This window comes from Puma concolor, chromosome A3, assembly GCF_028749965.1.
Source record: "Puma concolor isolate L17-30 chromosome A3, mPumCon1.1.hap2, whole genome shotgun sequence".
NCBI classification, from domain to species: Eukaryota; Metazoa; Chordata; class Mammalia; order Carnivora; family Felidae; genus Puma; species Puma concolor.
In genome coordinates, this window is record NC_141669.1 from 111,859,655 (window position 1) to 112,000,338 (window position 140,684).

The window sequence follows — 140,684 nt, forward strand, 5'->3', positions numbered from 1 at the left end:
CACGGCAGAACATATTCACAACCTGTAACACATACATGAGTACAGATGCTTTGGGGGCACTCTGTAATGTTTATCACGTGTACCAAGAAAATCAGATTTACGCAGCAATATTGCTGGTAATGGCCCAAACTAGAAACCACTGAAATATCCATCAACTTGAGAAAGGCTCGATAAATTTAGTAAACAGACATTATACAATACCGTGCAGCAAAACAAAACGAGTCTGCTTGTTTTCGAAAACATGGTATCTTAGATTTCTTTAAATTTTTTTTTTAACGTTTATTTATTTTTGAGACAGAGAGACAGAGCATGAACAGGGGAGGGTCAGAGAGAGGGAGACACACAGAATCCGAAACAGGCTCCAGGCTCTGAGCTGTCAGCACAGAGCCTGACGCGGGGCTGGAACTCACGGACCTCGAGATCATGACCTGAGCTGAAGTCGGCCACTTAACCGACTGAGCCACCCAGGCGCCCCGAGATTTCTAAGACATAGTATTGAGTGAAAAAAAGTGCATTATTGGACAGTAAGTATATAGAGCATGAAACTATTTCTTCTAAAGGGCACACCCATCCACTAAAAACAATACTATATACTCTGGGTGCTGTACATGCACAGGAAAAAGGTTTCGAAAGAGGTGAGAACCTGCCTCTGGAGATAGGGCAGGTGGACTGGGGGCTGTGGCTGGGGTGCTAAGAAACTCTGGCCTTCTTTATAATTTATAATATTTTTTAAAAGGAATGTAATAATTTACTAATTAAAAATATCCAAGTGTAGTGCCTGGGTGGCTCGGTTGGTTGAGTGTCCGACTCTTGATTTTGGCTCAGGTCGTGGTCTCATAGTCTTGAAATTAAGCCCCTCGGGTGAGCTCCTGCTGAGCGCCGAGCCCGCTTGGGATTCTTTCCTCCCTTTCTCTCCGCCCCTCCCCCACTCGCTCTCTCTGTTTCTCTCACAGAAAAAAGCAGCCCTACTTTCTGAGGGTTCTTGCTAGTCACTGACACCACCTTTCTCATTTCTGACATGACTGGCGTCCTGGTCTCTCCCGCTCTCAGGGGAAGGTTCTGGCACCTGAATCCTCGCCCTTCCCCTGCCTCAGCTGATGACGCTATCATGGGTGACTCCCGTGGGGACACCGATGACTCATCCAATAATTGTGGGTCTGAGTCCTCTTCTGTACGAGTCATCTTGAGCTCTCTCTGGCACCCGCTCTGACAGCCCCGTCTGGGACTTCATTATTCCCAGTTCATTATTGCTGATGGAGAATCCCTCCTTCCCTTCCAACTTACTGCTCAGTGACTCCCACGAGCACTACTCTTAGAATATCTTGGGATCTTTGATCCTCTCCTCACCTGCTTATCCATTAGCTTCTGTCTTTTCTTCCCCCTGGACTCCATGTTGCCAACACCCTCAACCCCCTTGCACTTCTCTCTGGCCAAAAAATATTTTTGGATGAATCCAAGAATTAGTTTTCTCCGTGAAATCGCACACAATTGCACCATACCATGATAAATTTACATTGCCATCCCAACAGGGTCCTTGGTATTGCCCATAAATTCCTATTTCTCTCAGCCCTAAGACTTGTGTCAGTTTTACTCACTCCTCACTCTACATCACCTCCTCAAACATGCCTGCTCTCCTCACTGTGTCCCAGCATGCCATGTTCATCTCACCTCCACAGGGTAGGAGCTGCCCGGTTCAGATCTTCCGTCAGCGGGTGTATCCATTTCCCCAACTGCTTCAGATGTTAGTTGTTAAGTGCTCACAGTTACCCCCTTCTCTGGTGGGTTGTCTATGGACAAGAGGAGCCTCCAAGAGCCAGAGAGATGCCTGGGGGGTTAGGCCATGCAGGGCTTAAGTGAAATGCGGAGTGAAATATAATCTTTATTAGTAACAAAGTCAAGGGTACTAGAGGTAGAACTAAAATTTCATTCTACCTTCATAGTGAAAGGAAATGCTAAATTTCAGTTGGAGGTTAGTAAGAACAAAGATGTGATTTTTGGATTTTCCCCATCGAAGTTCATGATACTGATTTGTATTCGTGGACGCCTATAGGCTCTGTGGACCCCAGCTTAGGACCTCCGTACTAGAGGATTTCTAGGCCTAGGAAACTGACATTCAATTCACTCAGCCTCACACTACATGCTTTGTTTAACTTAACAGTTAAACAGATGGTTTAACCTCTCTCCCCTGCCCAAGAGACTGGTTGAGGAACTTTTCAAGGGTCCTGACTAAACTTCCCTGTTGTCAGGCAGTATCAGTGAGAGATGACTTCCTTGGAGACTTGAAGTCCAGGAGAACTCACCAAGCTCCTAGGGAAGACGCAATGGCCTCCAGACAATGATGGTCTCATCTTCTGGGCTTGAGTCAATTGGAGTCACCCTGTGGGTAGCTACAGGGTGTCACATCAGTTAGCAGATATTGCTTGAATGTCAGGCTGGGCAGAATTTAGGGATGAAAATAACGTAGTTATCTTCAAGATAGATTAGTATTTTGGGGGAGGGGGTGGGGGGGGCTCAGTTGGTTGAGCATCTGACTCTTGATTTCAGCTCATGTCATGATCTCAGTGTCGTGAGATCGAGCCTGACATCCAGCTCCCTGCTCAACACTTGGGATTCTCTCTCTCTGCCCCCCTCTAAAAAAAAAAAAAAAAAAGGAAAAAAGAAAAGAAAAGAAAATTAACATTTTGGGGGAATAAAAATTAGGTTATTACCAGAGATTGGATCAAGATGGCACATCCCTCTTCTTTCCCACCTTAAATTTCCTCAAGTAAGAGGATATAGATTTCTAAGAAAAGTAAATCTCTCACTTCATCAGAAAGAGTAATATTTGGAGGAGAAAATATTTGGTGGATGGCAATAGCAGGTGTGGAAGGTGGGACTAGGGAGTCTATGGGAACAATGTGGTGATGCTCTGTGGTTTGATTTGTTTCATGGAAATATATGAATGGGGATGGAGGAGTACATTATATTCATAGTGTACATTAATTATATTAACTATAAATTTATAACAGCCTTATATTTACACAGCACTTGTCATTTGCTCAAGGCTCCTACTTAATCTTTAAAAATCTATAAATCTTTTCATCCCACGACTGTAGAGATTGCGCTGTCTAAAGGAATGCAGAGAAGGAAGCACAAAGCCTGTACTTTGTCCCTAAGAATAGAATGACTACATTCCCCTGGGCACCTGGGTGGCTCAGTTGGTCAAGTGTCCGACTTCAGCTTAGGTCGTGATCTTGTGGTTTGTGGGTCTGAGCTCCGCATCCGGGTCTGTGCTGACAGCTCAGAGTCTGGAGCTTCCTTCATTTGGATTCTGTTTCTCCCTTTCTCTCTTCCCCACTCGCGCACTCTCTCTCTCTCTCTCTCTCTGTTTCTCAAAAATAAGTAAACATTTAAAAAAATTTAGAAGACTACATTCCCTCCCTTCGGCTGCCAGAATGCCCTGCACCTTTTTTTGATGGATGAAGTATATAAATTACAGAGAGCTAGTATTTAACTTTCAGCATGTATCATCTGGGGGTGCCTGTTAAAAATGTATTTTCTGGTGCCCCAGCCTTGAGATTCAAATTCTGCAAGTCTGGGGTAGAACTCCTAAGTCTGCATCTTTAACAAGTGCTGCTGGGGCGCCTGGGTGGCTCAGTTGGTTGGGCAGCCAACTTCAGCTCAGGTCATGATCTTGCGGTCTGTGAGTTTGAGCCCAGCGTCAGGCTCTGTGCTAACAGCTCAGAGCCTGGAGCCTGCGTCAGATTCTGTGTCCACCCCCCCCCCCCCGCCCCTCCCCAACTCGTGCTCTGTCTCTGTCTCTCAAATGTTAAAAAAAAAATTAAAAACAAAAAACAAGTGCTACTGGTCCACTTGGGACAGGTGATCCAAAACCACACTGCTAGCATATCGGTTTAGGCAAAATCCTCCTGTGTCGTTTTGTTTTTAGGCAGGTCATCTGGAAGCAGCATGTGAATGGAATTTTAAAAATCAATATGGGGGCACCTGGGTGGCTCGGTTGGTCAAGCATAGGGACTTCAGCTCCGATAATCTCATGGTTTGTGGGTTTGAGCCCCCTGTCGGGCTCTGTGCTGACAGCCTGGAGCCTACTTTGGATTCTGTGTCTCCTTCTCGCTATCCCTCCCCTGCTCACGCTCTCTCTCTCTCAAAAACAAATAAACATTAAAAAATTACAAAAAAAGCAGTCTGGGAGCACCTGCCTGGCTCAGTCGGTAGAGCCTTTGATTCATGATCTTGAGGGTTGTGAATTTGAGCCTTCCATTGGGTGTAGAGATTACTTTAAAATAAAATCTTAAGAAAATCAGTTCAAAATTCCCCTTTGGTCCCACTTACATGCTTGAGATAATTTCTGTCTCCAACTAATGGTTCCGCCCAGGGTAGTCGAGGCCTGGGACACACTTTTAGGGAAACAACGGTCAGAGCAAAGAACAAGACCACATAGGAAGAAACAACGAGGAAATGTGATTAATACAGAGTAACTGGGCAGGCTAGGAGACTGCCGGAGAAACCAGACACACAACCTTCCCCCAAGGACTGTGTTGTGTTCATTAATGTTTTTCGTGCCTGACATACGGAATGTTCAGTGCGTATTGCTTAAAAGAGTTACCATGGCATAGAGACAAAAACATTAAGAAAGGACAGATTCCTCAGTATTGTTTCTCACCGCGTTAAACTCCGGCACTCGTTCCCTAAGCATGAAATCTCATATTCTCCTTTAGTGTTAGTTTCAACATAAATTAAATATGGAGCCCCAAAACAAAGCAGCAAAGTGTGCGTGTCCCTTCACGCTCCACCGCAAAGGATAAGCAGAAGAGTCAAGGGCAGAAGGAAAGCAGAGGCCGGCTAGCGTCGGACCGGGCAAGAGAGACTCGCTCACTGCCCTACAACAGACCGGAAATCGGGGTCGCACCCGCGCGGGCTTCTGACGTCACTTCCCCCGCGACTTCCTGCGGAGGACATGGCGGCTCTCAGCGGTGTCCGCTGGCTGACCCGGGTGAGGCCTGGGGTCAGGTCGTGCCGGGGGCGGGTGGGGGTGCGGCGGGTGTGTACCAGGCTCACTGAAGTATTCGGGGTGTGGGACCCCCGTACCCGACCTCACGGGCGTGTGCGTCTCTGTCGCAGGCGCTGGTCGCCGCCCCGAATTCCGGGACATGGAGGAACCTGTGTACCTCTGCCGTGGCGCACGCCGCCTCTCGAAGCCAGGTAAGGGAAAGTCCGGCTCCGGTCTGTCCACGCGCCTGTCCCCTCGTCCCCCGCTCCCCGGGACCAGTGCTCCCACCCCAGCTGTGGCTCTGATGGTCCCGCTGGCAGGCTGAGGACATGAGGGTGGAGGGCGCCTTTCCCGTGACCATGCTGCCAGGCGACGGCGTGGGGCCTGAACTGATGCACGCTGTCAAGGAGGTGTTCAAGGTGAGTGACGTCGGGGAATCAGCCAGCACACACTATGGGGCGGGTTGGAAAGGACTTACCCCATCGTGACCCAGAGATTTTGGGGACCTGTCCCTGAAGGCTGCCTCTGTCCCAGTGGAGTTCCAGGAGCATCACCTGAGCGAGGTGCAGAATATGGCATCTGAGGAGAAGCTGGAGCAGGTGTTGAGTTCCATGAAGGAGAACAAGGTGGCCATCATTGGTACGTGTGCCCCCTTGCTATTCCACCCATATGCCTTTTAAAATCACACAAGCAAACGTTCTTTAAGCTTCTTTTGGCACATACTAACACCTTAAGTCCCCCAGGCTCCCATCACTATTTTGTGGTGGCCATTTGTTTCTTACTGTTTGGGACCCAGGAGTTGAGAGATCATGTGAGCTGCCTGTGCAGGAGGGTTTCAAGGGTTTGAAGTATGTCAGGGGGCTATATCATGGGTCATCAAATCTTGTTAATTGTGTTTCTTGAATGCCACTTCTAGCTGCCTCTTTTCTTCTGTCTTCCCCCCCTCCTTCCCTGCTTTAATCTCCCCATTAGAGTTTTTTTTTGGCTTCCAGTTCTGCCCCTACAATCTGTCTTCTGCATCTGTTCTTTTGGAAAGACCGACATGGCTTTGCCAGACCCTGCCTTAGCGTGGGAGAGTAAGTTCTTCGTAAGCTGACTTTCAGCTTTTCTGCCTTCATTTCCATAACACTTGTTCTGTGCCTGGGGCACACTGGACTGTTAGTTTTCAAATACTATCTTGATTTACGTTGTTACTTCTGCCCAGAATGTTCTTCCTTTGATGCTGTTAGAATAGTCCTCACTTACCCTACTATAGTTTCCTAGGGCTACTGTAGAAATTACCTGAAAGTTAGTGTCTTAAAGTAACAAATATGTTCTCTTACAGTTCTGGAGGCTAGATTCCCAAAATTAAGGTGTTGGCCAGGCTTCCTCTGAAGGCTTAGGGGAGAATCATTCCTTGCCTCTTCCAGCTGCTGGTGGCTCTTGGTGTTCCTTGGTGTTTCTTAGCTTGTAGATGCATCGCTGCAATTTCTGCCTCATTTTTCGAACAGCTTTTCTCCCTCTGTGTCTGTGTATCTGTTTCTCTTTTGTTTCCTGTATAAAGACTTGACACTGGATTTTGGGCCCACCCTAATTCAAGATGATTTCATCTCTAAATCCTTAATTATGTCTATAAACACCGTTTTCCCAAATAAGGTCACATTTACAGGTTCTGAGGGTTAGGGCATGGACATTTCTTGTGGGCTCACTATTCAACCTACTGTACCCACTTAACCTAAGATTTGGCTGAAGTGCCAGCTGTTTTCATAAATTTCTTGATATTACGAGAGAGAATTTCTATTCTGTGCTTCTGTGTACGACATTAATACCTCTCCTGTGGTACTTATCGTGTCTTTCATATTATTCGTCTTTCCCAATGTCTTGTTTACGTTTTGAGGACAGGAATTGTGTATTGTGTTTTTTGGTTGATATCCCTAGTACCTGATACATGGTCAGTATTCAGTAAGTATTGGTTGAAAAAATGTCAAATAGACCTGCAAGCATCAGTTTCTTCTTTGTCTCCAGAGGCATTTAAGAGTCAGTAATTTGGGAATGGGAGAGGAGAGTCTGGGTTGCATCATGTCACTGAGAGGGTTGGACACTGATCTGGGTTCCCTTGGTCTTAGCCTGTGCCCTCCCCCTCCCCCTTTGTTTACACAGGAAAGATCCATACCCCGATGGAGTATAAGGGAGAACTGGCCTCCTACGATATGCGACTGAGGTAGGTGGCGGGGGCCATGGGTCAGAGGAGTCCTGGGGCACCGGGCAGAGTGCTGATGGCTCTGCCCCACCCTCAGGCGTAAGTTGGACTTGTTTGCCAATGTAGTCCACGTGAAATCGCTTCCTGGGTACAAGACTCGACACAACAATCTAGATCTCGTGATCATTCGAGAGCAGACAGAAGGGGAGTACAGCTCACTGGAACATGAGGTGAGGCCCTGGAAACTGGGGAGGGCAGGGGTGAAGGGAGAGAGCGGCATGGCTCCTTCCCTTGTTTTCAGGGTCACCTGGCTGTTTTTCTTTTCTTATCCAGAGTGCGAGGGGTGTGATTGAGTGCTTGAAAATCGTCACCCGAACCAAATCTCAGCGGATTGCCAAGTTTGCCTTTGACTATGCCACCAAGAAGGGGCGGGGCAAGGTCACGGCTGTTCACAAGGCCAACATCATGTGAGGGACATGTCTTTGCATGGGGTAGGAGCCCCTGAGAAGGTAGCCCCTTGCACTTTCTTGATTGAATCTGTTCCCTTTGGCCCACGGACAGGAAACTTGGGGATGGGTTGTTCCTGCAGTGCTGTGAGGAAGTTGCTGAACTGTACCCCAAAATCAAGTTTGAGACAATGATCATAGACAACTGCTGCATGCAGGTAATGTCCTCCCCGTGTCTCCACCCTCAGAGTGCCTGGGATGGGCACGGAGCAGAACTTCTCCATGCCGCCATTTTGCCTCCTAGCTGGTGCAGAATCCTTACCAGTTTGATGTGCTGGTGATGCCCAATCTCTACGGGAACATTATTGACAATCTGGCTGCCGGCTTGGTTGGGGGAGCTGGTGTGGTCCCTGGTGAGAGCTATAGCGCGGAGTATGCGGTCTTTGAGACGGTACGTGAGGTCACCTCTTCTCTTCGCCCGGCCCTCTCTGCATGCCTGGCTTCTGACTTCAGGTCCCTTGACAACTGCCCTCCGATGCATCCCCCTCCTCAGTGACCCTGGTGTGTTCTTCCCCCCACTGCCGTATGCTTCTACCCTGGGTGTCTGACCTGAGCTCTCTTCCTCAATGCCCTTCCCTGACCTCAGCCTCTGCGTAACATCTGCTCCTAGTGACTCTGGCCTGCCCTCTCTCCACAGGGCGCCCGGCACCCATTTGCCCAGGCAGTGGGCAGGAACATAGCCAACCCCACAGCCATGCTGCTGTCAGCTTCCAACATGTTGCGGCATCTCAAGTAGGTGTTGGTGGGTTGGGGCAGGAGGCTGGGTGTTTTAAGGGGGAGCACAGGTGGGGAAATCAGGGGGATGATGTGGGGAGAATCTCAGTTTCTTCCTGTCTACATTGACAGTCTTGAGTATCACTCCAACATGATTGCAGATGCCGTGAAGAAGGTGATCAAAGTTGGCAAGGTGAGTCAGAAAGGCTGTGGGTTTCAGGGCCTCAGCACTCCTCTTTGGGGAACCTGAATCGGGGCCTCCTTTCCCTCCAGGTCCCCAGAACATCTTCTGCGCTCTGATCTTCCCCTGCAGCTCTCAGGGCTGTTCCTCACCTTCCTTCTCCTGGCTGTTTCATCCTCTGGGTCTCCTTTGCCTCTTGGTTACTGTCTGCTATGCCCTCTTTCCTGCTCCATCCATCGGCTCTTTTGTGGCTGCTGTCAGGGGGAGGGTGTGGGGGCCAGAGGAGCAGAGGGAGATAGCAGGCAGGATGAGGCACAGGTGTCTGCTTCTCCACACCTGCAAGCCCTTCCTCATCTGCATTCCCCTGCCTTCCGTCCTCCCACGTGGTCTGAAGTCCTCCAGGACTTGCATCTCCCATCTCACTTCACGCTCAGCCTCCCTCCCATCCTGCTCAGGCTGCAGCATAGCTCTCTGATAGTGGCTCTGGCCCAGACAGGAGTGGGGGAGCCCATGCTCTTCCAAACCTGGCCACCTCCTTGCGATTCTGCTGCATTGCATCTTCTTTCTGGCCTTGTCATTCCTTCTTGGATTCCATGCCCATCACATTGCCCTATCCCCCCTTCATGGGCTCTCTTCTCTTCTTCCCCACGGCTTTTGCCGGTGGTGGCTGTAGGTGCGGACTCGAGACATGGGCGGCTACAGTACCACAACCGACTTCATCAAGTCTGTCATCGGCCACCTGCACCCCCACGGGGGCTAAACCCCTTTATTCCCTCCAACCTCACAAGGACCATACTACCTACACCTCCCTTCAGTACAGTGGACCAGAGAAGAGCTCTTAAACCTTTTAGACCATAATCATCTGGGCAGAGCCTAGGTTGTCCTGGGGCTGGCTTCCTTAGGGACCCGTGTATTACTAGGTGGGGGTAGGGGGCCGCCTAGGGATGGGGCCTAGGCCACAGGGATGATGACCATTCTCCCCTACAGGTTCGAACTTCTGACATGGGTGGCTATGCCACCTGCCAAGACTTCACTGAGGCGGTCATTGGTGCTCTGCCTCACCAGTAGGTCCCATCCACACCCATAGCCATGTAAGGTGTTCAATAAAACAAATATACGGACTCCTGTGAATTTGTTTTTATTGGGATATAAGGGATGGGTTGGGAAATGCCATGTGGGTTATGCCCCACCAGGAAAATGTCCACTCTAATCTTCCTGGGAGAACTTCTGGAGCTTTTTCTTTTTCTTGGAGCTGCTGCTCTTGCTGCCAACAGCCTCTTCTGGTCCACTGCTGAGTGGCTCCTCCTTGGAAGAGAATTTCCTCTTTTTCTTGGGGATGCTCCTGTTTGCTGCCTCTTCGGCATCACTAACTGGTTCCTCTTTGGGGAAAGATTTCTTCCTCTTAGGAAGACTTCCGCTGCCAGCGGTCTCTTCAAGATCACTACTAACCAGCTCCTCCTTGGAAAAAGATTTCTTTTTCTTGGGTTTGGAGACAGAAACCGATGGGTCTTCCATTCCATTCTCCTGAGGAGTCTCCTGGGGCTTTTGCTTTTTCTTCTTCTTGGGTCTCTCACTTATCTCCTAAAGAGAAAAATGGGCATGAAACTATCTTCCATCGTATGAATATGCACACCTCTGAAAATTCCAGCAACTAAATAGGGCAGAGAAACTGGTGGAAATGGTGTGAAAATCGCCCAGTGTTTCGGAAAGGATTTCTAACTATAGGCAAGATGCTGCAAACCCATCCCCAAGGGGACTCCCACTTCAGGAGGATATGTTGCTGCCTAAGCCCATGAAATAGCTATAGAAAAACACACAATAGAACCATCATGCCATGTTCCAAAGGGGACCCTGAAAGACTACTTGACAAACTGGGCGCTGCATGAAAATCCTGGGGAGGACCCTAACCTAGCACACATCATGGAGACCTCCCTGCCCCAAGCCCCACTATGAAATGCTACCACCTCCGGACAACACAGCTGAGAACACGCAGAGCAGGAATTCACACTACCCCCGGCTGAGGACTCCTGGGAGGCAGCCGAGGACAGAACACTTGCCCAGGGACCGGGTGTGTTACAACCAGCTCTCTGGGCTCCTGAGCCAGTTCTCTCAGCACCTATCTCCTTCCTATAGAATCAAGAGGTAGTTTGAGATGTTTCAGGTCCTGATTTTAGTCCAAAAGCCTGGACTCGAGACCATGATGTGAGGTAGCACATCCTCTGTTCTGCTGTCAAGAACCCTACACCCGGGGCCTTCACCCTGGGCTGAGGGTTGGCCTGCCCACTGACCTCACACTCCTCCGGGGTACTACTGCTGTTTTCCGAAGACGCGAGGGCAAGGGCGGCCAGCCGTTTCTTCTCCTTCTTCAAGCGTTTCTTCTCCTGCTTCTCCAGCTTCCTGGCCATCTCAGCAGCCGCTTCCTCTGCCTGGCCAAAGAAAAGTGCTTTTCTGAAAAGGCCCTGAAGACTGCAGGTTCTCTAGGCCTCCTTTCTGGCTTCATTGGATCAGGCTCATTAAATCAGTTTTTTTGCCTCCACTCCACAGTCAGGCTTAGCCAGTTCATCACCTCCAACAGCCAGCTCTGGTGGTCCTTCCCCCACCCAGCAAAGCCCAAACTGACCTGAACCATCGCCTCCTTCATGACATCCAGATTCTTTCGTGGAATCTCTCCTGTCTCATAGAAGGACAGCCGCTCCTCAACTTGCTCTCGAAGCTTCTCCCCAAATACGCTTGTGGGCACCTCTGGATGTGTGTGTGTGTGTGCGTGTGGGTAAACAAAGCCTGTCAGCTCCTAAAGGGCCAGCTACTCCCCACCGTTTTCCCTCTACCCTCAGCTTCACTCAGACCCAAGGTATCAACACTCACTAGGTGAACTGCTGTTGACGAAAAATATTGCCATCATTGTAGAAGCTGCTAGGTAGTCAGCCTCCCCTCCTCCCAGCCCCTTCTCCAACCCCCCCACCCATACCAGAGAAGCAATCAATTCGTGAGGCAATACTGCATTTGTTTGCCAGGTATCGGGAGATGCGGCCTTTGTTCTTGGCAGCTGCTCGGCCAATGAAGGTGGAGTGGAAAATGAGTCCATATTTTGGGGTGTTACCCCTTGTCTTCAGGGCTCTGGGAGAAGAATATTTAGTGGGGAGTTTAAGATCAGAAATCTCAACCCCACCAGCCGAGGCAGCTCCTCCCCTCCCGTGCTCCCCCAGTCTCCAAAGTGAGCCTTAGGCTGGACTGGGTCTCTACACCCCACCTCATGCCAACCCACAGCTCCCAGAGGCAGAGGGAAGGCATCCAATGTCGCTGACCTGGAAATCTGGTCCCTTTGCTGGGCCCTGGGAATCACTCAGACACCAGGACTGGCCATCACCCCATAGCAGAGGTCTGTATAGGTCAGGGAGCCCTGGTCAGCCATCACCGTGATCCCCAAACAAGCAGTGGGCACCGCAAGTGGCACCTGTGTGTGGGCAGGTGCCCTCACTGGTACCTGAACAGGGCCTTTTCAGCCCCAAGGATCTGCACTGTGGACGCTGGATACTTGGCCAGGTTGGTGAGGCTGCCAGCATGAGCAATGAGACGTGCACCTACCTAGAAAAGGATTCAAGGAATTAGAGAAGCTGGAATTGCCACTCTACCAACTGCATAATTCTGCTTCACCCGTCATCAAGCGCAACTGGGGAAGATTAACAATGGGTCAGAAAATACAGCAGTATGGACCTCTGTTGTAATAGTCTTTAACCCCATGTTGTGTTCCCCATGACGCACCGCTTCCCCAATTAGTGCTGATAGGCTGGGGGCTACTTGGCTCATCTTGGATCGCAGGTAAGTATGTAGGCTCTGGCGGTACTCTGACAAAGACACCACACGACTGGAGAAGCTCTCGATGTTTATCAAGTCGATGGCTGATATGTCCATGCCTAAGGGACACCAAGAATGAATGCAAGACCAGATATTCACAGCCCCAAACTTATTCTGGCCACTAAGCTGTACTGACCCATGGAGGACCGCGAGGCATCCAGAATAGCCTTAGCCTTGGCTCCATCCATTGTCAGCTCTTCCAGCTTCTCCAGCTTGTCTTCATTCAGCTCCCTTCGGTTGCCAATGAACTGAGCGAGGCGGCAGTATGTGGCGTTGTCATTGATGATCTTCACCAGCTCAGGAAAGTGATACCCGTACCACTCCCTGCAAAAAGCCAGCACAGTCACTCCCTGCCCAGCTGCCAGGTCTCAAAGCTATAGCCTCAACCCTCTCCATTTCTATTCTTTGCCTGAAGAACAGGAAACAAGTCAGATTCAAAACGTCCACTCCGTGTCCCCCCATTCACAATACAGACCAGGCAAAGCACCTGGGCTGGGGTGTATATGGGTGGATTTACTCTGCCTCCTCTTTCTGTACAGTCAGTGTAAGAACACAGCCTGTGGTAAGCACCAGGAGGCTCAGCCCCACCCCACGCGGTTCTGCCGGCAGGAGCCAGTCCTGACTTCAGCATTCAAATTAGTTAAACCACAGGCCAAAGACCCCCTTCTCAGGGGTTGCTCAGGCTCTTTACCTGACACGCATGGAGAAAGTATTGATGTCCTTATCCAGCTGGTCCAGGAGACTAATGGATTGGATAATCATATTGTCTACCCGGTTCACGTTAAACTTAACTTTGGCACGGGAATAGCTGTGTCCCAGCCCCAACTGGGCTTTACAAGCAGACAGATCTGTCAGACCCTTCACCAGGTTGTGGAAGTGCAGACGAACCCCTGGAGGAGAGCGAGACTGTGAGCAAGGGAAGGTTCTAAGCCAACCTCTGCACTCACGGGCACCAGCCAAGCAGAAGGGCTTCCCAGAAGCAACCTTAAGCTAAGCACCCTGTTAAGTTTCCAGATCCCCCCTCAGAGATGCCACGAATGTAGTGAATGTTAATAGCAGTCCCACCTCGCAGGATCTCAGCTATCACGCCTCCAGTCTGGCAGTTGTACCCTAATTCTTCTTGTATAGCAGCACCGATCTTGGGGTCTCCAACCCCCAAGAGTACTTTCTTCTTTTTGGATGGCAGGTGTGTCTCCAAGAGCAGGCGGAGGTCCTCGTGAACAACACCTCAGGGCAGAGAACAGAGAGCTTCCACTAACATACTGAAGAATGCTTAACTCATAAAAGGGATCCTGTCACCCTAAATGCTGATTAAGTGATAGACTTATCCTATGTTGGTCCCACAGGGCATGCTGGGATGGCACACCTAGATCCTTCCTTGCTTCAGGCTTTGCTCAGAGACATGGAGACATCAGTGATTGCACTCAGGGGATTGACAGATTCACGTCATCACCGCAAAGCCCGCATCAACCATGGAAGGAACAGGACTCAGGTCCAATTGCAAGCGTGTGCAATATATAATTGAAGCCTCCAACACACCCTAGGGCGCTGTGTAAATAAGCATTTAGTGCCTGATTTGCCTTCTGGAATAATCTTTTTTTCTTGGCTCTTCTGTATCAAAACCGCCTTTTCCAAGCACTTCGACAATTACCAGAGAACCACCTTTACCATCAAACCATGCCTCCCTACCGGATTTCACCTATGGAGCATTTATCTCTAGAAGGCCCACAAAGAAATAACATCGACTTATCTCTGTAAGACACTTGGTGGTGGCCGACTCACCTTCAGACACAGCGTTGGCATTTTCCAAGGCAACCTGGGACGAGGCAAAGGGACAAAAGGCCACGAGACGAACGATATTGTGGAACTTGCCCAGGTTGAGCACGCACTCTTCCACCTTGGGGAAGAAACAGGATGAGCGGTTTTCTTCCCTGGCTCTTGCCTCTAGGGCGCAGTAAAGCAGCGGTTCTCAGCCCTGCACGCATGTTTAAGAACCAACCGAACGCTTTGAAAACGAGCCGAGTATAGGCCCTGAATCCCGGTCGGCTTCATCGTACGGGGTGCAATCCGGGGGGGCTTACTTGCAAGTGCTTCTAACGCGACACAAATTACGAACGGAGGTAAGGACCCGCCCCCCCCCGTCCCCACCGCCAGGTCGGGAGCTTTCAGGCCCAGCGCACCCCCCAAAGCGCGACCGGCCACGTGGGAGCGCGCGGTGCATGCCGGGGCCCGGCGGCCCGAGGAGCTGTGGCGCGGCCGGCAAGCCCACCGCTTCCACCCACCTGCGGCAGCAGCAGGCTGATCTCCTCCACCTCCTTCAGCGCCAGCAGCGCGTAGCCGACCGCGTGCTCGAATAGCACGTGTAGCAGCACCTGGAACGGGAGCCGGGGCGCGAGCGTCAGCGCGGTTCCCGAGTTCACCCGGCCCCGCTCCCAGGGCAGACTCCAGCCCCGGCCCGGGCTCCCGCCCGAACTCAGGCCCAAACCTCGGCCTTCGCCTCACCCGCACCCGCTACCACTCCTCACCATGGCGCCCGCTCCTGGCCCGGCTCGCAATGCGGCGAGTGGGCTCCGGCGCGCGGAACCGGGCTCCGGAAGCCACGCCTCCGCGCCGCCGGCCAATCAGAGACCGGGGGCGATACCTTTGCGGGCCTTCGGAGGGGTGCGCCGCGGTGGTATCGCCCGGAGGGCGGGAGTTGGGAGCGCGAGCGCGCGGGCTACCGTGCGGCCTCCGCTGCGGCGCGGGTCGACGCGGTTGCCGGGGACGCGCGGGATGCGGCCTGGCCAGCAGGCTGCAAAGCAGTTTGGAAAGGCGCTTTCCCAGACAATATTCCAGCCCCAGGTCTTCATCGTAGGAATTGTGGATGGCAGAGCTCGGCAGAGGCCGGGCGGGAGATCCCGTGCGGGCCGCGGCGACTATTCCCACGCGGAAACTGTTGCCGAGCCCGCTTTCCGCAACGCGGATGATCTAGAGCCCCGGACCCCTCCTTGCTCCCCACGCCTCCCGGGACCCCTTCGTCCCCGCCTCCCACTCGGGGACCACCCTGCTCCCGCGGATGGAAGCGGGGCCTGGGGCGCGATGGCTCACACCCGGAGGAAACGGCTTTTCGTGGCCCGCTTCGAGCTTTTCGGTTGTATTTTGTTTATTACTTTAAAAAATGAGGGCGGCAGGCGATACAGTAGAAACGAATGACAGTCTCACCTGTTCCTTGGTCGGCTTCTGGTTCCCCTGCTGAAGCAGAACCAGTTCCTTTGGTAGGGCCACGTGTTGCTCGCCCCGTTGAACGCCCAGTTCCAGGTGAATGGGAGCTGCTTCCAGGCCCTCTAGGACGGGGTTCTGGGCAATCTGGTGACTTTTGAAATTCCCTTTGCTTTAGTAATGAATATTAGAGCTATAAACCCCAAACCTGGTTATCCTAAAGTAGTAAATATGCTGGCAAATTAAAAAAAAATCATTTTAAGGGGATTTTTATTCCATATATCCCCATAACTAAAGCGCATTTATAAATTGAACATATTTTCTTCTTAGGCAATTCACTTCCTTGGTAAACAAAATCCAAGTACTGAGCTCACTCTTAAAAATAGGAGGAACCTTAAAATCTCATAATCTCAATATTGCTTAAAATGTGATTAAATTCTTATTACATATATTCTTGTACAGTCATGAATCTGAATCAGTTACTCTTTCACATTAAAAATTTTTTTTTTTTTTTTTTTTTTTTTTAGAGAGCGTGAATAGGGGAGAGGGGCAGAGGGTGAGAGAGATAATCTTATGCAAGCTCCACACTCAGTGGAGAGCCCGAGGCAGGGCTTGATCCCACAACCCTGGACCTTTGGCGGTGAATGGTAACCTGAGCCAGAATCCAGAGTCAGATGCTCAGCCAAAGGAGCCACCCAGGTGCCCCACTCTTTCACATTTTAAGGAATTGCAAAATTAATCTGTTACATCAGTATGTTAAATTCTCTTAAATTATAAATACCAAATTAAGTAGATGTTTCCAAAATGTAACAGAAAATATTAATGCTATGACTGATTTTTTTCATTATTTCTGTACTTAATCCTAAATATTCCCGGGGTTACAGGTGCTTACCTGCTAAAGTAGGGGTTTTCAAGGTAAAGTCAGAATGCATCAATGGATTGCAGAATTAATTTAGACATTCTTGGCCAGCATTAGAAAAATAGGATGTGGGACACTGGGTGGCTCAGTTGGTTAAGCATCCAACTCTTGATTTCAGCTCAGGTCAAGATCTCATGGTTCATAGAATGGAGCCCCACACTGGGCCCTGTGCTGATAGTGCAGAGCCTGCTTAGGATTCTCCCTCTCTCTCTTTTTCTCTGCCCCTCCCCTGCTTGTGCACACTCTCTCTCTTCTCAAAATAAATAAATAAAAAAAATTGGAAGGAAGAGAATAGAACATAATAGTAGGTCACATAGAGGATTGATCTGTAAGACGTTTGCTTCAGCTAAGCATACATAGAAATATGTATGTATGTATGTAAAATCCATATGCACACATGCAAATTTATAGTGTGGCTGTATATACATAAACATACATTTCTGTGGATTAAATTCAAGAGGCCTGCGAGTCACCGAGCCGAAAGTTAACCGTAGATTTGAGCTGTCTGGTTATAAAGGAACTGTGGTAGAGCCCTTGGCTAACTTACAGAAATGGCGGAAGAGAATAGCACTTCAACTGGTGAAATACACACACGATTAGATGGGATGTGGTGTAACCACTAACACTATTCTTTTGGCTTCCTCACTTCCACCTCTTTGCTTTTTAAATTAAACAAATTTTTTTTATTTTTATTTTTATTTAGTTTTGAGACGGAGAGAGACAGTGTGAACTGGGAAGGCGCAGAAAGAGAGGGAGACACAGAATCTGAAGCAGGCTCCGGGCTCTGCGCACAGAGCCTGATGCGGGGCTCCAGCTCACCAGCTGCGGGATCGTGACCTGAGCCGAGGTCAGACGCTTAACCGACTGAACCACCTAGGCGCCCTTGCTTCTTATTTTATTTATTTATTTTTGAGAGAGAAAGAGTGCGAGCAGGGGAGGGGTAGAGAGAGAGGGGGACAGAGGATCCGAAGTGGGCGCGTCACAGACAGCAGTGAGCCTGCTGCAAGGCTCGAACTCCCGAACCATGAGATCGTGACCTGAGCTGAAGTTGGACGCTCAAACAACTGAGCCACCCAGGGGCCGCTCACCTCCACCTCTTTAACTAAGTTGTCTCATTGATACGTCATGATCCTGACCTCGATGGGCATCTCTGCAGCATGTGATATTAGAGACCATATCTTCCTTCCCTTTGGGCTGGGTTCATCCCTACCTAGGTTCAGTTCTTGGCCACCAAAGTGGCAAAACTTCTGGCTTCCCCTTCTCTAAGCCATCTTCCTCGCCACTGCCAGAATGATCTTCCTAAGGCAGAGAATCCAATCACGTTCTGTTTGTAGGTGCTCATTGTAGCGTGAAGTAAAGGAAAGATGAAGGGCTTGGTGTCTCAGGAGCTCCTTGTGGTAGCTCGTCTCCGAAGATGATCACCAGTGATCCATCCCTCCTGGCATTAGGTCCTCGTGTAGTCCTCCCACGAGGAACCAGGCTGGGCCTGTGATTCATTCATTTTAGCCAATAGAATGTGGTAGCAGTGATACTGTGCCAGGGCAAAGCCTCAGCCTTTTGCGTTCTTCGGAGCCTTGAGTCGCCTAATGAGAAATTTAGCTACTCTGCTTGCGAGACCTCGTAGAGAAGGAAAGGCCCTGAGACTTCACGGACAGGTCCAGCTTTCTGAGCAGCTCAACTGAGCCCAGCCTTCCAGCTGTCCCCGTCAAGAAGGTAGATAAAGCCATTGTGTGTGTTCCCGCCCCAGCCACCGTCTGACTGCCGCCACACAAGCAACCCCACACAAGGCCAGCAGAAGAACCACCTGTGGGAGCCCCATCTACCCGCAGAATTGTGAGAAATGACCTTGTGGCTCAAAGCCACTAAATTTGGGGATGATTTGCCAAGCAGCCATAACCATGAATCAGTCAGCAAACGTGGGTTCATTTGGCTCATTAATGTAAACCTTTCTTTTTGATTCTGCATTCCCTCCAAAGTACTGCTTTCACTGTAGTCTACGCGTTTTTGGTGTGCAACATTTTCATCGCAATTCAATTCCAAATGTATTCTGGTTTCTTTTATGGATGCTGTGAGGACCCACATGTTATTTGGATTGGTGATAAAGGTTGATGTCCTGCCTGCTTCCTGTTGCTGCTTTCTAAGCGTTATTTCCTCCTCTTTTTCTTTGAAAAACTTCGGCTACCCATCGCTGCCCGGTGGCATCCAGTTATGCACTGTGAGGGCTGTTGCTTACTTTTTGGATAAGGAGGCAAGATGCTGTTGCAAAAATGGGGGGGTGCCATAAGCCGGTGAACTTCCTAACCTCAGATTTACTACCCTGATTGTATCATTTCAGCTCAGTCTTGTAGATCCTGATGTGGTCCTGACCTCTGGCATCCTTACACGCATGAGTCCCAGGGGACTCCCCTTCCTTCCCTCCCTTCTTCCTTCCTTCTCCAGTGTAGAACCCAACATCGGGCTTGAACTCACGACCCAGATCTCAAGACCCAAGCTGAGATCAAGAGTCAGACGCTTCACCAACTGGGCCACCCGGGCGCCCTGTATTAGGCCCAGGTGATTTCTTTCAGCGTGCAGACACCTTACAGACAGGAAGATGGGCTGGTGGCAAGTGGTGGGGGGAGGGAGCAGAGAAGCGAGCCCAAAGCTACCTCCATTCATCTCAGAAGCCACACTAAACAACTGAATTCAGCCAGTCTTTTTTGGGCTAGTCTTTGAGGATATAGGTAGGTTTCAAGCTAGCAGGCACCTCGGACGCTGTACGATCCGACGTCTTTTCGCAGAGGAGGAATGAGGATGTTCAGGGGTCAGGATGAGGAATCTGGGTATTCAAGAAGCGACAGCATCAGTGCATTCTTCTATTCATCCAAAAAAAAAAAAAAAAGATTTTAGGGCACCTGGGTGGCTCGGTTGAGCATCTGTCTCTTGATTTTGGCTCAGGTCATGATCCCAGGGTTGTGGAATCGAGCCCCTGTTGAGCATGGAGCCTGCTTGGGATTCTCTCCGCCCACCCCCCCTCAGTCACTCTCAAAAAAAAAAAAAAAAAAACAACAAAAACACGGGAAAAAAGGTTTTTTTGTCCCTATAGCATGCTAGTTATCTTTCTAGGTGCTGAGGATACCGTAGTAAAGAAACCAAGTCACTGCCGTGGCAGAGTTTACATTCTAGAAGGAGATAAAAAAAAATTAAGTAAATGTGTAGTGCAACAACACGGAAGGTTGCGTTGTTTTACCCAGGCCCTCAGGGAAGAGGCGGCATCCAGCAGAGATACAACGGTGACATTGACGCTAACCTGTGACCTCTGACCTCGGAGACTTTATAATCCCAGGAGTGGAGCATCACCAAGGGCTTTAGTGCAATAGTGTGGGAGGCTGACCAGAAGACAACTTCCTGGGGAAGTTCCTGGGGAAGACTTTACAGCTAGAAGAGGTTTTAGGTAGTTACGAGAAGAATGTGTGGGTCATTTAGAGATCGGGATGGGGTCTCGGCAGATTAAGCTTTTGACTTCGGCTCTCACGGCTTGTGGGTTAGAGCCCTGCATCGGGCTCTGTGCTGACAGCTCAGAGCCCGGAGCCTGCTTCGGATTCTGGGTCTCTCTCTCTCTGCCCCTTCCCCGCTCACCCTCCGTGTCTCCCTCTCTCAAAAATAAATAAACATTAAAAAAAAAGAGAGAAATGTTTGAAAAAAACAAAACAAAACAAAACGAGCTATAGGATGGAACAAGAGTGCTGGTTGCCCAGGCATGTTCCAGGTTCAAGCTTTTTTTTTTTTTTTTTTTTTTTTTTTTAAGTTTATTTTTGAGAAAGGACAAGCGGGAGGGACAGCGAGAGAGAGGGAGACCCAGAATCCAAAGCAGGCTCCAGGCTCCAACCACAGAGTCCCAACGCAGGGCTCAAACCCACAAACCGCAAGATCATGACCTGAGCCAAAGTCGGACGCTTAACTGACCGAGCCACCCCGGCGCCCCAGGTTCAAGCTTTAAAGCCGTGTGGCACCTGGAGCCTTTTCTTTCTCCCTGTAGATAGAACTGTCCATTCACTGGGAAGAATCATACTCTATTAGCATCTATTCCGCTTTTATTTAGCCCAGGCTGTGGCTCACTGTGTCATTTTGGTGTAAGTTAGCCCAGAATTTTCACTCCTGTCGACACTACTGGGGACCTATGGAAATGGAAGATGCTTTTTAAATTCCAGCGCGTAGGGAGGACTTCAGGAAAGGAAATTGCATGAAACAACCTCAAGATGGCGGCACTCTACACTCATTTCTAGAATGGAAAACCCTCACACTGAATTTGAAAGACTTCCAGGAATTCCTTGGCCCTTTTCTCAGATGTGGAAATAACCCCTGCAACAGTCTTTGGTAATGAGTTACACATATGAACAATATTTCCACACACACAGAAGAATGAAAAGCGTCCAAGGAAGATCATTGAGTTCATAAATTTTTGATCTTAAATTTTCTTTTAATGTCTGTTTATTTTTGAGACAGAGAATGAGTGGGGGAGGGGCAGAGAGAGGGAGACACAGAATGCGAAGCAGGCCCCAGGCTGTGATCTGTCAGCACAGAGCCTGACACGGGGCTTGAACCCTTGAACCGTGAGCTCATGACCTGAGCCAAAGTCGGACGCTTAACCGACTGAGCCACCCAGGCGCCCCTCCAGGATGTTTGATCTCGTCCACGCCTGTGATCATATCTGTTATTTCTGAGCCTGTAGCACCGTGCCTGACTTACATGTGTCTTACACGTGTCAACTTGTAGGATCTTTCTAACGGAATTTGGAGCTCAGGTTTCTATGGCTCATTTTGCAGACATGGTCCGGTGACAGAGACGTCTGTAATGCTCTGTATACCTCATCTGCCCCAACCCATTATCTTGGGCCTTTCTTCCCACTTTCTAAAACCAATACTGCATCGCAGAATAAATTACCTGGCACAGTGCTGCAGAGAGCTGTCTTTAACAGCAATCCTCAGCACTCAAAAACAAGCCTAACTTATAAAATTGGATGGCCCTCACACCCCTGGTGATTTTGCCTTTGAAGATTGTATTTTAGTTTTGTTCCCTAGGAACAAAAAGTGATAAAGTCCCTACTGACTCTAGCCTTAGGTTTTAAAGGTATCTCTTAGAAACAGCACACGGGATTATAAAATATTCATCTGATAATCTCTGTCCTCTATCTGCAGGGCTTGGTCTATTTGCGTTTGTTTTGATTGCTGATATATCCCATTTCTCTCATCTTACACGCTTTCTGTTCGTTACATTGTTTGTTGTTGTTGCTTTGCCTTTCTGCCCCCCTCTTTCTCGGAGGTGCTATGAACCTGAGGTCACTTTAAATTAAACTTTTCCATTTGAGGTTTTGGGAATGCCCAGTTGGTGTGGGAGCTGAGATCCTCTGTGTGAGGGTTGCCATGTGGGTATAAATTCTCAAGGGAGACTTTTTCCTCCTCCACTTTCTGCCAAGGTCAAAAAAGGACAAACGTCCCTTTCTGCAGTGCAGGTTTTTTTTCCTTATTATCCCTTATAGGAACTTGGGTGTCTCAGCTTTGGGTGGGCCTCTCCCGAGAATGTCTGAAGGGAGTTTACTGAATTGAGGGTCACCAGCAGAGTGGATGCTCTTGGTACATGGCCCAGCTCCCCTTACTGGCTGGTGCACCATACCCCGGTTTCTGTGAGTATGCAAGCCATGGCGAGATCAGGTGTCTTCCTTGATCTTCCCCAAAGATGTGTTCCTACTTATGTGAGTCTGTGTACAATGACGTTCTTTATGGTCCTAGAGCGCGATTATCGGAAATGAAAGGATCTGACCGCAGAAATAACCCCTGACAGATAGAAACCAGTGTCCATTTCATTTTCCCCCAGTAAGAAATGCACAAACAAGGTACCATCAGTAAGACACCAGCCGTAGTTCTCTGGATAAATTGTTAAATAGACTTTCTATTTCAAATCGTTCTTAGGTGAGCTGACCAAGGAAAGACAGAGAGGGAGACAGAGGGAGGGAGGGAGGGAGGGAGTAAAAAGAAGAAAGAGTGATCTTCATGTCTGATGGCTCCTGGGTAGGCTGAATCGCAGATAGGACCGTTTTCTAATAACACGCCCCCACTGTAAAGCCACACTGTATCAACAACACCCTTCCTCTCTTACCCGTGCCTTCTTCCCCTGCCTCTCTCCCTAGCTCGGTGGAAGATTCCTGTTGCTTGAGGGTCCTGGGAACCACCTTAGCTAATTCTCTGATGGACAACTCTCGAAAAAGCTTGAGAGTTTGACCGAAGTCTTGCGACTGTTTGAGTTAGGAAAGCTGCTTTTAAAACACGTTCAAAAATTCTTCGATAACTCCCTTCGAGAGATGGGGCCTAATCTCCTACCCTTGAGCGTGAGCTAGACCTAGTGACTGAGTTCTAACGGATGGAAAGTAGTAGGATTGACAGTGTACCTTCTGAGACTAGGCTATAAAAGGCACGTGGCTTCCTCCTTGCTCTCTCTCTCTCTCTCTCTCTCTCTCTCTCGGATCACTTGCTCTGGGGGCGTGGGTGGGGGTGGGGACCAGCCGCTGTGTTGTGAGGACACCCCAGCAGCTCCCTGGCGAGATCCACATGGGGAGCAATCGAAGTCTCCTGTTAATAGCCAGCAGGGAATGCAACCTCCCGTCAACAGCCATGTGTAGGAAGCATCTTGAGAGCAAATCTTCCAGTCCCAGCCAAATCTTCCGGCGCCTGTAGCCCGGCCTGAGACCTTGAGCGATACCCAGAGGCAGAACTGCCCAGGAAGGCCACTCCCAAATGGTTGACCCACAGAAACTGTGAGATACTAAGTGTTGAAGTTGCTAAGTTTGGGGGGTAATCTGTTATGTAGAAACAGGCAACAAATACACCCCCTCACATAAAATTGTGCATCCTCAGGACAGGATAAAGTGTTTGTGGGGCACCTGGGTGGCTCAGTCGTTTGAGCGTCCCACTTGGGCTCAGGGCATGATCTCCCGGTATGTGAGTTCAAGCCCCGAATCGGGCTCACTGCTGTGAGCAAAGAGCCTGCTTTGGATCCTCTGACTGCCTCTCTCTCTGCCCCTCCCCCGTTTGCACTCTCTCTCAAAAATAAATCTTAAAAAAAGAGAAAAGGATAGTGTGTTTGTGTTTATAGTGGGTGCTTAGGCACTGGGTAGCCATTGGGAGCCGGACAGGGATCACTAGGAGGCTGATGACTCAGGCCCCTCTCGTTCCCCTCCCCAGGGGCTGGCATTATCTAGGCGGGTGACTCTGAAGGTCAGGTGTCTGACCTCCCAGTCCTGGGTGGTTGGGTTAGGCAGCCTGGATTCCCATGTCGAGGGGTCAGGTAGGTAGTAAGCTCAGGACCAGATTGTGTCCTCCCAGAAGAAGGCACATGACACACAAGAGTTTGGGATTGAGGGTTGGACCTGAGTTCCACAAACATTTTCGTTAGCCTCGCCCGGAGATAGGGGAGAAAGAACTGATCTGTTTCTCTCCATCATGTGGTCTCCGTTCCCACTCTGTTCCAGGTCACACGTGAAGCGTTGATGCTGGGTTGGGAAGGGGAAGGAAGTGGGAGAGAACCTGGGACTTATTTTAATTTATAGCTTATGAAATCTCTATAAAATCTCCATCTCCCCACCAGGACTTTGCCTGACCTCCAAGGTGTGGGGGCTTCTCCTGAAAACCCCTGGGGCCGTGGTTGGGCCGTGGGTCGGGGAGAGGACTCCCCTTAGAGCACTCAGAGACCAGGCATGAGATGATTCTGAAGCCACATGGCTCACGGGGGGGGGGGGGGGGGGGGAGGGCTGGGAACAAGGGGCAGAGGAGGGGAGGAAACCACCTGCAGGATACCTGCGCTGTCAGTGTCCTGGGCTGTGACTCGCTCCCTGCCGAGCTTCTGTCCTTGCTGGCGAGGACTTCTCCGTGGCTTGGGGCTCCCTGGCTTATGCCCCCGAGGAGACATTTTGCAGAGAACCGCATCGTGATGCTAGCTGAACATCGAATCGCCAGACAAGGCGATTGCATTGCATCCTTTGCAAAACTCCTCAGAGAAACCATCTTCAACATTCCCTAGACAATAAGCAGACTATCAAATTCTTTTTAGAATTTGATGCTTGAGAAGGATTTTCTGCCCCGAGCAATCTAAGTCCTCTTTGGTTGGAAGAAACACTTGCTTGTTGCCTTGCTGCTAGAAGGCTCCGATGCATTTTTTGCTGCTTAATGGCCTCAGCTCCCCTCAGGCTGGGTTCTGGGGGAGAACCATCTTCCCACTCACCATGGCTGCGCTTTGGCTCATTTACCTTTGCTTTCAGTGCTTTCTTGCACCTTTTATTTAAACCGCCTCATCTCCTTTGGATAGGGCTGACAGTTAAGAATGTGGGCCCCTCCTCCCAGTTAGTAAGGCTAGCAGAAACCAGGGTCCCAACATGGGTGCCATGACAAAGTCTATGGTGATGATCATGGCCCTGGTCCCTCCTCCCAAAGTCTGGAGCCGAGAGAACCATGGTGAGTTCAAGGTCCAGGCTGCCTGAACCAAGATACTAGGAAAGGCAGTTTAGGGGGAGTCGGGAGGCTCAGCTCCCCTAAAGAGTGGATGAAGCCATTGTCCTCCAGTTGTGGTGGCCAACAAGTGCCTGAGACTAAGTAATTGAAATTCCCACATTCAATGAGAGGAGAGAGAACGTGTGTGCATGGGTATCGTGTGTGTGTGTGTGTGTGTGTGTGTGTGCATGAAAGAGAGAGAGAGAGGAAGAGAGAATATCGTTTTGGGTGTGTGAGCTGGCGGGGCCCAAGGATCAGCCCCAGAATGGTGCTTGTGTATCCCTGCTATCAGTGGGGAGGTCTGGGAGCGCTCTTTCCAGAGGCTGACCTCCAAGGATGGGTCTGAGGCCGAGGTTGGCCAGAATCTGGTCTGACACCAGGAGGCCGAGATCCGGGGAGGTGCTGGGAGACAGGCAGCGTGATCCTGCTGGCAGAACTGGAGATCCCAGGATCCTGGGCCTTCTTGCCTGCGGTCTGGCTTTGGCCGGCAGAGTGAGGCGTGGTCCCTGGAAAAGGAACCAAGACAAGAATGAGGGCGTGGGAGGATTTGCTTCAGTTGCCCGCTATCGAATCGGAGCCCTTTTGGAGCTGCCCTGCTCGGCCTGTGGATTTCAGTCCCATCTGGTGATGTGACAATGGTCAGGTGGCCCTTGGGTGTCTGGGGGCCACTATTGGGCCTCGGCCTAGCCTTAGCATAAACGGATCTGCCGGAGGAATATGGTCTGCTGGCTGAAGAGCTAGACTTCGAATGTTGGCCTTAAGCTGCACTCCCTGAGCCTGGGTTCTCTTGAGCATGACGTTGGGATGATAATAACAGCCTCCCCGGTGGCTGACAGGGTCACAGACGATGCTGGAAGGGCCTTTGCAACCTGTGTGGCATCATATCCAATTTCCAGTGCTCTCGCTTACCCGTGTCCTTCTCTTCCCCTCACTCTGACCTCAGGGCAATTGCTGGCACGTTCGTCACCAGACCCAGTTCCTGGGACACAGAAATGGACTAGGTTCTCACGGTGGGTGAATGTGGCCTGTGACTGAAGTCCAGGCTTTGCCCAGCCCCACTTTCAGGTGTCCTCCGGCCTCTTCCCCCCGCACCAACCCGATGCGGGTGGAGTCACGGGATGGAAGGAGCCAGCGTCCCTGCGGGTGTCACTTGCGAAGAAAGTGGCCGTCAGGTGAAACACCCAATTTGGACTTTACGTGGAGTGAGAAGGAAACTTTCGTTGTGTTTGAGTCATTAGTTGTTTGGGCCTGTTTGTTGCAGTAACTGGTATCATTCTAGCAAATTCTTCAAGAAGAGAAGCTAAGTGAGGGCAGCGATGGAGGCCATGAGTTTTTCCGATGAAATGCTGGCCATCTTCCTAGGCGCTCCCCCGCCAGCCTACTCCCGCTGATGTGTTCTAGATCACGCTAACTTTTTAAACATCAAACACTGCAGTGCTGAGTTACTCAGTACACAATTGAAAGGGCTTTGGATTTGTAACAAAAATTCAAAAAAGGTTTTTAAGTGTTTGTTTTTGAGAGACAGAGGAGGGCACGTGCGTCTGGTTGGGGGTTGGGGAGGGGGAGACGGAGAGGGGGACAAAGGATCCGAAGCAGGCTCTGCCCCGGCAGCAGGTTCGAACCCACGAACCCTGAGATCGTGACCTGAGCTAAAGTCGGACGCTTAACCGGCTGAGCCACCCAGGGGCCCCTGAAAACTCAAATTTGGAGAAGGGCAGGCTTGAAAGCAGCAGCCAGAAGGGCAGGGTGGGGAAGGAGTGGGTAAGAGGGACAGGCACATTGGGACTGTGGGGGCCATGACACTACCACTGCCAAACCAGTGTGCGTTCCTTGGTTTCTCATAGAAAACCTTTTGTACATCTATTTTTTTCCCCTTCCACACTTAAGTCTATTGGCGCCCAGATACGTCCGTTCCATTTTTTGGTCTCACTTCTGCTGGTGAAATTACAACATAACATCGCATTTACTCCATTTCCTGTCCCATGTGGGAAACTGAGAAGATTTCAAATATTTTCTTCAGCTTTACGATAAGCTGCCAGCCAGTCACTCTTCTGCATCTCATCCCTGGACACTAAATTTTTTTTTAAATTTATTTTTGAGACAGAGAGAGACAGAGCATGAGCAGGGGAAGGGCAGAGAGAGAGGGAGACACAGAATCGGAAGCAGGCTCCAGGCTCCGAGCTGTCAGCACAGAGCCCGATGCGGGGCTCGAACCCACGAACCGTGAGATCATGACCTGAGCCAAAATCAAGAGTCAGATGCTCAAGCGACTGAGCCTCCCACTCGCCCCTAGAATTTACCTTCTTTGGTGAGCTGGAGCTGGGTGGCATTTTTGGAGTTGCCTTTAGCTGTGTCCTCTGAATCTCTGGCTGTGGTCCTGCCTTTGACAGATTTGTGGCTCTTCTCAACTTCACGGAGCTGCAGGAGAAATAATTAGTTCTCAGGGAAATGAGTGTTTGAGGCTCAGAGCCTAGGATGTTGAGATCTAGGGGGACAAGGACTCCGTCTTCAGTTCTTGTCGGTCCTCACCACTGGTTGAAGAGGGACAGCCCAAGACTCAGGTTTGCACAGTATTTGAAGGAACATCTGGCCAGGGGAGGACAGAAACCTCGCCAGTCCTCCATTTCAAGGCTTTCTGGAATCTGGGCAGGAGGATGGTGAGATTAACAGAGGGAGATGTGGATAGGGAAGTGGCTTCGAGGCAAATGAAATTATTCCAGAAGTGGGGGGGGGGGGCAAGGAGCCAGGAAGACAAGGCTCAGAGAGGGTTGGGGTCTGCCCTTTCCCATGTGTAGGAGGGGTTTGTGGGCCGGGAGAGTGGAAAAGAGCAGTCAAAAGTCAGCTGGTGGAGAGGGGGAGAGGGAGAGAGAAACAGTGGCGAGGGGCTTAAGAGACCCCTTAGGCCCTGGGCACAAGCACTAAGTCATTTTGACAATATTTTCTCTAGTGTTTACTGTGTTAGCTTTAAACTGTAGGTATTATTATGGGTACTGGTTTTACTGAAATTTTTACTGGTTTTATTGAATTTCTCCTGTTCGTTAGCAACCTCTCCAGATCGAAGGTGTTATTATTGTGTGCCCCCCCAAATATCCTCAGAACATAAATGCGTGTTGTTCGATCTTACAAGGCTTCCTGCAATACGGATAGTTTGGGATTTCGTTTAGAAGAAAGCCATGTAGATCGTACAGCTGGGCTCAAAGAGCGAATCAGCAGAAGACAAAAACGTGACATCTGTTTGAGCGAAAACTCCCGACAGACTCACCGCTTGGATTTTCTTTCTCAGCTGGGCATTCGCTCGGGAAAGGCTTTTGGAAACCGAGTTCAGGTAGTAGATGGCCAGGCTGCAAGAGAAAAGTGAGCCTCCTGTGATACCGCAGTCTTGGAAAGTGACAAGAGCTGGATCCCTTCCAGAGGAATCAAGGCCGGCTTCCCGGAGTAGGTTGGCCTCTGGGCAGGCTGGAGGGATAAAACACCTACTCTCCTGTCTCCACTTAGTGCGGGGGAGGTTCTGGACACCTGTGCCTTCTGTTTTATTCAATGTGGAAATGACATACACATTTTTAGCTCTCAGAGTGCTCAGTAAAGCCTTCCTTCTTGGAAATCTGAAGAGGTGGGGGAGGGGCAGGGTCTCCTGACCCTGCTTCCTGGGTACCTGCCCTGTGTCAGGCTCCGCGCCACGTGCATCCCACTCCACATCTCAGCGGTCTTCACCAAAACCCCATGAGGTAGAAAGGACGATCTTTTCCAGATCAGCAACCTGGAATGGTGAGACGTTCAGGAGTTTGCCCGAGGTGGCCCCATCTATCAGTTCTTGGGGGAGCCCGCATTTAGCTAAAGCTCTTTTCCACAGGCCTCGAGGGCTGAGAGAGGAGAGTCTGGGCGCTAGGTGCCTGCTCCAAGTTTGCTTGAAAACACAGCTGCCGAAGTCCTGGAGGTCCCTGCTTAGGGAGCACTGTCTTGGGCTGATGGTTTTCAAGGTCCAGCTCCTACCGGCTGCCTAGGCGTCCTTTGAGGCCAGAGCGTGGGCTTCCCTTTCACAGGACCTGAGATCGGGGGGGTTGTGACTTGGGTGCACCACCTGAGAGGACAGGGGCCACAAAAGCCGAGGTGCCACCCGGATGGGGTGCTGTGTCGGCCTGTTCCTTGGGGGCTTTTGTGGTTCATCCTTATTTGTCACTTTTCTCCCTGGATTTCAAGCCTTAGCTGCTCCGGCTTGGGTCTTCTAAGCTTTCCCCTCAGGGTGGGGCCCGCTCAGGGCAACTCCAGTCGGCCAGCTCCCTCCCGCCAGAGGGGAGGAATCACCTTGTCTTCGGGGCACAGCGTGGGCCCCAGACTGTCATGGGAGCCTCCTGCAGGAGAGACTCAGAGGAGAGAAGGGAGGACAGGCAGGGGGAGCAGAATCTGTTGTGCAAGTCCCTGCTCTGTGCCAGGCCTCACCTTCTCTCCTAGTTAACAACCCATTTATTAGGGAGGAATCGGAGGTGGGAGAGGATGAAATCCTCATGGGTGGCTGTGTCCCTCCGTCCCCAAATTTAGCACTTCCTGGTGCCACCTGCAAGGGTCAGGCTTGGTGTGTGGGTTCCAGAATTTCCTCAGGCGGTCAAGGCATAGGCCAGGTTGTCACCATCATCCCAGTCCTCTCTCAGGCCAGGATGAGAGAGGCTGATGTTCCAATCAAGGATGGGAGGAAATACACCTATTTGGGGGAGCACTTCAGCACTATCTAAAAGGACTGGAAAGGGGCGCCCGGGTGGCTCAGTCGGTTATGTGTCTGGACTTTGGCTCAGGTCATGATCTCATGGTCCGTGAGTTCGAGCCCCGTGTCAGGCTCTGTGCTGACAGCTCGGAGCCTGGATCCTGCCTCGGATTCTGTGTCTCCCTCTCTTCTCTGCCCTTCGCCTGCTCTGCCTCTCTCTCTCTCTCTCTCTCTCAAATAAATACATACATACACACATAAAATAAAACAAAACAAAATAAAATAAAATAAAATAAAATAAAATAAAATAAAATAAAATAAAATAAAATAGAAAGATTGAAGAAACTCATACCCACAATTCCCTACTCCACTTCCCATGGTCTGTCCTAGGGAATCCCTCACATTTGCCCAACGACCACATCTGCAGTAGCAAAAAAGTGGAAACAATCTACCCACCTCTAGGCAGAGGGGTGGATAAACTGTGGTTTAATCATACAGCAGATGGGAGTACAGCCATTAAAATGTGTGCTCATGTATTCCCCAAACATAATGTTGAGTGAGGAAAGCTATGCTGGGTGAACCATTCACGAAAAAATTTAAAGCCCAGAAAACAATAGGACACGGCCAACGTGATGAAAATACCAAACCATGTGTGCAAATGGTTCCAAGAGCGGTTACTTTGGGAGAGAGAGAGAGAGAGAGGGAGGGAGAGAGCAGGATTAGGTGGGACTTGAAGTGTTATCTGTAACATTTTATTTCGTGGAAAGTGACAGATCTGAAGCAAACACTGCAAAATATTAACATCTGTTTACTCTTGGAATCATGTTCATGGTTGCCTCTACTTTTCTGTAGGTTAGGAATATTTCACAATACATAATTTTTTTTTATTAAAAAAATTTTTTTTAACATTTATTTATTTTTGAGACAGAGAGAGACAGAGCATGAACGGGGGAGGGGCAAAGAGAGAGGGAGACACAGAATCGGAAACAGGCTCCAGGCTCTGAGCCATCAGCCCAGAGCCTGACGCCGGGCTCGAACTCACAGACCGCGAGATCGTGACCTGGCTGAAGTCGGACGCTTAACCGACTGCGCCACCCAGGCGCCCCTGCATAATTCTTTTTAAATGTTTGTTTATTTTTCAGAGAGACACAGAGTGCGAGCGGGGGAGGGGCAGAGAGAGAGAGGGAGACACAGAATCCAAAGCAGGCTCCAGGCTCTGAGCTGTCAGCACAGAGCCTGACGCGGGGCTCGGACCCACAAACCTCGAGCCAAAGTCTGATGCTTAACTGACTGAGCTACCCAGGTGCCCCAGGAATATTTCACAATTAAAAAAAAAAGCATGCCAAAAAAAGATTTTTATGAAGAAAAATACCCTAATATTTTCACTAGTACATTAAAAATTTTTTTAACCTTTATTTATTAAAAAAATTTTTTTAACGTTTATTTAGTTTTGAGAGAGACAGAGAGACAAAGTGTGAGCTGGGGAAGGGGCAGAGAGAGGGAGACACAGAATCCGAAGCAGGCTCCAGGCTCTGAGCTGTCTGCACAGAGCCCGACGTGGGGCTTGAACCCACGAACCATGAGACTGAAGTTGGGCGCTTAACCGATTGAGCCACCCAGGTGCCCCAACATTTATTTATTTTTGAGCCACAGAGAGAGTATGAATAGGGGAGGGGCAGAGAGAGAGGCAGGCACAGAATTAGAAGCAGGCTCCAGGCTCTGAGCTGTCAGCACAGAGCCCGATGCGGGACTCGAACTCACAAACTGTGAGATCATGACCTGAGCTGAAGTCGAACGCTTAACCGACTGAGCCACCCAGGCGCCCCTCACTAGAACATTGTTGATGACAGTAATTCAAATTCAGGACTCTTGCTTCCCACCTTCTTTTCTCTCTTCCCTCGTTCCTTCCTTGACTATTTGTCATTTACTTCCTACGGCCTAGGCTGGTGTTGGGGGTACAGAAATCATCAAACCCACCCACTGTCCTCGGGGCTTTCTCAGTCTTCGGGAGGGAGAGTGGTGAGACCCAAATGTGCAGGTGCACGGCGTGCCCTGTGGAGAAGTCCTCCGGGGCCCAGCCAGGGACAGGCTGAATCAGCCCTCAGAGACTCAGAGCCCAGAAATCTTTGATATTTCTAGCGAACGTTTAGGAGAGTGCTGCAAAATACTGGCTTGCCCATCTGTATTCCTTGGACCCTGTCTTTCAGCGTGCTCCCCGAAAGACTTACAACTGCCAGTTCCTTCACCTCTGTGCCTGGAGTTTCCCTTCCACTCCCCTGCGGAATCCGTTCTACCCTCGAATGCACCTGACTCAAATGGCTGAGGAAACAACCCCTCTCCCCTTTGATCTCACCCAACCAGTGACCGATGGGTGCTGGTCTACGAAAGCCCCATCCCTCACCCTTGAGCAGGATGACTCAGACACACTGTTTCCCAGAGCCCCCCCCCCAACCCCCATCCACATCCACATTAAAATCATCCCAGTGATAATGACCTTCCTCCCTCACCAATTAACTATTTGCGTTTGAGTCTTCGTCTTGGGCTCTGCCTCTGGGAAGTGTAGATTAAGTAAGAGGGCAGGAAAGGAGGACCCGCCAGGGGAGTCTCAAGGGCAAGGGGAGGGGCCCTGGCTGACTTACAACATCAGCAGGATGGCTGGGATGATCAGGCCAGGGTTGGCGAGGAAAGCAAAGATCTTGCCCAGGAAGGTTGGAAAATCATTTTCAATCGTCTCTTGGATGACGTCATACATTCTGTTTTTCCCACTGTAGAGAGAATACATTACGGCACGTCAGAAAGCTCGCCTGACACACAACTGTGCCCCTGCCCCTGTGGGTCCAAAGCTGCCACTCACCCCTGCTTCCCTGGAAAACCCAGAGCTCTGCTCCAAATGGGCTGCAGGTGAAAAATGCCCCACGAGGAGCTGCCATTTGGCTACGGTTTAGAGCTGGGGCAGAGCCCTGGTTCGCCAGCTTCATGCTGGCCCGTTGGTCCCTCAAAACTTCTCAGACCGCATGGGTCTCCTGTGTCTGATACCTTCCTCCACAAGATGAAATGGGTTTTCTACGACACTCTCGTGGGAGAAAACTGCCTGCGAGATGTACCCGTAAGCCCAACATGGAGCTCCCTCTGGACCCCCTGGCTTGGAAACAGTTCTCCAGTGGCTTACGTGATAGACAACCTCAGGGTGACTCTCAAAAACACCTGCAATCAGTCTTCAGAGTATAGTTTCAGGAGAATGGACCATCTGGGACGGGCTCCTGGACAGGTCACAGCGATAATTTCGATTTTCTTCAAATACCTAAGAACCTCTACGTAGACTGACTTCCACAAGCACCTGCCCAGAAATCATGGTCCACTGCTAGCTTTGGCTGGTCGTTTCAGTGCTAAGACAATGGACTTTAGGGCTTGAAATTCCTGGTTCAAGTCCTTGCTCCTTCATTTATTAGCTGTGGGACACCGTGGATAATTTACTTATTCTCTTTCTTCCTGTGTCTATCTGTTCCCTCACTCTCCCCATTAGAGCAGTATTGTCCAGTGTAGCTATTGAAAAGAAACTAAACATTAAGTAAAATTAAGTAAAACTAAAACTTCAGGGTTTTAGTCACTGATTTCAAGTGCTCGGTAGTCATATGACTTGTAGCTACTGTATTTGAAGAGGAGATATGAAATGTTTTCCCTCGCATAGAAAATTTTATTGGACAGTGCTACGGGGGTTTGATATCTTTGGCCAAGGTACTGAAAATTTCTCTTCCTTAGTCGCCTCTTCTGTATAATATAGTATAATAATAATATAGTATAATATGGGATTATAAGCATAATAATAGTATTTGCCCCCGAGGGTAGTTTAGAGGACATAGATATGAATTTATATACAACATTGTGTATGGGACCGTCAGACTGTAAGTGCCCTCCAAAATGTTATAGCCAGAAGCTTCATTTTTCTCTTCTGGAAAGTATTGATCAAGGATTGGCAAATAATGGTCTACGGGCCAGATTTGGCTTGTTATTTTCATATGGCCCAAAAATGAAGAATGGTTTTTATGTACTTAAATGGTTGGGGGGGGGGGGTAAAGAAGAAGAATATTTTGTGATCCATAGAAACTGAAGTAGGAAATTCACATTTCGGTGTCAGTAGGGAAAATGTTATTGGAACACAGCCACTCTCATTTCTTTATATATGGTCTAGGGTTGTTTTTGTGCTACGATGGCAGACGATGAATAGTTGGGTCAGAGACCATTTGTCGCCATCTCAATGCTGAGTGCTATCGCACAGCAAACTATGAATTGCCCTGATGCAGTTATAACGACAGCATTTCAAGTGCCCTGCGTATGACCATATTATGACAGGTAATTAATTTTTTATTATTATCAGCACCTACCCGTCATGTAAACACAAGAAAAGCAAATGTCACGTGTTCTGATTTCAAGTCACAGTCAAGCATGGGTTATTTTGTCCTTGAATCGTGATGTATTAGATGATGTATTGGTTTCCAGTATGCGCTACAACAGATTCCCACACGGGTGACTTCAAATAATACAAATTTGTTCTCTTATCGTTCTGGAGGCCAGAAGTCTGACGTGTTTCACTGGGTTGAAACCAAGGCGTTGGGCATGGCTGCGCTCCCTTCAGAGGGAGGTTCCAGGGGAGAATCTGTTTCCTTGCCTTTTTTCAGTATCTAGACCTTTACTCCTTACATTCTTTGGCTCATGGCCCCTTCCTCTTTCTTCAAAGCCGGTGCCATAGAATCTTCAAATCTCTCTCTGCTTCCATGGTCACATCACTTTCTGTTTTTTCTGTGGTCAAATCTCCCTCTGTCTCCTTCTAATAAGGACACTCGTGATTTAGGACTCACCTGGATAATCTAGGATAATCTCCCCATCTCAAGATCCTTAACTTAATCACATTGGCAAAGGCCCATTTGCTGAATAAGCTACCACCCGCAGGTTGCAGGGATTAGGACATAAATATTTTGGGGAGCCGTTATTCAGCCCACCACTGCATCCTCTCTGGTCCCTGAAGATTCACATTTGTCCCACCTGCAAAACACATTCTTTGCCTTCTCTTCCTCCCCCAAAGTTGCAGCCCATTATGACATCAACCCAAAGTCCAAAATCTCATCTAAACATCATCAGCTCAAAAGTCCCAAATTTCATCATCTAAATCAGGTATAGATGTGACTCTGGATAGGATTCATCTTGGAGCAAAATTCTTGTCTATCTGTGGACCGGGGAAACCAGAAAACAAGTTCTTTACTCCACGAATACACTGGTCAGTCGGCCATAAGATAACAGTTAAAGCTGGCTTATATAACATTCTTAAAATTTTTAAAAATTTTTTAAATTTATTTTTGAGGGAGAGAGAGAGACAGAGCATGAGCAGGGGAGGAGCAGAGAGGGAGGGGGACACAGAATCCGAAGCAGGCTCCAGGCTCTGAGCTGTTAGCACAGAGTCCGATGCGGGGCTTGAACTCATGAACTGTGAGATCATGACCTGAGCCGAGGCCAGATGCTCAACCGACTGAACCACCCTGGAGCCCTGGCTTATATAACATTCTTAAGTACCTGGTGGGTCTTCCATGTAGGTTGTGGGAATTCAGTCCCTTAGACCAGAGGGTGGTACCCAGATCTTTTCTGGAGAATTCTCTCTCTACTTTTGGCTTCCGCTGGGGTGGTTGAGAGGATCCCAGTCACAAGCTTAAAAAAAAATCCTCTGCATGAATGAATATTCAGGTTTTTTGATTCTTCAGAAGCACTAGCAAAAAGTTGCCCAGGCTGCCCCTTCGTTTTCTCTTTCGAGTGTGCTTTCCTGACCATGAATTCGTTTTTAGGGTCTTTTTCAATCTGGATAAGGTTTTCCCAAATCATCAAGTTGTGGTTCCTTTTCTCTCGTCAGCTCTTTTCTCAATTTATCTCTTTCCTCTCACATTTCAGTTTAAAGCAAGAAGAAACCAGGCTGCACCTTCAACACTTTGCTTAGAAGTCTCCTTAGCCAAACATGCAAGTTCATGATTTATAAATTCAGATTTCCATACACTTGTTGGACATAATTCAGCGAAGCTTTCTGTTCTCTATATAGCAAGGACCAACACCCCCCCCCACCCCCCCCCCCACCCCCCGCCTTCCTCCGCTTTCCAAAATTATGTTCGTCACTGACCAGTGGTGCAGTAATTAAACTGCGTTTGATTGCAGGAGCTGAAGAAATGCATCTGGAGAAAAGAAACTTACTTAAGACTTTTCGAGTTTCCGGCAAAAGCAGCTGCTGGAAGAGTTGAGGACACTGAGAGCAACATTGTATTCAAAGGACGGCAAATGACTTCGAGTGCTTTTCTTTGGCTCTTGACGGGTCCATAGATGTTACTGATGCAACTCAGTTGTTCATTTGAGGAATTAATGCCGAGTTTGAAGTGGCTGAAGGACTGATTTCTGTGAATATACTGTGTGGAACAAATTTGGCTGAAAATTTCTCAAAGAAGTTAAGTAAACCCTAATTTGGTACAACTAGCCCCGAATTCCATGGAGAATGTACCCATTCCATTGAATGGAATGGAATTCAGTGTGGGTGAAATGAAATGGATCTGCTAAGACGTGCTGTAGCTGATAACGGTCGAAGTATGTGTAGAGCAGAAGACGGCTTAGCTGGACAAATTGACAAAGCTCGTGAAATTTTGGATGTGTGCAGACTATGGTTATTCATTCTCTTATTCAGCTGTAGGTAATTTGCAGAAAATAGATGAATCTGTCACGCGCAATCGCCATCAGTAGTGTCGATGGTGGACTTCTTTGGCTCTCATGACTTAGTCCTTTTCCAACATGTACGTTTTTGTCAGAGACAGAAGCCCAGGGGCGCCTGGCTCGCTCAGTTGGAGGAGCGTGTGACTCTTGATCTCAAGGTCGTGAGTTTGAGCCCCACGTGGAGTGTAGAGATTAGTTAAATACACAGAACTTTAAAAAAAGGAAAGAGATAGAAGCCAACTATTCTGACTTGTCCTACTGCACAGCAGTTCGATGGCTTAGCAGCAGGAAAGCTTACTGGCAATTGTTTTCCTATGGGAGGAGATGTGTCGTCACGTCTGGTACAGTGATGGATCCGGGCGGCAAAGGTGGCCATCTGAGCGGTGAAATTGACGTTTAATGACGGGGAACAGTAACTTTGAGCCTCTCTTATGTGAAATATTATCGCCCCCTCTCATAAAAGAACTCCATTCTTTTCACTGGTAGACCTATATTACAAAAAATTACTCTCTCTTGTCCTATCTTGAATTTCGTCAACAAAAACTTTGTGGCCATTTCTTTCTCTTGTTATATCAGTACTTACATGATATGCTTGATTTTTTCCTCTTGATTCCTAAAGCTCTTTACAGAAAAAGTTAGCTAAGCCCTTGTGTAGATAATGCCTCCCACCTCATAGCATTGTTATGAGTCCCAGCTCCCCCCCAGTTTGGCCAGGGCTCAAGTTTGGCTTACTATGGATTAGCACACTCCTTTAAGTACTTGGCAAATAATACACTAAATCTTCAAAACAACCCTCTGGGGTAGGCACTACCGTTGTTTCCATCTTAGAGGCAATTAGCTTGTGGTGTTGGGAGCTAAGTAACTTCTCAAGATGACCCAGCTGGCAAATGACAGAGCTGACTGGAGAGTCTATGCTCTAAGTCAGGAGGTTGGTGATTTTTTTTTTTTTTTCTGGAAAGAGCTAGACAATAACAATCTCAGGCTTTTTGAACCGAATGGTCTCTGTTGGAATGACTCAATTCTGCTGTTATATTGAGAAAGCAACCGTAGATTAGAAGTAAGCAAGTGGGTGTGGCTGTACTCCAATTACACTTTATTTGCAAAAACTTTATGTTATGCAATACCGCCCATCTCGTTCATTTATGTTGCCTGCCTGGATCTGGTTGGAACCCTAAGTCCCTCCCTGTACAAGTGAATTTTTGTGACGTGAAGGGTCTAGTTTGAGCGGTGACCATAAACCAGATGTGCTCTTCTAGACGCCGCGTATGAAGCAGCGAGAAAGGAAGCAAACATCACATCCTCATGGAGCTTCCTTCCTGGCCTCACCTTACCCCTGGCCCTGGATGGTTGTTACATGAAGAAAGAGTCTGTGGTCAATAAGGCTGGAGACACTGGTGTGCATTCGTGATCTTATCGCACGATTCTTCCAATCCTTTAATAAAGAGTGTGCCTCCAGCATTTCTAAGTGAGAAGGTGGCGGGTGAAAGGGTAGCATGTTCCAAACTGCTTGAACCACAGAACTCCTTCTTACGAAGTGGAGAGATGGCTTTCTTTCCAAGGGGCCTCACACTTGGAAAGATAGCAACAGATGCATATGGCTTCTCAATGTACCTCCTTATGCAATTATGTATTTCTTTACGCAACGCCCAGCCCCCTAAACTAGTCCGGCTTATCCCCTGAGCCCACAGCACTGACAAATGCTCTGCAGAGCGTGGGGGCCCAGGCCAGGGTCTCAGTGGCTGCTTCACGCTTGAAAGGCGCTTGCAAATGTATGGTTATTTCGTCTTCAGAATATCTCCCATTACTCATGCTACAGTAAGGTAATCCAGGGCTGTAGATTATCCAGATGTTAAAAGGTCAGAGCTGTGCTGTCCAACATGGTAGCCTTCGGCCATGTTTCTCGTTCTTTCAGTGAAAATGAATTGTAATGAAGTATAGAAATTTAGTTTCTCGGTCCTCATTTCAGGTGCTCAGTAGCCACGTGTGGCTGGTGGCTACCATATTGGATCGCGCAGCCATAGAACCCTTCCGGCCCTGCAACAATCTCTATTGAACAGCCCTGATGATTTGCCCAAGGCTCCATGGCCCTTCGCAGCCCGATGTGACGCTAGACCTGGCCTTCTGAGCCAGCACTCTCTGAGCGGGCTGCCTTGGGAGAGGAGCTGCTCCCGGGCGACTAAGCCTGTGCACCTGAACGGCCCGCAATCAAAGGAGGGCGGGAGGGACATGATGGCGTAGGCCACGGGCAGGAGGCTGAGGAAGAGCACCAGCAGCAGGAGGCCCATGTAGAAGTTGTTGGATCGGGAGGCTTTGAACACGCGCTCGTGGGGGACGTTGCTGCTCATCACCGCCCAGCACTGGAAGTACATGGAGGTCAGCAGACGCAGCACGTTGATGCCTACCAGTCCTGGGGCATAGAAGGAGCCCATCCTGGAAGGGCAGACAGCACACACCTGGTTGGCCCAACAGCAGGAGAGGCCAGGGAAGGAAGACAGGAGGAAACGGGACCGAGGGGTTGGGAGCACGAAGCCTAGCCGCTTTCCCTGCAGGTCCCGAGGGCTGGGGTCTCCCACGTAAGCAGGACATTTCTCACCAAGCCTTGGCCACCGGTTCCTCAGGGGAAGGAGGCTCTCTGAGCACCCCCGGCTTGGGCTCTGGCCAGGATTTAACCACTGTCTCACCACAAGGCACCTAGCAAATTTTTTGGCCTCCGGTCCATTTCTCCGTGGCCCCCCTAAAACAGCATTGCTGCCCAGAAAAGTATCTGAAGTCCTTAAATTGAGAGCATTGGACACTGGCTTGCGGCAAGCCCTCGGAAGTCTTGAAAGTCTTTGGCTGAAGTTACACAGCCTTTTCTTCCAACTCGTGTCTCAGAGGAGGGAGCCCCTTGGCTCCTTTACTCTTTCTCTCCTTCCTATTTTCTCCCTCCTTCCCTCTTTCTTTCCTTTCCCCTCTGTTTCTCCTCCCTCTCTCCTTTTTTTTTTCTCCTCCTTCCTCCCCTCTCTACTTCTTCCTTTTCTCCTTCCTCCTTCTCATTCCCCTCTCTTTCTTCCTACTCTCCTCCCCTCCCCACTCTATGGTAGCACATGGGTTGGCCAGACACTGCCCTGGTTCTCATCCCATCCTGCCCTCTATTTGTCATCTCAAAAGAGGCAGTTCAGAGAGGTCTGAAGATTTGTCCAGCCTCTCCCCAGCTAGCTGGGGGGCAAAGCCTGGGATGCCACTTTTCTGACTCCCCCGATGAGGTGGTCCCCAGATAGAAAATGCAGAGCTCACCAGATCATTCCTTGATTGAAGATCAAACCGAGTACATTTCCACTGATATCGAACTCAGCGTAAGAGGGCTGCAGGGGGAGGCAGACAGAGAGAAAGGAATCCGTTAGGTATCAGCCAGCCTCTATTACCAGCCAACTGGCTAAGCCAAGGCCACTCTATCCCAAAGGGCCTGCTCTGGTGACTGAAGAAACTTGGGTTTCACGGCTCTGTTTCTTTAACACGTTTTCCACGTTTCAAGAGAAGATTTGAAGTTCTCAAAGTTGAAATTTTTTCCAATGACTTTTTCGACGAAAAAAGTGAGAATTTTTACCTTTAAGGGATTACAGGCCAACAGTGTGTTCTTGGGAGGGCACTAGCCCCTAGGAGAACATTTTATCAATGCTCTAATCAGAGATGGACCTTGAAATTATAGCCGAGGCATAAATCGAATAAATAACCAAATGCGAGTAATCAGATGAGGAGTCAAATAAAACCATAGTTTTGAAAGCAAACAGTCAGGGGCACCTGGGTGGCTCAGTCGGTTAGGCGACCGGCTTCTGCTTAGGTCATGATCTCACACTTGTGAGTTCGAGCCCTGTGTCGGGCTGACAGCTCAGAGCCTGGAGCCTGCTTCAGATTCTGAGTCTTCCTCTCTCTCTGCCCCTCCCCTACTCGCACTCTGTCTCTCTCTCTCTCTCTCTCTCTCTCTCAAACATAAATAAACATAATAAACATTTTCTTAAAGCAAACAAGCAAACAAAATAACTAAACCACTCTTTCAATTCTCTTTTCTCCTTTTCACCTTCCTCTAGTCTCAGAGCAGTTCATGGAAAGGAAAGAGTTCAGCCAGATTCCTATTTTCAGCCTGAATCTGATTTTCAGAGTTTCGGAGATCTGTCAACTATGTGAAAGAACGCAAAGTGTGTGAGCACTAGGGAGTTGGGCCTCCTTATGCAGCATGCTTAAACCGACTTCCCCATTTGTCCTTCGGGAATGGAGGTCAAAGGTGACAGGGGGGAGGAGGAGGAAGAAGTCAAGAGAGAGAGAAAGGAAGGTCAGGCATGGATCAAGGGAGGAAACATACATATTCCAGATACGTGAGGGTTAAATCTTAGAAATTTGAAATTTAACATTTAAAAATATTTTTAAAAACTTCTCATCTGCTGGGTTTTGTGTCCTGGTTAGAAAATTTTTCCTCACCCCAGGGCGCCTGGGTGGCTCAGTCAGTTGAGCATCCAACTGTTGATTTTGGCTCAGGTCATGATCTCATGGTTCGTGAGATCGAGCCCCATGTCAGGCTCTGCACTGACAGAGCACAGCCTGCTTGGAATTCTCTCTTTGCCCCTCCCCCCCTAAACAAAATAGATAAAAATGAACATTAAAATTTTTTTCCTTGGGGCGCCTGGGTGGCTCAGTCCGTTAAGCGGCCGACTTCAGCTCAGGTCATGATCTCGCGTTTCACAAGTTTGAGCCCCACACCGGGCTCTGTGCTGACGGCTCGGAGCCTGGAGCCTGTTTCAGATTCTGTGTCTCTTTCTCTCTGCCCCTCCCCCGTTCATGCTCTGTCTCTCTCTGTCTCAAAAATAAATAAACGTTAAAAAAATTAAAAGAAATAAATAAAGATTGAAAAAAAAATTTTTTTTAATTTTTTTTTAACGTTTTTATTTATTTTTGAGACAGGGAGAGACAGAGCATGAACAGGGGAGGGTCAGAGAGAGGGAGACACAGAATCTGAAACAGGCTCCAGGCTCTGAGCTGTCAGCACAGAGCCCTATGCGGGGCTTGAACTCCTGGACCGCGAGATCGTGACCTGAGCCGAAGTCGGCCGCTTAACCGACTGAGCCAACCAGGCGCCCCGAAAAATTTTTTAAATAAAAAAATAAAGATGGCATTCTCTTTGAGCATAAAGTTCATTACTCTTGTTCTCAGATGAAATTATGAAGTTTTCCTTGCTATGAGGAGGAGTTGAAGAGGCTTGTGTAACATTGTGGTTGGTGACTAAAAGAAAAAAAAAATGACACAAACCTGTACTGGAGCCCTTACCTAGGCCAGGCCAATTCTTTTTTTTAATTTTTTTTTTCAACGTTTATTTATTTTGGGGGCAGAGAGAGACAGAGCATGAACGGGGGAGGGGCAGAGAGAGAGGGAGACACAGAATCGGAAACAGGCTCCAGGCTCCGAGCCATCAGCCCAGAGCCCGACGCGGGGCTCGAACTCCCGGACCACGAGATCGTGACCTGGCTGAAGTCGGACGCCTAACCGACTGCGCCACCCAGGCGCCCTGAGGCCAGGCCAATTCTATTGCAGGCCAGGATGAAAACGACTCAGGTAAACAAGATATGGGGCTCAGTTCAGGGAAAGTGCCTCCCCACCCCAACACCAGTGACTACAGGGTCAGTGAGTGATGTGTTGTGAGAGAACCACACACAGGATGGATGAGGCCAGAGATTCTGCCATATCACAGAAGGCCACCCAGAGGGGAAATGACCCACATTTAGAACGAGCAGTTTCCTAGGTAGGTGGGGAAGAGGAGTATTCCAGGTGGAGGGAATGAGTCCAAAGAGGTTTCTCAGAGCATAATCCAGAAGACTGCACCAATGGCGACTGTGTTCTTTGGGTGTTCCAAGACTTTCTGAAACAGTCATGTCCGCATCTGCCCTCTCCCACCCCGAGATTTCACAGAGTCTCAAAAATTATGAGCTACCTTGTCCCCTCATCCACCTCCATTACCGTTCCCATCGCTTGCTCAGTGCGGACTTCAAAGGCTAGTGTTCTTTGCCTTCTCGAATGAGAGGCGATGCCACTGTGGCATTTCTTTACTACCGTCTGCTCAGCACTGAAGCATGGGATCCACTTTTCCCCAGACCAAATGCCCCCATTTCCCGGATAGGAAGGCTGCATTGTTAATTACACGGGGGCGTGGGGGAAGTGGAGTTTCCTCTGAGAAGGCAAATATGACACTTAAAGGACATACACGTGGGATACGTCAATACGTCCCAGAGCAGAGATTGGCGTCAATTATCTAAATAAATGCCTAGGAATGCATCTGGCTATATCAGACAGGATGGCTGAGATGCCTTCCTGCGGAAATGTCCCTGAAACGGTGACCTACAAACCCAGCCTCCAGGTCCCAGCACCAGCAGTAGTTCATGAACCGGACGAAGCAAGCTCGCACGAAGTCCCCCAGCAGGATGGTGATGTAGGTTACCAGCATGTCAGACACCGTCAGCCTCATGAATTCCTGCAAGGCGGAACACAGGAAAAGGGTAAGGTTAAGGTCAAACCTTGCCGATCCCTTCCAGTGGACTGCAGCCATGCAAAGTCTTCCTCACCCACCTGAATCTTCTCTGCGACCTTCTGGTTCTTGGGGACAGAGAGGTAGTGCAGAAAAAGGCCCTTCGGCTTGGGAAAATGTTTATTTTTAGGTCCTAGCTCTACAAGTTACCAATTGCATTGCTTTGGAATAATCTCGGGGCCTCTCGAAGCTGATAATGATATCAGCCTTGCAGGGTTATTGGGAAGCTTAGTGATTATGCATGCGAATTGCCCGGCACATTGGCAAGGCCCAGTATATGGTAGTTATCAGCACTGTTGCACAGAGAGAGGATCTGAAGTCTTCCTCCTTGCTTCCCCCACCTCCTCTGACGTGCAGCTGCCCCCAGCTAAGACTGAATCTGACCACTTGCTCTCAGGACAACAGCCAGCATTCTTCATCTCCTGCTAATTGGATGTTTTGCTTGCTATATGGAGATAATAATGCAGATTTTACACGAGGCACACAATGGAAGAGCCAAAAGCAAAGCTTTTCTCTGCTTTATAGGGTGAATATAATTTATTAATTTAAAAAAGTGGAAAAGATCCACCAGGCATTATCACAATTTTTAAGACATCTTGGAGTTCCTATGGGGCACAGGGTCTGCTTTATTTATTTATTTTTTATTTATTTATTTATTTTTTAAATTTTTTTTCAACATTTATTTATTTTTGCGACAGAGAGAGACAGAGCATGAACAGGGGAGGGGCAGAGAGAGAGGGAGACACAGAATCGGAAACAGGCTCCAGGCTCTGAGCCATCAGCCCAGAGCCTGACGCGGGGCTCGAACTCCCGGACCGCGAGATCGTGACCTGGCTGAAGTCGGACGCTTAACCGACTGCGCCACCCAGGCGCCCCTCTGCTTTATTCATTGTTTGCATCCTCCAAGATGATTAATAAATGCTGGATGAACGGCTGATGAGTTTTCGGTAGTATTCCTCAATAATAATTCAAGTTAATGCTCCTAAGTAAAAGACAAATCAACGTGTATCAGGTCTCCGCGTCTGGGCAAGGTGATGCTCTGGGGCCTGGGGTGGAGGTGGTGGAGGGTACAGGTGAGCAGTATTTAGCAGCTCACACTCGTCATTGCTACAGGTTCAGAAAGAGACAAGCTTTAATCATTGTTTGGAACGGTGATGGGCATCCAGGCAGGAAATGAGACATTCTATCGCAGAATACTCCAAAGGAACCATGTAGGTAATAAACTCTCTTCGGCCTTCTAAGGAGGGTGGGTTTCACTGACTTGAGGACGCTTTCTCTGTTACACACGTGAGGGCTTTAGAAATGCATGAGCTAGGGAAGCTGGGTTGCTTTGTACAATAACGAAGAGGAGGATTTAAAGAGTATGGGGGAATCTGGACTGGAGGAGACAAGAAATGGTGAGTCTGAGCCCTCCATGGAGGGAAGGCTCGGGGGGCAGGAGGGAGGAAAGGCCCCCCAGGGCCACATGGGAAGGACACTGTGCAGCAGGAAAACATCTGCTCGTGGATTCATAGGCAGTCTTTGATGGACTGAGTGATGTAATCCCCTCCTTCATTGTACTTCGCCATTCTCAGTTAAAAACACTGTTGTCTGATGCGGGTGGATGTGAGTGGGTTCTTCAGGGAGCCCACGAAGAAGTGATAAACTCTGCGTCTCAGCGGGGTGGCATACGAATAGAAATCTTGTGCAAAAATTGAGGAAAAGAGGGCCACTGATCCCTGTGTTGCCTGCAAATACTTTAAGTGTCTGCCCAGGAAGGCGAAAGACATTAGCCTTTGAAGTCCACATGGTGCGACCCACAGGAACAGTGGTGACAGTGGTTAGGAGAAAGGGTAGTTATTAATTGTTGAGACTAATCCAAACCATTAATTCTCTTTACAATAATGCACAGAGGCATATACACACACGAATCCTGCATTCAATTTTTAGGAGTATTTATTCATTATTTCCGGGTGGAGAAGCCTCAGGCTTTCAGTGAAATCTGCAGTAAAACTCTAAATGAATACAAGTGGCATTAGACTGCTGAACAGAGCATTCAGAGAAATATGTGGGATGCTGAAAAAAAAGGGAGAAGAGAAAAGGTGAAACTTTCCGAAGAAGAACGAGAACAGGGATCACTTTTTCAGGGAAGCAAAATTACTCACAATGCCCACAGCTGTCTCCCAGCAAGAACCCCGGGGCACATCTGCAGGGTGCAGGGGTGGCCGGGGGACACTCTCATTCCAACCCGAGGAGTTGTAATAGTTAAACAGAGTCCAGTGAGTGAGGTTCTTTATTTTCTCTTCATTAGAAAGCTAAAATGGAAGATGGAGATGTGGATTGGAAGGAGCCAAGGGTGGTCCAACTGTTTCCATGGGAACAACAATTAAAGCAGAATATGCCACTACCCTGCCACCTAGCCTCTGTCCTACCCCACAACAGTCTTTATAAGAATACCTTCCCAGCCTTTCAGTCTGTACAGGAGAGGGGGGCATTTGGCTGAAGTCCTTGGGTCTTTTCTACAAAGTTCTCTTTTCTAAGTTATTATCCATCCATCCACCCATCCATCCATTCATCCATCCAACCATCCATCCATCCATCCATCCATCTATCCAGTCGTTCATTCTTCTTTTGAGAATAATTTCTTTGAGAGTCTATTCTGGGCATGCCAGGCAGGGTGACACAAGAGTGCACAAGAGAGACAGGCTTCCCTCAGAAAGTTCACAGTCTAGTAGGTGACAGAGATGGAGGGATAAGAGCTATGGGAAATGTCCTCTGGGGACCAAGGAAATCCACATCAGACCCTGGGGGCCACAGAGAATCTCCTGGAGGCAGTGACATCTGAGACAAAACCTCGGGGAGGATTAGTCAACTAGTCAAAGAAGGGGAGAAGGGTGGAGAGACAGGCAAGAGAAATTTTTGTCCTGGGGAAGAAATGTGAGGTTCAGGAGAAGAGAGCAGTTCACTGGGGTAGGAGGAAAGCCAGAAATGAAGGTGGAGGGGTAGACAAAGGACAGATACAATTACTTCCATGCTTAGAACCTTCCAATAGCTTTCTGATAACCTCAGGTAAAAATTCATGCAGCCCAATAATGAGGAGGAAGGGGTGGGGAAGAGGACCATCATCATTTGACCCTTCCCTTAGGTTCATTTTCCCCTTCTTCCCTCTGTTCCTTTCTTAGCCATCCTGCAGTTCCTTGTTTGGACCAGCTGTTCCCTCTGTTTTTTCCAGTGTCTTGTAAGACTCTCAGGTTGGGCAGGGGAAATCTGGAGTCCCTCCTATGCACTGCCATGCTGCCTGGGCTTGCCCCCATCGAAGCACATGCCACAGCACGCTGTAATTAATGAGTCTGTCTCCCACCCTAGATGTGAATACCCTTGGAACAGCACCGTGTCTTGCTGTCTGCTGTACCTTCAGGGCCTGACATAGTGGGTGCTCCATAACCGCCAGGTGAGCAGTGATGAAAGGTTGGGTCAATCATGCCATATCATCTCAATGGACACTTACTTGGTTGGTAAACATTTATGGCAGCTACGATACAACATAGGAGAGGCTGCAGATAAAATATTAAGGGGACCAAATGGCACGTATATGATGTATAAAAAGACAACTAAGGAAAAAACCGTAAAGACCTGCAGCGCAATGTTAACAATGGTTGTCTTTGGGTCGTAGGATTCTGGGGATATTTTTTTCTTCATTTTCATTTCCTCAACTTTCCAGAGTTTCTTCGCTTAATAGGAATTACTCATAAGGAAATTATTACAGTGGAAAAAGGAAATTTCGTGGCACGAGGGATTAGGGGGAGTTGGTGGTCTTTACCTTGAGGTGAACATCATCCATCAGGGCCAGGAGAAATGTGTAGAGGTTCCCCAGGAAGAGTGCAAAGATGCGTCCGAGCTGCCACTTCAGTCCAATGCGTGGGTGGTAATTCTCCAGGGCAGCGATGGTTTCAAACAAAGGGGGACAAAACATACCAAGCAGGGACATCACAATTTCTACCTGAGAAAATCAGGAAAGCCTGGATGACTTGTGCCATTAATATCACTTGCTTGGCCACCGTCTCTGCACTCCCTAGGGCCATGAATCCCCGGCTCCTTCTTGCCCCCTCCTCTGCCTCTGGAGATGCCCTCTGGTCTCCACAACTTGCTGTATGGCCTTGGCTAAGGGACCAACACACCCTGAGCAGTCACTGTATGTCCCACACATCATACCTGCTCTGTGACTGGTTGCTCTCATGATGTTGCCATTAGTCTTGATAGAAATAACAAACTTTCTTTGAGAAATAAATGAATTAACATATGGAACAGTGTTTTGTGTTCTGTAAAAGTCATGAGCTGGGCAAGAGTCACTGTGGTAGCTCTTATCTCAGGAGCATGGAAGACAGGCAGCTCAAGTCACAGGAGGGAACTAATAGCAGGGAGATGTGGTTAAGAGTATCGCATTTCAGGGTGCTGGGGTGGCTCAGTCGGTTAATGGTCTGACTCTAGATTTCAGCTCAGGTCGTGATCTCACGGTTCGTGAGATTGAGCCCTATGTCGGGCTCTGTGCTGACAGTGCAGAGCCTGCTTGGGATTCTCTCTCTCTCTCTCTCTCTCTCTCTCTCTCCCCCTTCTTCATCTCTTCTCTCTCTCTCTCAAAAATAAATAAACTTAACAAAAAATTTTAAAAATAGAGTATGCCATTTGGAGTTAGCTCTCTGGGGTTGAGCCCCAGCTCTATCATTTGCTGGCTTTGTAATTTAGGAAAAGTTACATAATTCCTTCAGAGATAGGAGCTCAGGCTCCTTGTTTCTTCACATATAAAGTGGGAAAGACAGTTCTTGTTGTGAGAGTCAGAATAGATGATGGATGTAAGTCTACTAGCCCAGAGCCTGGTAAGCATTAAATTTTGGCTCCAATTTTGGGAGAATCCTACTCGTGTAACTGAACCTGACCACAGTAGAACATTCTTTCTGAAATTAAAACTGCTCATCTAGTGGAGAGTAAATCCTTAAACTGCTGACCAAGGTACAGGTGGGTCAACTCTTCTGGGCTGGTTCTGACTCCCTCACATTCTGTCACACTGACTGTTGGCTTGGTTTCTCATCATCTTCATACCTTCACACCGGCTCATGCAGTGCTTCCCACCTGGAAAGCCATCACTGCACCTCTTCCACCACTACCTTTCTTCACATGTTTCTTTAATGCACAGCCTAATTCCTGCCTTTGCCACAAACTCCCTCTGTCTCTCCAGCTCACATTGGCCTCTCCACCTGCCACACATCTGTAACCCAAAACATCTTATTTGATCACTATTCCAGCCTATTTCTGTTCGTACTTTGGTTTATTCTTGTCAAATCTGCTTCCTAAGGAAACTACAAAATCCACTTAAGGGCAGAATCCATCTCAAGCATCTTTTGTATCCCCCTCACAGCTTAGTGACCTGATGTTTTAGATAGGTTCATTGTAAATAGCATGTAGTTTTTAAAAAATTCAATCCAATTATCATTGCCTTTAAACTGTAGTTGTAATCCATTTACATTTATTGTAATCACTGATAGATTTAGATTTAAATCTGTCTGATTTTGTGCTTTACATTTATCCTAGAAGTTCCATATTTCTTTTTTTATCCTTTCTTGCTTTGTGGGAGGAAATAGATTCTTTTTATTTAATTTATGTAGCTCATAATTCTGTGGGTCAGTATTTTGTTCTCTGGGCTTAGGTAGGTGGTTCTTTTGCTGGCCTCACCTGGCTTCATTCGTGTATCTGTGGTCAGCTGATGGTTGATGGCTTCATTCATATGTCTGGTCATTGGCTGGCTATAATGTAGAATGATGAGATAAATGGGTCCTGTATCTCTCATCATTCAATAGGCTAGTCTGGAACTATTCACATGGTGGAGGTCTCGGGGTTTCCAAGAGAGCAAGTTCTAATACACAAGCCCTTTTCAAGTCTGCTTATATCATGGGTGTTACAGTCTCATTGGCTAAAGGAGCTTACATGGCCAAGCCTAGTTGGATTCAAGGGATGGGGAAACAGATTCCACCTCTTCATGAGAGGAGTTAGAAAATCATATTGCAAACAAATATAGGAATACAATAAGGGGAAGAATTTGTAGCCATTTTTGCTAGCTACTAAGATGTTAGATTGCCAAAAGAGATTTACGGATTTAATATAATTACAATGAAACTTCAATGCATCTTATTGTGGATCTTGTTGGGAGGGAACTCAGTGTACCCGATATCAATACGTACTATAAAGCCATAGTTTATCAGTGTGTGTTTAGTGCAGGAACAGGTAAATAAACCAATGGAATAGATTAGAGATCCCAGAATCACACCCACACATTAACAGATACTTGATTTTTGATGTATGGCACTGTAGAGCTGTGAAGAAAGGATCACCTTTTTAATAATAAAATAATAAAAATGCTAAGACAACTGACTATTCAGTTGACTGACATGCTAATTATAATGCAGCTTTATCAACCTACAAAAGCCTTATAAGAGGTGACTCCTGGTTCAAATGTTCATGCTACCTGACTAGAAAGGGATGTAATTTCACTCTTTAAAACATGTCCCATAATCCAGATTTTCAATTAATTCAGCAGAATGGCATAGGAATGAGTATAATTTCTGTGTTTGCCCTCAATATTCACTTCCACAGAGATGTCTTCTTTACCTCATTTCTTTCATACCAGCTGACATTCTGCATTTTGGAGAATTCCTGCGATCGCTTCACCACAAAATAAATGAGGTATCCACTTCCACACAAACAGCAGATGATGAGAAAGTTGGCCAGGACCCGGAGAAATCTTGTCAGATGGATATTTTCTTCTTTGTTACTCTCTTGTTCATCCACTATCGATTCCTTAATGTGTGGAAAGGAGATGTGAATAATTACAGGCCAGGAACCAATAGGAACCATTGTTGTTGGGTTTCTGAGATGACTATTTACTATATTTTCATACATGAAATAATACAAAGGAGGTGGTGCAGAGCACTGTTGCCCTATGGAGAATAATTTTCTTTGAGACGATATAGCTTATTGTTATTGCTATTTTGGAACATGTGATAACAAAAGCTTAGATTTATTGAATACTTACTATATGCCAGACGTGGTACTAAACCCTTGCTTTGCATTATCTCTCCTAATCCCCAAAACAAACCAATGGAGTAGTTTCTATTATTACCCATATCTCAGATACTAAGGCCCGGAAAGATTTCAGCAACTGTCTGACTGGGATTGTTTTAAAACTATAGATTAAATAGATTAAAATGAAATGTTAAGAATATTGAGTCTTCTAATCCAGGGGCCAGCAAACATTTTCTAGTAAGAGCCATATAGTATATAGCTTGGGATCTGCAAATCATATGGTCTCTCTCACAACTCCATGAAAACAACCTTTGACAATATGGCAATAAATAGGCATGGCTTTGTTTTTTTTATTTTTTTTAATGTTTATGTTTATTTTTGAGACAGAGAAAGACAGAGCATGAACGGGGGAGGGGCAGAGAGAGAGGGAGACACAGAATCGGAAACAGGCTCCAGGCTCTGAGCCATCAGCCCAGAGCCTGACGCGGGGCTTGAACTCCCGGACCGCGAGATCGTGACCTGAGCCGAAGTCGGACGCTCAACCGACTGAGCCACCCAGGCGCCCCGGCATGGCTTTGTTTTAATAAAATCTTATTTACAAAAATAGGCAGGAGGCTGGATTTTCCCCTGGGCTATAATTTGCTGATCCCTGTTCTAATCTATGAACATGGTATATCTATTTATTTAGAGTTTCTTAATTTCTTTCAGAACTGTCATATTTTTTGGTGTAGCCATCTTGTATATTTGTTGTCGTTAACTCTGTTCCTAAGAATTTTATGTAATTCATGTAATTTTATTGTAAATGGAATTAAAAAATTTTTTCCAATTGTTTGCTGTTAGTATATAAAAATACAATAGATTTTTTTTATTATAAACTTTGCATCCTGCATCCGTAATTCTCTATGAAGACACAAGATGGCAGTATATGGCAGACCAAAGATGGTAAATGAGGCCTCCCAGTTTCCAAAGTACCTGGAAGGAGACTTTTCCACTCAATAAACAGTTACTATATTCAGGTTCAGATTTAACTAATCTATCAACCCGTTAATATACCTCAGCTCATGCTGTTGGCACATGTGTCCCGTTATGTAAGGGTTTATCCCTGGTTTTAATAGACTCGGAGAAGCAGCTTTCACCTTCCCAGATGTTTAAAGTGCTTCATAGGCATTGACCTTCTCTGTCTTTCTCAGGCCTGGAGGAAGAGGCAGAGCCCTCACTGATCCCTTTCCTGCCCTTGGATGCTCTGTCAATGGGCCCCCGATGCTGGGAGAAGGAGAAGGGAGGAGAACCCAGGCAGCTCCCTGAGCGTCCCACTGCCAAGCTGTCAGGACTGTGGGCTCATGAAACCCATGTAGTGAGCTGCTGAGCCCAAGCTCTGCCCCTGGTGGGTGCCCCTGCCGTCTGTCTGCATTGCAGCAGCCCTCTTCGGCCAGGAAGGGCAAGGAGAGAGGGGAGAGAAGAAGACAAGCACACTGATGTCGTGCATCCGACCTTTGGCAGGTCGTGAGGGAAGAAAGTCTGACTGGTCGCATGGGGGAAATATTGAACTATCAATAGCTCTGAATGGTGTTTACAGTCCTGGAGGAAAAAATAAGATGCACAGTGCTTTGGCATACCAATTTCTGCCTTCATTCATTTGCTTACCCTTAGGTCTGCTTCTATTTTTTAAAATAAATAGAGATGTATAGGCCACCTCACATATCTTTTATGACAAATCGATAAGATAATTAAGTATGGAGTTGCACATTTAAAAAAAAAATTTTTTTTTAACGTTTATTCACTTTTGAGAGACAGAGCACAAGTGCGGAGGGGGCAGAGAGAGAGGGAGACACAGAATCCGAAGCAGGCTCCAGGCTCCGAGCCGTCAGCCCAGAGCCCGACGCGGGGCTCGAACCCACGAACCGCGAGATCATGACCTGAGCCGAGGTCGGACGCCCAACCGACTGAGCCACCCAGGCGCCCCTGGAGTTGCACATTTAATTGACTCCCACAACCAGCATTCGCTACTGTTTCTAGGTTTCCTAATCTGTCAGAGAGCTTCGAAAGAATCCATTGCAAGGAATTCCCCAGCCCCTGACCAATGACACCAGAATCTCTGGGGGTTTGGGTCCAAAAGATTTTTAAAGCTGCTGAGGTGATTCCATCGTGCATAACAGGTTGAGAACTGCAGCCCCACGTGAGTCCTTCTACTCCCTCTGGCAGAAAACAGTTCCACGGAGAAACAGGCAGGACCAGGTCTCAGCATCCATGAGTCTCCGCCATATTAAAAAACAGATGGTGGGTCTCAGTCCTGAGCATCCTTTCCGGAAGGCTTGAGAGCGAGGCCCACACTTCTGGTAGAGCTCTTACCACAAATTACTTGGGGGATCTTATCCACCATGCCCTAGCTGGGTGAAGTCCCCTAATGACCAGCGGGACCCGAAGCTCCCCCCAGGAAGTGGGAACTACTCTAGGCACCTACCTTGAAGCTGGTGGTGATGGAGGCATACTTGTTGTCGGCTGTCTCTGAATTCCCGATCAGGTAATCCCAGCTGGTGAACATCTTGAAGCTGAAGGTGAAGTTAGCGCTCTCCCCCTCGCTTGCGCTGCCCTGGGTATTGCTGGCCATCCTGTAGGGTGCACACCACTGCTGTTATGACTGCCCAGGGAACCTTGGCCTCAGCGGGTCTGGGGCACAGATAGCAGACATCCAATGGGGAGGAGAGAGCCAAGATGATTTGAATTGGGCTAACGATAGCCAGGACAGGTCGCGCCTCTCCGTCTCATGTGTTGGCTTTCGGGATTTGCTACTCCAGGGGCTTAGTTAGCTTTCTGGCTCATCGGGGAAACATTCCATATCTCTGTACTTATCTGGGATAATAGCAGGGGGAAAATGTAACAACGTGAGGGCCAAGCTCATCTCCTTGCTTTTCTTTGTTGCCTGATGGAGCTGGCCGGACGGCTGCCTATCACCTGGTGGTTACTGTCACGTTCAGGGCAGGCCCTGGCGGACGGCAGCGTTTTCCCCCGAGATGATGTGATAGAAAGCCATGCTGGGCCCGCACACTGCCCTTTCAGAGGTCCTATCCAGGCTCCCAGAGTGCCCCACTCTTCTCCTGCAGACGCAGCTACTCGTACGCTTCTGGGAGGAGTGAGTGACCTCTTACGGCCTTGCTGAAGGGTGGGTAGGCCCTGTAGCCAGGTTTGTGCAGGAGACAGTGTCCCCCACCCTGCACCAGCCTGTGCTGATTGGGGTCCCCTGGCTTCGAAGAAGGCAATTCATGGGCCAAGGTTTTTCTTCAGAGAATATAAATGAAGAGGCACCGACGAATTAAAAGGCCATTTCTGACCACAGAGACAGGTGGTGTTGGGGCTAGAGAGGACACCATCGTTAACCCATCGTTAATCGCACCATATACGTTCCTTTGCGCTGTTTTGTCGATAAGTGAGGGGCTCAGTGCTGACATGCAGGCTAGAGTTACAGAGGAGCAGGAGAGTTGTTTTTTTTTTTTTTTTTTTTTTTTTGAGGAAGCTGAGCTCCAGGGAAAGCAAAAACAGACCTCAAAGACTTCTCTGGTCTTACCTTATCAGGTACTTGCTCCCTCTCAAGCCACACTGGCCTTTGACAGGTTTTGGAGCTCATTAGGATATTTGCTGCCTCAGGCCCTTTGCACATGCTCTTCCTTTGCGTACAATGCTGTCCCCCAGACTTTCAGTGCGATTGGCAGTTCTCAGCATCATGTAAAGATGCTTCTATCCCATTTCCCCAAACTTCCCCTATTACCCTGTTTATGCCTTTTATACTACATACAACAATCCATATCTGCATTCTTTGTTTCCTTATTTTCTCTCTAAATTCCCACAGGAAGGTAAGCAGGCACAGAGTGGCCATAGGAGCGGGATGTTTGTGTGAAGGAAATGAAAAGCCTGTGAAAGACACGGTCATACTTACGATCTAATGACAATCATCAGGCTATAGCCGAACACGCTGACCCCCACCATAAAGTAAGCCATGGGCAACCTGTACCTCAGCCACCCGATAGTCCTCTGGTTGTTGTAGTAGCCATAGAAGAGAGCAGAATACTTGATGTAGCCCTGCGGGACAGCAGATCAAACGCTCCGGGTTTGTAAGCTTCGTACATATAGTCACCAGACACTTTCATTCTACCGGGAATGTCTTTCTCAGGGGGTTAATGGGAGTCTGAGAGGAGAAAGGAAGAATTGTGGGTACCTTACTTCCCCCAGTGCTCCCGAGTCTATCCATGTCTCCATGTCTCTCCTTTGTTCTCTTTATTCTCCATTATACAGAATGCTTACAGATACAGGACGAGGAGGAGAGCGTTGCTAACATCCCGGATAAAATTGGGGATAAGGGGATGCGTGTGTGTGTGTGCGCGCGTGCACGTGTGCATGCACACAGGCACGTAGAGCTCCAAATTCTTTCCCCCCACAATGCCAGGGTCTTGATTTAACACTCTGGAAGCAGGTGGGAGTCTGTGAGCTTTCTCAGTGCAAAACTTACAGAGAAAACTATACATTATAAGACTCACAGTCGAATCTGAGCCTCAAGTCTTTTTTTCATTTCTATTTGGGATTTTTGCTTTTTTTCCCAAGTTTATTTATTTATAAAGTGTATTTATTTATTTTGAGAGAGAGAGACAGAGAGAAAAAGAGAGAGAGAGCGAGTGTAAGTGGGGGAGCGGAAGAGAGAGAGGGAGAAAGGGAATCCCAAGCAGGCTCTGTGCTGTCAGCACAGAGCCCAACGTGGGGCTTGAACTCACGAACCGTGAGATCGTGACCTGAGCCAAACCCGAAAGTCAGACGCCTAACCGAATGAGCCACGCAGGAGGCCCTTTATTTTATTTTTATTTTTTTAGAGAGAAAAAGAGAGCGTGCACAAGCAGAGGAGAGGGGCAGGAAAGAGAGAGAGAATCTCAAGCAGGCTCCACACTCAGCATGGAGCCCAACATGGGGCTCGATCCCACGACCCTGGGATCATGACCTCAGCCGAAATCAAGAGCGGGACGCTCGACTGACTGACCCATCGAGGCACCCCTGAACTTCAAGTTTTGGTTTGGTTTTCAGATATAATTTGGTTTTAGGTATAATCAGTACACTTTTTATTTGTAACATGAGCTTAGAATTTTGGCCCTTCTTTGACATCTTTGCTGAATGTAAAGCGGGGGGTTATTCTGGCCTCACATAGATATGTAGCTGGAAAGGGGAGGCAAATCATAACAGTCTCTTCATATACCTAAGGTTGTTTCTTCTTTAAAAATTTTTTTTAATGTGTATTTATTTTTGAGAGAGGGAGAGAGAGAGAGTGCAAACAGGCGAGGGGACGAGAGAGAAGGAGACACAGAATCCCAAGCAGGCTCCAGGCTCCGAGCCGTCAGCACAGAGCCTGACACGGGGTTCGAACCCACGAACTGTGAGATCGTGACCTGAGCCGAAGTCGGACGCTCCACCGACTGAGCCCGGGGCCCCTGGGTTGTTTCTTTGATATGATACGTAAGCTCAATAAACGGTCATCTTAAATGTTAGTTGTCACGTGGAATCTGAATCACGTAATTAACTTTTCATACCTTGTTATATTAAAATCCATCGCACTCCCCAAAATACCGAGTAATTAAAAAGAGAAAAATACTAACTTTATGGCAGAGAATTCTGGCAGACACGACTTTAGCCAACTGGTCACTGTTAACATCACCACTAATAACACACATCAGCATAATGTAACCCCGATCTGACCCCCTGAGAAGGGCATATTATCTCTGTGGTAGGCTTCCCAGTGATGTATAACCTCACTACAATCGTGAGAGAACAGATACCCAGATTGAGGGACCTTCTCCGAAACCACTGTCCAGTACTCTTCAAAAGTACCAAGGTCACTGAACGACAGAGAATTGTCATGGATTTGGAGGAGACTAAGGAGACATGACAAATACAGTATGAGATTTTGAATTGGGTCCTGGAATAGAAAAAGAATATTAGTGGAAAAATTGGCAAAATCCAAATAAATACCACACTTCAGTTACTATTCTACCAAGATTAATTTCTTAGTTTTTTTTTTTAATTTTTTTTAATGTTTTTTATTTATTTTTGAGACAGAGAAAGACAGAGCATGAACGGGGGAGGGGCAGAGAGAGAGGGAGACACAGAATCGGAAGCAGGCTCCAGGCTCTGAGCCATCAGCCCAGAGCCTGACGCGGGGCTCGAACTCACGGACCGCGAGATCGTGACCTGGCTGAAGTCGGACGCTTAACCGACTGCGCCACCCAGGCGCCCAATTTCTTAGTTTTGATCATGTAAGATGGTGTCATAAAGTGAAGTTGGGTGGGGGGTACATGGGAACTCTGTACTATTTACGCAGCTCTTCTGTAAGCTTCAAATTGTCCCAAGATTTTAAAAAATTATCTCGAGACGTAAAGTTTTTAAAGCTTAATTGTTCCATCCTGTACTATCTTTTACCCACACGTAATTCTGTAACATCATGTATTTGGTCACGGGGAACATAATGGTTCCGTACGTTATAAAAATCTGCCAAATGTTGACATACTTCTTACACCGTATTTAAAAAGTCACCTTTGTTAATATCTTCATTGATCTCATCAGAAAAGCATTTAATCACTGAGAAACGGACACTGTCGCTTCGTGGTGATGGATAGAAGTTCTCCAAAACTTTAATTCTGGCCTGAGACATTTTAGGGGCACCTGGACTGGCTCAGTGGGTGGAGCATGTGACTCTTGATCTTGGGGTTGTGACTCTGAGCCCCACACTGGGGGTAGAGATTACTTTTTTAAACGGCGCGTTACAAAAAATAGAAAAAGAAAATTTTCCCATTGGGAGCAACAGCGACAACAAAACAGAGGATTACTGTTGAGTAAATTCAGTTTGTTTTAGGCACATAGGATATTCCATAGGAGTCCTTGAGTGAAATAAAGAACAACGGAGGGGCGCCTGGGTGGCTCAGTCTGTTAAGCGTCTGAGCGTCTGACTTTGGCTCAGGTCATCTCGCCATTTGTAAATTTCAGCCCTGCCATTGGGCTCTGCGCTCACAGCACGGAGCCTGTTTCCAGATCTGTCTCCTTCTTTCTGCCCCTCCCATGCGTGCATGCAATCTCTCTCTCTCTCTCTCTCTCAAAAAATAAATAAGTGAAAGAAAAAAAGAATAAAGGAAATCCTTAGTGGTAATACACAGTAGTAGTTGTATATAATACTTAGTTGTGTAGTATTATTTGAAACACACTTATTCCAAAGTCTTAGAAAAATACTCCAACTCACTTCCACGCATACCTGAGAGGTCTCAAACCTGCCTAGGAGCGTGAAGGATAGCAGCAGCAATGACCTGTTGCCTGAACCGTCACAGCCGGGCCTCTCAGCCTCAGGAACTCCTTGGAGCTACAGACCAAGCCCTCCAGAGGCACGGAGGTGAGGGGATTCAAAAAGGAGGGAAGTTCGTTTCAGGCAGTGTCCTGAGCCGAAGCAGGGAGGCAATGATATGTGATGGGTTCAGGGATCTCTCCCAAACTTGACAAATACAGGAACATAAGGTGTGAGGGCTGAGATAGAAATGGAGCTGGAGAGGGAGGGAGTGGCCAGATGGTGAACGGTTCTTTCATAAACCTGATTCAAAACACTGGATTTTATTCCATTTGGGAACAGGAATAGATGAATATCCAAGGTAGCGAAGTGAGAGGGCCAGGTTTGCCTTTCAGAAAGATCACGCTGGCAGCAGAGGGAATGGAGATTTTAGGAGCCAAGTCAAAGCAAGGAGCAGAGGTAGAAGATTCGGACATGGTCCTGGAACGGTGGGGACATTATTGGAAGAAGAGGCGAGAGGGATGGGGCAAAGGGGACGGAGTCAAGATGGGTTTAGGGGAAAGGCTCAGATTTAGTGGCTGATTGGTTGTGGGGCGTGGTGGTGGGGAAGAGGGAGAAGCGTAGGATGACTTTCAGCTTTCACACCGTGTTCGGATGGATGGTGGTTCCAATAAAGGAGATGGAAAAAAGCGATGTGGGTTTGGCTGGACAGGCATTGAATTTCAGGAGCAGGTAGGACATTCAGTTGAGGATGCCATGTGAAGCTTGGGAACGGCTGAACTGGTGCGAGCCCTGGAGTCTTGATGTGGGTGTGGGGAGAGAAAACTACCCTGTAAGATCATTTAGATGGATCTGGCAGAGAGAGGGGGCAGTGTGTGGCTGGAGAAAGGACCCACGGAGGGGACTTAGGAGGACATGATTGGCTAGCTCATTTTGCATAGTGGGGGACCCCATTTGAGTGAAGCACTGGTTTTCCAGTGATTCAATGCAATATTTCACACATATCCATGCAATCTTTTAAGCCTCACAATCACAGAATAGAAGCGCATTGGCTTGTTAGTGATGGTACCTCAAAGTCCCAAAGGACCGAAAAATCCATGGCTTTTTCTTCCTCAGCCCGAGGCACTGTCTTTCTGGGAATACTTCCATAGGGCACGCCCATTAGTACCTTGTGAAGGGACAGGACGACATGATGACGTGTGGAGAAAATACAAACACATGGAGACATTCATACCCGGCGTGAAATATTTCCCTTCTTAGAGCAGGACATACCCATTTTGTCCTTTAGATGACATTAATCACTTCTCTGGTTTTAGACCTATCACGTACTCGTTGTAGAAAATGTGAAAAAGTGCAGGAGAGCATTAAAAAAATTCCCTATCACCTCCACATTCCGAAGATAATGACGGTTAGATATTCGTATGTTTCCTCGTAGTTGTTTCTGAGTTATATATATATTATGTAAATATATAAATTTATATTAGATAAATATATAAAATATAGAATTATGTACATTTATATTATATATAATTATATGCCTTTATATTATATAAACATATAATATATAAGTATATACATTTATATTATATATAATTATATAAATTCATATTACATACATAATTATATACATTTATATTATATAAAATTATATACATTTTTATTATATATAATTATATACATTTATATTATATATAATTATATACATTTTTATTATATATAATTATATACATTTATATTATATAAACATAATATAAGTATAAAATTTTATATTATACATATAATCATATAAATTTATATTACATATATAATTATATACATTTATATTATATATAATTGTATACATTTTTATTATATATACTTGTATACATTTATATTATATATAATTATATAAATTCATATTACATATATAATTATATACATTTATATTATATATAATTATATACATTTATATTATATAAACATAATATATAAGTATAAAATTTTATATTATACATATAATGATATAAATTTATATTACATATATAATTATATAAATTTATATTATATATAATTGTATACATTTTTATTATATATACTTGTATACATTTATATTATATAAATGTATAGTTATATAAATTCATATATAAATATGAATATCAAATAAATATATAAACATATATAATAAAATATATATTAGTGTGGTTATTTAGCATAATATTGTTTTATTGTTTTATGACCAATTCTTTAAAAAAAATTTTTTTTTTAATGTTTATTTATTTGTGTGAGAGAGACAGAGTGTGAGTGGGGGAGGGGCAGAGAGAGAGGGAGACACAGAATCCGAAGCAGGCTCCAGGCTCTGAGTTGTCAGCACAGAGCCCGACGTGGGGCTCGAACTCACAAACTGCGAGATCATGACCTGAACCGAAGTCGGACGCTTATCGACTGAGCCACCCAGGCGCCCCGTTTTATGACCAATTCTATACGGCAGGTAGTATGTCTCAAAATAAAATGACTTCAAAATATCTAACCACATGTATCTACCATAAACTTACTTAACAAATTACCTTTTGTTGGACATTAGAAATATTGCTAGTTCTTTGCATGTATCTAGTTCTGTTATCAATACTTTAATATATATGCCTGTGTTTGCATCCTTAATTCTAAAAAAATCAGAATTGTATGAACTTTACATATTGATTTAGGAAGAATTGACTTTTTTTTTACAGTATTAAGTTTCCCTTGCAAGAAAAAGTCACCCTGTTTATTCAGTCATATATTGGTCCTGTAATGCTTGATGGTATTCCTCACAGAAATCTTCTAATTTGTTAAATTTCCCTTGGGAAAGATTCCAGGCCCACACTGGAGACCTGGGATCTCATTCACTGCAAACTTACTGTGTGACTTTACATAACTTGCTTACTCCTTTTTTGTCTCTCAATTACTCATCAGTAGGTAAGGATGTACTTACATCTGTGATAAGGGCATAGTGGGAGAACAGTGAGGAGTGCTATTTAAATGTGAGGGTTTTGTTTTTAAAGTTTATTTCATTCTTTATTTTGAGAGAGAGGGAGCATGAGCGGGGGAGGGGCAGAGAGAGAGAGAGAGAGAGAGAGAGAAAGAGAGAATTTCAAGCAGACTCCTCACTGTCAGCACAGAGCCTGGCGTGGGACTTGAACCCACAAACTGTGAGATCATGACCTGAGCTGAAATCAAGAGTCAGATGCTCAACTGAATGAGCCACCCAGGCGCCTCGTGAGGGTTCATTTTTGTTTGTTTGTTTGTTTTGTAATAAATTATGATAGAATGCATTCCATCTCTTTTTTTTTTTTTCAGAGTAAAACAAACAAAAACTTACTAAGATATTAATTCTCTACTGATCTTAAAGTAAAACAAAAGATAGAAAAGTGTGGGGTCCACTTCTTAATTAGGAACAGAAGTATTTGGTTCCATCCTCTGTCCCGAACTATCTGGGCAATTGATGGGAGTATAGAATTTAAAATGAACGACTGGTTCTTTGTAAAACAGAAGAGTATTTGATTAAAGAGGGTGGTGTCATGATAAGCCTCAACGCTATCTGAAGATATAGGAAGCCCTTGTCTTACCTCTGGGATTATAACTAAGCCAAAAATTAAGCCAAAAAGGACGAGGTTAACTCCATACATCCATCGGAGAAAGATGAAATATGATGCCACTGAGGAACCAAAGTGACCTGGGGAGAGAAAAGACGGTAGGATTTAAGCATCGCCGAAGGAGGACGTTAGCACTACCAAGCGCTTTGTGTGGGTGACGGATTCAGTTTTCACATCAGCTGTGGAACGTGATGTTCTCGTCTCCATTTTCTTTTTCCGGATAAATGACCTGAGGCTCTGTGGGATTAACCACTCTACCTAAACTCCCACAGTCAGACAGTGAAGAAACACAGTTTAAATATTGGTCTGACTCAGGGCGCCTGGGTGGCGCAGTCGGTTAAGCGTCCGACTTCAGCCAGGTCACGATCTCGCGGTCCGTGAGTTCGAGCCCCGCGTCAGGCTCTGGGCTGATGGCTCAGAGCCTGGAGCCTGTTTCCGATTCTGTGTCTCCCTCTCTCTCTGCCCCTCCCCCATTCATGCTCTGTCTCTCTCTGTCCCAAAAATAAATAAAAACGTTGAAAAAAAAATTAAAAAAAAAAAAATATTGGTCTGACTAGTTCCAAGCCCATTCTGTTTTCCAGTACAACAGAACCTATGAAAGAATCTGATCAGTTGGTCACGAACGCAACCCAAGCCCTTGGAAAACTCTAGCAACACCAGCTACAAACGCTGACACCAGAATACTCACTTTCAATGTCCTTGATCTTCATTTCCCAGGGTATACACTGAGTCTTGAAATTATCAAAGTCTCTCTTAAACTTGACCCACTTCTGAAATTAAACAGGCAACACACTCAGTTCATTACCATCCCGCCTTGGGGCCTGGGGGGGACACACTGATGCTGACACATCACCACCAAAATCAGGAGCAGAGGGTAAGAGAAGCCAGGACAACATAAAGTCTTGTGTTGGTCTGCGGCGCTGATAAAATGTCAAGTTTGGACCGTGTATATGTGAATTTAGGAATTCTGTATAGGACGTGTGGTTTGGGGGATCAAATTGGGTTAGCAGCCTCTGACACAACTTTTTTTTTAATCTTACAACAAAAATTGAAGGGCAAAAAGAAGTCTCGTAGCTCTCAAACCCACATTCAGCAGACACTCAGGTGTCTAAATCTGATAGGAATTGTCGCTCCAATGCGGTGCTGAAAAAATGAGTAAACCCCCTCAAACCATGGCTTCCATTCTTCTCCTGGTGAAACGACAGCCCGTTTCTTTGTTTTTGTTTTTTGTTTTTGCTGAAAGGAGTTAGAAAGGCATTTTGCTTCTTTCCATGGTCTGTTTCCAGGTCCAACACTCAGAGTTCATACCAGTCAGGAACTTGAGTGGCTGTCTGGCTGCTGGTTGGGTGAAAATTGGTTAGCTCTCAAGGGGCTGCTCTCCAACAACCCCACTCCCTGGCAATGGATCCATTTGGAATTGAACAACAACAACAGAAACAACAACTCACAGAAAACAGAGGACAAGGAGGTAGGAGGGAGAAGACCCTAAGGTCAGTTTCCATTATGATAAAGGTCTCCTAAGAACATGTTCCTGAAGGAAATGAGGTTTCCCATGTAAATTCACTAAAGGATCAAAAGGGAAGTTTATCAGACGAGTTTCTAGATCTGTAGGCTTTGACCGTAACCCGATGGGATGACTGCTATATAAGGAAGGAAACCATGTGTGGAAGAGGGTGGTGGTCACAGATGCAACACAGAAGACGAGCCGAGGGCAAAACCTGGTTGAGAACAATGGCAGAGATATCCCTAAGACCAGAAGGGGAATAGCAGACTGTGGACATTGGGCACTCCAGTCCCATGGCTTTATCTGCCTTTCCTAGCTCTGATTCCACGCTCAAAATTCATCTTTGGCTTGGGGTGCCTGGGTGGCTCAGCTGGTTAAGTGTCTGACTTCAGCTCAGGTCATGATCTCGAGAGCCTGCTTTGAATCCGCTGTCTCCCTCTCTCTGTCCCTCTTCTGCCTCGAACTCTCTCTCTCTCAAACATTAAAAAAAATTAATCTTTGGCTTATTTGGCTTTCTATGTAAGCCTGTCTCTAAGGAAAGCATTGCCCGTCACCTGGGCTGTGAGGATTTTGGTTTCGAACGCAGTGTTTTGTCATTGCAAATTAATAAAATGGAATTGGGATTATGGTTTAGCCACCCGTGTAAGTAACTCTACTATCAAAAATAAAAGGCACTGCTGATGTGGACTTCGCATTTCTAGTTCTGTCATCGGTCATTTCTCCTTGTAAATTAATAATCCACCACCTGGTTTTACCTATCGGTCTCGGAAGCTTTATTAATAGGAGTCCTCCCTTGAGAGATCAATCCCCTGTCGGGGTGCTGATAAAATCAGTACAGAATGTAGGCTTGCAAGGCTGAGGCCAATAGGGGTAATGAACATGGCTCAGGGAGGCCCCTGGGGACCGCCTGCCAGTTCGTTGATCACTCGGCAGCCAGCTGACAGCCCCTCAAGGCTGTGGGCATCTCGGCCTGAAAGGTGATGCCCTACAGCTGGGGCAGAGGCTGAGAAGGCCTTGGGGAAGCTCTGTAGTGAAGCTCTTATCCCTCATTGGTTTAGAGAATCAGAAAACTGGGATGGGATGGGGGCAGGAGAAGACCTCAGCTCCTTTTCTCAGAGCCAGGTGAGGCGGGAGCTGGTCTCCCAGGACTGGGCGATGAGATATTGTGTCTCCGGCTGGGTACAGAAACAGGCTTTCTGATAGCGGGCAAATAAGACACAGGCAAGCTACCCATTCTGTCCGCGCATGAAATCCAGACCTGGATGACTAAAACAGCCAGCGAGGCCTGAAAAATAGTATCGCAGAACAAGGAAAAGGGAACACACCTCTTTGTAACTTTTGAAAAGCATTGCCTCCAGGCTCCATAACTAATTTTTGACAAACGAGCCTACATTCACAACAGGATACAAGAAATGTGGTTTCTAAGTAAAGGATAACACTTTGAGTTTTCAAAAAGAATGTAAGGGAAGCATGGAAGGATTACAAGGTAACTAAAAGCCCAGTAATTGAAGGAGAAGAAACATTATAATAATATAATAAAGCCTGTAACTGAAGCAGAAGAAAATGGGTCCAGTGATACTGAGAATAAACCTGAGACATTTCTGAGAATGCAAAGAGAGGAAGTAAAGAATTTAAAACAATGAGGGAAGGTAAACACAGAGGATGGACAGCCATCCTTTTCCTAAGGAAGGAACTAGAACCATTTGCAGGGAAACACGATTAAACAGAATCATTTAGCAAAGATATGCTTGAAGAGCACATTCCTCAGCTGGGGTGGGGCCGGGGGTGGGGGGAGACCTAAGTGTGCAGTTATTAAGTGGTAAATAGTCTCTAGATCAAATTAATAAAATGACCCAAAGATAGTTATTGGGCAAGTAAAATTGAAAAAGGAGAAAAAACAGCTCAGGTCATGATCTCACGGTTCGTGAGTTCAAGCCCTGCCTCGGGCTCTGTGCTAACCGTGTAGAACCTGCTTGGGATTCTCCCTCTCTCTCTCTCTCTCTCTCTCTCTCTCTCTCTCTCTGCCTCTCTGTCTGTCTGCCTTTTAAAATAAATAAATAAACCTAAAAAAATTTTAAGGAAAAGGAGAAAAGAGAATATTAGGAATAAAAAGACTCCAACCCAACATACACAGAAAGTAGTTCCAAAAATTATGGGACCCCCACCTGCAACTTTCTGGTAATACATACGAAGATCTTAATTAAATGATTGAGTTTTGGGAAGAATACGAAATATCAAAATGGCCCCAAGAAAAAGTTAAAACTCAAACACACCCATGAACAGGGAATACAGGAAAAAACGCTCAAGGTGTTGCATAAAAATAGATGATTTATCAAACGGAACTGTCCTGATTTGGGGCTTGGAAAATAAGATCCCAGTGGTTTTAACCTCATCAATTATTTTATTTTATTATTATTATTATTATTATTTTTTTTTTTAACCTCATCAATTTTGTGAGCTTAGTTCTTCACTGGGGAGGAAATGAGTCTCAGATACACCGGAGCCCTCACAGATAAATGTAGAGAAATTGACAGGAAACAGTTGGTTTCCTTTCCCGGACAAATTGGTCAGTCGGCTGGACCTCGCGCTGAGGATTTGGTGGGGAGCCGGCCACAAATGCAGAGGCTTGGCAGGTGCCTGTGATGTCACCCAGGTTCAGAGGCTGAGCAAGCCCTTCCCCGGGGTTTGCTGCCTCTCTATCACCCACCTTAGCCATCAGCATCCTGTAGGCGTAGAGTCGCTTGCCTTTCCCCTTTCCTAAGGCTCCTTCATACTTCTCCACAAATTCTTGGGCCTCTCTGGTTAGGAAAAAAAAAGGGGGGGTGAGGGGGGTAGAGGCAGAACTTTAATCCCAAACTGAAAGAAATCTGAACTATGAGAGTGTACATGTGGCTGGAAGCCTTATGTGTTTTTATACCCCTAGTTAGAATGTAAGCTCTGTGAAGGTAGGGCATTTGTCTGTTTCATTCACTGACGTTTCCCAAATGCTAAGAATGGTGCTTAGTACATGGTAGGCACCAGTAGGCAGAATTTTGGCTCCCATGACCTTTGCCCTCTGGTGGTACACCCATGAATGTCGAAAGGGAGTTTACCGATGTAATTAAGATTCCTGACTTAATTTAAAGATTTTTCTTTTTAACATTTATTTATTTTTGAGAAACAAAGTGAGACAAAGCGTGAGCGGGGGAGGGACAGAGAGAGGAGACACACAATCTGAAGCAGGCTCCAGGCTCTGAACAAGCAGTCAGAACAGAGCCTGGTGCGGGGCTCAAAGCCACAAACTGTGAGATCATGACCTGAGCCGAAGCCGGATGCTCAACCGGCTGAGCCACCCAGGCACCCCATGACTTAATTTAAAATAGGGAGATCCGGGGTGCCTGGGTCAGTTGAGCATCCAACCTTGGCTTGGGTCATGATCTCACAGTCCATGGGTTTGAGCCTCGCGTCAGGCTCTGTGCTGACAGCTCAGAGCCTGGAGCCTGCTTCAGATTCTGTGTCTCCCTCTCTCCCTGTCCCTCCCCCCCACTAGCACTCTGTCTCTGTCTCTCAAAAATAAAGAAGCTTAAAAAAAATTAAATAAATAAAATAGGGAGATTATCCTGGATTCTCGGGAAGGGCCCAGAGTGACCACATGAGCCCTTACACACAGAAGAAGGCAGAAGAGTCAGACAGATGTAGCAGAAGGGGAAGTCAGAGGAATTAGAATGAATTCTTGACCCTCTGTTGCTGGGGCCCCTCAAGAGGACACCACGTGGAAAGCAAGGGAAGGAATTGAATTCCGCAAAAACCAGAAGAGGACCTCTAGCCCCACATGGGCACCTCAGGCCTGCTACTACTTTGATTTCAGCCCGGTGAGACCTTGAGCAGAGAATCCAGCCATGCCACGCTGGACTTCTGGCCAGCAGCACTGTGAACACGTAGATGAGCACGGTCTTAAACGGTTACACTTGTGAAACTTGGGTTGCGGCAGCAAGAGAAACAAATACGGCAAAGCAGATGAAGGGGATTGAGAGGTAAAAGATGCCAGTTATAAAATAAGTAAATCACGGGGATATAAAGTGCAGCCTAGGGAATACAGTCAATAATATTGCAAGCGTGTTGTATGGTGACAGATGGTAGGCGGACTTAGTGCAGTGAGCATTGCCTAATGTATGTGAATTCGAATCCCTACGCTGAACACCCGAAACTAACAGAGCGTTGTATGTCACGCTTCAGCGAAGAAAAAGGAAACGAACACAGTGTTCACCAGACATTTGTGGACTGCCTGAATGTTGAATGAGTCAGACACCGATCAGTTGGTCAGAACCGACTCCTGCCTGAGACCCGACTGCTAAATATTCAGGAACTTGACCCGCGAGCTGTTAAACTGTTGGTAGCTTGAAATTGGCCACGGTGGGAGTCTTTAGACCACAGAAATCAGCAAAGGCTACAAATCAGGCCCCCTCTATCCCACCCCCCAGAGACCCAGTTTGCCAGCAGCCACCGGATTGACCCGCACAAGCGGGTGAGGAAGGAAGTCCATCTCAGGGGGGGCCGGAAGAATACCTACCCCACCCCCACAGCGCAGGCGTGGGCAGATGACAAGAGTCAAAGTCGCATTCTAACCTCACGTCAGTCCTGAAGCTGGTTTTTATTTTTTCCGATGTCTCAAATTAATGAGGCTGACTGTTTAGCTCCTGAGCCCAGGGTCAAAGCCTGGTCTGTGTGGGATTAAGTCTCTGTAATGGGATCAGCTCCCTGTTGTCCCTAGGCAGGACATGTCCAGTCAATGAGCTATCTGGAGCTACCAACATAGCCATGTCACAAAAAAATGTTTTTGTAAAATGTGTATTTCTTTTTTTTTTTTAATGTTTTATTTTATTTTTTGAGAGAGAGATTGAGAGAGAGAGAGAGAGAGAGAGAGTGCAAGCAGGGGAGGGGCAGAGAGAGAGAGGGAGACACAGAATCCGAAGCAGGCTCCAGGCTCTGAGCTGTCAGCCCAGAGCCCGATGCGGGGCTCGAACCCAGAAACCGTAAGATCATGACCTGAGCTGAAGTCGGACGCTTAATCCACTGATCCACCCAAACGCCCCAATAAAATGTGTGTTTCTGTTCTCTTCTTGTATCTTACATCGAGCAGAGGCTTGTAAGCGCTGGGAATTTGTGACTTTCAATGTGCCAGCTTTTACGATTTGGGGACTTCAAATGAGGATTCTCAAAAGTAAGAGCCAGCTCTTGTGCTTGAGCCATTGAGCCTGGTGGCAAATGCTTCTCTTCTTGACGTCCAGACTGTGTGTCTAGACCCCCAAAGGGCACTCAGGGGAACAGAGGGCCCTGCCCAGCGCTGGGTGCAAACTCTGAGGACCATTCCCAGTGAAGGACCCACCTCATTTAAGAACACTGATGGACGCCGCAAGCTTTTCTGGGTCCTGCAAAAGGATACAAATAGTAACAACTACCTTTTTGCCGCGCACTCCTGTACCCCTGTCACCTGCAAACCAGGCTCTCGTGTTCTTCCTTACCAGAGAATATTTGGTTTATGGAAACCACTCGCTCCTGCCCTGCACTTCCTAATCGTTGCACATCTCACTTCTGTAAGGTGTTTCTGTCCCCTCCTCGTCACCAACGGTCTTTTGAAACGGCAACATGGCACAAACTCGCCTTTCTCCTCTCATCGGATGGTGTGCGGTAAACGCAGTGAGAAGTCAAGAGAGGAGGGACCCGTTTATTTTGAGGAAGCTTCCAGGGGCCTGGATCTCCAGGTCACTCCTGGCGGTGATGATGAGCCCCTTAGGCGCCTGCAACACTCGGCAGAGGAGGAAGCTATGGAGGAAGGGGCTTTCAGGCGCGGTCACCCCACAGACAGCGCTTCAGAATCCGCTCACGTTCGCCTCCCGGAGGACCCTCCTTGGAAATAAAGTGGCCCAAACCACAGTTTGGAAAACACGGTTGGGAGGGGGCCAGTGATTGCTGCTGGGAGGGAAGAAGGTGTATTGCTCCAGAGTGGAGCCCCAGGCGGGGTTCTGTGCCTCCCAGAGTGGCACTTTTCATCTAGAAACGGGGACAAGGATGTGAAAATTGGAGGTGTGCATGCTCGCAAGGTGAGCATAGGGACTTCATTCAGCAGGCAGCCACCCCTCCCCCTTCCGAGGGAGCAGCAGTTTCTGGGGTGGGCAGCTGATAAGCCTCTGCCAAGCTCAGGGGCTGGGGTGGAACCTTCTGCTCTCCCAGGTGCCTTGACAAGGGGCTCAGTGACGTGGCCTTCCACAGTGGAAACACTCTGAAGTTGACCCAAGGCATCTCTCAGAGACATTACATACCTCCCCAAACTCTTCCCTGATGAAGGAGCTCAGATTCAAAATCACACTTAATTTATAGATGCAGACGTAAAACTAGACACAGAGCCACTGTGTGCTTGATCCTCACAGAGCTTTGCTGTCCCTTGCAGGACACTGGGAGAGAGCATCAGCCAGCCTGACATCCAGAAGACACCTGGAAATAGGAAGGATGCACTCGAAGGTCCAAAGGAGGTGGCGAGGGGCTGGAGGTGCAGAGTGGTTCAAGGCGGCCTGGGCCAGGCTGGCTTGGTGTCTCTCTTTGTCCCCAAGCAATCTCCATTTTCAGCTGTGGAGACAAGGGTCAAAGAAACCCTGAGCTCATGCTAAGTGGAAATTCAGATCAGTCAGGTGAGGCATCTGCTCTAGAGACCTCAGTGAATCAATCTGAGAGAGGGGAGGTTAAGCGAGCATGCCTGGCTTCCAGAAGTGGTGGTTTAAAATATGTCACCAAATTATTATTCTTCCCTTTAACATGGAGAACCAGGGGTGCCTGGGTAGGCTCAGTTGGGGTTGAGCGTTGGACTCTTCATTTCAGTTCAGGTCATGATCCAGCGTTGTGAGATTGGGCCTCATGGCAGGCTCTGCACTGAGTATGGAACCTGCTTGGGGTTTTTTTTTTCCCCCTCTCTCTCTCCCTCTCTCCTGCTCTCTCTCTCTAAATTAAAAAAATAAAAAATAAAATAAAATGGAGAACTAAATTCTTCTCCCCTTGAATGCAGGCCAGACTTAGTGACTTGTTTCCAATGACTAGAAAGTGGTAGAAGTGACAGTTTATGACTTCTGAGATGAGGACATAAAAGGTATTGTGACTTCTTCCTTGAATACATCCTCTTCTGAGGGAAGCCAGCTGCCATGTCATGAGGATATTCAAGTATCCTCTGAAGGGAAACTGAGGCCTTTTTTTACGAACCAGCACCAACTTGTCATCCACGTGAGTGAGCCACCTTGGAAGTCGATTCACCAGCCCCAGTCAAGCCTTCAGATGAATGCAGCCCTGTCCAACATCTTAACCCATCCTTATGAGAGACTCCCAAGTCAGAACTGCCCAGCGAAGCTGCTCCTGAATTTCTGACCCATAGAAGATAATAAATGTTTCTTATTGTTTTAAACTACTAAGTTTTGGGGAAATGTATTATACATCCCGAGATAATATACTGTAGAACTCAAACCACTGCTATTTTTGGTGCTTACACTTTTAGGTTTGTTACATCTTCCTCTTGGTGGATTGACCCTTTTATCATTCTATAATGTTCCTTTCAGTCCCTGTCAATTTTCTTTACTCTGAAGTCAAATTTATTTGATATTTACATAGCCTCTTCTACTTTATTTTGCTTAACATTTGCATGGGATATGTCTTTTTACCATCTTTGTACTCTGAACCTGCATATATCATCATATTTAAAGTGAATTTATGGACTCACTTTGTGGACTGTATGGCGTTAAGTCATTTTAAAAATTACTCTGCCAATCTGTCTTTTAGTTGGTATATTTAGACCACCTACATTTAATGTAACTGTTGATATGTTAGGGTTTAAACCTACCATTTTATTTTTTGTTTTCTGTTTGTTCTCTCTGTTTTTCCTTTCTGTTTTCTTGTTCCCTGCAGGTTACTTGAACATTTTTTAGGATTCCATTTTGGTTTATCTATGATGCTTTTTAGCATTATCTCTTTGTATGGCCTTTTCAGTAGTTGCTCTAAGCAAAATATTATGTAATATATTATATTATATTATTAATATAATCAATATATTATTATATTAATATAATATAATTATATTAATATATAATAATTAATATAATATAATAATTAAATATAATTTAATTATTACTGTATATTATCATATAATATAGTATGTAATGTAAGGTGTGTGTTTGTACACAACACTCATATATATACACACATATATATCATATACATATACATATATATCATATACACATATATATATCTTATCAAAGTCTACTGGAGCTGACATTTTACTAGGTCAAGTGTAAAAGTGTTACTTCCCTGTGTGTTCCTTTATCCTCCCATTTATAATTGTCTTAAATATTTCTCTACATTCATTGAGAACCATATTAGATGATGTTAGGATTTTTTCTTCAACTGTCAAACATAATTTTAAATACTCAAGAGAGGAAGGGAAATCTATGACAGTTTTCAGTATTTTTGCTCTTACCATGTTCTTCCTTCCTGATGTTTGAAGATTCTTTCTTTTATCGTTTCCTTTTTGCTTAGAGAATTTGCTTTAGCCATTCTTTTAGGATAGTCTGCTGGTAACAGATTTTTTTTAGGTTTTCTTCACCTGAGAATGTCTTGATTTCTTTACTCTTAAAGGATATTTTGCGGAATATAGAATTCTTTTCATTTAGCACTTGAAAAGTTGTTGTGCTCCCTTCCTCTGTCCTCCAGGGTTTCTAATGACAAATTTTCTGTCATTCCAATTGCTTTCCCCTTTAGGCAATGCACTGTTTCTCTCTGACTGCTTGTAAATATCCTGACTGCTTGTAAGAAGTTTGACTATGATATGTCTGGACATAGATTACTTTGGGTTTATCCTGCGGGAGGGTTTCTTTAGCTTTCTTGAATCTGTACGTTTTGCCAAATTTGAGAAATTCGGGGGCATTGTTTGTTTGAAGACTTTTTCAGCCCCACTCTGTTTCTCCTCTTTTCTGGGACCCCTCCCCCAACCGTCTCATATTCAGGGTGAGGGATTTGGAAGAGACGCTAATGTAAGAACATTTATTATAGTCCCACACGTCCCTGAGGTTCTTTTCACGTTTTCTCCCAGACCATTTTCTCTCTATTGTTCAGATTGGGTAAATTCTCTTGTTTTACTTGCAATTTCATTGATTCTTTGCTCTCTCCATTCTGTTGTTGGGCCCACTCGTTCGTTTTTTAAAATTTTAGTGATTGTATTTTTTGACTTCGAAAATTTCTAGTTGTGGGGCACCTGGGTGGCTCAGTCGGTTAAGCGTCTGACTTTGGCTTAGGTCATGGTTTCACAGTTCAGGAGTTTGAGCCCCGTGTCAGGTTCTGTGCTGACAGCTCAGAGCCTGGAGCCTCCTTTGGATTCTGTGTCTCCCTCTCTCTCTGCTCCCCCTCCCCTGCTTGAGCTCTGTCTCTCAAAAATAAACAAACATTAAATAAGTAGTCTCAAAAATAAAAATTTCTCGTTGTTCTCTATATCTTCTATTTCTTAGGCTTTCTATTTCTTCATTAGTTTCATATGTTCATAACTGCTCGGTGAAGCACTTTTGTAATGGTTTCTTTAAAATCTTTGCCAGGTGATTCTAACATCTATATCATCTTGGTGTTAGCATCTTTAGTTGTCTCTTACCATTCAGCTCGAGATCTTCCTAGTTCTTGGTATGATGAGTGATTTTCAGTTGAAGCCTGGACACTTTGGATATTATAAGACTCCGGATCTTGTTGAAATCTTCTGTTTTAGCAGGCCTCCTCTGACACTGGCCCAGTGGGTGAAAGGGATGCTGTCTGGTTACTTCCAGATGGAGGTCCTTGTTCTTCCCTTGGCCTACTTTGGCACCTGGGGCTGGGTAGGACTCTTCATTACTGCTGAGTGGGAATGGGAATTCAGGGAGGCTCAGAGGGCTTCAGGGAAGGAAATCATCCGAGCGGCACTGGACAGCCAGCCAAAGTCACCTAGATGCAGCAGAGGTGTGAGCACAGCCTTGCCCCAGTTCACCTCTGTTCTTCATGCACCTTCATCCTGCTTCGATTGTCACAACTCTGCCTGGGTCAACCAGCTGCCCGAGTGGGCCAGAGATGGGTCCCCACACCATTGCTTCTAACAAAAGAAGATGTAGTCTGGGAATGCTACTTGTGATGGGAGGAAATCATGGAGGACGCGAACATTCTAGAATATTTAGTAACCCTAGACAGATGATTACAAATTAAGAGTGTAGGTGGGGCGCCTGGGTGGCTCAGTCAGTTAGGCCTCCATCCGACTTTGGCTCAGGTCATGATCTCAATGGTTCTGAGTCTGAGCCCTGCATCGGGCTCTGCACTGACAGCCTGGAACCTGCTTCCAATCCTCTGTCTCCCTCTGTCTCCCTCTCTCTCTGCCCCTCCCCCGCCTGCTCTCTCTCTCAAAAATAAAACAAATAAACAGACAAACGTAAAAGACAGATTAAGAGTGTAGGTACCGGAGCCAGAATTCTTGAATTCAAATTCGGGCCAGGCCCCTTACCTCACCTCGTAAAACTTGGGCAAGTGACCTGATGGCTCTGTGTTTGCTCATCAGTAAAGTGGGGGCAATAACAATGGAGTAAAGGAGTTGTTACCAACAACTGGTTTGGTATGTAACTGGTTGTTACATACCAGCATTCAGAATAGATCTGGTACCCAGGGGGCACTCAGCAAGCGGTGGCCATATGTACAAAAAGAAAGAGTACTGAGAGATGTGTTAGACACAGCTCCGTGGACAAGAGCATCCAGTTGAGTGAGGACACCGTGCCTTGGGCATCTGAGGGGCAGTAAATAACTCAGCCTGAATGTGGGGCGGGCGGTGGGGGCTTCCCCGCAGAGGGCACGCTTGGCCCGAGTCTTACAGGGTTGTAGGAATTAGCCAGGTGGGCCGGCAGAAAGCAAAGGTCTTCTAGGGAGAGGCCCCAGCTTGCTTGGAGACCCAGAGGCTGTCCACCTTGGACCTGACTCTGGGATAAGGAGTCTTGGGAGAGGGAAGAGGAAGGAGCGAATCGTGAAGGGAAGAGGCCAGTGTGGGTTGAGGAGACCTGCCCCGGAGACAGATGCCTGGGTCTGTTTGATTTCCCAGGCCTTAGCCGCTGGTACTGGGGGCGGGAACTCTGCCCTTCGGCTGGAGGAGATGTCACGCGTCTCCTCTGGTCAGTCGAACAGCCCTCAAGAAATGTTCACGGTCCCCGAGACTTCAGCCTGCTGGAGATCTCATTTCCATGAGCACCTTGGTTGCTCTTTTTCCGCTGTTAATAAAAGATGTGTTCAGGTGACACCTGAGTGGGGGCGAGGTGGTGTTAGAGTGACAGATGGCTGTTCTGGGCCCCCTGACAGGAGGAAGAAGCTGGCCCTGAGGGATCAGGGAGAGGAGACCCAGAAGACAGCCCCTGCCCAGGCCTGCACCTGTCACCCGAGCCGTAGCCAGCGGCCACGTGGGATGATTTCATTTAAATAAATTAACATACAACAAAAAATTCAGTTACTCGGTCACACTAACTGCTTTTCCAGTGTTTCCCAGCCACATAGGGCTAGCGGCAGCAGTAAGAGTGTAGCTTTAGAGCATCCCCGTCACGCCCCAAAGTTCTGTTGGTCAGCACTGGCCCGGAGGCACCACAGGGAGGCATTTCTTCCCGTAGGAGCCTGGGGCACCCGGTAATAATTTGCTTGGGTGCGTAGAGTCAGCTGGGTTTACCAGAACTCCCTCAGGGTCTGCCCGGTGTGCAGCCGGCCTCTTCGCTCCACCTCTTGGGGGCAAACGGGGAGGCCGAGTCAAAATGCAGCTGCCAAATTGTTCTACATAATAAAGGGTGAGGCAGTTGGCAGACTGGAAACTCAGGTGTGACAGGAGCCAGCAAAAGTGGCTTTATGAAGAGGGAAGGACAAGGGGGGTGTTTCCCCCCCCGGCCCCAGCCCCCAGTGGCAGAAAAACCAAGGGGGAACTTGGGGGAAATGGTAATATTGGGTGGGATTTTTTTTTTTTTTTTTTCCCAGTAGAAAACCAGTTAAACAGTGTGACCCCTGGCCTTATCTCAAGACTACGGCAGAGACGCGAGACTCACAAAACGCTTGGTGTGCTGGCCTTTCGTGTGGGAACGGGAGAAGGGCTGAGCTGAAAACAGGAGTCAGGGGCTTGGAGAGGAGGAGGCCCGAACAACATTCATGGAGCGTCACCTCAAGCTTGGGCCTTGAGCTGTCGGGCATCTGGGACTCGAGAGTAGCTGAGACAGACACACTCCCCGTTCTCCACACGCCCAGCGTGAGTGTGCCACACACAAAGAGGTTCTGGGGCCCAAAGAACACAGAGGGCGTTCTGAATGTGTCGAGGTGGGGAGGGTGGGGGCTGGAAAGCCGCCCAAGGGAGGCACGTCAGTGCTGGGTTGTGAGGGAGGCGTAGAAGCCGCCAGATGAGAGGAAAGGGACACGAAACAGAAAGGATGCCAGGTTGGGTGTAGGCCAGAGCGCCACGATCCTCTGTCTCTCCCGCCAGACCCTGTCAGTGCTGGCCAACGGAAGGGCCTCAGTCAATAAACAGTCACTGCTCACGCCTGTCTAGGCTCTAACACCCCCCCCCCCCCCGCCAGGCGCTATGCTTGTGTTAGGGATTGAAGGGACCAAAGCAGAGTGGGAGGGTGAATCTCCCTTCCTGTCAAGGGGCGGAGAGGGGGAAGGGACTCCGGGCCCATCAGAAGGAGCTGAGCCTCTCAAACATCAAGAGGCCCCCGGCCGACCACCACCTGCTCACCTGAGCTCAGTCAGCTTCTTCGCCATGGGCCAGGGCTTGCTCCGCACGGTGGCAATGAGCTTCTTCTTGTCTTCTAGCTGCTCCAGGATTCGGGCCAGTTCTTCCTCTGACAGAGACTCCCCGACAGAGGCACTGGAGGCCAAGGAGGGCGATCTGGAGGCAGAGCCCGGGGCAGAGGAGGGGAGAGTGAGAAGATGGTGTCTTTAGACACCCTGCAGAATGTAGGGGAGCCCACGGGCAAGGCAGGCGGGCTGTGTTCCCTGAGCCTCCCAGCCCTGACCACCCCTCAGAGGCCCGCCCCTGCTCAGAAGCCCTCAGTGACTCCCAGCCCCCATCAGAAGAGACTGCCACTCTGTCCTGTAGCCTAAGACTCCGGGAGGGTCGCCTCCCCCAACTCGATTTCTCTGTGTGCTCCCCGCCCGCCACATTCTAGCACAGTGCTGCCCAGGAGAGATACAGCCTGAGCCACGCGTTGTCATTTGAAATTTTTCTTTTTTAATTTAAAAAAAATTTTTTTTAATGTTTATTTATTTTTGACAGAGAGAGAGACAGAGCATGAGCGGGGGAGGGGCAGAGAGAGAGGGAGACACAGAATCTGAAACAGGCTCCAGGCTCTGAGCTGTCAGCACAGAGCCCGACACGGGGCTCGAACTCACGGACCGCGAGATCGTGACCTGAGCTGAAGTTGGCCTCTTAACCGACTGAGCCACCCAGGTGCCCCAAAGTTAGGTCGATTTCAAAACCACAGCTGTCCATCCAAGTGAAGTAAATTCACTAACTTTTGTGTCAGCTCAGTAGCATTAACACCGAATTAAAATGAAGTTAAGTGAGGGGTGCCTGGATGGCTCAGTCAGTTAAGCAAACTCTTGGTTTCAGCTCAGCTCATGATCTCACGGTTCGTGAGATCGAGCCCCAAGTTAGGCTCCGTGCTGGCATGCAGAGTCTGCTTGGGATTCTCTCTCTCTCTCTCTCTCTCTCTCTCTCTCTCTGCCCTTTCCCTGCTCGCGCTCTCTCTCTCTCAAAAAAAAAAAAAAAAAAAACTTAAAAAATAAAGTGAAGTTAAATTAGAAATTCAGCTCCTTGGTCACGCTGGCCACATTTCAAGGGCTCAGCATGTGGCTGGTGGCCGTCGTACTGGATGGCACGGGGGAGGAGACTTGCATCCGGAAACCTTCTCCCTGTGTAAGGAGCCTCAACATCTCACAGCTGAGACCACATGTGTTCGGCTGCCACAAAATTAAAAAAAAAACACTTTTTAAATGTTTACTTATTTTTGAGAGAGAGAGAGAGAGAGTGCAAGAGGGGGAGGGTCAGAGAGAGAGGGAGACACAGAATCCAAAGCAGGCCCCAGGCTCCCAGCTGTCAGCACAGAGCCTGACGCGGGGCTCGAACTCATGAACCACAAGATCATGACCTGAGCCGAAGTTGGACGCTCAACCAACTGAGCCACCCAGGCATCCCCAGCTGCTGCAACATTTAAGTTGTTGTGTGTGTTCCTCACAGTGTCCTTTGCTTGCGGAAAAAAACTCTGAGCGGGACAGCTGCCCATGGGGTGAGGGAGTGGGTGGAGAAGGCCAGGCCCAGGCAGCCTTCTTAGCCACTTCCATAAATGTAAATACAGGATGTGGGCTTGGGTCCCTGCAGGTTTTAGAGAACAATTTGCAGCAGTCCCCATGAGTTTTAATTTCTGAGGAACTCAAAGAACGGAGGAGACCTCATCGGCCAGAGGAGAGAAGAGGGGTCCAGCACCTCGCTGGACAGCCGAGGGCACGGGGTGTCTTGCCATGCCTCATGCACATCCCTTGACAGCTTCCTTTGAGTCTCTCCTCAGGGGTCCCTCGGTCTGGGAGTGCAGGGCATTCAGGCTTTGCCTCAATTCCCCGTGTGCTTCAGGGACTGGCCGAAATGCTTACCTTCTCGATGGAGAAACCCGGATGCCTCAAGGCCCCATGGAAAAGGCATTTCATCAAACCCTTTCTCGAGTGCATATTGCTTTCCGCCTTGTCTTAGGATGACTGGTGCCCATGTCCTATCTTACCTACTAGACTGTCAGCGTCTGGGGAACACGACTGAGTCTTTTCCGTCTCTCTCTGCCCTGCCGCGACACTCAGCTGAGAATGGCACCCCTCGCTTTGCCTCTGCCGTCCAGACACCTGCGGTCTGCTTGGGGTGGGACAGCCTCCCTCGAACGCTCAGGACACTCAGGGCTTGATCAACATGCATTCAAGTTCTCTTTAAGTCGCTCCGGGCACCATGATGCACTCTTTACCCCTTTAGCTTATGTCCAAGGACAATCAGGCAGGAGACAAAAGCCCTAACCAAGCCGGAGATGACCGGCATGGGTGACAGAGGAAATCAGTGGCCCTTTTGAGGGCCTCAGTTCCCTCTGTAAAGGCAGGGAGGGGCGGTGGAACACCCTTTTGAGGGGGTTAGACCCCAGTGGGAAGGAACATCACCTTCACCCTAGCCCTGCTTCCTTCCACTGTTTCAAAAGCCTCTACAGCCATTATCAACAGGGATTCTTAAAACATCCTGGGAAGTGAGGAAAGCTAAAAAGGGGGGGGGGGCCAAAGAGAAGGAGATGTCCCATCAAAATTGGCAGCAAAGAATGGAACCCAAATCGTGACTTGCTGACTCCTGAAGCTGGCTCTGTCTGTGAACCCACATGTGCCAGCGCTAATGGAACGAAGGAAAAAAACAAACCCCCCACATCCTAGGTTTCAGGGCTGGTGGAATCCTCGAGGGTCCTTTAAATCAGTGCCACCTTTCACAGAAGAGGACACAGGTCCAGACTGGGGAAATGGTGTGCTTTAGTCCTACGATGACTCTTAAATCCAGTTTTGTTCTTTTCTCTCAGTTCCTCTTCAAGAGCTGCGGTGAGCCACCAGCTGAAATTTAGGAGACTCGGGATCTGGTCCCACCCTGCTGCCATGTCACCTCCCCACTCAGTACGTCCACTTGCACCTGCCGGACATGAGGCACTGCGGTTGAGAGCACCCAGTGTCCCCTCCGCCTAGCGTGGCCAAGACCCTCTTCCCATTTCTGCCCCAGATGGGGAGAGCAGGGTGGCGGAAAAGCGGGGGACAAACAGAAGCAGGAGATTGGAGGGGTCACCTATACCAGGGGAGGGGACATCAGCCCTTTGTCACGGGAGGGAGAAAGGCCAAAGGAGAGGAGGGCACTGATCATAAACGCACTGGATCAGAATCACAACATACCTGTGCTTCTTCAGCCGCTTCCACGTCTCCTCCTTCCTCGGCGCCTCCTTTTCCTTCTTTGAGGGTGCTCTCTGCTCCTTGAGGGAAGTCCTCCCATCCTTCTTCCTCCTCTCTGTGCAGGTCCTCTCTGTGGAGCTCCGCCCCCGTTCCCCCAGCTCTTCTCGGTGTCTCCTGCGCTCTGCCTGCTTCCTCCGGGGGGACCCCGGCCCTGGGCTGCCCCCGGCCCGTTCCTTCTGGCCAGGCTGGGCTCCGCGCCTGCCCGCGGCACCCTCGGCTCTGGGAGCCCGCTTCTTTGAGGGTCTCCTCCCGGACCTGTCACCTGCAGGGGCAGGAATTGGGCAGTTCTGGCCTCACCCGCCTCCACCCCAGGAAAGTGCCCCCGGCTGTGAGACACCAGATGTCCAAGATACTTCCTGGAGCTTGTTGGCTCCAAAGGCCACCTCTTTCGGATCCCCTGGTCTGCGATGAGAATTAGCGTCTCCCTCTTCTGACTGGTTGGCACTCCCACACTCTTGCCTAAACCTCAGGTAGATGGGGGGCCACCTGGGTGGCTTAGTCGGTTGAGTGACCGACTCTTGGTTTTGGCTCAGGTCGTGATCTTACCGTTCGTGGGTTTGAACCCCACGTCGGGCTCTGCACGGACAGTGTGGAGCCTGCTTGGGCTTCTCTCTCCCTCTCTCTGCCCCTCCCCCACTCATGTGCACGCTCTCACGCTCTCTCTCAAAAAATAAATAAACATTACAAAAAAAAAAAATAAAGCTCGGTTAGAGAATTAGGCACATGCCTTTCCTCTTTGTGGGTGTGCAGCTCTTTGGGGTCAGAGCGGAGTCACCTCCTGACCCCCAGGGCCAGGCCAAGCCCCCGTCTCTGTTTGGCAAGGCTCTGTCTGGACCACTGACAGGCTCCTTTCTCCAGGGGCTGCTGTCTCACGGGACCCCGCCCGTGAGTGTGTGTATCAACCATGACTTTGTAGCATGGCAAACGGCCTGGTTGAACAGAATCTACAGTATGAAATTTCCTCAACAGTTTGCCCAACAGCTAGACTAAGTACAACTATTCACAAAGTTACGAATTACAGGCGGGCAAGGTTATCATGAAGTTCTGGTATGAATAACCAAACTCTTCGTCACTTACTAGCTGGGTGTCTTTGAGCAAGTCACTTGACCTCTCTGAGCTCCCGTCTGCCATGGGGATGTTCATACTTTCTCCATCAGCTTGTTAATGAACACAGAACAGTGACTGACACCTGAGAACGGATGACGCTCCCCTGATAATTTATCCAGAAATAAAGTATTAAAAAAATGTTTTTAAATGTTTGTTTATTTTTGAGAGAGATTGAGAGCATGAGCGGGGGAAGTGCAGAGAGAGAGGGAGGCAGGATTGGAAGCAGGCTTCCGGCTCTGTGCTGACAGATAGCTGGATGCGGGGCTCGAACTCATGAACTGAGGTCGAGATCATGACCTGATGAAGTCGGAGGTTTAACCGACTGAGCCACCCAGGTGCCCCAGAAATAAGATATTTTTTACTTCTAGAAAGAACACAGGTTACGAGCTATGTTGGTTTGCATGAAAAGATCATGTCTATCATTTATTATCTCTGTGGCCACAAATAAATTACTTTTCTGCACCTCAGTTTCCTCATCTGTAAAATGGCTCTAGTAACCCTTATTTCCTTATGTGGTTGGAAGGTTAATTAAAAGCACGAGTAGGGGCGCCTGGGTGGCTCGGTTGGTTAAGCGTCCGACTTTGGCTCAGGTCATGATCTCACGGTTCATGAGTTCGAGCCCCATGTCGGGCTCTGTGCTGACGGCTCAGAGCCTGGAGCCTGCTTCGGATTCTGTGTCTCCCCCTCTCTCTGCCCCTCCCCCGCTCATACTCTATCTCTGTCTCTGTCTCAAAGACAAATAAACATTAAAAAAATAAAAATGGGGGCGCCTGGGTGGCGCAGTCGGTTAAGCGTCCGACTTCAGCCAGGTCACGATCTCGCGGTCTGTGAGTTCGAGCCCCGCGTCAGGCTCTGGGCTGATGGCTCGGAGCCTGGAGCCTGTTTCCGATTCTGTGTCTCCCTCTCTCTCTGCCCCTCCCCCGTTCATGCTCTGTCTCTCTCTGTCCCAAAAATAAATAAACGTTGAAAAAAAAAATTAAAAAAAAATAAAATAAAATAAAAATGAAAAGCAGGAGTAAAAAGTCTGGCCCATGGGGTGTATTCAACGAAGGCCCCTTCCCCTCCTGTCTCCAGCCTGCCTCCCGCTTTTGCCCCCTGAGGCCCTGCCTCTGAGTGGGCAGTGCCTGGGAACTCTTCTGCAGGGCACTTGGTCTCATTGTCCACAGGAGCCACCATCCAGGCTTTTGTGTCATGGCCAGGCAGATTTCCTGAGCCCCAACTTTGGGCAGAGCAGAGTAGAAGTTCATCACCTGCCATTCCCAGCAGCAGTCATGGAGGCTGGGACGTGGACTCTCAGCTTCCCAAATTCTCACCTCTACCCTACTCCTTATGCAGTCTCTCAAGGCTGTGCATGCAATGCAGTGGCCACAGAGAGCTTTCCTAGCTGCTTCCCTGCCCCTAGAGATTTTACATTCTGAGAAGCAGGCCGCCCTGTCAAACAGCAACCAGAACTAGTTTGTGGTAGGTGGGGCTGGATTTGGGCAGGTGGAGTTGGGGACTCAGAGTCTGGCTGTCTGGGTCTGAAGTCTGGTTCTGATGGTTATTATCTGGGTACCGCTGGGCAGGTTGCTTTTTCTTTCGGAGTCAGCTTCCTTGTGGGTACTCTGGTAAGTGCTGCCCCTGGTCAACCCAGATCCCATTACCGGGCCACTGCATCATCCCCTGGTTCCTGGGCATGGAGGCTCTAACAGCTCACAGGCTCTCCCTTCTCCGGGGAGCCTTTGGTTGATGGGAGCCATCTTGCCGGGAAATGCCCAGATGTTTACATCCCTTTCCTCTCCTTGAGTCAGCCCATGGCCAATTACTAACTGATACAGAGGTACAAAAGTCCAGTCTTCTGCCTCAAGGCTGAGCAAATCTGTGGCTCATTCATACTCCAGAGCTTCCTGTGGGATCACAGGATGGTTAGAGTCCATCTGAGCATACATCCTGGCTCGATTCCTTCCCTTGCCCTGTCCTGCTTCCCTCACTCCTTGTCTCTTGACAGCCATCCTCGATAAATCACATGCCCACGAATCCCCATATCAGGCTCTGCTTCCAGGGAACCTGATCGATCTATAGGCACCTACCTCAAAGTGTGGTCGGGAAATCCAACCGAGATAGTATCAGTGCAAGTGTGATGGGAGCTGGAGTGAGATTTAGTGAGTGCAATTTGCATTGAGGTTCAGAGAGAAGCTACTCAAAGTTCTCTTTTTGGGTTTCAAACCAGGATATTGGTGGCATATTCAAATGGGCAATGTGCCTGCCTGCTTGGCTACAGGCTACAGCAGCAATGAGATTGACAAGATTCTGTCCCTCAACACATTTTGAGTTAGCGGAAGAGATAGCGTGATCAGTTCTATGATTCAAGACGCACAGGGGTGGGCTTCACCCAGACTTAACGAAGGCCTTTCGAAGGAGGAAACTGATAAGCTGAGATCTAAGATCTTATTCTTAACTGATCCAACAGATAAGAGTTTGATTAACATAATAATAGCAAAATATATTGGATGACTATAGCGCATGAATAAGTGAAATGACTGACAGTGGTGATAAGGGGACAGGAAGGAGGAACTGGAAGAAATACTCTGTTATAAGGAAACTGCACCACCCATAAAGTGGTTTAATGTTATTTGAAAGTGGACTTGTGTTAATTATAAATGGATATTGCAAGCTCTAGCGATATTTAGTTGTACTAAAAAAAGTACAACTGATATGCTAAAAAGGGAGAGAAACTGGAATCATAGGACATGCTCAGTCAAAACCACAAAATGTAAAGGAAGAGTGGAAGACAAAACTAGGAACAAAATACAAGGGCAATGAATAGAAAACAGCAACAAATATGGCAAATATTAATCTAACTATATCAATAATCACTTTAACCACAATGGTCTAAATATACCAATTAGAGAAAGAGGTTGTCAGAGCCGATATTGGGAAAGACAAGAAATCCATTTTAAATATAAAGACAAATACAGATTACAAGTTAAAGGATGGAGAAAAATATACCATGCTAATGCGAACCAAAAGAAAGCTAGAGTAACTGTACTAATTCCAGACAAAGCAGATTTCAGAACAGGGAAAATTATCAGGGAAAAAGTAGGGCATTACATAATGCTAAAGAGATCAGTTTTCCAAGAAGACATAACAATCCTTAACATGTATGCGCCTAACAACACAACACCAAAAGCTGATAGAACTGCAAGGAGAAACAGGCGAATCCACAATTACAGTTGGGGAGTCCAGCCCCTCTGTCAGTAATCAACAGACCCAGCAGGCACAAAGTCAGTAAGGACATAGTCGAACTGAACAACACCATCAATCAACTGGATCTAATTGAAGTTTATAGAATACTTAATCCGACAACAGCAGAATACACATTCTTCTTGAGCTCACATGGAACATTCATGAAGATAGATTACACTCTGGCCTGTAAAACAAATGAGTAGCCAGATATGGTTTCTAAGGCACCATGATCCTATCTTAAGTGTTCAAATCTGACAACTGTTGATTTCTTTTTTCTAAGATTGAGTCCTAAGTGTAAAATGAAGAAAAATAACTTTCAGAATATCTTTTGTATCTAAAACTATCTTTGAGATTTCCCAGAAGGTCCCTGGAAAATCACAAAGACTTATTCTTCCACCTTATGACAAAGAGAGGTGCCAGAAACAATTAGGATTATTTGATATGTTACTGTTGGAGTTTCATGGGAAGAGTTGTCAAATCAGAGGAGACGCTTAGCCTTTCCTAGGTTAAATTGGGATAGGTCAAATGTTTAAATATTTCAGCAACTGTATGCCCTATGGGCAGTTCTGAGAGGTCTGCTGCATGCCCTTGCTGTCCATGACTTATTTCCATTAATCGGAGTCCTGCGGGTGATTTGCCTGATGTTAGGCAACAGTATAATAATCAGTCACAACTCAATTATCATTTAAAATGTTTATTTGATAACAATATTCTTTAATTTGAATCTGGCATCTTTTAGGCCAGTGCTTTACAACTGGAGATGCACATCAGATTTACCTATAGAGTTTTATTAAAATACACATGCTGGGGCGCCTGGTGGTTCAATAGGTTAAGTGTCCACCTCTTGATTCTGGCACACAGTTGTGAGATCAAGCCCTGCATCAGTCTCTGCACTGGCTGTGGAGCCTGCTTAAGATTCTCTGTCTCCTAAAAAAAAAAAAAAAAAAAAAAAAAAAAAAAAAGATTCTCTTTCCCTCTCCCTTTGCCTCTCCAGTGCACATGTGCATGTGCTCTCTCTCCTCTCTCTCTCTCTCTCTCTCTCTCAAAAAAAAAAAAACCCACATAAGCTTAGGACCTACTGGACTGAATGAATCTCTTTACATAGTATTCTTTTTAAAAAATGTTTATTTCTTTATTTTGAGAGAGAGAGAACACATGTACATGAGCTGGTGAAGGGCAAAGAGAGAGGGAGAGAGAATCCCAAGCAGGCTCTGTTCTGACAGTCCTGTGTGGGACTTGATCTTACCAAGCATGAGGTCATGACCTGAGCCAAAATCAAGAGTCAGACACTTAACCAACAGAGCCACCCAGGCGCCCCTCTTTACATAATTTTCTTGATCTATTTTTCTTATCTGGTTGATATGTTCTTGTTATATTATGTATATGTTTTTATCTAATTATACATTATATCTCAAGACATTTTTTCTCTGTAAAGATTATGTTTAACCAACTTTATAAGTCAGATATAATGTTCCCTGTCTATACAAAAACATGCCTACTCATTATAAACGTTTTGCCCAAAACTTTTAGATTGCCCTATTATGTTTGTTTTGCATCCCATAGAAACAACCAAATTTCCTGGCCAGTTTCATTATTGCTATGAAATATTTCACTTTTGTAAGTTCTTAGTAATAAGCTAACCATAGCCATTTTAAGTCTCTGTCACCTACAGATACTACTTGTTTTTACCCTGAAACTTCTTTGAAATCTCAGCTGTAGTCTAGAGTTTTTGTCTTTAATCAAAGGACTGTCTCAGAACCCCGACCGGAAGGATTCTAGCAGGTATTGTTAACAACTAGCACAGTAGTGAAACTCTCAAGGGGTCGATTCTTGGATTCGTGTCCTTCGACTGAAGAGACATCACCATCTTCAAATTACTGGAAGACCATCGCTACTGGTGACCTCAAGCTGAGGGTGCTTAGAAGCCCTCTTGAAGCAGACAGTCTTTGGATATAGACAGTTGTGCCCGAGATCCATGGAACAAGACCATAGATTGCCACTTTGTAACCTGTATTCCCCTGTTTTCTATTCTTTAACCTAAATTCCATCCTGCACTAACGTAAGGCTGTATTTAGTTGTGTTACTAATAAAGCCCTGTTTGCTTCCTTAATCACTCCTTGGTATGAATCCAATACCCAGTTACAATTCACCCATGAAATACCTAAAGTGCATATTTCCCTTGGGAACCACTCAGCTGTCTTTGGTCCCAATTCCATGTAAGAAATCAGTTGGTTTTCTGGCAAACTGGACTCAACCACTGCGTGATGTTTTAGATGGTAAATTCCACAATAGGCCAAGTGGCCGGAAACCCAAAACCCCCATCACATTCTAGGAGGGCCTTGACTCTGCTGAAACAATAGTGTCACTGAACTAAAGCTTAGAAGGAGATCAGGGGACAGGTGGTGTATTTTTGGAGACTGTCTCGCTTTTGCAGATCAACAAAACACGTTACTTTTCCTTTAGACCCACCTAATAACCTCGATACTACAACATTCACTACCTGATACCAATCTATTTTTGATGAACGGTGTCAAAACTTTACAGCATTATTTCCCAATCCCATAGTAGTATTTTGGCCCAAACCAGATCATTACGTGGCCCCCAGTGACCGGTATCGGATCTGGTACAGAAGCCTACTATTACCCGCAAATCAGACAGGAACTTGTTACTTAGGTAAACTAATACCTATTCTCAGGATTGCTTCTGACATCACCCAGGATCCATTTTGGCCCAGTAGTTTGCCCTCTAGGAAAACAAGATTAGTAAAGAGTTTCATTGAAGAAAGAAAACTTGGGCCTTAATTCCAGAACTGGACCTCCTACTTATTCTAGGGGTATTGTGAAATTCAGGACTTTCATTTCCATACTTTAGAAGAAGTCTGGATGGTAAAATGAAACTTACGTGCTATTATTGAGAGAATAAAAGGTGATTAGATAATCCACCAAGAATCCATCTCCTGAGAGGTTTATGACATTGGACGAGAGATGATTTATATCAGAGCTGCTTCAGATATATGTTGGCCTTTCGAGGGTAATGTGCAATGTTCAGGGGAGGAATGTTGTACTTGCATTCCTGAAGACCTCTCAGAGATCTTTAACATGACTAAAAAGATCCAAGAAGTAAACAAAGATATCAGGAAGCGGGGAACTTTGATCCCATATTTGGTTCCATGGACTTTTCCGATTGTGCATGAGATTTGTTATTTTATTTAGTCTGGGCATTCTTGGCTCCTGGCTGAAAAGTGAACTATGCAAACTCTGGCCATAATCCTTCTCTTTGTATTTGTCTGTGTACCAGTGTTCAGATGTGTGATCTCCAGAGTTTTAAATGCTGTTGCATACCTGCTATGCATCAAATGATTCAGCAAAAGGTCATGCAGAAGAAAGAACTGGAAAACTTGACACACAGGTTGAAACAACTATCCCCAGAAACTGGGAGGTTGAAACAACTATGCACAGGTGATTGACATGCAATTATGATACCTCAAACAGCGGTGAAGATCTGGATTGATGTTCTCAGATATTGATGGTCTGACCTTCAGTTTGGGCTGAATAATGACCACAAGGACCAACTGAGAACAGAAACCATCTATCCCACACTCTGCCCAGACACAGAGAACCCAAAACTACACCTTAGGGTCCTCATTAAGATGACTTTGTGTTATACCTCTGTCTTCATTAGCATGACTTTATTTTTTCCAAGAGTCTCCTCCCCCAGGCAAATGGCTTGATTGGTCATTGCAGGATTTTCCCAAAGACTCATCAACTCTTCAATGGAAAGCATCACCAAAAATTTGCACCCAAAGATTCTTTGAATGCTTTGCCTCAAAATCCTGACCTTGCCATTTATTGTTGACTCTTGTATTAGAATTCTCATCCAATTCCAATCTAGCCCCCACTTTGAAAGTCCTGCCTTAAATCAAACTTTCAATTTTCAGTAAATTCTGACCTTCCTTCCCTTTCCTGAGACCCTCCAAAGCTTTTCTCGCTATAGGCAATAAAGCAGCTTTATCTTATCAGTAGGTTGTGTTGGTGATATTTAGGAAGCCGGTTTTTGACAACAACTTAGATAAACACATTTTGTTTTTAAAAAGAAGGAATAAATATGGTGGGCCAAAAAAAAAAAAAAGTCATGGAAATAGAGAGAGAGAGAGTGATAAAGTATAACTGGGATGATTGGAAATACTTAGCAAAGAACTGATGTTCACTCTGATTCTGGAAGAATGAACAGGATTTTGCCAAGAGAAGAAGGGGAGAAGGGAGTGGCAGTGCTAGCAAGGTGGGGGGGATTCTAGGCAATGGAGGGGCTCCAGTGGAAATGCCAAGAGGTCTGATGCATGGGTGAGCAAGGCAGGGCAGAGTCTGGGCTATAATCTGGTTGCTGGGGTGGGGAGTTCGCACAGGGGAGGTTGCCCAGAGAGCTGTACCCATGGGGCAGCTGGGTTGAAATCTGGAGGGTGAGGGTGTGATACTGGAGCCTGTTTTGCAGGATGTGGTCTGCATCAGAGAATGCTGCTAGAAGCACTGATGAAACTGTTGTGGGGTTGGGACACCGGTTCCCGGTCACTGCAGGGCAGGCCCCGTGAGCATGTTCGCTGCGAAGGCAAGAAAAGGCACCGAGCAAGGGTCTGACTCCACCATTAACAATCTTTGGGACTCGGTTTCTCATTGTTGCAGTTATGGCACGAGGTAACTGGTGTCAGCTCATTGAAAAGCAATGAGCGTTGTTTCTAGATGCAAAGACAGGTGATCATATGTGTGGCCGGATAGGTTTTCTTGGTTCCCTCCTGCCCTGATCTCTTTCTTCTCTGACTCCCCTCCTACGGGAAAAGGGTTTCGGTCAGAAAATGTGAACGCAAGATTATTTAAGGGTAATGGTAATTCATCCAAATTAGGAAGCAGGTCAGTATCAGCCAGTGAGAGATGGGTTTGTCCTGTAGATGTTCTTCCGCATGGCTCTGGAAGGCTTCGGCCCCCATCATGGAGGTGGGGGGGGGGGGGCGGGGGTGGAGCCAGAAACTAAGCCACCCTGTCCAAAGACCAGGAGCGAGTGTGAGAAAGTGTGTGTTACTGCAGCTGTGACCCTTTAGAAGAGTTCTAGAACTGAGCTATGCTCTCAGAGAGGACAGAAGAGCAGAGAGTGTGTGCAACAGGTCTCCTGGGTCCCATCCAACACCAGCTGCGTGTTGCTTGAAAGAACTGGGTAAAAATGTCGATATACGTCTGCATCTTCTTCTGAGCTCTGTGTGTCCTCAATCAGCTAACAAATGGTTTTCTTTCTGGTAATGAGCTATGCCAAGCATTTTTTTCAAACGCTATGGATGAAAGTCGAGGGTTCATGCATTTTTTACAGGCTGTAACTCCTGTTGTAATGTTATTTCCCAACTGAACGAAATCCATACGGAATGTGGAAAGCAAGCCAGAATTTGCTCCTCAATCTTCCCCAAGCCTCTTCTACTTTTTTAGTTTTTCTTTACAGCCAGTGTTCCGTGGACTCCACACAATGAATAATTTAGGAGCCAGAAAAGCAGCTGCTACCTTAGGAAGACCTCCAAGCCCCAGCATGTACTCCCTCACTCGTAACAGGCCTCCTCGGGCTCATGGACCTGATCCAAAGTGAAAATTGGCTGAGGAGAAGCTGGAAGGCCCAGCAGGGTCTGGCTCACCCTCCAGCTCGGTGATTTTCACTGTTAAATACGTTTACAGAAGGATCTGGAAGGCAGGAGAGTTCTGACCCTCCTCTTCGACTAACAGAATGACAGATTGTAATCATTTTGAGAAAATAGCTTTGTATTCTCAGACATTCTCCCCCCTCAACATCCTAGAAGCTGAAGGAATAGGCTATCAGGTCCCCTCAGAGGTGACTCCAGAGGAGACTTAAAATGAAAACCTTTATGTAATCGGGCTTCAGTTAACCTAATGGATTCCCAATATTTAACTTTGCTGTATTCCTTAACCATCTGGACCCCTGAAATGAAAATTCATTTCCTCTTTTTTATGGGAGAAGGGAGCATGGCAAGGGGGGGGGGCGGTGAGTGGCATATTTCAGTAGGAAAATGTTTGTGTTTTAGGCAAAATGACTTTCCATCTCAGTCCTGCTTGAGGGCCATGTGCCCACCCATGACACCAAGGCCAGCCCCCTCAGCTGGGGCAGAGGGGAGCCAGGCCGGGTGCAGGAGGGACATGGTCAAGGAGAGTGGGATGTGGAGAAACAGATCTGTGCGTCCCACATCTAGACAACCGTCCCCAAGAGAGCTGACCCTCCTGTGGGGAAGGGGTTTCTCATCCAGCCACACGCAGGCACAATTTCTAACGCTTGTCCCCATGTCTGGAGGGAAATAATGACTGGATGGTGGGTGGGGTAGGGAGGACAGACAGTGGCCGAGGGGCAGCTCTGGAGCTCTGGGGGCAGAAAGGAGGGCTGAGATGCCAGTTGGTGGTGTCCTGGCCCCTCCCTCCTGCCCAGGGTCCTGGCTTTTCCACAAGCCTTGCTCTTGGGTTCTTCCCCACACCACCCCCCCCCCCGACTTGTCATGATGGGACTCGGGCCCCTGGCTGTGGGGAAGCAGAGGGTGACAAGAGGGAAGGGCTTGGCAAAGGAGACAGACGAGGTGGATGCTGGCCAGTTCGTCCGAGCCGGTCCAGCGTGCCTGGGTGGGGGCCCAGACGAGTCCCTCCCCCTCAGAACCGGCTGGGGGAATCTCTTCCACCCTCGCCCTGGATGTCCATCCTTTCCTGCAATTCTGCTTCCTCGCTTATCGGGGGGATTCGAGAAAGAGAAGATGGCATCATAACATCCACAACACGTCTCATGACCCGAAGCGTAGGCTGCCTGACCTGTGAGTACGGCCTCTGCCCTCTTCATGGCCTCGAAGGGTCCTCTCTCCTGCCGATGGCTTCCTCCGGCTCTTCCTGGAGCAGGTGGCCCCACTTTGGGTACAGCCTTCCCCGGCTCACAGAAGAGCTGTGGCCGCATTCCTGATGGGAAGGTGGCCTAACCCCGCTACTGCTGGTACTTTGTGGAGGTGACGAGCGTGCTGTCTGGAGTCAGGCGGCCTGGGTGTGAGTCCTGGCTCCACGACCAACCCGCTGCCTGGACGGCGCTTCCCTGCTAAATGGTCACTGCTTCCTGAGGCTCGACTCAGTGTCCCTAACTCTGGGCTGTGGGCAGGGCCTCTCTGTGCAGCATCCCGTCCCTTCCCCAATGAAAGCACCTGCCTCCCCACCCCCCCCACTCCCGCCCTGCCCCCAGGAGTCCTTACAAGGGAGGGGGGAGGGGAGAGGAGGGTGGAAGAGAACGCTGGGTGGTGGCCAGACCAGGAACGCGTCACCCCATCTCACATACACCCCAACTCAGGCATCACCCCACCTCACCTGTGCCTGGAGAGCCGCTCCTCACCTGCCCTCTCACCCCACTGCCTGCTGGAAGAGATGAAGCATGACAGATGGCCGACCTCTGGGCATCCCCCTTCCTGGATCACCCCCATTCTGCTATGGGGGAGCCCTCAGCCGGTCCCCACTGTCCCAGATGACGACCTGGCCCCGATAATTTCACTAACAAGCATCCCCAGTCCTGACATATCTCTGCCACCCTGGAGCGGACACGAGGTCAGAACATCCCCGCATCCCCCATCCACCCCGCCCCAGACAGACAGACAGACGGACAGATAGAGAAGTTTGCTGAGGGGATTGCTGAGGAAAGGTGATTCTAACCAAGAGAGCAGGAGACTGAGACACCCTGCTGGGGTCTCAGGGTTCTGCCAACACCAGCACCGTGCGGGGCACTTTACATGTGCCCTTGGCAGTCCCTTCGATGGTCCTGCCTGGGAGCAAGTTGCCTTCGTCCATCTCATGGGTGAGGCTGGGAGAGGCTGGATATCCAGATGGGGGCCATTCAGCGGGCAAGTGGCAGACCCTGGGCTCAAGCCCGGTCCCTGTGCCTCAAGAGACCCCCTTTGCTTCCCTGGTTCTCTGCTGCTGCTCCGGAACGCTGTGGGTGGGCCCTTCGGAGCTGGGGACCACTCACCTTCCTCCCCCAGGCTCTTCGGCTGGCGGCTCATGGTCAGAGGAGCGCCTCAGCCCCCGCGCTGGCTCACACCGATGGCTGGCCCACGTGCACCTTCATTCAGCCTGGGGCGCTCTCCTGCCCTCATGGTGGCCGGGCTTCCTTTCTGGGCCCTGATGGCAGCCGGGGCCCCTTGGCTTGTTTGAGATTGAACTGGAGGTGGGTGAAGGTCGGGAGAGAGGTGAGGAAGGAGGCGGGGAGTTCCCAGCCCTTCAATCCGGCCACACACTCCTCCGCTCAGGTTTCCCAGCAGAGGGGCAGTGTGGCCTCACGTTTCAGGCATCACTTACACACGGAGGGGCCCTGGAGGGGCCAGGAGCTGCCAGCTCACCTCCCAGCTCTGACGCCACCTGCACTCTGGCCGCGGGGGATGTGAAGAGCATCCCAGGGCCCTTTCCCTCTACCCGGAGTCCCTAATTGGGACAAGGCACCAGGAAAGTTGTGGGATGTTGGTGAAAATTATCACCAGGCCTTCTGTTTAAAACGCAGGTTCCCTGGGGCGCCGGGGTGGCTCAGTCGGTTAAGCGTCCGACTTCGGCTCAGGTGATGATCTCGCGGTCCGTGAGTTCGAGCCCCGCGTCGCGGGCTCTGTGCTGACAGCTCGGAGCCTGGAGCCTGTTTCAGATTCTGTGTCTCCTTCTCTCTGAGCCTCCCCCGTTCATGCTCTGTCTCTCTCTGTCTCAAAAATAAATAAAGGTTAAAATGCAGATTCCCGGGGCGCCTGGGTGGCGCAGTCGGTTAAGCGTCCGACTTCAGCCAGGTCACGATCTCACGGTCCGTGAGTTCGAGCCCCGCGTCGGGCTCTGGGCTGATGGCTCAGAGCCTGGAGCCTGTTTCCGATTCTGTGTCTCCCTCTCTCTCTGCCCCTCCCCCGTTCATGCTCTGTCTCTCTCTGTCCCCAAAATAAATAAACGTTGAAAAAAAAAATTAAAATGCAGATTCCCAGAACTGACACTGGGCATTAGAATCAGTAGGTTGGGGCAGCGCCCGAGGAGTCTACTCTCTGAATCCTGATGCCGAGTCCCCGGGCCCCTCTGATGAACGGTTCCCGCTCCTGCCACCTGTCACTTGCTCAGCCACTCTTCCCACTGTTGCCCGCCTTGCAAAAGGGCACATCTGGCTGCTTTGCAAACCAGAGGTTCAGAATTGATTCTCTGGCAGGCCCTAGGGTGTTGGGTTCTTAACCTGGGATCCCCGGGAGCAGAAAAGGGGGGAAACATAACGATTTCATTTTTCCTTGTCTTCAACTGAAATTCAGCATTTCCCTCAAAAACGCGTGAGTTTTGTCCCCCCAGTGGAAGTCATAGACATTTTCTCAGCACGTTAAGCTGTGGGGGGGAATCTCAAAGTTCCATGTATGCCTATCACTACTTCGAAATTATGACAATTATAATCCTGTTGCTAGACCTTGTTATTTACTTATCAGGAGGGCCTGTCGCCTGGCCACCTTGGTGAAGGGAAGGGCCAAAGAACCCCCACGTGAGGGAGCATCTGAAACGCACACACTTCAGCTCAGGCTTTAAATCTTTCTCTTTGTCACCTGGCCTCTCCCCAGCCCCAGGATTCCAGGACAGTGAGGGGACTCTTGTACTCTCTGGCCTCCACGCTGCAGCCCCGGGGCCCTGGAGTGACTACAGCCAGCCTCTCTCCCAGCCAGGCAATCCCTGTGGCTGAGGGGGCTCCCAGCTTGCCTTCCCGCCTCTCCTAATGAGTGAGGACCCTCTCAGCCCTTCCCGGTTCTCTGGGGTCTGAGGGGGAAAGGCTTTCTACATTACCTTCACTCCCGCAAGGGAATTCCCTCGGGTTCCAGCACCTGGCCTGTCTACACCAGGGAGCACATCACTTCTCTGTTTCCCCCAGAGAATGCCGAGCAGGCACCGGGGCTAGACCCAGTTCTAGGCACGGGGGGGATGATCAGTGAATAAAGCGGAGACCCCTACCCTCGAGGGGCCGTCTCTGCCGTCGCAGGTGGGCGGGTGAGGCCTTGGCATCTGAAGGGGGAAGCTGGGAATTCAGAAATTCTCACAACAAAACCTATGACAACTGTTGTTACGGAATTCCAAGTCCAGGTTTGGGAGTCAAACCGAACACGGAGTATTTTGCTTTATTCGTGGCACATCACGTAAATATCAGTTCCGGGGCTTGCTGAGGTAAACACACGTGCAGGCGTCACTCTGCCCTGAGGAAGGGAGCAAGGTCACTCTGTCCCCATCTCCAAAGGGTCCACCCACAACAGCAGGGGACGGGGAAAGCCAACAGGGTTTGTGAGGCCCAGGGACCTGGGGTTGAGCTACTTGCTCAAGGGGTGACAAAAAGAGATGACATTAACATTTTATAACTCTAGGGGGGAGGAGCCAAGATGGCGGAACAGCATGGAAGTTTTTTGTGCCTCTCGCGTCCATGAAATCCAGCCAGAGCAACACTAAACCATCCCACACACCTAGAAAACTGATTGGAGGATTAACACAACAATCTGCACAACCTGAACCACAGAATTCAGCAGGTACGCGGCGCGGAGAGTTGAACTTGGGGAGCTAGAAGGCGCAGGAAGGGAGGTGCTTTTGCGGGCGGAGAGAGGACGGAGACTGGGGGCGGGGGAGAATACGGGAAAAGCACCCCTCCCCAAAGGCAAGAAAGTGGAAAGTTGGAAACAGCCGCAGGGACTAAACTAAAAAGGGAGAAAGGAGAAAGGAGAGGGTTTAAATTCCATTAAGAGTGTAAACAAGGGGAGCGCAAAGGCTGCAACTCCGCAGCTCCATACCTGGCGGTGCTCTGGTGGGAAAAGTGAATCCCCAGCAGCAGAGTGGGGTCCGGGAGGCTCTCAGACCACACGGGGAAAAGCGGTTCCACTACTGGAAGGACATTTGGTAGACACTGTGGAAGCTACCTGGTCCCAGCAGACCCCAGAGAACGGCCACATTCGCTGGTGCTGGAACAAGGTCGTTAAGGGTGAAGCCTGGTGCCAGATGTGTGTTGTGATTTTCCATAATCCCTGAAAAGCTGCTGCTACACTATCTCGCAAACTTTTTCTGGGGTGGGCTGGCACCTGGCTGCCTACTCGGGGCACCGGCAGCAGCAGGATCCAGCAAGTGTTCCTGGGTGCAGCTGACATTCGGCCATTGCTCAGTGAGACCCTCCCGCAGAGGGGCAGAACAGGTCAAAGCCACGGTCCGTCGGAAGTGAGGGGCCGGGGAAAACAGCTGCATCTGAGACAAAACTCGGGAGAGAGGTACTGCCTGGGGCTTGGTCACAGAGAGTGAAGGAGCAGGTAGGGGATGAGAGCTGAGAATGGAGGACAGGTGCACCATTGGCGATCTGGGAGGACAGACTGGGTAGCTGGGTGGCGCCATTTTCACCACTCCCGCGCATGTGCATACGCACCTAGGAGTGCCACAACACTCCACCCCGGTATGCTAGCAGCGCCATCTAGTGGAGATCGGAGCCATTACACTGAGCCACTCCCAACTGGGCCAACCTCCCTCTTCAAGAACACAAGTCATACTGCCGGCTTAGTTTATGGACTATAAAGCGCTTCATAGTCTGACTTCTAGGGGAAAACGTAATTTCTGTCCTACTTCAATATGTTAGCAGGTCTATCTATTCAATTTTCTTTCTTTCTTTCTTTTTCTCCTTTACACTTCTTTTCTTGAATACAGAAAGAGAAAAAATGCATTTTTATTTTCAATTTTTATTAAAAATATTTTTCTTTAATTTTATTACTATATTTTTTACTCTTGTGTAAATTTTTTCAAATTCTATTTTACTTCCATCATCTCATTTTAGTCTACTTCAGTGTGTTCACCTTTTCAAATTTTCAAACGATTTCCTTTTTTTTCTTTTTTTCTCTTTTTCGTTTCTTTTCTTTTTCTTGAATGCAGAAAGCGAAAAACTTCATTTTTACTTTCAATTTCTATTAGAATATTTTTCTTTAATTTTACTACTATATTTTTTGCTTTTATATAAGTTTTTTCAAATTCTATTTTACTTCCATCGTTTTATTTAGCCTACTACAGTGTATTCGCTTTTTTCCTTTTTTTCTCTTTTTTGTTTCTTTTCTTTTTCTTGACTACAGAAAAAGAAAAAATTCATTTTTATTTTTAATTTTTCTTAAAATATTTTTCTTTAATTTTTTTCTACTGTATTCTTTACTATTGTGTATATTTTTTCAAATTCTATTTTACTCCCATCATCTCATTTTAGTCTACTTCAGTGTATTCATTTTTTCAAATTCTCAACCGAATGCCTTTTTTTTCTTGCCCCCCCCCTTTTTTTTCTCTAATGTGTCAAACCACTTTCAACACGCAGACCAAAACACACCTAGGATCCAGCATCATTTATTCGATTTGTGTGTGTGTTTAATTTTTTTAATTTTAATATTTTTTTAATTTCAATTTTTCTACCTCATTAATTTCTTTTCTCCCTTCAAAATAACAAATGAAGGAATTCACCCCAAAAGAAAGAACACAAGGAAACGACAGCCAGGGATATAACCAACACAGACACAAGCGAGATGTCTGAACCAGAATTTAGAATCACGATAATAAGAATACTAGTTGGAGTCAGGAATAGATTAGAATCCCTTCCTGCAGAGATAAAAGAAGTAAAAAATAGAATGAAATTAAAAATGCTATAACTGAGCTGCAATCACGGATGAATGCAGGGGTGGCAAGGATGGAGAAAGCAGAACAGAAAATCGGCAATCTAGAGGACAAACTTACAGAGAATAATGAAGCAAAAAAAAAGAGGGAGATTAAGGTGAAAGAGCACAATTTAAGAATTAGAGAAATCAGTGACTCATTAAAAAGGAACAACAGGGGCGCCTGGGTGGCGCAGTCGGTTAAGCGTCCGACTTCAGCCAGGTCACGATCTCGCGGTCCGTGAGTTCGAGCCCCGCGTCGGGCTCTGGGCTGATGGCTCAGAGCCTGGAGCCTGTTTCCGATTCTGTGTCTCCCTCTCTCTCTGCCCCTCCCCCGTTCATGCTCTGTCTCTCTCTGTCCCAAAAATAAATAAACGTTGAAAAAAAAAAACATTTTAAAAAAATAAAAAGGAACAACATCAGAACCATAGGGGTCCCAGAAGAGGAAGAGAGAGAAATAGGGGTAGAAGGGTTATGTGAGCAAATCATAGTGGAAAACTTTCTTAACCTGGGGAAAGACACAGACATCAAAATCCAGGAAGCACAGAGGACCCCCATTAGATTCAACAAAAACCGACCATCAACAAGGCATATCATAGTCAAATTCACAAAACACTCAGGCAAGGAGAGAATCATGAAAGCAGCAAGGGAAAAAAAGTCCCTGACCTACAAGGGAAGACAGATCAGGTTCGCAGCAGACCTATCCACAGAAACTTGGCAGGCCCGAAAGGAGTGGCAGGATATATTCAGGGTGCTGAATCAGAAAAATATGCAGCCAAGAATTCTTTATCCAGCAAGGCTATCATTCAAAATAGAAGGAGAGACCAAAAGTTTCCCAAACAAAAATTAAAGGAGTTTGTGACCACTAAACCAGCCCTGCAAGAAATTTTCAGGGGGACTCTCTGAGGGGAGAAAAGATGAAAAAAAAAAATATATATCAAAAGCAAAAAAGATTAGAAAGGACCAGAGAACACCACCAGAAACTCCCGCTCTACATCACAATGGCAATAAATTCATATCTTTCAGTACTCGCTCTAAATGCCAATGGACTCAATGCTCCAATCAAAAGACATAGGGTAATAGAATGGAAAAGAAAACAAGACCCATCTATATGCTGTTTACAAGAGACTGACTTTAGACCTAAAGACACCTTAAGACTGAAAATAAGGGGATGGAGAACCATCTATCATGCTAATGGTCAACAAAAGAAAACCGGAGTAGCCATACTTGTATCTAGACTTTAAAATATTTTGGGGGCGCCTGGGTGGCGCAGTCGGTTAAGCGTCCGACTTCAGCCAGGTCACGATCTCGTGGTCCGTGAGTTCGAGCCCCGCGTCGGGCTCTGGGCTGATGGCTCGGAGCCTGGAGCCTGTTTCGGATTCTGTGTCTCCCTCTCTCTCTGCCCCTCGCCCGTTCATGCTCTGTCTCTCTCTGTCCCAAAAATAAATAAACGTTGAAAAAAAAATAAAAAAAATAAATAAAATAAAATAAAATATTTTATAACTCGGGGCGCCTGGGTGGCTCAGTCGGTTGAGCGTCCGACTTCGGCTCAGGTCACGATCTCACAGTTTGTGAGTTCGAGCCCCACGTTGGGCTCTGTGCTGACAGCTCGGAGCCTGGAGCCTGCTTTGGATTCTGTGTCTCATTCTCTGCCTGCCCCTCCCCCACTTGTGCTCTGTCTCTCTCTGTCTCTCAAAAATAAATAAAAATGTAAAAAAAATTTAAATATTTTGTAACTCTTGTTCGTGCCACGTGTGTGTTGCACAGGGCCATGTGCTCTGTCCTGGCCAGGAGCTCTCAGAAAGATCTCTCTACTCTTTTCTGCCAGGCATGTGCCAAGCTCTCAATGATTTATTTAATCATCACCACAACCATCTAAGGCAGATCATCTCATTACCTTCTTCTTCTTCTTCTTCTTCTCCTTCTCCTTCTTCACAGACGGGGAAAGTGAGGCTGAGATAAGTAATGTGTCCCCACATTCCCCAGGGAAAGAGGGAAGGCAGCCTCACACCCGGGCCAGGCTTTTATCGTGCACACTCTTCACCTCTCAGGAAAACTCTGGACCACACCATATCATATCGTTCCTTCCAAAGGCCCTTGCGTCTGCCCGCCCCGCCCCCCTGCCCGGCCACCTGGCTTCTGGTCTTGCCCCTTCAGTCTCTCTCCTGGACGGCAGCCAGGGGAGCCCCTAAAGCAGAAGTTGACCCTGCTTTAAAACCCTGCCTTGGAACCCCATGGCCTCAAGATGAAATCCAGACTACCTGTTGTGCCATTTAAGGCCGGAGAGCTCTGGGCCTTTCCAGGTCCCCTCTGTCTCTGCTTTTCAGTCCCCATTCCAACCCAATAATGCAACTCGCTCTTCTTCCAGGACTATAATTTTCCTTTGCTACTGTCCTTTCTGCCTGGGGCACAACTCTGAAGGACGATGCCCTCAGGATTTGTGGTAGAGCCTCGGACACACTGGGCTCACTGCTGTCAGCCTGTCAGCGTAGAGCTCACTTCGGATCCTCTGTCTCCCTCTCTCTCTGCCCCTCCCCTACCGATGCGCTCTCTCTCTCTCTCTCTCTCAAAAAATAAATAAAAACATTAAAAAATAAATAAAAAATAAAAATATGACTTGGAACGATGTTTCCCAACAGAGTTCTCTGGCTTTAGGTACTTACTACTTGAGTTACATTTGTTGGACCTTCAACCCAACATAAATAAACATTGGAGTGGTTTGCTCTGAATATCTCACCAGGATGGTGAACATTTATCTTGCTAGGGTTGAGGATGGTGAGCCCTGTAGTAATCCTCTTTCACTGGGAGCGGCCTGATCCGAGAAATAAAACCCTAAAATCCAGTCTGACAACAACAAAAATAACGTATAATTTCAACTAAAAGTCACAAGGCATCTAAAGCCAGTGCTGCTTTTATATCCAAAGCTTTTGTTAATGTGGAAGCTTCTTGGGCCATCTTGTTAACTTATCTCTCCAGTTACCAAAACCCCCCCCCAAAAAAAAAAAAAAAAAAAAAAAAATATATATATATATATATATATATATATATATATATATATATATACATACATCAGGGGGCCTGAGTGACTCAGTCGATTAAGCTTCCAACTTTGGCTTGGGTCATGATCTCACAGTTCACAAGTTCGAGCCCCGCATCAAGCTCTGTACTGACAGCTCAGAGCCTGGAGCCTGCTTCGGATTCTGTGTCTCCCTCTCTGAAGAGTTCAGAGGGGTCTCTGGGGTGCCTGCTCACCGTCACCTGGCTCACAGCCACAATGCGTGGGCCTGAGGTGCATCTCGGGCCCCACTTGTTATCAGGGCACAGACCAGGCCCTTTTCCTCTGCTCCTCTGTGCACCTGCCACAGAGCTCTTTAATGTGTGGAACTGCTTCACTGAGGTGTGATCACAGTGGCAGGAGGGTCAGCCTCACCCCGTTACTGCCCCACCTCTGTCTGGCCTCTGCTGTGGTCCCTCCGGCTCCTTTGGCTCTGTGGGGTAGTGGTTTCTACTCTATTCCACAGATCAGCACCAAACCCTGACCATGGTGTGCGATTATCTTCACCAGCAGTCTGCGGGTCACCGATTGAGGTTATAGCAGAGCTCTGGGCAGGAAACCCTCAACAGGGACAACCGAACAGCTTGAAGATCCTTGGCCACCTCTGCCGAAAGAATTCCCCCATCCCACAGATGTTTTCTTCTGCTGCTCTGTTTGGAGAGCCCCCTCTTAGCGAGACAGGGCTCATCGGATACACTAGAACGTCAGGGTAATTCTGCACAATTTGGGGTGGAGAAAAAGCACTTACACTGAGCAGGAAATCCGTGCTTTTAAGATCCCTGCGAAACCACCAGACCAGGGGCTGCATGGATCAGGACAAAGAAAGCCGGAAAGGATGCAGAGGACTTCCCTTGAGGTGCAAATGTTTGTCAGGGACACCATTTATCTCCCTTAGTCACTTGGTAAACTCTTGTGAGTCCTCATTTTTTTTTTTTTTTGAAGTTTGTTTTAATTGTCTGTGGGTCCTTGATCTCAGTCTCTGGAGCCGAAGGTGGGGACTTGCACCTTGGGTCAACAATTCTGGATTCCACTTCTGGGGTGAACAATTCGGGACTCCTGAGGGAACAGTGGGGCCGGAGCCCCTGACGGGAGAGGAGAGCATTGGGTGGGAGTGGCCGGCGGGATTCAGGTAGACTTTGAGTGAAGGATTCAGTTTCTGGATTGAGAATGGGTGAGTTGGCCTCTCAGGATGGCTGTAAGCAAGGTCCCTCCCCACCAAAGCCCCCACGCTCCTCCCAGGCCCCCCCCCCCCCCCCCCCGGTGCCTTCCACCCTCATGGTGCCTTCCCCTCGGATCCAGGCGCTCACCCATCCGCCCCCGGACTAGAAAAATCGGCCAGGGGGGCGCCTGGGTGGTTCGGTCGGTTGGGCGTTCGACTTCGGCTCAGGTCATGATCTCGTGGTCCGTGAGTTCGAGCTCCGCGTCGGGCTCTGTGCTGACAGCTCAGAGCCTGGAGCCTGTTTCAGATTCTGTGTCTCCCTCTGTCTGACCTTCCCCCATTCATGCTCTGTCTCTCTCTGTCTCAAAAATGAATAAACGTTAAAAAAAAAAATTAAAAAAAAAAATTGGCCAGGGAAGCTGCTCGCAGGTGCTTGGTCCTGGCCGGTCCGTCGGGCGCCCCCTGTCGACCAAGCCGGGACTTGGCGGTTGCACAAACCCGAGGTTCAGCGTCTGGGGCAGGCAGTGGGGACAGATCCTGCAGCAAGGACCAGACCCAGCCCCGCGCAGGGGCCTTGGAAGACTGAGTGAGCTGCCGCCCGGGTAGATACTAACCGGCATGTGTGAAAAACAACCTCAAAATCGCACCGTTCTTTGCCAAGGTCAGCATTTGTTATGAGTTAGAGCAACTTTAGAGAAATCGAATTTAAAATACAGTTTTAAAAGAGGCTACTTTTAAATTGTAAAAGTAAATTTTAACATAGAATTTAAGAGGCTCAGAACTTTGATCCCAAAAGTCGCTTTTTATTTTTTATTCTTAAAAAATTTTTTTTTAAATGTTTATTTTTGAGAGAGAGAGACAGAGAGAGAGCGTGTGAGCAGGGGAGGGGCAGAGAAAGGGAGACACAGAATTCGGAGCAGGCTCCAGGCTCTGAGTTGTCAGCACAGGGCCCATCATGGGGCGTGAACTCACACACCATGAGATCATGACCTGAGCCAGGGTTCGAGGCTTAACCGACTGAGCCACCCAGGCGCCCCTATTTTTTATTCTCAATATTAGAATTTCTCAATATGGTGGGATAATTGACATTCGCAGAGATTGAGAGTAACATTAGCTGCTGTGGTCAATGATTATTTTTTTTGGCTGAAGATTTCTGCGTTAGGTTATTAGGCATTCCCAAAGAACTGCAGTTTCCCAAATATATTTTCCTTAGAATCCATAGGAAAACAAAGGAAGAGCCTGGAACGGCAACAAATTATGTGGATGACTAAAATCAACATTTTACTACGGGGCTTTGGTTGTGACATAAGAAGGCAGGTGTTCACCAGGACGTTGCAAGTCTGATGCAGACAGGCAGAACCAGATTTGTGTTTTTGTAGTAAAAGTCACTTCTTTGTTTATTAAAATAATTTTTTTTTTTAATTTTTAACATTTATTTATTTTTGAGAGACAGCGAGCACAGGTTGGGAAGGGCAGAGAGAGGGAGACAGAAGATCTGAAGCAGGCTCAGTGCTGTAAGCTCATAGCCTAGGCGGGACTCAAAGTCACAAACTGTGAGATCAGGACCTGAACCAAAATCAAGAGCCGCTTGATCGACTGAGCCACGCAGGTGCCCCAGAAGTCACTTCTTATTGTGAGTTAGAGCAGATGAAAATGTAACTAAACAGTTCATGTTAAAATTAAGACTAAGCTATATTGACTTCTTATCGGGAGCTAGGGCACATTAGCTCAGAAAGACAAATTAACAAATTGGCCCAGAAAGATAGATCTCAAACTAAATATCTTATTGCAAGTTAGAGCAAATTAAGATAAATCTAAGTAGCATTCTTAAACATAACTTCCTATGGAAAATTAGAACTAATTGCATCTTTGTGAAATCAAGCTCAAAATCATTCATTTGTGATAAAATATATGAGCTTTAAATTTTTTTAATGTTTACTTTTGAGAGAGAGAGAGAGAGAGTGAGAAGGGGAGGGGCAGAGAGAGAGAGGGAGACACAGAAGCTGAAGTAGGCTCCAAGCTGTCCGCAGAGCCCAACAGGGGGCTCAAACTCACAGACTATGAGATCATGACCTGAGCTGAAGTCAGATGCTTAACTGACTGAGCCACCCAGGCACTCCAAATGTATAAGCTTTAAAGTGCTATATAAGAATTTTTGATGTGCACATAAACTCGGAAACACACCATCACCTCAAAAGTTCTTAGTGCAAATTAGAGCAAATTAAGTAGGTTAAGTAAAAACAGTGTCACATCACACATTTATAGGTAAAGTAAATCAAAAGTAACGTGTTGAGTTAGTGAAAATAAAGATGAAACTAAACTATGTGTACAAACAAGCAATTTTTCTGTAAACAAGCTCAGAATCAGACATTCCCCTCTAAGGAAACTTCTAATGGTGTGAAAGCAAATAAAAATGAGCTAAAACCAATTTAGATAAGTGGAATCGGTATTAGGGAATACGTCATTATTCCTTAATCTACCTTGTTAGAAGGAATTAGAGTAAATATATTCAATTCTAAGCACTTTCAGTGAAATCAAGTTCCAAATCACTCATTCATTTCAAATGAAACTTCTTCTTGCCCCTTAAAGAGAATTCAAATGTAACAGTTGATATTAACACGAGAGCCACTCGAGCGTTCTTAAAAGGACATTCTTAGAGTAACTTAGAGTGTAGCTAAGAGTTTATGTGAAATCAAGCTTGAAACCACTCATTCATTGCAAACAAATCTTGTAAGCTTCGTAAGTACTTTGTAAACTTTACATGTGCAAACAAGCTTAAAATTTCCTGCTTCTCTCACTCACTGGGAGGGGCTCTTCAGGTCTGGCATAAAGGCCTCTCTTTTCTCCAGAAATAAACAGTTTTGTGTGAGACCACCAGCAGCTATGTCCTTGCTTTCCCCTCCAGAGACAGTCCAGATTTCGGCTCCAGGAGCTAAGTCTCCATCTTCCATTTGAGGAGTTAAGATCCAGCTCCCCATAACAGAGGCTAAGATCCTACTTTTCCATACAGAGGCAGAATCCCCACCACATGCCCTGCTGGCTAGGTCCACGTTTCCCCTTGCAGAGGCTGAGTCTCAGTTTTGGCCGCAGCGGTGACCTGATGACCCAGAGGCTACATCTCCCTTCCTGAAGCTGAGTGCATTCCTATCTAAGCTAACTTCCTATGATGATTTAGATAAAATTGATATAAAATAAGCAGAATAATTGAAAACAGGCAGGAAACCACACTTTCAATTAAGGTCCAGGTTCAGGTCCAGTAATATTTCAAATGAAATTTCTTATTGTGAGTTAGAGCATGTTTAGACCCAGACCCTGACCCCGACTTGCACACTGAAGCAGACTCTTTTTGACCCTGACAGTCATTCTGATCCTAACCCTAACTATGACCTTGACCATGACACTAACGCTGATCATGAACGATACGCTCAGACTCAATCTCACTACCATATTCATCCTGACCCTGAACCTCCTACTCATCTGCCCCCTCTCACTTTGATTCTGAACATCACCATGACCCTGATCCTGACTCTCCCCCTAAATCTGTCCCTAAGCCTCATACTGGGACCTGACTCACACTTGACTTTGACTTTCACACTCATTCTCACCCTGACCCTCAGCTTCATCTTGGCCTTGTCCTGGACTCTAAACAAGACCCTCCCCTCCCCTTCTTACTCATCCTCATTCTAAATTTACTCTTCAAACAGGTGTTTATCCTGACATTGACCTTGACCTCACTCTCCCCGTTAAGAGTCCTGACATTGACCCTCACACTCTGCTTCCGTTCTCCCTCTGACCCTGACCCTTGTTGTGATCTACTTTATCCTAAGTCAAACACTGACCCTGCCCCCCACCCCAGCCTGACTCTAACAATGACCCTGGACCTCACTCTGACCTCACCTTCACCCTAAACCATACCCGTAACCTCTCCATGACCCTGACCTTCATCCTCATCTTGATTCTGACCTGAACCAAACACTCAGTCTGACTCTTTCCCAAACCCTATCCCTGACCCTCACTGTAACTCTCACCCTCATTCACCCTGACCCACATCCTCACTCCATCACCTTCACACTTGTACACTTACCCTCATTCTGACTCTGACCTTGACCCTTAAAATATCCTGAGTCTGACTCTCCTTGCCCCCTCACAGGACCACTGACCCTTGACCACTGACCCTTACTCTGATCCTCACCATGACCCATATGGATCATCTTCCTGACTGTGTAATGTTCACTCTGACCCTACCACCCTGACCCTGCCTCTCACCCTCATATTGACCCTCACAATCTAAAGTTGAAATCCATATCTATGGTCAAAGTCAAAGCAACAGGTTCAGCAAAGAACCTCTGAATCATATATTCCTCTTAACCATAATTTATTCCTTGTTAATATAACTAGTGAGAGCTAGCACTAGTAGAGATAACAAGATAATCCAGAACTACATAACTAGGTATGATTAGAAAACTAGAGAATGTAAAAGAGAGGCTCCAGAAGATACACGTGTCTGAAGTTGTCACTATTTATCTAGTTATGTTAATTTTAACAAGAAAAAAAAAAGGAGTTTCAGTGCTTTTGAATACTTCTGTCTTTTGGAATACTTTTGAATGTTCCTTGGAGAATAATAAGTGATTCTGAGCTGATTTCACAAATACTCTTAGACTCTTGGTGCACTTTAACTCTCAACGAAAAGGATTTTTTAACATAGTGTGTGATTATGGGGTTGTTGATACAAGTCCTGCTTTGGTTTATTCTAATTCCTCCGCGTCACAATAAGAAATCTTTTGAGTGCTTTTGACTACATTTGAAAATTTATTGAAAATTGATATGTGATTCTGAGCTCATTTTTATAAGTGTCATGACCGATGAGGAGAACGAAGGCGAAAGAAATGTAGATAAAATTAAATTTCCTTACGACTTGCAGCCAATCGATAAATACCCGAGACAGGCAAAGTATTGCATTCCTCAAGGAACTCACAACTGCCTCTTTTCATGCTTTGCTAGAAGTAACAAGCAAACTTAGCTTGGCATTCTCTGGACCTCCAGGATCCTGTAAGTCTTCTTTAACAAATGTAAATCTCTATAGAGACTTCCTTTATCTCTCCCCACCCCCCAACTTAAAACTATACAATCAATCCTTCCTCACAAGCACAGTGCAGCTCTTATAGCCCGTGGGTTATGTCCCTGTGCTATAATGAAAGCACTTTTTTGCACCCCAAACCTCTCAAGAATTCTTTCTTGACAGCTCGCTCCAGGTCCACATCACATCACCAAGAACCACATTTGCTGGATCATATGGTTAAGAGTATGTTTAGTTTTATAAACAACTGGCAGCTGTCTTCCAAAGTGGCTATACCATTTGTTACATTTGACGGCGCTCACAGAGGGTGGTGTGTATGTCACAGAGCCTAAAGCTAGGGAGTTCACCTCTGTCCCGGGAGGAAAGCAAACAAAGCTGAAATGCAAAAACCCAGGCCGGTGGCCAAACCAAAATGCCTCGAGAGGCGAAGACCCCCGCCCTCCCACCGAGGATCTGGATCGGGAAGTCGTGTACAGAGCTGCCGCAGTAGCTTCTGGGGAGTGTAGTTTCTCCGGAGAAGGGGCAGAGGAGGAGCGATTTTGCACAGAAGCCAGTGCCTGTTTCACGCCCGGGTATTTTATGCGTAGGCTGTCGTTGCAATAGCCATTGTCCTAGTGAATCCACCGCGGGAACCAGAAGCTGCTGCGTTGGCCCCCACGGGGGGCGGCGCCTGCGGGGATTCTGGGAAGTGTAGTTTTGGCGAAGACCGGCCGGGGCCGAGGGCTGGCTGGACGGTCCCGCCGGCCCCGGTGACCGAAGCCGGCTCGCGTCCTAGGCCCCGAGAGATCCTTCCAAATGGGGACAGGGAGGGCCTAGGGTCTGGGACAAGTCTAGGATGGGGAGTGCGGCGGCTCAGGCCCGCGGGTTGGGGGGTTCCATGTTAGGAGGTGTGGTGGGGGGGGCGCATTTGGGGCGGGGGAGTAGGGTGACGCTCAGCCAGCCCCGAATCCCTGAGTTGCTGGGCGCTGCGCGGAACCTCCTTTCCCGACTGGGACGAGTGACATGGAACTCCACAACTTTTCATTTTTGAAGGGGGTGGATATATTCAGAGCCAAACAATTTACGAATGGGGGGAGCTCCAGCGTGCATCCTCTGAATTTATTTGGGTGTGGGGATGAGTTCAGCCAGGGCCAAATAACAAACATCCGCTGGGGGGGGGGGGGGCGGTGGAGGCGCGCCTAGGGCCATATATGCTCGGGTGTGTTTTGGTGGGGAAGCACTTACTTGGGTCCTGCGTTTCCGTGTAGTTGTGGAAACCCGGGACTGGTAGAGAATGTCAAGCTTTGCGTTGGTTGGTGGTTTTTGGTGGGGCCGAAGGGGGCTTCTTTACTATTCCAGGCCCATAATCAGGGTGTTTGTGGAGCTTCTCAGGCCTCACTGTGCGTTGGTTTGTTGGGGATGGGTGGAGGCGAGCTTGACGTCGGTATAATAGATACACTTAGGGAGTTATGGGGGGAGTGTCTAGAGTCCCTGGGTTTTTAGGGGGTGGGGCAGGTTTTGGCCTGGGACACACGTCTATCAGTGATGGTGGACTGCATCGCTGGGGCTTACATCTAAGCAGCTTTTTGGCCAAGGGCAGGTCTGCTGCTCTGGGACCTGTGGTCCCAAGGTTTGTCTCGGCATTCTGCTTTGTGGCAGGGATCTCGGGTTTGTTTGTAATGTGGGTGGCCAGTTTGGCTGATTCCCCCTTGTCTGCTTCTCCCTTGTGCTTGGGGTCAAACCTGTTGCCTGGAACTTAGTGGGAACCTTTGAGGGCTGTTGGGCGATTATCCAAATCTCCTCTGGCATCCTATGGGGCCCAGGTGTCAGGACTTTAATTTTATTTTTAAGTTTTTGGCAAGGACAAATTGTAAACCTACCAGTAGAATAGTAAAGTGGACCCCCCCCCCCCCATGGACCTATCATTATATTCAACATTTATTAATTGGCAGCCAGTCTTATTTCATATACATCCCCTCAACCCTATGTGTGGATACACTTTGGGAACTGTCACACCCCACAGGGCTTGACCACTAGACATGACCACTGACCCAACTGCCTTGGCACTCTGCAGCTAGAGTTCAAATCTAGGGATTTTGTAGCTTTGTCAGCTTGAGCGAGATTTATAACCGCCTCAGTTTATCCCAAGACCTAGCTTATGTAAACGTTAACTATTCATAATGATATTACACCTTGAGGCCCATAGGTAGAAAAAGGATCAGTTCCCTATTTAATAAGAGCCTATCAGGGCAGGTTGTGTAGTGATGCCCACACCCGACTCTGTCCCTCAGAAGCTGTCCACGTTCTTCTGTGGCAGATCTGAAGGTTTCTTTTTCTTTTGCCTTGAAAGGAAGAGGAGCACTCCTCACTTAAACTTGGGGATTTCTAGCCGGGTATCTGGGTGCTGGGAGACAGAACTGAGGCTCTCACCCTGTCTCTTTCATCCTTGCCGCCTGCTGTATCCCTTCCTACATTCCTACAGTATCTTCCGAGCTCCACATCATGGGCTGGTTTCCTTTGCCTATTCTGACATCTTGTGTCCTACAGTGTCCCATTTGAGGCTCAGATGCCTTGCTCGGTCCCCTAGGATCCAGGACTGATTTAAGGGCAGGGGCCTTTACAGGGAATATTACCCCGGATCAGATTACCACCATCCTTGTCCCAGCAACATTTCTCTCTGTAAATTTATTCCCACGCGTCTGTGTCCGGGATGCATTTGGAAATGTTTAAAAAAAATTTTTTTTTCTTAATGTTTTCATTTATTTTTGAGACAGAGAGAGACAGAGCATGAGCAGGGAAGGGGCAGAGAGAGAGGGAGACACAGAATCGGAAGCAGGCTCCAGGCTCTGAGCCATCAGCACAGAGCCCGATGTGGGGCTCGAACTCACAGACTGTGAGATCATGACCTGAGCCGAAGTCGGACGCTTAACCGACTGAGCCACCCAGGTGCCCCTGGAAATGTTTTTTAAAAGGTAAGTTTCCAACTATTTCTGTCAGTATTTATAAAAGGACAATTGATGTTTGTATATTGACCCTTTAAATCCTGCCACCTTGCTAAATTTAAATTCAACTATTGAAGTTTTTTTTGTTTTTGTTTTTGTTTTGTTTTGTTTTGTGTTTTGGATTCTAGGACACTTTCAAGACAGATTTATTTCCCATAGATAATCAGTTTTGTTAACTTTCTGTGTATCCTTCTGGCATTTTTTTAAATGTAAAGACAATCAGAGATTAAATACACACATACATGTGTGTGCCCTCCCCACGTTTCCTAGAGGTGTCTTTGGTTAAACGGCAGTATTTTTTTAAATTTTTTTTTAACGTTTATTTATTTTTGAGACAGAGAGAGACAGAGCATGAACAGGGGAGGGGCAGAGAGAGAGGGAGACACAGAATCTGAAACAGGCTCCAGGCTCTGAGCTGTCAGCACAGAGCCCGACGCGGGGCTCAAACTCACAGACCGCGAGATCATGACCTGAGCCGGAGTCGGACGCTTAACCGACTGAGCCACCCAGGCACCCCTAAACGGCAGTATTTAATTGATATGTAGTAATTGATTGTATTCACCTCTTCCTTAATGGCTTCTGGATTTTTTTTTTTTTTAAAGATCTGTCTTTCCCCAAGGGCCTCTGTATGTTCTCCTGTATGTTTCTAAATGTCTGTATTTTTGTTTGTTTCTAATCTTTAGCTCTCACACTACTTGGAATTTATTTTTATGCAAGGTGTGAGCTAGGAATCTAACTTCCAATCTGACAGCAGCTTGTCTGAACGCTTTCACAAAGAGGCCATCCTTTCCTGGCTGTGTTGAGAGGCTGTATTACCTAAAACCCCAAGAATGTGTGGGCTCTCTGTTCTGGTCCACTTACTGTCTGTTGCTGCACTTACACGGGTTTTATTTTTTGTGCCATTGTAGAATTTCATTTTTATTATAAAATACAACACAGGAAGTAAAGCACACAAAAGGGATAGTGTAGAATGAACAGAAAGTGAACACCCAGGTCAAAAAGTAGTGCTTTGCTGGTCTCCCCAGATGGTCCCCAGTCACAACTTTGTCCCTCCCTTCAAAAGCAACCTTTCCCTGAGTGTCTCTAAGGTCCGTCACCTGAGTAAGCATCTCTAAACTTCATAGGTTAGCTTTTTTACCTTTTATTTTGCTATTTTTATATTTACTGATTTATTTATTTTTATTTTTTTTTTTTTTAAATTTTCTTTTTTTTGAATGTTTATTTATTTTTGGGACAGAGAGAGACAGAGCATGAACGGGGGAGGGGCAGAGAGAGAGGGAGACACAGAATCGGAAACAGGCTCCCGGCTCTGAGCCATCAGCCCAGAGCCTGACGCGGGGCTCGAACTCACGGACCGCGAGATCGTGACCTGGCTGAAGTCGGACGCTTAACTGACTGTGCCACCCAGGCGCCCCTTTACTGATTTATTTAAAGAGAGATGGAGTGCGGGAGTGGGGGAGAGGAGCAAAGAGAGAGAATTTTTTTTAACATTTTCTTTATTTTTGAGAGCGAAAGAGAGAGGCAGAGTACGAGCAGAGAGAGAGAGGGAGACACAGAATCCGAAGACGGCTCCAGGCTCCGAGCTGTCAGCACAGAGCCCGACGCGGGACTTGAACCCACAAACCTTGAGATCATGACCTGAGCTGAAGTCGGACGCTCAACCGACTGAGCCACCCAAGCACCCCGAGGGAGAGGATCTTAAGCAGGCTCCACACTCAGCGCAAAGCCCAACATGGGGCTCGATCTTATGACCCTGGGATCATGACCTGAGCTGAACAAGAGTTGGACTCTCAACCAACTGAGGTACCCTAGCTTTTTTATCTTAAAAAAAAAAAAAAATCTAATAGTGATTTTTAAAATGTGTCTTTTAAAATTTATAGATTCTTGGGGCACCTGGGTGGCTCAGTTGGATAAGCTTCCCACTTTGGCTCAGGTCGTGAGCTCACAGTTCGTGGGTTCAAGCCCCGCATCAGGCTCTGTGCTGGCAGCTCAGAGCCTGGAGCCTGCTTCCGATTCTGTGTCTCCCTGTCTGTCTGCCCCTCCCCTGCTCATTCTCTCTGTCTCTGTCTCTGTCTCTCTCTGTTTCTCAAAAATATATAAAACATTAAAAAAAAATTAAAATTTATAGGTTCTTTCATCCTCTTCCTTTCCTGCCAGTTTATCTGTTGAAGGACCAAGACCGTTTGATATGTAGAGCTTCCTGCAGGCTGGATTTTGCTGATATATTCTCATTGCAGATAAAGGTATTCCTTTGTATTTCCCCCACATTTGGTGTGGAGTTTCATCACACTTAGGTTCAATCCCTTTGAAAAAAATCTAAGTGATGTGTGCTTTTATCAGGATGCATATAACATCTGCTTTTGGTTTTCTTTGATGTTAGCCATTCTTGATTCGTAATGCCTAGATGTGTTCATTCACTGAGGAATGTAAAATGGTGATATGCTAATTCTGTCATTTTCCTGTCTTCGCTGCAATAATATTATAAGGAGACACTTCCCCTCATCTACTATTTGATTACCCAGAGGCACGATTCATATCGGGAAGGAGATTAAATGCTTCAATCTTTCATTTAACGAGTTTTCAAGAAAGTGAATTGGTTACCTGTTATTAGAAGTTGACCTTTATTTTAAAAAATATTATAAACTGGTAGGTTTAAACACATCTGATGGGTTTCAATCTATTGCGAGTCATATTCTTGTTAAAACTAACATTGTCCCATCTCTGGCCATTGGCAGCCTTATCTAGTTAACCACGAAGTCATAGTGATATGATTCTAAAGAGTCTTTGTAAATCCTTGCTTTCTGGTATGTCAAGATATTTCAGGCTCATCTTGTACATTTCCTGCAACAAATCAGGCATAAGCCATTTTCTTTTTTTCTGGAAGCACGTATTTCTTTTAATGGGAAATAGTAAGTCAAGACCACAGTCTGGGGGTATCTTGGTGGCTCAGTTAGTTAAACATCTGACTCTTTTTTTTTTTTAATTTAATGTTTATTTATTATTTTTGAGAGAGAGAAAGAGAGAGACAGAGCATGAGCAGGGGAGGGGCAGAGAGAGAGGCAGACACAGAATCTGAAGGAGGCTCCAGGCTCTGAGCTGTCAGCACAGAGCCCCATGTGGGACTCGAACTCATGAACTGCAAGATCATGACCTGAGCCGAAGTCGGATGCTCAACCGGCTGGGCCACCCAGGCGTCCTAAGCATCTGATTCTTGATTTTGGCTCAGGCCGTGATCTCACAGTGAATTCGAGCCCTACTTTGGGCTCCCCGTGCTAACAGACAGTGCAGAGCCTGCTTGAGATTCTCTCTCGCTCTCTCTGCTCCTGTCCCACTTGCACCCTCTTCTCTCAAAAATAAATAAATAAACTTAAAAAAAAAAAAAAAAAGCCACAGTCTGGAAATCAGGGATGGGTGCTGCAGTTGAATTGGTCACTGTAGCCTTTGGCAGGGGACAGAGCTAAGAAGTACCTCATTCTTCACACTGATATTCCTGATCCAAATTCAGGATTCCTGGGATGTTACCTAACCCTTTGAGTATCACATTTGTGTCTCCTTACTTCTATACCAAAATTCTAGATTTTCTAGTCCACGGGGGTTGATGGAATTAGCATATCCCATAATTACTCATTTGCTTCAGAAGGAGATTTGGTTCAGATAGCTTTGCTAACCTCTGTTGCTTCTGTGTATTTTATTCCAATGGCTCCCTCCCTACTGGGTCACCACGGGTTAATGGTGTACCTCTGCCGAAAGCCAAAACTTCTGCCAAGCAACCCTCTCTCCATGACTCTAGCTCCTGAACCTGGTAACTGCTCCCTCCACCTTTAGACCTGGCGGTTGGTCGAGACCCTTGGCTCTTGTAAGCAGCCGTGGTGCTAAAGCATCTGTTTGTTTTCCCCTAACTCTGCTCACACCTTCGTAACTAGTCCCTAGGCTAAGCGTTCCGCGGTTACCCAGTTTGAATTGCCACCAGACCAACACAGGGTCAGTGTACTTGAAACATCGTCGTTACCGGCTTTGGAACAAATAAATAATAGCTGGAGAGATCCTGAGAAAAAAAGTGCTGACCCAGAAGGCAGAGCAAGTTGGAATGTTCTTGTGTTGTATCAAATCAAATGGTTAGTGGGAAACGGAGATCCCTTAAAGCCGACTCTTCCGTAATTCCACAGGAGCCTGAGGAAGATTATGCACTTCATGTGTTCATATTTTTTATAAGGGAATAGATTGGTCACAGTGGACTTGGCAAACAGAAGACAGTGTGTGGCGAATCTGGTTGCACTGTATAAAAAAACTGTAGCAGTTTCCATCTCAGGGACACCTGTTACAATCGAACGTCGCTGACACAAGATCCCGTCCTGAGGTGTTGTTGAGACGTAGCATTTTAGGACCCAAGTCGTGCTGACAGTGTTTTCTGCAGATTTCACATCGCACTTTCTTTCTAGCCGTAGCGTCTCATCCTTGAGGTCTCTTACAATGGCGTAAGAGATGTATTTCTTTACCGTTGGGAGAACAAGACAATGTTAAATTGGTTTCTCTGGGAAATAGCAATGTGCAGATTGAAGTTGGTGTTTTACACTCGTTCATAGATCGTGTGAATATGGAAGTCTTTTTGGATCCCATTTGCCCCCAACGTTTTCTTCTGACGTTTTACAGGCATGCAGAAAAGTTGAAAAGTTTGCTGTTCTGAATGTCCACGTACTCGCCAGTATGGATGGATAGATGTGATAGAACCAGTAGACCAAAATGTTGACAACTGGGTCGTATGTTAGCAGGAAGATTCTCAGGTAGAAATATTTTACCACATATTTATACATATGCACACACATACACACAGACACACATACACAATCAGCTTACTAAAAGAAGGAAGTTTTCCTCACCTAGTAGGTTTTCTGACACTACACCGTCCTGTCCCTTCCTGGGATAAAGTCTACTTGGTGACGATGTAGTCTTATTTCTTGAAGGCACAGCTGGATCCAGTTCGCCAACGTTTTATTTAGAACTTTTGCACCTCGTTTTATTTTTTTTCTTTTTCTTTTTTTTTTAATTTTTTTTTCAACGTTTTTTATTTATTTTTGGGACAGAGAGAGACAGAGCATGAACGGGGGAGGGGCAGAGAGAGAGGGAGACACAGAATCGGAAACAGGCTCCAGGCTCCGAGCCATCAGCCCAGAGCCCGACGCGGGGCTCGAACTCACGGACCGCCAGATCGTGACCTGGCTGAAGTCGGACGCTTAACCGACTGCGCCACCCAGGCGCCCCTGCACCTCGTTTTATAAGTGGCATTGACCCCTCGTTTTCTTTCTTCTGTAGGGTCCTTGCTTGCTCTTGGTGTCCTTGATGAATGAGCTAGGAAGCTGGTTTTAATGCTTTGGGGCACTTAAGCTTTATTACAGAATGACCTATTCCTCGAAGTGTTGCTGGAATTGGCCAATAACATGGTCTGAGGCCCGTGCCTTTGGGAGAGACCTTTGTCCTTTGCTTTTCTTTTTTGGTTAATAATTGGTTGCTTTTTTTTTTTTTTTTGGACTCGATTTTGGGCAATTTCTGTTCTTCTAGGAAATCCCCCATTTCTCCTAGTCTTTTCCTTTCTCTTCTCTCCTTCTCTCTCTTGGCCGCCCTGCCCCCTTCCCTGCAGAGCCCCTTCTTGGCTGGCTGGGCCCCCTCTGCCTTACGCTCTGAGTGGCAGCATAATGTTCACGGCTGTAGGTCTTCTGTGACAGAGCCCTGTTCTCCTGGTCGGCATCCCTGCTTGTTCTTAATGGTGTGGCAGGTGTAAGGAACCGTGCCTTTAGTCTTATGGCCTGGGCACAGCCACAGATCCCAGCACACTGAACTGCCAATCACAGTGGGGCCTGGGGGAGGCGGACTATCAATTTATGGCCTTTTGACCCTGTAGTGGAATGCCATGTCAACGTTTCCCGGACATCCTGACATCCCTCCTATGTGGTCTCTCCCTGCCCTATTGAACTCAGAAGTGACCATGTGTCTCGATTTGCTAATGAGCTATATCCGAGGTGTCACTTTGGGTAGAGTTGGTAAGAGCGTGAGTACCGTTCTCGATCTTACATTTCCCTCTATCATTCCTACTGACCGTTTTCCAAACAGAGGCGGCCCCGGCAGCCGTGGTCCTGGACTGAAGATGGCTTTGAGCACAGTTGCAGATGACACATGATGGACACAGAGCCGGGGTGAGAAAGAAACTTCATAACTCTAAGCCACGGAGATCTGGGGGGGAAGCATTTGTCACTCCAGAATAACTTGGCCCATCCTGACCCCTCCTCCCTTTTGCTGTGAGGGTCCTGTCTCCTTCAGGGCGAACTCAGAACCCTGTGGACATACGCTTGCTCTCGGCATTTTCATTTAGTCCTTTGTCCACTGGGCATTACTATAGCAACGCTGAAAGGAACGGGCTTTGGAATGAGAATTCTGGATTCTAGGCTTGGCCCTGACGCTTGGTAGCTATGATCTTAAGGACACATCAACCGACCTCTGAGTGCCTTAGCTTGCCCCTCTGTGAGATGGAAAGAATAGCAGTGCCTTCCTCTTCGCTATGTGGTAAGGATTCATGAGCTCTGGACAGTATTCGTTTTATAGATGTTGGTATTACTAGGAGCAGAGGGCTCTATCAGCTTAGGCCAAGCTGTGCTGCAGTGACACGTGACCCCCAACTCTCCGTGGCCCACCCAGCTATCTGACCTTAACCCCAGTCTAATTCCTCTTCCTTTGTAGGTCAGCTTTGGCTCTGCACCGTGATCATTTACAGTAGAAACCAAAGCCCCTTCTGGGGACATGCTTCTTTCAGAACGTGAGTGATGGTGGAATCAGGCAGTGCTTAGAAGTGGCACGGCAGCCTTCAGTCACATTTCATCGCCCAAGGCAAGTCACAAGGCCAAGCCTGATGTCAGGGGCAGGGAGGTGCCGTCTTTGTATAGAGAAATAAATAATTGGGAACAGTGGTAAAAATCCACCATAAAGGCCTCTTTTATCCTAGTCCCTAGGATTAGCAAAATGACTGAGATATGTTTCTTCTTACAAGAGGCTCAGAATATAGTGAAGGTAGTCAAATAAATAGAAACTTTGCAACGTGGTATGAAGAAGGTGAGATGCCCAGGTTGGACAGAAGAGGGAATGAGTCTCTGCCTATGGAATTAAGGGATGAATCCTAAGGGGGACCTGGCCAGCCTCCAAAGAGTACTGGCAACAGGGCGACCACAGTCCTCGGGGCTGAGATCCTGGGCGGGCCGTCCGAGTTGCTTCTGATGGTAGTTTAGCTTCGACGCCACCTGCCTCCTTTGGGACCGCATGAATGGAGGATCTCCTCTTGGGTTCATCTGGAGACACAGATGCAGTGTTCTGATAAGGCCATGTGATAAGGAAGGTGGGGGTTACCTTCACAGAGTCACTGTGAGGCCTGGAGCATGACCTAAAGAGGAAGAACTCAGTTGAGACCCCGAGCCCTCAAGAGTTCAGGGACATGGGATTGAACACAGCTGGAACCAGGGCCAAGGGAGGCGGGAGCTGAGTTCTGCATGCCCAGATTGGTCTGGGAGGAGACATTCTGCGCCTCTTTATCCACAGGCATTATGCTACGTCTTCACTCTGACTCACGCTCCAGGGAGCAGAGACATGGAGTTTGAATCCGCAGCGTGAGGGTGGATAGGAATTGTATATTTTGACAGCTGAGGAAGAGGGGCGGGGGACAGACTTGAGGGCGTAGAGGCTGGAAAGGGGTGAAGTAAAGAAATCCTAGAAGTCCTGAAGCCCGAGGCGCCATGTTGAATGAGGAGACGTGAGAGGACAGGGCCCCTGTCCAGGAGGCATGGGCTCAGGGCCCATGGTACAGCTCCCGGCAACGCTGAGTGACTTTTCCATCGCCCAGGTCCTGGCTTCGTGGAAGCAAGATGGGCTTTCACAAGTAAGGCTCTGAGAAGTCACCCCAGGCAGCAGAAGTTGAGACGAAGTAACTTCTCCCCGGCCCTCTGGCAGAGTTTCAAGGCAGACTCCGGGCTATCCGTGGGGCCCCGACATTGCCTGATCCTTCTGCCCACTGCGAGCAGGACCGGGGGGGCAGGTGTTGCCTCTGGAGGGCGCTTGAGGCCATGAAGACACAGATCAAAATCATACAGCAGAAGGTGAGAGCTGGTGGGTCTGGAGAGGCACCGTGGTGGGGGGAAGCAAGCTCAGGTTCAGGAAGAGCGCCCCAGTGACCACAGGTGCGCCCAGGGCCTCCTTCCTCCCTGCGGGGCCTGGAGTCGCTGCCTTGGAAATGCCCATGGGCCGCCTGGCGCCCCACAGCTGCTGCTGCCCCTTTCACCGGGGCTGCCTTCTTATGCTACTGACCGGCTCCGAGAAAGAGGACAAGCCCCAAATGCTGGGGAGGTGGGTTACTTCCCCACCGCCCTCCCCGAAATGCTGGCTGGTTTCCCAGAGAACAGCATCTATTCTCTCTCGTGAAAAGGGGAAAGGCAGTCGTCCATGCCTGGGTCAGACACTGACTCACTTCATAATGAGGGGCTCCTGCGTTGGTGTGTTTGATTGTCTTTGTTGAAAAATGTATCCAAGATTAATATTAAGGGTTCAGGAGACTTTTCAACACGCGGGGTATTTTTGAAAAACTGACTATTGAACATTCTAAATGTACTATCAAGTTTGACCCCATATCCACCCTATCTAATGCTATCGTGCCCTGGACATCTTTCTACCTTGTTATCGCTGAAGTTTTGGAACATACAGAGAAGTAGGAGCAAAGTTGTAATAAGGCCTCAGGTCCCGTCAATACAGCTTCAGTAGTCACCTATAATGGCCAGTCTGATGCCATTTCGATCCCTCACATCCCTCATTGGATTATTTTAGAGACAAGTCTTGGACATGATAACATTTCTTCCATAATTCTTTTTAAAAAATTGTTTTAATGTTTTATTTGTTCGTAGAGAGAGAGATTGGGAGAGAGAGCATGAGCGAGGAGGGGGAGAGCGAGAGAGAGAGGGACACAGAATCCGAAGCAGGCTCCAGGCTCCGAGCTGTCAGCACAGAGCCCGATGTGGGGCTCGAACTCACGAGCCGTGAGATCATGACCTGAGCCGAAGTTGGATGCTTAGCCGACTGAGCCACCCAGGCTCAGTAATTCTTAATAACAGCTGTAAAAGGGTGGTGGTGGTGGTAATACAATTTATTTCAGAAGAAGAAAGTCTGGCCTGGAGGGGCGTGTGACTGGTACCTGGCCACACTCCTCTACCACACGGTGGAGCCAGGATTTAAACCCGGTTTTCCTTGACTCCTAAGCTCCTATAGCTTCTAATGTGTTGAATAGCCTTCTTGCTGCAACATAAATCCCAATCTAAAAAATGTGGGAGCATATTTTCCAACCCTCAGGAATGGGTCTGTATTATTTGACGAATGACGCATATGGAATGCTGTCGTCAGCAGTTTTCTGGGAAAGAAGCAAGTTAAATGTCAGGAAAGCACGAACCCTCTCGCCTGGCCAGGGTAAGGTGTTTCTGTTTGTTTGAAATTTGATGGAAGTGTAATAGTTAACAAAGTGCGTAGTTCAAAAATGTACTCAGGGCGCCTCAGTGGCTCAGTCGGTTGAGCATCTGACGTGGGCTCAGGTCATGATCTCACGGTTTGTGAGTTCAAACCTGCTTCAGGTTCTCCACAGTCAGCGCAGAGCCCGCTTCAGAGCCGCTGTCCCTCCCCCCCCGCCCCTCCCCTGCTTGCGCTCTCTCTCTCTCAAAAACAAATAAACATTAAAAAAATGTACTCTGATTTTCAGAAAGCGAACACAGCCATGGGACCAGATCGAGATGCAGAACACTGCCACTTGTGAGCATTACATGCGTGTAAGCCTTCCAGTCCTCCAGTCTCCCCCGAGGATAACTGTCCTGACCCCTAGCATCACAGATTACGCTTCCTATTTGGTTTTTAATGAATGTCATCACATCGTCCGCACTCTTCCGCGTTTGGCTTCTTTTATTCAACCTTGTGTCTGGGATTCGTTTGTGGTAAGATTCGTACCTCATTTTGCACTGCAGTTTGTTTTCATACGCAAAGGCCCCAACTAGCCAGGGTATTCTTGAAGAAGAACCAAAGCTGGAGAAAGATCTGTCATGGTGCCAGTGTCATTAAGGCAGCAGGGGATTGGCATAAAGACAGACGGGTAGACCAGTGGCACAGAAGAGGGTACAGAAATAGGCCAGCACATAGACGGTGGCCTTCTAGCAAAGGGGAGCTGCGGGAAGAGAGCCTTCCCAAGAAGTGATGTGATTGGTTACTGGTCACGACGCCATCTGTCACTTACATAGTGATTGGCGGACTGGAGAGCTAGCGGCAGAGCTCGCGCTTGCGGTCACCATATCGCAGTAACTGACGTTTGAACCATTGTGGTCGGGGTCTGGTGTTATTCAGCTAAACCGTGGCGACTCCGATTTGTGCACATCGGAACCGTGCAAAGCAAGGGGTGCCTGTACTTGAAAGGAAGGGGTGAGTTTTATGAAGCCGTGAATTTTGAATTATATCTTGATAAAGCGTCAGATTTTTGAAAAAGATGAAATGATCTGTAAGTGCCCCTTTCCTTGAAGATCCCTGCCATTCCCCTTGCCAGCTGTTTTGCATATGTGACATACTGCGCTACGTGATGAGTGAAGCATTAGGGGCTTATTTTGAGAGAGAGGGAGAGAGAGTGGGCACGGGGGAGGGGCAGAAAGAGAGAGAGAGAGAGAGAGAGAGAGAATCCCAAGCAGTCTTTGTGCTGTCAGCATAGAGCCAGACCTGGGGCTGGAGCTCAAGAACCATGAGATCATGACCTGAGCCAGAATCAAGAGTCAGATGCTTAACTGCTTAACCGACTGAGCCACCCAGGCGCCCCAGGACTTTATTTTTAAAATAGCAGGCAAAGACAGCTTTTTACAGATCCCACTTAGTGACCTGCATCCCTCAAACATTCTCACTGTGGTCCCCGTCTGTTCACTCCCGCTTTTGTCTATAGCTGAAGATTGTTCCGTTTTCTCCGCTAAATCTTCATCATCCCCCGATGCCCAGCACAAGCCCCGTGCTTCTTTCCTTCTCCAGCCCATGCCCCATGCTTCCACCTCAGAATTCCCCCAGATTGATCCTCAAGGTCACTTTCCCTGGCACTGCTTGAGGTTTGCAGGTTGAGTCACCGATCATTTCTGCGAGGAAATCCCAAGCGTCTGAGGGCCAGAAGTGTGTTTCATGCATCAGCTGTGCGCCCCTCAGATTTTAACACAAAGCCTAGGAATGCCTAGAAGAGCTTTATAGGGAGAACCGTGTGCTTTCAGAGAACTAGATCAATTTCTCACATATCTGGGCTCTCCAGGGCCACCGATAACACCTCTCACTCTGAGAAAATGGAGGTTGGGGTGCCTGGGTGGCTCAGTCGGTTGAGCGTCCGACTTCGGCCCAGGTCATGATCTCGCGGTCCGTGAGTTTGAGCCCCGCGTCGGGCTCGGTGCTGACCGCTCAGAGCCTGGAGCCTATTTCAGATTCTGTGTCTCCCTCTCTCTGACCCTCCCCTGTTCATGCTCTGTCTCTCCCTGTCTCAAAAATAAATAAACATTAAAAAAAAAAATAAAAAAAAAAAACAAAAGAAAATGGATGGTGATTTGCTGTCCGTTAACTTACTGCTTATTTGTAGGTGCCGGTTACATTCCAGGATGTGGCTATGATCTTCACAGATTCAGAATGGAAGGGACTGAGCTCTGAGCAGAGGAACTTACACAAAGAAGTGATGCTGGAGAATTACAGGAATCTGCTCTGTTGGGTGAGGCTGTGTTCTTTCCTTTATTTATATTGTCGAGATTTGGGACGCCTTGGTGGCTAAGTCAGTTGGGCATCTGACTGTGGTTCGGGTCATAATCTCCCTGTTCCTGAGTTCCAGCCTTGCATCGGGCTCTGTCTGTGCTGACAGCTCAGGGCCTGGAGCCTGCTTCAGAGTCTGTGTCTCCCTCTCTCTCTCTGCCCCTGCCCTGCTAGTGCTCTGTCTCTGTCCCTGTCTCTCTCAAAATATGAATAAACCTTAAAAAATTTTAATTAAAAAATATTGTAGAGGGGCGCCTGGGTGGCTCAGTCGGTTAAGCGGCCAACTTCGGCTCAGGTCATGATCTCGCGGTGAGTTCGAGCCCCGCGTTGGGCTCTGTGCTGAGAACTCAGCGTCTGGAGCCTGCTTCAGATTCTATGTCTCCCTCTCTCTCTGCCCCTCTCCCACTTGCGCTCTGTCTCTTTTTCAAAAATAAACATTAAAAAAAATTGTAGAGATTTATTGGGTACCTACTATGTGCCAGAAAATGTTCCAGACACTTAGAACACGTAAGTAACAAAATAGTAATTCCTTCCTAGTCTTTACTAGTAACCGCCTTCTGATCTTTACTTTCTAGTGTGTGGAGACAGGCAATAAACCATAAGCTTCATACCCAGGAATATCATAACATGGTAGGTTGGAAAGTGATAAACGCTACATAGTATAAAATCATAATAAACTAGAGCAGGATAAAGGAGTATGGAGTGCGAGAGGGTGGCTGGCTGACTTTTGCACTTGGGGATTTGGAATCAATGAGGAGGGACCATGGGACCCACAATATAACGTGGTGAGGGAGTTAGAACTCTGGGGATGTGGGGGAAGAGCATTTCAGGGGCAGGGACTCGGTGCTAAGACCTTTAGGAAGGGGTGTGCCTGTGGCCATGAGGAGCCTGCCAGGAGGCCAGTGAGACTGGAGACACAGTCAGCGAGGGGGAGAGAAGAGAGAGGTGCCTTCTGCAGTGGAAGGGACAATTACGTGTCAGTTTGTATGGCTTTGGGGTTTCATAAGTCCTATTTTTTGCGTTTTCACTTATTTAAAAACTTACATTGGTTATTTAAACCTAGATTGATAAACACTTTCAATTAGGACATTCCCCTGGATCAGGAGTTGGCCGGCTTTTTCTGTAAAAGGGCCACATAGTAACTGTATGGTCTGTCTGTGGCTGTTCCCAGGTCTTCCCTTGCAGTGCTAAATGCAGACAGCATGTAAATGAATGAGCGAGGCTGTGTTCCAATAAGACTTTATTTGCGGACCCTGAATTCTGAATTTCGTATCAGGTTTATGTGTCATGAAATATTATTATTCTTTTGACTTGTCCCCAACTATTTAACAATTTCAAAGCCATTCTTAGTTTGTAGACTCTCCAGAAACAGAGAGCCGGGTTTCGTGGGGCTCGAACTCGTGAACTGCAAGATCACGACCTGAGCCGAAGTTGGCTGCTTAACCAACTGGGCCACCCAGGCGCCCCAGACCCCATGGCTTTTTATGTGTATCAGTCTTGTTTTATAATAAGAAAACTCATGAAGGTGTCCACATAGGTCACAGAGACTGTTACATCCCATCAGAACTGAACTGTGGACAGTACGTATCACTGTGAGTGCCGATCGCTTATTTAGTAGAAAGGAAAGGCTAAGGGTAATTGAAGCTGTTTATAGCACACAGTGGCTACTCGCAAGGTTCCTACGCTCACGTGTAGAAGATGATTTTGCCCGACTTTGCGGATTGCAGTAGAAAATGGAATGTGCGGAAATGGACTGTGAAGGAATTACTGGTGAGGAACAAATTGTGCTGTATGTTTATTACTAATTATAGATGTGGCCATAAGACGCGCTGTCCTAGGATAAGGCAAAGCAGCCCAGCGGCCCCACTGAGGGCTTCTCTAACTGAAAAACTCTCTCTCTTCAGCAGAACCAAAGGCAGAAATCTACCCCCATGCCTCCTGCCTTCTAGCCGTCTCCTGCCAGCAACTTCTCAGCCAACATGTGCCTCAGATCTTTCTGGGCTTCTGTGTAGGGCATCACTCCCATCCAGGGGGTCCTGGCCCAGGGCATCAAGAGCAGCAGTATCCTGCTCAGAGCTGCTGCACTGGAGACACAGAAGGTCATGGGAGGCAAGGTGGCCTCCCTGGTGTGCAAGGACAGAGGAGACGGAGACTTTGGGCGCATTCCCCAGCCCGCCCCGAGGACGGTCCGCAAGAACTAGAGAAGGCAACGTGGCGGGTCGAGAGAGGGCCCCCCTCAGCCCTAGCCCGTGTGCAAACAGACAAAGGAGTGAAAAAAGCCACAAGATCTGGAGCAGCCAGCTGTACGGAATGTGAACTAGACCGTAGCCCCAAATCAGACCTCATTACAGAGCAGACGGCCCACTTCCAGGAGAAACCCGATGTTTGCAGGGAGTGCGGGTGAGGCTTTAAAGTGAAGTCAGCCCTCATCAGACACCATCGGACATGCTCAGTGGAGAAGCTTTATGTGTGCCGGGAGTGTGGGCAGAGCTTTAGAAATAAGTCAGTCCTCATTGGACATCAGTGGACTCACTCTGTGGAGAAGACTTATGTTTGCCGCGAGTGTGGGTGAGAGCCTTCAGCGAGAAGTCCTCCTTCCTCAGACATCAGAGGACACGCTCCTGCTCCCGGGAGAAACACTACGCATGCCTGGAGTGTGGGCGAGGCTTTAGCCATAAGTCAAATGTGAAAAAATTTTTTTTTAAATTTTTATTTATTTTTGAGAGAGAGAGGGAGCAGGAGAGGAACAGAGAGAGAAGGAGACACAGAATCTGAAGCAGGCTCCAGGCTCTGAGCCGTCAGCACAGAGCCTGACACAGGGCTCAAACCCACGAACCGCGAGATCATGACCTGAGCCGAAGTCAGATGCTTAACCGACTGAGCCGCCCAGGTGCCCCACATTGAATCTTATCAGACGCCAGAGCATATGCTGAGGCAAGAAGCCTTCTGTGGGGGGGGGGGGGGGTGGATCCTGGGCAGGACTCTATTAATCAGTCAAACCTCATCCTGCACCAGAGAGAGAGATGGGGAGGCATCCCTATCTGTGCACGGAGTGTGAGTAAAGCTTCAGAGGCATGTTGATCCTCAACAGCCTTCAAGGACACATTCAGGAGAGGAGGCTTATCTGTGCAGAGTGTGGGCAACTCGGCAGCCATAAGTCAACCCTCACCGAACAAAAAGGATGCACGTAGGTGGGAAGTGCTGTGCGTGCAGGGACCGCGGGTGGGGCTTCAGCGATAAATCCGGATTCACTGAACATCCAGCGGCCAACTTGGGAGAGGCAGCCTGTGTTCAGAGACCTTAGGAAAAGAGCAGGCAGGCGGGCACCAGGTGGCACCTTCGGGGAGGAGCCGTGTGCTTGCAGGGGGTGTAAGACTCTCGTGCTCAGTCAGCCTTCTTCACACACCGGAAGGGTAATCCGTACGTGGAGATCCTGGGGAGCTCCGTCCAGATGACCCATTCAGGGGTCAGATTACCGCCCCTGGCGGCTGCACAGAGGAGTTCCTCACTAGGACTTGCTTGCAGCCACAGGGAACTTCACCCTCCCCACGGTGGGGGCTCCTGGCCAGTGACCGATTGATACGGGGAGACAGAACTCCAACGCTTGATCCAGTAGGGATGACCCCAGAGGGTCATCTCAGACCCAGAGGCCCCCATCGGACTGAGTGATTTGGTTGCAAACATGTCGCAGGGCTGCTGCTTCCTCTGCCCAGTCCTGCCTTCATTCCCCCAGTAAACCACTCAACCCCCGTTTCATGGTCTCTCCGGGGAATCCACTCCGAGACATCCTGAGTGTGCGAGGAGTGTGGACAAGCCTTTGGCCATACATCACCCCTCAAGAGACCCCAGGGTATACCGAAGAGAAGCTGTGTGTGTGTGGGAGGGTGAGCAAGGGCTCAGGGAAAGCCTTATCCACCTTATCCTTATCCACCAGAAAATAGCTCGTGTGGAAGAAGCCTTCCGTGGACAAGGAGGAAAGCTTCGAGAGGCTTAAGCAGGATGTGAGGCCCCATCTCGCACCAGCGGACACACTCAGGGAATGCTCCCGGGTGGAACTTTATCCTGATGTCCCTCTGGACAGACTCATGAGGACAAAGACTGGCCACCGCAGACCACTATGTCACTCACCTCTAAGGGGCTTTCAGAAGTCTTGATGAGAGGGAAGATGGCACTCACAGCTAGAGACCTGGGTTTTCCACTGTTTGTGGTCAGATGGAATAAAAACATGGAAGGCTTTATTTAAGTAATCCAAGAACGGTCTCGTTTAATTTTCATACACCGATTCTTTCCCAGGTCCTCTTGTCCTTTTGTTCTACTGAAATCTTTGACAAGCTCAGGCTGTGTGCCTTAGTCTCTGAGCAATCTGGAAGGGAATTCAAGTCCACAACCTGGATTTCCTGCATGAATTCAACCCTTGAGAATAAAGGAGTCCCGAATCAATCCAATAGATTTGTAGGGAAATCTGAGCCTTTGCATGGGGAGGACCACCTAGGTTCTGGAGACATGCCAGCTGAAGGGAGGGCCCTCCCAGGTCTCTGGGGGACAGGTTGCCTCCTCTCCTAACTGGTCTCCTAACTGGAGATCTCCTAACCAGATCTCCCTCTGGTTTCTGTGACAGCTCCTTTCTCGGGAACGTTCCCTTCCTTCCTTCTTTCTGGTCTCTCTTCAGGTCCCTGCTGAATCCTCTACCCTCTGGAAGCCCTGCTGTTCCTTAATGGTCTGTTTATGTCCTCCAATTCTGGGGATCCTTTAACCACATTCCTTCTGCGGCCTTCCAGATTCCAGGGTCAGGTCCTTTAACCACACCCAACCTGTTCTCCAGCCATGAGTCGTTGCTTTGGGTTGCTTAGCTATTCCCCATGTCAGTTCATATGTCTAAAGACCCCTAAGCATGGCTCCAATACGGTGTCCACTCAGCCCTCCATTCCTCAGAGCCAGTCCTGCTAGTGACCCCACCATCATCCCTCTACTCACTGGTCAAAGACAGACAGCCTAGTCATACACCTGCCCTTGTTTTTCAGCACTGAGATTCACAGCATAATCTTTTTCCTAATGGAAATGTGCTATAATACCATGCTATGCTTTTTTTATTTTCTTCTAATATCTATGATATGTATAAGGGATAAAAATCCAAGTTCTCCTTATGTAAAGATTATTTTTGTCTAGCCCTGTATCCTCGTCACTAATTTCAATCTAGAAATTGTTTTGGAGAATAGCCAAACACTCAGAAATGGACCCACAATGTATGGCCAACTACTCTTTGACAAAGCAGGAAAGAATATCCGATGGAATAAAGACACTCTCTTCAGCAAGTGGTGCTGGGAAAACTGGACAGCGACATGCAGAAAAATGAACCTGGACCACTTTCTTACACCCTACACAAAAATGAACTCAAAATGGATGAAAGACCTAAACGTAAGACAGGAAGCCATCAAAATCCTAGAGGAGAAAGCAGGCAAAGACCTGTTTGACCTTGGCCGCAGCAACTTCTTACTCAACACATCTCTGGAGGCAAGGGAGACAAAAGCCAAAACGAACTATTGGGACTTCATCAAAATAAAAAGCTTCTGCAGAGCGAAGGAAACAATCAGCAAAACTAAAAGGCAACCGACAGAATGGGAGAAGATATTTGCAAATGACATGTCAGATAAAGGGTTAGTATCCAAAATCTATAAAGAACTCATCAAACTCAACACCCAAAAACCAAACAATCCAGGGAAGAAATGGGCAAAAGACATGAATAGACACTTCTCCCGACACATGAAAAGATGCTCAACGTCACTCATCATCAGGGAAATACAAATCAAACCACAATGAGATACCACCTCACACCTGTCAGAATGGCTAACATTAACAACTCAGGCAACAACAGATGTTGGCGAGCATGCAGAGAAAGAGTATCTCTTTTGCACTGCTGGTGGGAATGCAAACTGGTGCAGCCACTCTGGAAAACAGTATGGAGGTTCCTCAAAAAATTAAAAATAGAAATACCCTAGACCCAGCAATTGCACTACTAGGTATTTATCCAAGGGATACAGGTGTGCTGTTTCAAAGGGGCACATGCACCCCCATGTTTATAGCAGCACTATCAACAATAGCCAAATATGGAAAGAGCCCAAATGTCCATCAATGGATGAATGGATAAAGACGATGTGGTATATATATATATACAATGGAGTATTACTCAGCAATCAAAAAGAATGAAATCTTGCCATTTGCAACTACGTGGATGGAACTGGAGGGTATTATGCTAAGCGAAATTAGTCAGATAAAGACAAATATCATATGACTTCACTCATATGAGGACTTTAAGACACAGAACAGATGAACGTAAGGGAAGGGAAGCAAAAATAATATGAAAACAGGGAGGGGGACAAAACATAAGAGACTCTTAAATATGGAGAACAAACAGAGGGTTGCTGGAGGGGTTGTGGGGGGAGATGGGCTAAATGAGTAAGGGGGCATTAAGGAATCTACTTCTGAAATCACTGTTGCACTATATACTAACTAACTTGGATGGAAATTAAAAAACAAATAAATATTAAAAATTTTTTTTGAATGTTTATTTTTGAAGGAGAGAGAGACTGAGCACGAGCAGGGGAGAAGCAGCGAGAAAGGGAGACACAGAATCCAAAGCGGGCTTCAGGCTCTGAGCTGTCAGCACAGAGCCCGGTGCAGGGCTTGAACTCACAAACTGAGAGATCATGACCTGAGCCATAGTTGGACGCTTAACCGATTGAGCCACCCAGGCGCCCCACATGTGTATAGCTTTTGTATGAAACCAAAAGCATGAACTTTGTATCTGCAGTGAACCCGGCGATAAGCCAAAGAAACAATGCAAGTCAAAGTTATTGTTACTACTAGCTGGGGCTATGGCCCTGAACCCAGACACAGAAATATAATGGTTTGGACCCTGTGATGGGAGACTACAGGCCTGAGGGCCAAATCTGGCCTGCCACCTGTTTTTGTAAAGCGTGTGAACTAAGAGTGATTTTTTCCATTTTAAATGGTTGAAAGAATCAAAAGAAGAAAAGTATGTGTGTCTGTAAAGTTTTATTGTAACACAGCCATATATTTGTTACGTTGTCGATAGCTGCTTTCATCCTATAATGGTTGAGTTGAGTAATTGCAGCAGGGACCACGTGGCCCACAAACCATAAAATACTAGCTGGAAAAGGTTGTCAGTCCCTGTTCTAGACTGAACCTTAAGAACACTTTACCAAAGGCCAAGTGAATTCATGACCCCCTTGTCCTCGTTTGTGGAAATTGACAGGCCGATGGTGGCTAGGACTGGCATGTTAGCAGTGGAACAGATGACAACAGTCAGATTCAAGGCATTTTGTAAGTGAGGTCCCCAGGATTTGCTGACTGATTGATTATGAGGTGGGAGAGAAATAGAGGAATCAAGGATGCTCCCAAGTTTGTCATTTTGCTTTTTGTTTTTTAACTCGAGAAACTCCTGAGATCGGGAACACTGGTAAGAAGTGGGTTTGGGAAGAAAAGGGAATACAACAATCAAGAATCCAATTTTCACTGTGTTAAATTTAGGATACCTATTAGACATCCAGATCAAGCAGGCGGTGGATGTAAAAGGCAAAGAGTTAAATGAAGAACCCAGGGTCAGAGGAATAAATTTGAGATTCCTGAGCATTTACGTAATATTCAAAGGTCATAGGACAGGATGGGATTGGTTGATTGACTCATTCATTCATTCATTCATTCATTCATTCAAATATGTTTTGAGCCCTTGTTTTGTGCTAAGCAGTGTGCTAGGCATTGCAGTAACAAAAAATACACAAAGGAAAATCTGTACCCTCAGAATTTCCATTCTAATGGGGAGGAAAAATAACAAATATATAGTATATTAGGGATCATTGTTAAGGAGAAAGGTAAAGCAGGGATGGGTGGGAAGGCTGCAGTTTTCAACAGGATGGCTAGGGAAGTCCTCAGTGGGAAAATGTTATTTGAGCTTAAGTCTTCAAGGAAGTGAAGTTGTGCACATACCTGGAAGACTAGCATTCCAGGCAGAGGCGACAGCAAACGCAAGCATGCTAAGGTAGGAGCGCGTCAAGCAAGTTAACAGAAAAGCAAGGGCGGTGGCTTCAGGAGAGCCGAGGGAGAGTGGTGGGAGATGAGGACCAAGACAGAATGGGCCGGGACACGGGGTGGAGGACAGAAAGGAAAGTGTGGAGGAGCATCTCAGGAACGGACTGAAACTAGGAAGGTGACCAAACATCTCCGCGAAGTTCAGTTTGACGTTAGCCCCGCCCCAAGCCCCGGAGGGCTCCTTGCTCACAGCTCCGCCTTTTGGCCGGAACTCGTGAGCCCGCGCAGGGACCGGAAGTAGCTTCCGCCCGACCCCATTTTATACGAGGCCGCTCTTCCGGTAGCGGCGGCGGGAAGCGGACTACTGGCGGGCGTCTAGGCCTCTGCCGAGGGGAATCCGGCGGGAATCGGAGCCATCAGAACCGCCACCATGGTGAGGAGGCGCAGGCGGGAGGCGCGGGAACTTCCGAGTCTGTTGTGGAGTGGGGGCCGCGACTGATCGGGAGGAGGTCACGGGTTGGGGGTTCATGGCGGTGAAGGCCCGGGCCGCGGCCGCCCGCCCGGTCCGGGCAGGGGAGACCCGGACCTTGGCCATTCGGTAGGGTGGGGGAGGGGAAGGCTGGAACTGAGGAACGGAGGCCTGAGTCGCTCGGTGGTGGCGAGGATAGCACTCCGGCCCTCCACGCCGCTGTAGCCACAGTGCTTGGGTTCCTGCAGGCACGAAGTAAACTTTTGCAGAATAAATGCATGTCTGGGGTTTCGGAGCAGGCATTAGAGCCGCGGGAGGACTGGGGAAGACCCGGTGAGAGACTCAGACGTGTGAAACGGGGTCTGAGGAGGAGTTGCGGAAAGAGGTGGGGAAGACGTGTGGCCGAATCTAGAGAGAGTGCTTGGGTCCGGTAGATAGGAGGGACTGGGAGGGTGAACGGCAATGTTTTGGGGGAAGAATTCAGCTCGTTTGTTCAGCGTGTCTGTGTTTTAAGTATGCCTGACTTTTCAGGCCCTGGAGCTACATAATGAAATGCTTCCTTCCTTCACCCAGTTCACTTTCTCGGTGGGGACACAGATTATCTAATCCAGAGTGATAGGTAGTTAGGCATTACGTAAAAGTAACAGCGAGGGAGGGGCGGGGTAAGAAGGCCGTCTGGAGTAGAGGATTCCTGAGCAGAGCCCTTAGACGTTGTTAGAAGCGTCTTCCCAGCGAAAATGGAAGGGAATATTCTAGTTTGGAAGGACTACAAGAGCAAAGCAGGAAGGGTAGCACTATTGAAAGTTTCTGAAGGAGGAAGAGAGGAAGAAGTCGGGAGGAATTTTACGTTACATACAATCCTGTGGATGATGAGGTATACCAGTCAAGGATTTAGCCAGCAAAATGACACAAACTTAGTTGTGTTCAGAAAGATCACTGTGTTCTGTAGCTGTTACACTTGGGGGGAACTGAAAGCAGGGAATTGTTTGTGGGATTGGTTGGAAGAGTGGGCACTGGATTCAGTCTGTCTAGGTTCCAACCCGGCTTCCTGGCTGTGAGACAGGACAAGCTACTTATCCTCTCCTGGCTTCAGTGGCTGTTGTCTGTAAAACAGGAATAACAGTTCTGATTTCTCGAATTAAATGAGATGTGTAGTGCTTGTCACAGTGCCTGGTACACAGTGAGCACCAAGGAAGCGTTAAGCTATTACAAGGTAGACCATAGAGGTTCAGATCTGTGTGGCTAGAAGCTGTGCAGTTACAAGCCGGTTAAAATAGTCGTTTGAGGGAGAGTAAACCACATAACCAGGGTCTCCAGGGTGTCAGTCAAGGTTCTGATCCATACATTTGTGGGCTCAAAACCCTGTTCTGGTCCAAGCTCACAGAGATGAACAGCAAGCACGGTGCCTGCCACAAAGAAGGCACTTGGATGAGTTAGGACTGGCCCACACCAATCAGGCTGACAGGAGACTGATCTGCAAACGAAATGCCAGGTTGTTTATTTCTAGAGAGAGAGAGAGAGAGAGAGAGAGAACTGCCAAAGACATCTGACAACTTGCACTGCAAGATCTATTTTGTCTCTTAGCAAAGCTACATTGGAATCCGGGCTACAAAGTAAAAAAGGTTGTTGGATTAATAAAGAAGTGAAAGCAAGTTCTTTATTCTTAAAGACCATTATGTGTTCGAACTGATTAGCGCCCTGACCACCAGAAGGTCTCCCTCTTAAAGGTAGTCTTGGAGGCACGCCCATGTTTTTGCTTTAGAGATTCCATGCCTCTTGCCTCCAATCCCATCATCTCCTTTCTGATGACGGATTTCTCATGGATTGGATTTGAGTGCCAATCATTCCAGCACCTCTTTTACTTGGTCTTTAATTTATTTATTTGTTTATTTAAAAAAACATTTTTTTTGATGTTTATTTTTGAGACTGAGACACCCCGAGTATGAGCAGGCAAGGGGCAGAGAGAGGGAGACCCAGAATCTGAATCAGGCCCCAGGCTCTGAGCCGTCAGCACAGAGCCCGATGCGGGGCTCGAACTCACAGACTGCAGAACATGACTTGAGCCGAAGTCAGATGCTTAACTGACAGAGCCACCCAGGTGTCCCTTTACTCTGTCTTTTAAACGGGCTGTGGGTGTTCCACGGCACTGGAGTCACACACCTAATAATCTGCACAGTGGCAGATGGCTAATTTGGTGGAGGGGAGTGCTGGATTCATTTGGAGGTACTTTTCACCCTCACCCCTGATACTGACACAGCATAGACATAGGCAATTGTAATATGCCTGTTCCTAAAAAAAGAGATGATTTTAGGGGCGTCTGGGTGGTTCAGTCAGTTAGATGTCCGACTTCGGCTCAGGTCATGATCTCGTGATCCGTGGGTTCGAACCCCGCATCGGGCTCTGTGCTGACAGCTCAGAGCCTGGAGCCTCCTTCCGATTCTGTCTCTCTCTCTGTCTGTCTCTCAAAAAGAATAAATCATAAACATTCAAAAAAATTGAATGAAAATAAAGATTTTTTTTTTTTTGGGGGGGGGGAAAGATTATTCTAAGGGAAGGGAGTAACCGGGAAGTGGGCAGAAGTTAGGGCTGAGCACAGGGTGATGCGGGGGAATTCCCAGGGGAGGGCTGTGGCTGGAAGACAGAGCTAAGACTCGACGGAGCAAGATAGCCTGGTGGAAAAGAAAGTCACAGCTGAAGGTTTTAGGAAGCGCCGGGGATATACAGGTCCAAGAGAGCTGGCCTCTCATCCTGTTGCTTTCTCCTTGCAGACTGTGGGCAAGAGCAGCAAGATGCTGCAGCACATCGACTACAGGATGAGGTGCATCCTGCAAGACGGCCGCATCTTCATTGGCACCTTCAAGGCTTTTGACAAGCACATGAACTTGATCCTCTGTGACTGTGATGAGTTCAGGAAGATCAAGTGAGAAGTGGGCCGCACGGGGGGGTGGGATGTGAGTTGCGAGGGAAGTGGAGCGGGTGGGTGGGCCAAGCGACAGGTGGTCGATGTAGCTGTAGCTGGTTCCTTGGTCTGCTCTCCTGCGTTAGAGGGCAGATTTAAATGGGGACGTTGGACTCCAAGAAATCTTCCTTAGCCCAGCAAGCCTCGCTCTCTAGTTCTAGCGGAGTACACGTTGTAAGGAGGGCTGCTAGGCTTTTTGTTTCTCTGACTGTGTGTGCCCCTGGGTACTGGGGTAAAGGGCTCTCATGTTCTCCCCACAGGTGTGTGAGGGGGGAGAGCTTGATTTTCTGGCCTCATTGCCTATTTGTAAAGCTGTAGCCTAAAGGGCTCTCCCAATGCAGCCTGGTCTGAAACTGCTTTAAGAAGCCTCTGACCCTCTTCAGGGTAAGTGCTCAGCTTCCCGTGTGGGTTTGGGGCCAGTGATTTTTGTTGGCGTTTATAGACACAATCAGATCTTTTCTACTTTTCTACAATTCCATATGCAATTGGATAGCTCCCTTGTCTCACGACTCACAGATCTGGAGCTTCTGGCCTCTTAAAAGACGTGGGCTAGCTTGTCGTGCATATTACATTCGAGGCATCTTGAGGCCCAAAGAGGTTATGTGACTTCCATGATCAGTCAGCTCTCTTCTGCCCCATGCGGTGGTCCATATTAGGTTGTCGGTGGCTGTGATTTCCTTTTGATTCCCCTTGGGGCTGTTGTTTTCTTTTTGTGGCAAGAGGTCAGAAGTACAGGATACAGTGTAATAAGGATGGCCAAGTGCCAGGGACACAGTAGAGAGGGGCCAGCAGATCAGTGTAGAACTATTCCAAATGGTCTCTTCTGTCTTTTATTTATTTATTTTTTTAAATTAAAAAAAAAAAAAAATTTTTTTTTTTTTTACATTTACTTATTTTTGATAGAGACAGAGCACAAGTGGGGGAGGGGCAGAGAGAGAAGGAGACACAGAATCCGAAGCAGGCTCCAGGCTCTGAGCTGTCAGCACAGAGCCCAACACGGGGCTCGAACTCACAAATCGTGAGATCATGACCTGAGCCGAAGTCGGACGCTTAACTGACTGAGCCACCCAGGCGCCCCTAAATCTTTTTTTTTGAATGTTTATTTTTGAGAGAGAGCGAGACAGAGCATGAGCGGGGGAGGGGCAGAGAGGGAGGGAGACACAGAATCCGAAGCAGGCTCCAGGCCCCGAGCTGTCAGCACAGAGGCCAACGCGGGGCTCGAACTCACAGACCGTGAGACCATGACCTGAGCTGAAGTTGGACACTCAACCGACTGAGCCACCCAGGCGCTCCATCTTTTATTTTTTTTTAATGAAATTATTCTGATAATTAAAAAATGTCTATTAGACGATACATTTTAAAAATACATAAAAGTATATGAGGAAAAATTTAAATACCCAGAAAGGTTTGTTTCTTTTTTTTTTTTTAATGAAAGAACAATACATGTTTTTAGTATGAAAAAAAAAAAAGAAAGAAAGAGAAAATAAAGATAGGCCCAAAAGAAAAGGAAGAACTATCTACCCCCAGAAAACTCTTAATTTAATATAAAAAATATCATTAAAAGGAAACCTTTACTTTTTTTTTTTTAATTAAAAAAATTTTTTTCAGTTTATTTATTTTTGACAGAGAGAGTGACGGGGGGAGGGCCAGAGAGAGGGGGAGAGAGAGAATCCCACGCAGGCTCTGCACTGTCAGCACGGAGCCCTGTGTGCGGCTTGACCTCATAAACCGTGACGTCATGACTTGAGCTAAAACCAAGAGTCGGGCACTTAACCGACTGAGCCACCCCGGCGCCCCAGAAACCTTTTAAGCTTTTAAAAATCCAGGCATTTTGTCTTTCCTTTATTCTTAGGGTATTGGTTTTGGCTTTTTCTTCCCTTCCCCTGTCTTGTTACGGTTATTTTATTTCCCAGTTTACATTTACAGCTGACCCTCGAACAACCCAGGAGTTGGGGTGCAGACTCCACACCATTGAAAATCCATGTGTAACTCTTGACTTCTCCCAAACTGAACTACTAGTCTACTGTTGGCCAGGAAGCCTTACCAACAAGATAAACGTTTGATTAGCATGTAATTAGTGTGTTCTGTTGTGTATATACTGTATTCCTACAGTAAAGTAAAAGAAACGTTTTTAAAAATCATAAGGAAGAGAAAATACATTTATAGCACTGTATCAGAAAAAAATCCGCATCTAAGTGGCCCCGCACGGTTTAGACCCAGGTTGTTCAAGGGTCAGCGGTATATTTTGTTCATCCTTTTCTGGTTGTTGCGTTGGAACTTTCTGTTTTTGTGCTTTGAGGATAGAGGTGTAACTTCTATGAAGTTATTTTTCCTTTCTTCTACTTCTGAGGTGACCTGAGGGATGGAGTTAATAGTTCTGCGGGGTTGACTTGATGGCGGAAGGAGGCTTGCGCTCAAGAAGGCTGACTGGGATTCGGTCGACTGGAGTTGTTCAGGCTGCCTCTTCACACAGACGAGGCCTTAAGCTGAAGGGAGGGAATAGGGTAATGGCAAAGAAGAGTGGACTGAGGAAAGACCTTCACCATGGTTACAGAGTAACATTTGAGCCAGGGCTGGGCTCTCTTAACTCTTGTCCTATCTCTTGGCCAGTGTGTCCTCTTGGCGTGGGAGACAGCCACCTAAGGGGTTATGAGTCAGCCTGTGAGGACTGTGCAGAGGAGTTGCTTTAGAGCAAGTTTTTGTACCATTTGTCGAGAGATACAGTGTAAAAATCTTGGAGGCCCCTAGGCAGGTGAACGGGAGCTTTACCCCCTTTCTGATGCTTACTTTTTTTGTTTCTTTCCCTAAACCCATCCCCAGGCCAAAGAACTCAAAGCAAGCAGAAAGAGAAGAGAAGCGAGTCCTCGGTCTGGTGCTGCTTCGCGGGGAGAACCTAGTCTCCATGACTGTAGAGGGACCTCCTCCCAAAGACGTAAGTCAGCGCAGAGCAGAGCTCGCCAGTGCAAGGCCAGGAAGCCTTGGAGAAGGGAGCCCCTGCTGTGAGCCAGGCTCTGCCTTAGCTTCTCTGCATTTCATTGCATAATTCACAGGCATCCTCAGATTTTTGTCCTCCTTTTATAGACAATAGAATCTCCAAGAGGTTACCCTCTAAGTAGGAAGTAGCGATGGGGAACTAGAATCTGAGGGTTTCCAACTTTAAAGCCCTCTCTTCTTCCTCAGTTGATGTACAGAGTGAGTTAGGAGAAAAGGCACTTAAGGCCATCTGGTCAGTTCTTAATGTGATGGCATCTAGCTGGACAGTAAAAAGTCCTAACTCCAAACAGCAGAATGTATATATTTTGTACAGCTGGAGAAAACTAGTTAACATTTATGAAACATCTGCTGTGCGAAGCACTTCAGTATTTTAGCCACTTCTTGTAAGCCGTTTTTTTGAGATAAATCATTCCCACTTAAGATAAAACAAACTGGGGGTTAGTAACTTGCCCAAGGTGTCTCAGCCATTAAGTGGTGAGGCTGGCATTTGATCCCAGGCAATCTTGGTTCTGTAAACACCAGCCTGCACTTAGAAATAGACTAGACTTTAGAGCATCTAACCAAGTTTTCTTGTTTTCGTTTTAAGACATTGTCATCAAAGAAGTAATTTTTCTTATTTTTGTCCATGTACATGTTTTTTTTTTAACACATAATATGTGTGTAATACTGTGTTCTGCTTTTTCCCTTAACATTGTAAGCATTCTTCTGATTGCTGTATTTTTTTCTTTTTCTTTTAAGTTTGTTTATTTTGAGAGAGAGAATGGGGGAGGGACACAGAGAGAGGGAGAGAGAGAATCCCAGGCAGGCTCCACACTCAGCACAGAGCTTGAACTGTGAGTTCATGACCTAAGCTGAACTCGAGTTGGACTCTTAACCGACTGAGCCACCCAGGCTCCCCTGCTGTATGCTTTTTAAAAGGCATGTTGATGACTTAAAAATATTCCCTTAAGTGAGGACAGAGTAGTTATCCTAGTCATCTCCCTCTCTCTTTTTTAATGTGTATTTAATTTATATTGGGAGGGAGAGAGTGGATCCCCCAGGGGTCGAACTCCCCAACTTTGAGATCATGACCTGAGCGGAAATCCAGAGTCGATGCTTAACCAACTGAGCCACCCAGGTGCCCCCTAGTCATTTCTGTCTTTTTTGGACTCATACATTGAATCCAAAGGGAATAGGGAGCCTTTCCAATTACAAATGCCTGTAAGGGGTTTATCACATTTTTTGGTTGAAGCATACGTCTGTATTCGTAACTCCTGGTGTCTGTTTCCAGTAGACGTTGCTACTCACTCTAAATTTTCATGACTGCAACTGGTTTTGTTATAACCCCATCATTTACAGGTGAGGAAACAGCCCCAGAACTGTGGGATTACTTGCCCACTGTCACCTGCTAGGTGAGAATCAGAGCTGGGACTGGACTTCATTTCTCTTTGATGCCAGGTCAAGTGCTCTTGACTACTATACCCCCTTTTTTTTTTTTAATATTTGTAATTCTAATTTTATTATATTTTAGGGTGTGCCAGCAGGCAGGGGAGAGGGACAGAGAGAGGGAGAGGGAGAATCTCAAGCAGGCTCCACACTCCCCATGGAGCCCAACACAGGGCTTGATCCCATGACCCCGGGATCATGACCTGAGCCAAAATCAAGAGTCACGCGCTCAACCAACTGAGCCACCCAGGAGCTCCTGTGGTATATACCCTTCTGAATGGAGCCCTGGCCCTTTGTTGGTTTAATTTTCATAGGAATGCACGTAGGTTGAGTTGTGGTGTGTTTTCTCTAGACTTACTCTTAAGTTTTTCTAGCCTGCGCAGGGGTGACAGCTAGGCACATGATCTTGGATGGAAGAGGAATGTCATTAACACGTGGGTGGCTAGGTAGTATTTTTAAGCTGTTTGGTTTGATGTCCTGTGAATCTGAGGGCCTCTCTTGGCAGTGGTGTTCCAAAGTGCACGGATTCTCTAGGCCCTAAGCATTTTAGCATATTTCTTTATTTTTTAGACTGGCATTGCCCGAGTGCCACTTGCTGGAGCTGCCGGGGGCCCAGGGATTGGCAGGGCTGCCGGCAGAGGAATCCCAGCTGGTGTTCCGATGCCGCAGGCTCCTGCAGGACTTGCCGGGCCAGTCCGAGGGGTTGGTGGGCCGTCGCAACAGGTAAGGGGTTGGGGAAGGGCACCAACTTCTCGTGGTTAAAATGAAGGATGGAGAGGGGCCCCACAGTTCGGGAAGAGTCCAGAAGGACCGACCTGTGACTCTCAGGCCGTCAGTATGTCATTGTCCTTCGTATGTAGTCCCAGACTCCCGTGAGAAGGGAAACCGAACGTTGTAAATTAACGTTGATGCTACTGAAGTAAAGAGATGCATGAAAGGTATTTTGGCCAACCACATCGGGGCAAAATGTTTCCACAACAGCATGTGAGGGAATGCTCTCTGACAACCGGTTATCCGTCATACTTGAAAATGCAGTTGCCTTCCCTGATTTGGAGTGGGCCTCCTCAACTCCGGTCTAGAAGGTGGGAATTGAGCATTCAGGCTTGATCTTCTCTGGCAGGTGGTTTCAGATAGCCTGATGCCGATGCCGGGAGTTGCAGCGTGGGGGATCGATTGGGTGTCGGCTCCGTCTTAACCACGTTGGGGGCAGGAGAGTGGGATGCTGCATTGCCCTCTGCTGTTCTGCCTGACCCCGATCTCGTGTCCTCTTAGGTGATGACCCCGCAAGGAAGAGGCACTGTGGCTGCTGCTGCCGCCGCCGCCACAGCCAGTATTGCAGGGGCCCCAACCCAGTATCCACCCGGCCGTGGGGGTCCTCCCCCACCTATGGGCCGAGGGGCACCCCCTCCAGGTGAGAAGCCTGTAAGGAGACCCCTGCTAATTGATGGAAGGTGCCTGCGCTGGATTCGTGATGAGACATAACGTTGACTGAAACTGGTGATGAGTTTGTGTAATTAAGCAGGATTACTCTGAGATCCAGCCTTGACTGACTGACCACGGAACTAGCTGGACAGGAGCCATGGGGAGCCCCACCTCTTTGGCTCAAGGCCCAGAGACTGGGAGGGTACAATGGTCCGTCCTCAGAACTTGGTGGACAGCTTTGTTACGTTCCCTGCTACCTTTTCAAGACAGACACTTGAGCTGTGTTCTTGGGGCTTTTCTCTCGTAGGCATGATGGGCCCACCACCTGGCATGAGGCCTCCTATGGGTCCCCCGATGGGGATCCCCCCTGGACGGGGAACTCCGATGGGCATGCCCCCTCCGGGGATGCGGCCCCCTCCCCCGGGGATGCGAGGTAAGTGCCAATAGCAGTGATTTGGACTTCCTTAGAGAGCATGTTGGGATGGGGAATGGAAGGAAGGTTGAATTTTGACCATACCCTCTGGGCTTTCAGGCCTTAAGCCTAAATATATGCACTCTTAGAGGGCAACTTTGTCCAGAAAGGGAAGAGGGGAAAAGTAGTTCTGAAATTGGCCTTCCCTCCCTCTTAGAGCAGTTAGGGCAGTCCTACACCCGGGTACTTCTCAGTGTCCACGGTGGTGTTCTCAGGGCACTGTGCGATCATGCATTCTGAGAGTCCCCCACAAAGGTCATGGGATTGTCCTGTGTCCTTTGGCTTGACAATGTCTGGTAATGAAGAGGTTGCCGTACTACTTATTATGTATATCTCTCAAACTCCAGTTTGAGAAATGCTGACAGACTCGTCCTCTCACTTTATAGATAAGGAAATGGGCCCCGAGAGCTTAGTGTCCTGGCTCCTAGATTGGTGTTCTTTGCAGCAAGCCATGGTGGTCTCGAAGATAACCCACAGCCACACTGGTTGACCCCTGTGTCTCTAGTTCAGGTTTTTTGTTGATGGGTTTTATAAGCCTAGGAACCCAGTCTGTCCCAGAGAAGTCCCTAGTTAGCATATATGTCGTATGTGTCCCTCTGATCACCGGGTAACTGCAGGGTGTGGGAGGCTGGGGTGGGGCTGGGGATTTGAGTTGCAGATCAGGCACTGACTAAACTTCTTACTCTTACTTCAGGCCTTCTTTGACCCTTGGCCACAGAGTTACGGAAGTAGCTCCACAGAGGCGTGGGCCCGATTACCACAGACCTGTTTGTTTGTTATGCCGTTGTTCTCGGAGTCTCACGGGATTGTCTGGTTTCCCTTTCAGGGCCCCCTCCCCCGGGAATGCGCCCACCAAGGCCCTAGACTCATCTTGGCCCTCCTCAGCTCCCTGCCTGTTTCCCGTAAGGCTGTACATAGTCCTTTTACTTCCTTGTGGCCTGTGAAACTAGTTTATAATAAACTCTTAAGAATATTATAAACGTGTCTGGTGTGTCTGTTCAATTTTAGAAAGCCTTTGTTGGGTAGTTAATAGAGTCAGGAAAGGTTGCCTTGGGAAAGCTAGCCCTAATCTCTGCTGCTTCCCTTATGAAATATTTTACAGCGCATTTGCAGAGAAGCACAAACCTCTCTCCTACTGAGAGAATTAGCAACATTGAACTGTGAGACAATTTCCACGTATCAGACTGGCAAAATTAGTTTGTTGAAGTAAACACTCATACACCCTTGGCGACAGTTGTGAGTTGGCAGATCCTTTTTGGAAGGCACTCCTTGATAGCCTCTTGTGCATTACTTGAGATTATATTCATTTTTATATGATAAGTTAGGAGGCAAGTAGTAAAAATGAAAAACAATCCCACTGGAAGAGGAACAGATTTGGTATAACTCTCCCACCGTCACACGTGCATATAGCCTAAGTCGTGGGACTCCGTGATTTCTTCCCCCTAGGGTCCATGTTCAGTTGATGGTCACTGAGCAGTACTGTAGTGCTTAGTACATCAAGCTTTGAGGTTACAGAAATAGGAAGTGGACGCTACTCTTAGGTTACTGTCTGGGGGAAGACGATTCTAGATGCAAAGGAGCCCTTGAAGAAAAAAGGTGATGCACTACTGGGGTGTTAAGAATTTCTCCAGGAACGTGAGGGAATTTCTCCAGGAACGTATTCCACAAACCATGGAATACCCCACATTAATAGAAGAAAAAAGTACCTAATCGTTACATCAATAGATGGGGAAAAAACATTTGACAAAATTCTGACACGCGTGATAGACACTCCACAAATTAGGAATAGAAAGGAACTTTGTAAACATAGACGGGTTTATTTGAAAAACCTACAGCCAACAGAATAGGAGTGAAAACTCTCCCTTTAGTGGAAGGAAGCAGTAAGCGTGCCCGCTTTTAACACTGCTGTTCAACATTGTCCTGGAGGTTACAGCCACAGCAATTAGGTAAGGATATAGAATGAAAGGTCCACTTGGAAGACTTGATATTGTTAAAATGGCAATACACTCCAAAGTGGTCCACAGATTCAAGTGCTGTATCTGTCAAAATTCCAATCGCTTCTTTCTGTTTGTTTCTTTCAGGAACAGGAGCGGATCCTGCAGTTCGCGTGAGGCTATAAGGAAGAGGCCCTAATTAGCAAAAATGATCTTGAAAAATGCTCAAAGTTGATGTCTGCTTGTAAAACCTAGTACAAAGCTTCAGTAATCCAAGCAGTGCGGTACTGGCATAAGAGTAGACATATAGACTAATGGAATAGAATTGAGAATCCAGAAACAAACCCTTGCGTGCACGGCTGGTATAAGAAGTCTCCAACAAACAGTGCTGGGACAATTGGATAACCACCGTAGAAGAATGAAGTTAGACCTGTGCCTCACTCCGTATGTCACTCATTAACTCAAAATGGATCAACAGTCTGTAGGAGCTAAAACTATAAACCTACTAGAAGAAAACGGGTAAATCTTGACCTGGGGTCTGGTGACGGTTTCTTCGATTTGATAGCAAAAGAACAACTCTTGTGCATCAAAGGATGTTATCAAGAATGCGATAAGGCAGTCTGTAGAAGGGGAGAAAATACTTGCAAATCCTAGATCTGACCTGGGTTTAATATCCAGACTCTGTAAGGAACGTTGACGACTCAACAGTAAAAAGATAGACGGCCCAATTTAAGAGCAAGGGAATGGCCATTTCTTCAAACAAGATCTATATACAAATGGATAACAGGCACTGGAAAAGGACGGTTAACATCCTTGGTTATTAAAGAGATGCAGATTAACACCACAATGAGCTACCATTTCATACCCACTGGATGGCCTTCATGGAGAAAAAGGGCCAGAGGTGGGGCTGGGGAGGATGGGGGGAAAATGAACGCTTGTGCTCTGCTGGCAAAACAAAATGGTGCAGCCAGAGTGGAAAACAGTTTGGCGGTTCGTCAAAAAGTTAAACATAGAAATACCATATGATCCGGCAATCCCACTCCTAAGTATATACCCAAGAGAAATGAAAATAGATGTCAACACAGAAACTTGTATGTGAATGTTTACGGTACGTGAATCATAATAGCCACAAAGCGGAAACAACTCAACGGTCCGTCGATGGATGAGTGGAGAAACAAACTGGGATATTACGTTCAATAAAATACTATTCAGCCATAAAAGAAATGTAAGTATTGATACGAACTATCTGGATGAATCTCAAAAACATTGAGCAAAGGGAAAGAAG

The 140,684-nt window shown here is 47.5% G+C and overlaps 4 protein-coding genes, 1 long non-coding RNA gene and 5 other non-coding genes across 18 annotated transcripts; 3 read left to right on the plus strand and 7 right to left on the minus strand.

Annotated features, from left to right (window-relative positions):
• Positions 1-4,908: 4,908 nt before the first annotated feature.
• IDH3B (isocitrate dehydrogenase (NAD(+)) 3 non-catalytic subunit beta) lies at positions 4,909-9,691 on the plus strand. Of its 3 annotated transcripts, XR_015249406.1 has the most exons (13): positions 4,910-4,993; positions 5,122-5,202; positions 5,311-5,409; positions 5,509-5,629; positions 7,130-7,190; positions 7,267-7,399; positions 7,503-7,636; positions 7,731-7,833; positions 7,920-8,066; positions 8,313-8,407; positions 8,522-8,582; positions 9,244-9,447; positions 9,558-9,691. XR_015249406.1 is itself a non-coding variant. In XM_025931747.2 (12 exons), the coding sequence occupies exons 1-12, from the start codon at positions 4,958-4,960 to the stop codon at positions 9,636-9,638; spliced, it is 1,152 nt and encodes a 383-aa protein (XP_025787532.1). In that variant the 5' UTR covers positions 4,909-4,957; the 3' UTR covers positions 9,639-9,691. The 3 variants fall into 3 exon arrangements, 2 of the variants coding, with proteins under 2 accessions (XP_025787532.1, XP_025787531.1); XM_025931747.2 differs by lacking the exon at positions 9,244-9,447 and having other exon boundaries at positions 4,909-4,993; XM_025931746.2 differs by having other exon boundaries at positions 9,244-9,691.
• A 1-nt stretch (position 9,692) lies between these two features.
• On the minus strand, positions 9,693-15,030 carry NOP56 (NOP56 ribonucleoprotein). Its single transcript, XM_025932207.2, has 12 exons — positions 14,951-15,030; positions 14,708-14,797; positions 14,208-14,322; positions 13,491-13,652; positions 13,117-13,315; positions 12,562-12,749; positions 12,333-12,484; positions 12,055-12,155; positions 11,539-11,687; positions 11,191-11,312; positions 10,859-10,996; positions 9,693-10,151 (listed from the first exon to the last, which is right to left on the minus strand). Exons 1-12 carry the CDS (start codon positions 14,951-14,953, stop codon positions 9,777-9,779), a joined length of 1,794 nt encoding a protein of 597 aa, XP_025787992.1. The 5' UTR covers positions 14,954-15,030; the 3' UTR covers positions 9,693-9,776.
• Positions 11,072-11,141, minus strand: LOC112869743 (small nucleolar RNA SNORD57). The gene has a single exon (XR_003224401.1). It is a non-coding gene; the product is annotated as a small nucleolar RNA SNORD57 (small nucleolar RNA).
• Positions 11,407-11,477, minus strand: LOC112869744 (small nucleolar RNA SNORD56). The gene has a single exon (XR_003224402.1). It is a non-coding gene; the product is annotated as a small nucleolar RNA SNORD56 (small nucleolar RNA).
• On the minus strand, positions 11,908-11,992 carry LOC112869760 (small nucleolar RNA SNORD86). The gene has a single exon (XR_003224416.1). It is a non-coding gene; the product is annotated as a small nucleolar RNA SNORD86 (small nucleolar RNA).
• LOC112869752 (small nucleolar RNA SNORA51) lies at positions 12,874-13,004 on the minus strand. Its single transcript, XR_003224409.1, has one exon. It is a non-coding gene; the product is annotated as a small nucleolar RNA SNORA51 (small nucleolar RNA).
• Positions 13,816-13,883, minus strand: LOC112869762 (small nucleolar RNA SNORD110). Its single transcript, XR_003224418.1, has one exon. It is a non-coding gene; the product is annotated as a small nucleolar RNA SNORD110 (small nucleolar RNA).
• An 8,922-nt stretch (positions 15,031-23,952) lies between the features above and the next one.
• On the minus strand, positions 23,953-90,948 carry TMC2 (transmembrane channel like 2). The gene is made up of 20 exons (XM_025932708.2): positions 90,915-90,948; positions 90,679-90,759; positions 78,501-78,819; positions 75,283-75,435; positions 65,218-65,308; positions 61,695-61,776; positions 60,980-61,086; positions 58,468-58,566; positions 54,027-54,169; positions 52,557-52,704; positions 49,682-49,870; positions 46,842-47,021; positions 45,187-45,336; positions 42,860-42,988; positions 39,769-39,836; positions 38,683-38,922; positions 32,397-32,522; positions 28,324-28,402; positions 27,362-27,479; positions 23,953-25,567 (listed from the first exon to the last, which is right to left on the minus strand). The coding sequence occupies exons 1-20, from the start codon at positions 90,946-90,948 to the stop codon at positions 25,350-25,352; spliced, it is 2,754 nt and encodes a 917-aa protein (XP_025788493.2). The 3' UTR covers positions 23,953-25,349.
• Positions 90,949-107,334: 16,386 nt separating this feature from the next.
• On the plus strand, positions 107,335-119,641 carry LOC147582672 (uncharacterized). 6 transcript variants are annotated; one of them, XR_015249407.1, is made up of 7 exons: positions 107,335-107,831; positions 109,369-109,664; positions 110,019-110,104; positions 112,512-112,642; positions 114,591-115,993; positions 117,634-118,340; positions 119,515-119,641. It is a non-coding gene; the product is annotated as an uncharacterized LOC147582672 (long non-coding RNA). The 6 variants fall into 6 exon arrangements; XR_015249411.1 differs by having other exon boundaries at positions 117,634-117,862; XR_015249412.1 differs by having other exon boundaries at positions 114,591-114,741; positions 117,638-118,340.
• An 8,359-nt stretch (positions 119,642-128,000) lies between these two features.
• SNRPB (small nuclear ribonucleoprotein polypeptides B and B1) lies at positions 128,001-138,445 on the plus strand. 2 transcript variants are annotated; one of them, XM_025931999.2, is made up of 7 exons: positions 128,001-128,157; positions 130,962-131,113; positions 133,973-134,084; positions 136,142-136,294; positions 136,844-136,982; positions 137,301-137,426; positions 138,160-138,445. In XM_025931999.2, the coding sequence occupies exons 1-7, from the start codon at positions 128,155-128,157 to the stop codon at positions 138,168-138,170; spliced, it is 696 nt and encodes a 231-aa protein (XP_025787784.1). In that variant the 5' UTR covers positions 128,001-128,154; the 3' UTR covers positions 138,171-138,445. The 2 variants fall into 2 exon arrangements, with proteins under 2 accessions (XP_025787784.1, XP_025787783.1); XM_025931998.2 differs by having other exon boundaries at positions 138,292-138,445.
• The last annotated feature ends 2,239 nt before the right edge of the window (positions 138,446-140,684 follow it).

Bases quoted from the DNA above. Each gene is read 5' to 3' on its own strand.
- SNRPB (XM_025931998.2), top strand. The intron at 134,085-136,141 runs GTAAGTCAGCGC...TTTATTTTTTAG, and splicing joins AGGGACCTCCTCCCAAAGAC to ACTGGCATTGCCCGAGTGCC. The intron at 137,427-138,291 runs GTAAGTGCCAAT...TTTCCCTTTCAG, and splicing joins CCCTCCCCCGGGGATGCGAG to GGCCCCCTCCCCCGGGAATG.
- TMC2 (XM_025932708.2), bottom strand. From the start codon at position 90,948: ATGAGCCGCCAGCCGAAGAGCCTGGGGGAGGAAG. The intron at 32,523-38,682 runs GTGCACAGGCTT...TTCTCTCTACAG, and splicing joins TTTGATTGCGGGCCGTTCAG to TGGGAAAAACAGAATGTATG. The intron at 25,568-27,361 runs GTAAATTCTAGG...TTCCTTTTCCAG, and splicing joins GCTCCAGCTCACCAAAGAAG to GGACCACGCCTCACTCTGCC.
- NOP56 (XM_025932207.2), bottom strand. The intron at 12,750-13,116 runs GTAAAGAGCCTG...GGCTTTTTGCAG, and splicing joins ACTTTCTCCATGCGTGTCAG to GGAGTGGTACGGGTATCACT. The intron at 12,156-12,332 runs GTGCGTCATGGG...ATCCTTTTCTAG, and splicing joins CAGCACTAATTGGGGAAGCG to GTAGGTGCACGTCTCATTGC.
- IDH3B (XM_025931746.2), top strand. From the start codon at position 4,958: ATGGCGGCTCTCAGCGGTGTCCGCTGGCTGACCCGG. The intron at 5,410-5,508 runs GTGAGTGACGTC...CTGTCCCTGAAG, and splicing joins CTGTCAAGGAGGTGTTCAAG to GCTGCCTCTGTCCCAGTGGA. The intron at 7,834-7,919 runs GTAATGTCCTCC...TTTGCCTCCTAG, and splicing joins TAGACAACTGCTGCATGCAG to CTGGTGCAGAATCCTTACCA.